This window comes from Microcaecilia unicolor, chromosome 8, assembly GCF_901765095.1.
Source record: "Microcaecilia unicolor chromosome 8, aMicUni1.1, whole genome shotgun sequence".
Lineage (NCBI taxonomy): Eukaryota > Metazoa > Chordata > Amphibia > Gymnophiona > Siphonopidae > Microcaecilia > Microcaecilia unicolor.
This window is the reverse complement of record NC_044038.1, coordinates 48,449,412-48,593,590: the sequence shown is the minus strand read 5'-3', so window position 1 is coordinate 48,593,590 and position 144,179 is coordinate 48,449,412.

The window sequence follows — 144,179 nt, the reverse complement described above, 5'->3', positions numbered from 1 at the left end:
CCTGCTTTGGCTAGTATCCCTGGAAAGAATCATCACCCATGCTTTATTTATATGGCGTGGCATTTTAGAAAGGATGTACAAATTAGAACTGAAACATCCAGGTAAGGATGTATCAAGTTCCACTTGTATTTTAGAACAGGATTTGCTGATATAGAATCTGTTCTATAAAAAATACTGAAATAGATGTTTTATATGCCAGCTACATGTAGCACTAATGTAACCTCTGAATAGCTCCACTGAGAAGACTGCTACCTTTGATTCAGAGGGTCACTAGCTCAAGGCTGGCCAATGGGAAAGATCAGGGATGCTGCCTGAGATTTGAAATGGGGTGGACAGCATATTTTTGTTTTACTGTTTTGGGATCTTGACAGGTACTTGTGATCTGGATTGGCCACTGTTGGAAACAGGATTCTGGGCTTGATGGACCTTCAGTCTGTCCCAGTATGGCAATACTTATGTTCTTATGTTCCATTTTAGAAAAAAAATGTCCAAACCATGAACAGATAAAATCATACACATAAACATCTACCTTGTGAAATAGCAACATAAATGTGCATGTGCTTAGCCCAAACTATCACAGAACCTAGTGTGACAGTTACCACATGGGCTAGTTGTCAAGATGGGGCAGTAGGCACAGTCTATTCGTGCTGCAGCATAGGTCTGATCCCCTCCCTTTCCAATTCCTTCCAAGAGGTGCAATCCTCTGCTGCAACCCTTGAAGAGGTCTGATTCCCTCTTCCTAAACCTCCTCATGAGATGCAATCCTTCTAATTCTCCCAGAGTTGAAATCCACCTTCTGGCCCCCCCCTCTTGAGAGGTCCAATCCCCTCGACTTGAAATCCACCCCTTGATACTAAAGGTGTGATCCCCCCACCCCCCAATTCTCCTAGGACCCACTCAGGGTCTTCATTGGTTGGTAATTGGTCCTGGGTGGCAGCAGTCCCCTTCCACTGCTTCTCAGGTTGGCACTGAGATCCAATATAGTGCCTCTTCTCCCTTAGTGGTAGAACCGCTGGTTTTAATCATATCTCATCTGAGCTGGGAGGTCCATGGTATGTCTTGAATAATCCAAATTGCAACCACCTTTCTTTTTCTTTGGTTTGGATTTTTTTTTTTTTAGCAGTTGTCTTGCCCTAACAAAGAAAATGTATTAGGGAACATGTTAAACCCTGTTCGTTTTTGGCCTGGTTCGTTAGAAAGGAGAAGGATGTGTCACTGCTGTGACAGGAACATTTTTCTGAATTACCCAATGATGTGTCTGCCTTTTCGCGAAAAGCCAGCCAAATGTACAGTCTGAGCCATGAGTAGAGGGTGATCCTTTCTTGCAGAGAATAAAAACCTGTACAATTTGGAGGGAAGTGGTCAACGCCCCATCACCTCACCCCATTGAGGACACAGTTACAGGATGGCCATGGTCAAAGCAGAATTAAACCTACAGTTAGAAAAGCCCCAAGTGAAAAGGAGGAAGCCAATCAGGAATCTGTAATGCACTGGTCTGAATCAAAATATCCAAATTGGCCAAGAACAAATCTAGGAATTTTGATGTCAAACTAGTTTTCACTGCTCCAGAAAACTGTACAGTACAAATTAGCAGATTGGGTTGGGCTGATCCAAACTGGAACATACACAGGCCTTAGTTATTTTGACAGTCCCTACACTTGTCATTCAGCTGATTGTTCTAAGGAGGAATTCCTATGCATGCTTCCCTGAACTGCAAGAACCACTTCAGGGCAGGAGTCTAATATGAGAAAGACTTGAAAGGATTATCAGCCTCAGACTCTTCTGAGATGGTAATAGTAACCAGCTGGATTTTTATACCAATTTTCATACTGACATTGCGCCAAGACAGGAAGTAGTTCTTACACTGCACAACAGGCCTGATTAGTTTTATCAAGAATTTTCAGTGTACACTGAATGGGATGATGAATAAGCCGTCTGTGTGTGAAAATGTTTGGCCTTTTAACCAGTCTTAACACTAGTAGTCTCACCCCTTTTGATAGAAACTTTGGCAAACAACCAATCTTTATGGTAGTCAATATCTACCAGATGTATGGCAAAACTCTAAAGTTTGGCAGCAGAGTTGGGGGGGGGGGGGGGGTTATATTTAAGAAAAGAATGTCCTAGATCAGAGCTTTGAATGTGAATATGTTTCTTTTCAAGAACAACTGACCAGGACAACCTAGATACCCTGAGGATCATATAATTTATGCTATAGAAAGGATTAGAGATCAGTAAATTCTGGAATGCAATTCTGGATGTGATACTAAAGAACTCAATTTTTACCTACGAGTGTTACATGTTCCTATCTGAGCTCTAATGTAGACTGTTTGTCCTGGTTTGAAACATCTGCTCTCCTGGCTCTGTAATGCTGGCATGCTTATCTGTGAAAAGCCACTTACCACATGCTTCAAGCCCATAATTGGAAGTTTCAGGAGAGCCAGGCTACTGGATGCATATTATTTTTTTTTTTGGAACATTTATTTCTGAATCACCTTTCTAGAGTTTACATATGGCCGTATCTTTCAGACATATGTTTGCAGTCACACTCAACAACATACAAATAAATATTAGAAGATAAGATCAATTAAAATGTTCTATTACGTATTGTGTTGAGATTGTAAGTAGTATACACGCCATACTTTGTATTTTAATTTGAATATTTTTACTGCTGTAATTGCCTATTGCTCATGTTTGATCTATTCTTACTGTACACCGCCTTGAGTGAATTCCTTCAAAAAGGCGGTAAATAAATCCAAATAAATACATTTCAGCAAGTCCAGAAAGGTATAAAAAATGACTGTATGAGGACTGTGCTTTCTGCATTCTGGTAAGGCACCTTGCACATCGGATCATGTAGGTACTGCAAATAAATGACCAGACACAGGCTTGACCTACAAATGGGATGGGCTTTAGGATTAGTTACGCATAACTTCACTCTAAACATTCATTCCCAAGGAGCTACATTCTCTTCAGGAAATTGTTTCATAGCAATTGGTATTTGCTTGAGATTCTTTTGTAAGTTCAATGAACCGTGTGTTCTTACAAAACATTTCTGTATCTAGGTGGATTCCGTGCTGGAATGTATTGCATGTGTCTCCAGTAAGAAGCTGTATGCATTGACATTCACCAGCTATGTGATCAGGTAATGCTCTGACTGACCCTGTAAATGTAATATAATGTAGCTAGAGCAGGTCAATGAAAACTCTCACTTCTCAGGATCAGAATTTCAGCTCAGTATACTTTCTTGAACTTTCTGGTCACTGCATATCAAAAAAGATATAGTGGAGTTAGGAAAGGTACAGAGAAGGGCGATGAAAATGATAAAGAGGATGGGATGACTTCCCTATGAGGAAAGGCTGAAGCGTCTAGGGCTCTTCAGCTTGGAGAGGAGTCAGCTGAGGGGAGATATGATAGAGGTTTATAAAATAATGAGTGGAATGGAATGGGTAGACGTGGATTGTTTGTTTACTCTTTCCAAAAATACTAGGACTAAGGGGCATGTGATAAAACTACAAAGTAGTAAATTTAATACGAATTGGAGAAAATGTTTCTTCACTCAATGTGTAATTAAACTCTGGAATTCCTTGCCAGAGAATATGGTAAAGGCAGTTAGCTTAGCGGGGTTTAAAAAGGGTCTGGACGGCTTCCTAAAGGAAAAGTCCATAGACCATTATTAAATTGACTTGGGAAAAGTCCACTGCTTATTTCTGGGATAAGCAGCATAAAAATTTTGAGCTTTTCTGGGATCTTGCCAGGTATTTGTGACCTGGATTGGCCACTGTTGGAAACAGGATGCTGGGCTTGATGGACCTTTGGTCTGTCCCAGTGTGGCAATACTTATGTACTTATATGCCTGCAATTATCACTGGACAGGATAATTGGCCTGGTAGTTAGTATTTGAAGCCTGTTCTGAATGGCATGCTTCAAAATGCAGATAAAGCAATATTCACTATTATTCTCTTTATGACCCATAATAACTGGTTAAAGCATTGTTACAGGGGCCAAACCAACTTTGGAGTCCTTTTTCTATGCTGTGTTAGGCGCTAATGTGCATCTAACATAGCAAGAAATGGAGTACCGCAGGATGCGCTCAGGCATGTATGGTAACAGTAGTACTAAACACACATCCATTATGAGGGAGTGGAGAAGCAGCCCAACAGTTAATGCAGTGGCCTGAAAACCAGAGGAACTGGGTTCAATGACCACTGAAGCTCCCTGTGACTCTGGGCAAGCCACCTAACCCTCTACTATCCCAGGTACAAAATAAGTACATAATATGTAAAAACCACCTTGATTGTTGTAAGTACATTAAGGTGGTATATCATGAGTCATAACTTGGAGATCTCTGAAATTTACTTGGACATCAGATTAACTGACCAGGAAAGAAAAGTCCTAAATTGTTTCAATATCCAAATGAGTGGACATGGCAAATTGTGGACATCTACTAGAGCTGGCACTTGTGGCTGTGGTGAAAGGCAGAACTTTTTGGTCCGCTCATTTCTTGAGAACAGTCTTAGCACGATGCAATATCTTGCTGAGGCCAAGTCTTGAGCATTAAAATATGCTCATCAGTGGTCAGAAATATGATTTTACTGACTGGAAGCAGAATAAGGGCCACTAGACCACACCCACTTCCTCTATCACGTCAGCCCAATTAAAACATGCTTGCAAGTATGAAGAAGCTGAAGTTTTAAAAAGAGGTTATTTAACCTCCTTTTGTAAATCCTGTTCACCTCTGGACAATCCTCCCTCTCTATCTTAGCCTGTGTGAGACTGTCTCTGCATTTTCAATTATTTAATCCAAATTGGCTTCCTCATGCATGCTCCATGCTTAGTGTTCGCCTTACTGTAAGATATATATATACTTTTTACTACAGCCTTAGATCTGTCATTATATATACTGTATATATCCTTTATTACTATTTTGGTTCCATATAGTTGTCAGATGTTTGAAATTTCATAAATAAAATTGGGAGCCATGCTCATCAGTGGTCAGAAATATGATTTTGCTGGCTGGAAACCGGAAGGGACCACTAGATGACACCACTTCCTCTGTATCATATCAACCCAATTATAAGACAAAGTTTCAAAACCCACCATGTCTTAGAATTACAACCAAGTCAAAAAGTAGAGGAGGAAGCAACAACGACTTATCAAGCTTGGGTGGAGCAGAAGTCGGTGGCTTTCTGCCCAGGCCCAGCGAGGAAAGAAGTCAGAGGCATCCCTTTGGGTTCACAGGGAATGGAGTCAGCAGTGATCCACAAAGCTTGGTAGGAGGAGGAGCAAACAGCATTAGCAGTGTTGTGTGCCACTAGAGTGGAGGAGTACCCTAATGGTTAGTGCAGTGGGCTTTGATCCAGGTGACCTGGGTTCAATTCTCACCATTACTCCCTGTGACCTTGGCAAGTCACTTAAACTTCCATTGCCCCAGGTCCAAAAGCTTACATTGTGAGCCCACTAGAGGAGAGCAAGTACCTGCATATAATGTGTACAGCACTGCATACATCTCATAGCACTATTGAAATAATTTGTAGTAGTAGTAGACCCAGGTAGAGGATTAAGTAGTAGAGTCCTACTTGTGTCCAGTTCAGGAGGCCAGGACACAGAAATGCTGTATTAGCCCACATACAAGAGGATCACCTTATAATGAAGGTAATACTAACATTTATATTATTATAGCTTTCATCCAAACAATAACCCATACTACTTTAGCATTTTAGGGACTATGGCTGCCGCAACTCTGAGATGAATGATTGGAAAAGTCACCTTTAGTACTTGAACTACCTGACAGCATCAGAAGGAGATAGGTGAGAAGTGACTTTCAAGTTATATTCTGTTATGGTTGGATAGACTGAAGTAGCTTAGCTTAGGTCACACAGACAGTAGCAGACGGGCATCCCAAACTCACATTGTGGGATTCGACTTCCATAGTAAAATGCTCAAACCACTAGACCACACCATTTCCCCACATAATAGGCACTTGTGTTTTCTACCCTTTATATAAAGACATAAATCATATCCCACAAATTTTAAAATTATATGCTCACTAGAGATGAATACCATGTTTCCTCAATGTTTTCCTAGTACAGTTAATACAGTAAATTAAGATGAAATGTTCGTGAATTTGTCTAGTCATGGAAAATACAATGGATGTATTTGTCTCCGTTATGACTACTGGATAAGAAGGCAGTACAATTGCAAAACATGTACACTCTGAAGTTATGGCTCTGTAATGTACTGGAGGGGGCTCCCGGGGCTCATTTGGAGCTGTGTTAAGCTGTTGCTTGTCAAGTAAAGCAGAGATGGCAAGAGTTCAGTGATGTGGCACAGCACTGGAGTTCCATGATAAAGAAGCTAGTAACATATCACTGGAGTGGCTGATGTTAAGTACTCCAGCTACTAAAATCTTAGAAAAGACCCTGAGACTACCTGTGGTAATGTGAACGAGGGCGAGCTTGGAGACCGGACAAAGTGGAGCCACACAGCGGGTTAAGGTGAACAGAAAACTATATTTTATTAAATGTTCTAGGTATGAGGTTCTGTTAGTCTCACAGGCAAGGGAGAAAATAACATAACTAATCCTTAACCAAAGTCCTCCTATGAACCTGCTCCTGCACGGCACGGCATGCACTACTGTCTCTAGTCAACAACATTCATCAGCCGTCCTCCGACTGGGTCAAGCATACAGTTATTCAAGGTCCGAAGTTGAACTTAGTCTACCTGGCTGTCACAGTTACAGTTTACAGATACATGGTAAAGGCATATATAATGGGCCTTTGTTGCTTCTCTCATGGCCTCCTTAACCTGGCTGTGCCCCTAGCTTTTATAGGTCCTTGACCATGCCCTCCTGGCTCCGCCCCTCTCATGTCACTCCCCCCCCCCCCCCCCCCCCCCGGGGCAGGAGTCAGGACTGTAAGTTTTAAGGTGGCTTTGACATTGTGATGGAATGTTCTTAAGGAGAAGTGGCTATGTCCTATAGAGTCCCTCTCAATAAAAAAAAAAGCGCTATCTAAACAAAAGTACCACTCTCAGGAATGGCAGCCTACCTGGGAAAAGGGCAGTGCTGCTGCTTGGACTGTGGCAATAAGTTTTCCAAAAGGAAAAGCTTCATCCAGAAATTTTTCAGTCAGAGGGGATGAGAGAATCTTTTCTTGATAGAAACTCATGATCAGATTTGTTGGCACTGTTAAAATCTGATTATGATTCTGAAAACAACCATCTCTAGAAAACAGTTGGCTTGGTCTCTGCCTTTTGAATAGCAATCACCGTGATCCGTACACTGATCCCTATAAGAAATGCTCTCTGAAATGCAAGTAGTTAGATTGAAACTACAGGAATGCAGGTATTAGCGAACATTCAGAAACACAAGAATTTGTTCTTATAAAGGACAAACAAGATGGAATCAGCAACACAAGCCATGCAACACAGAAAAAGACGTGTTCCTGCGTCAGGAGTCTATACATGTACTAAAAAAGCTGAGTTGCAAACACTGTCTAAAAGCCAACTCATTTTTAAAACAAAGGCATGATTTCATTGCTGAATATATGACACAAACAGGTTACTGAGAATGTTGTAAAAGTGGCATAAATCCTTAGGGATGTGTCTCCTGTAGACTATCGCACTAGTAAGGATTCTGTCAAGCTCTTATGCATGATTTGCTTCAGCGCCTTCTGATTACGACAGACTGAGGGGTCCTTTTACAAAGCTGCGGAAAAAAGGGTCCTGTGCTAGCAGCGGCAGCCATTTTTCCCCACAACTAGGGCCCTTTTTAGCGCAGCGGGTAATAAAGCCCCCAGACAGATATGGCCATGCAGTAGGGAGCCCTTACCGCCACCCATTGAAGTGTCAATAAGGGCTCCTGCACTAACTCGGAAGCTCACAGCGATACCTGATTACCATCGGGTTATCGTTGCGCAAGCCATTTACGGGGGGGGGGGGGGGAATTCTTTTTCCCCAGAAATAGCACACACACACAGGGCAGGACTACTGCCGGCAGCTGTGCTGGGCCAGCGGTAGTCCCGGAAGAGTGAGTGGTAAGCCCATGTTGGGCTTACTGCTGCTCTGTAAAAGGGCCCCTAAAGATTTTGGTTTTGTTTCTGATATTCTATGTATGTATTCTCACAATTTGCACACAGGGCCCTGTTTACAAAGGCATGGTAGCGTTTTTGGTAAGTGTTAACCGTATAGATGCCAATAGGAATATTATGGGTATCTACACGGTTAGCACACACTAAAAACGCTAGTGCACCTTTGTAAACAAGGCCCACAGTTTGCTCCTTAAAGTAAAGTATTTTCAGTCTTTTTAAGGGGCCCTTTTTTAAAGTTGTGGTAGGCACTAGCACATGCCTACTGCGTGCCAAAAAGCACTGCCATGGGACACGCTGAGTCATCCCATGGTAGTGTGCCAATCAGCACTCACTAATCTCATGCTACAAAATAGTGGGTCCTTTTACTAAGGTGCACTAAAAAATGGCCTGCAGTAGTGTAGACGCATGTTTTGGGCGTGCGCAGAATTAGTTTTTAGCGCACCTACAAAAAAATGCCTTTTTTTTTTTTTTTACAAAAAATGGACATGCGGTAAAATGAAACTTGTTGTGCATCCATTTTGGGTAGATCAATCAATAAACAATATGGGCTGTTAATCCTGCTAAAGTAATCTAATACAACAAAAACTGAAAAACAGCCAAACACAAACTCAAAGGGTCATGTAAAAAAGAAATGCACAGCAATGGCTAACCAGTGGGAAATACCCTCAGAAACCAAGGTATCTACCAAGGTCTGAACACCAGGACACTGATATCTACATGAGATTTTTTGTGCCTGTGATCTTGTCTCTTTCATAGGGTATGATATCCCACCTATTTACAAACAAGACTGTTCACAATAGAACTAATAATTCAAAAAAAGCATTATCAAAAGATAAAAGCTTTCCAAGCCAAAGCATAACATAAATAAACTTAGCTTTCTCAAAGTTGGCTTGGTAACCCCACATTCAAACTGTTAACTTTCATTTGTTCAACGGGGGCCCAAATCATTTCACCCGCTTCATTGCTTCATCAGGAACCACAATTTAACATAGTTACAGGGGTATGAATCTAAAATTGAAAAAATATATAAGTCAAATTCTAAACAGTCAGGACAATTACTCACTCACAACATGCTGACAAACCACTTACTAAATTCACATGTTGTGAGTGAGTATTTATGTTATGCTATGGCTTGGAAAGCTTTTATCTTTTGATAATGCTTTTTTTGAATTATTAGTTCTATAGTGAACAATCTTGTTTGTAAAAAAGGTCCGTTTCTGTGAGCAATGAAACGGGCGCTAGCAAGGTTTACCTGCGGCAGCATCGGGAGTGCGCAGGATGGCAGCGTGGGGAGGGTGCAGGCGGGTAGTTTTTTTTTGGCGGGCCGCAGCTTCAGGGTCCTGGCAGATCAAGTGTTCGGACGGCACTCATCCCCCTGCGTAGCTCAGTGTTTGTCACTGTGCGTCGGGGGGGGGGGGGTAGCGTCAGAGGGCGGTGGAACTGGCGATTGGCTGTGTCATAGCCCCGCCCTCCACGTCATCACGTTGTGACACGAGGGCGGGGCATACACTCATGGGATCTTACAACTACAAATTTGCATTTAGAATGTTGGGGTTGTGAATTATGTGTGGATGGGGCGTGGCTGAGGGCGGGTCTATGAGTGAGAGTGAGTGGTGCTGACAGCCTAGAAGACTACAGGGCTTCAGTGTTTCCCTGCCACACAGTGAGGTTCTGAACGTTGGAGGTGAGAATTATTTATATAGATAAGTAATGCCACACTGGGAAAAGACCAAGGGTCCATCGAGCCCAGCATCCTGTCCACGACAGCGGCCAGTCCAGGCCAAGGGCACCTGGCAAGCTTCCCAAACATACAAACATTCTATACATGTTATTCCCGGAATTGTGGATTTTTCCCAAGTCCATTTAGTAGCGGTTTATGGACTTGTCCTCTAGGAAACCGTCTAACCCCCTTTTAAACTCTGCCAAGCTAACCGCCTTCACCACATTCTCCGGCAACGAATTCCAGAGTTTAATTACGCATTGGGTGAAGAAAATTTTTCTCCAATTTGTTTTACATTTACTACACTGTAGTTTCATTGCATGCCCCCTAGTCCTAGCATTTTTGGAAAGCGTGAACAAATGCTTCACATCCACCTGTTCCACTCCACTCATTATTTTATATACCTCTATCATGTCTCGCCCTAGCCTCCTTAGTCTTTCTTCATAGGGAAGTCGTCCCATCCCCGCTATCATTTTCGTCGCCCTTCGCTGCACCTTTTCCAATTCCATTATATCTTTCTTGAGATGCGGCGACCAGAATTGAACACAATACTCAAGGTGCGGTCGCACAATGGAGCGATATAACGGCATTATAACATCCTCACATCTGTTTTCCATTCCTTTCCTAATAATACCCAACATTCTATTCGCTTTCCAAGCCACAGCAGCACACTGAGCAGAAGGTTTCAGTGTATTATCAACCACAACACCCAGATCCCTTTCTTGGTCCGTAACTCCTAACGTGGAACCTTGCATGACGTAGCTATAATTCGGGTTCTTTTTTCCCACATGCATCACCTTGCACTTGCTCACATTAAATGTCATCTGCCATTTAGCCGCCCAGTCTCCCAGTCTCGTAAGGTCCTTCTGTAATTTTTCACAATCCTGTTGCGAGTTAACGACTTTGAATAACTTTGTGTCATCAGCAAATTTAATTACCTCGCTAGTTACTCCCATATCTAAATAATTTATAAATATATTAAAAAGCAGCGGTCCTAGCACAGACCCCTGAGGAACCCCACTAACTACCCTTCTCCATTGTGAATACTGCCCATTTAACCCCACTCTCTGTTTCCTATCCTTCAACCAGTTTTTAATCCACAATAGGACTTTTCCTCCTATCCCATGACCCTCCAATTTCCTCTGTAGCCTTTCATAAGGTACCTTGCCAATCGCCTTTTGAAAATCCAGATACACAATATCAACTGGCTCCCCTTTGTCCACATGTTTGTTTACTCCTTCAAAGAATTGAAGTAAATTGGTCAGGCAAGATTTCCCCACACAAAAGCCGTGCTGACTTGGTCTCAGTAATCCATGTCCTCGGATGTGCTCTGTAATTTTGTTTTTAATAATAGCCTCTACCATTTTCCCTGGCACCGACGTCAGACTCACCGGTCTATAATTTCCCAGATCTCCCCTGGAACCTTTTTTAAAAATGGGCATTACATTGGCCACCCTCCAATCTTCCGGTACCACGCTCGATTTTAAGGATAAATTGCATATCACTAGCAGTAGCTCCGCAAGCTCATTTTTCAGTTCTATCAGTACTCTAGGATGAATACCATCCGGTCCAGGAGATTTGCTACTCTTCAGTTTGCTGAACTGCCCCATTACATCCTCCAGGTTTACCGTGAAGTCAGTAAGTTTCTCCGACTCGTCCGCTTAAAATATCATTTCAGACACCGGTATCCCACCCAAATCTTCCTCGGTGAAGACCAAAGCAAAGAATTCATTCAATCTCTCCGCTACATCTTTGTCTTCCTTGATCGCCTCTTTTACCTCTCGGTCATCCAGTGGCCCAACCGATTCTTTTGCTGGCTTCCTGCTTTTAATATACCGAAAAAAAATTTTACTATGCTTTTTTTCGTAATCCCTCTTGGCCTTCTTTATCTGTGCCTTGCATTTGCTTTGACACTCCTTATGCTGCTTCTTGTTATTTTCAGACGGTTCCTTCTTCCATTTTCTGAAGGCATTTCTTTTAGCCCTAATAGCTTCCTTCACCTCACTTTTCAACCAGGCCGGCTGTCTTTTGGAGTGCCGTCTTTCTTTTCTAATTTGTGGAATATGTTTCGCCTGGGCCTCCAGGATGGTACTTTTGAACAGCGTCCATGCCTGTTGTACAGTTTTTACCCTCTCAGTTGTCCCCCTAAGTTTTTTTTCCACCGTTCTTCTCATTTTATCATAGTCTCCTTTTTTAAAGTTAATCGCTAACATATTTGACTTCCTGTGTATAGTTACTTCAAGGTTGATATCAAAACTGATCATATTATGATCACTGTTATCAAGCGGCCCCAGTACCATAACGTCCCTCACCAGATCATGCGCTCCACTAAGGACCAAGTCTAGAATTTTTCCTTCTCTCATCGGCTCCTGCACCAGCTGCTCCATAAAGCTGTCCTTGATTTCATCAAGGAATTGTACCTCTCTAGCGTGTCCCGATGTTACATTTACCCAGTCTATATTTGGATAATTGAAGTCACCCATTATTATCACATTGCCCATTTTGTTTGCGTCTTTGATTTCTTTTATCATTTCTGCGTCTACCTGCTCATCCTGGTGAGGCGGACGGTAGTACACTCCTATCTCCATCCTTTTCCCTTTTATACATGGAATTTCAACCCACAATGATTCAAGGGTGTGATTTGTGTCCTGCTGAATTTGTAATCTATCTGAGTCAAGGCTCTCGTTAATATACAATGCTACCTCCACCAGTCCGGTCCACCCTATCACTACGATATACTTTGTAGCCCGGTATGACAGTGTCCCACTGTTCCAAGTTCTATGACATCTCTTTTAATGTACCTATTGTTAAGCAGCTTTGATTGACTTGTAGTCAATACATATATTTATCTGTAACATTTATTGTGCTATTTTGTTTTTACACTTTAAATGGTTTTAAGACAAGTGACCTAAGTACACAGAAAGCTACCAAAGCTACCATGTACAGCTCTGCCATGAGTAAGGAGTGGCAAAATTCTAGGAAATGCTGTATACAGTGTGTTGCTGTAGGTCTCTCATTAAGTTTGTGTTTCTTTAGTTTTAATTGGTGCTAAATTCCTTATATGTAGGACGCATGTGTTAGTCACCAAGATCTAAATTAGTATCTAGGTAGTTTCTGAACTGCTACAAATTTGCTTGCGACTGTATAATTTGATATATATATTAATTATGAGACCACTGTATTCCAAACTTTGTGCAATCATTCAGCAAGGCTTATGTGTTGAAGGAGGAGGAGACATATAACATTTTTTACTAAAGTGAAGCTAGAATAATTCTAGCACTGAAGTTAGTTGAGCATTACATCCAGCTCTGTGATAGCATGGAACAGCTTATCACTAAGTTCAAAATCAATTAGGCAAATTTATGGCAGATGGGTCAACAATAGGCTACTAAACAGAACAGTTGGGGATCTCACTCCTCATTCAATGCATTGCTGAGCCTTGACTACTAAACATTAGAAGGGTGTGAGAGTAGATGAACAACTGTAGACGCTGGAAGGTTGTGAGACTAGATGGACAGCTGTAGACACTGGAAGGATGTAAGAGTAGATGAGCAACTGTAATGCACGAAGGTTGTGAGAGTAAGTGGACAACTGTACACTGGAAGGGTGTGAGAGTACATAGTAACAAAGCAGATGGTGGCAGATAAAGACCTGTATGGTCAATCCAGTCTGCCCAACAAGATAAACTCATTACATATGGTATGAAGCGATATATCATATGTATACCAGATCTTGATTTATCCTTGCCTTTTTTTGGGCATAGACTGTAAAAGTCTGCCTGACACTGTCCTTGTTCTAAAATTTCTGAAATTGTTGTCAAAGCCCCTGAAAATCTCCATTCTAGCCCTTCCATTCAACTATAGATCTATAGATACTAGAAGACTGTGAGAGTAGATGGATAGCTATAGACATTGGAAGGGTGTGAGAGTAGATGGACAAATGCAATGTATTCATTTTCTTACACACCCACAGCTTCCACAGTTAGAAACAGGATGTTGACTTCTGTGGATCTTTGACCCATTGTGACCTCTCTTGTGATCCTATTTTAAGTACAAGTCCATATTTAGATGTTAAAAAATTGTACTCAGCAATTTCTCAGGCTCGCTGGCCTTACTGCAAAATCCCCTCAGAAGAAGAAAAACTAAATATAAAAATATCAGCTTCCTTCATTTTAACAATGTTTTTAGTCAGGCTGCAAAGCAGACCATGGGTGACCTTTCTCATGAAAGGGTTAAATAAGCATTAATAGCCCAACACTATGTGAAAAAAAAGTAGGTGACTGCTTGTCAAAGCATGACTGAAAACCTCAACTGGCTGGGTGTGCCCTAAGGACTGGGTTGTAAACCTCCGTTCTAGAGCACGGCCTGTCAATCTTTTTTGTGGTTGTGACCCTATGATTGCAGCCAAATAAAACTGAGCACCCTAGAGGTGCAGAATAATGATGCACCTATGAAGAGCCCACCCAGGTTGCAATCCCAAACACAGGTTTTGTGACTCCATTTGTGATCCCGACAGTTTGGGACGCTCTATTCCATAGCTTCCTTTCAACTGAAAGAGGCCTGTCTCCTGTGCATTTATGCCACAGAAGTATTTCATTTCATTCCATTTCTGGAATCGCTTGCATCCTGAACTGAGGAAACAAAAATCTGCTTTCTTTTCGAAAGAGTCTGAACGCTTATCTGTTTTTTTAGGCATATGATTGTATTTGATGAACCCTTTTGATAATTTTATATCCTGTCTTTTATTTATTGTTATTGGCACATTGTAAACCATTATGTCAAGAAAATGGTATAGTGTAACAGAGAGAGGGGGAGCGAAGCACAAAAAAAGCCAAGAAACAAAAGAAAAAGCACCAAGGGCCGTCAAAAAAAGGGGAAATAAAGTCTTTAATCATATACGTTGATGAAACAATGCTTAAATGGACCCAACAAGGTCCGTGTTTCGGCGCCCAGCACCTGCGTCAGGGGTTGCAAGAAACAGCTGACAACATAAAACAAAAATCTGCTTTCTTTTCAAAAGAGTCTGAACGCTTATCTGTTTTTTTAGGCATATGATTGTATTTGATTAAGCTTTTTTTTTTAATCTCCACTTTCCTAACTGCAGGAACTTACGATATAAGCTGCTCTTTGCCTCTTCGTTCAGCTTCAGTTGCCCCCATTTCTAGAATGCTCTACCATCAATGTTAAAAGAGACAACCGATCACAGTCTGTTCAAGAAATCTCTAAAAACCTACCTGTGTGATCGGTCTTACTCCGCTCCTGCCTGATCTTCTGCAATCCCTCATCCCTCTCCCCTGTTGACCCCCTCTCTTCCCCTCCTCTTCTCTCTACTCTGTTTGCACCATAATTATTATATTGTACTTTTCCTAAACCTTCTCTTACACGAGCACGCAGCTATGGAATGCATTACCTACAGACTTGAAATCAATTGACGATATAAATAACTTTCGCAAATCTCTGAAGACATACTTCTTCAACAAGGCCTACAAAGAGAACCAATAGCTCTACTAATCCACTTTACCAACCCATCAGCCATGAAAGTCCACCTTCTATACTTACCCGCCTAACCACTTCCTTCTGTCTTCCCTTACTCAATCTCTGCACATTACTAAATGTATCTGATATCCTGGAATGTTAATGTCATAACAAAGTTATGTAAGCCACATTGAGCCTGCAAATAGGTGGGAAAATGTGGGATACAAATGCAATAAATAAATAAATAAATAAATAAATGTATGACCAATTGTAATTCAGTTACCCGGAAATGGCAACCGCCATTACGGCAAATGTAAGCCACATTGAGCCTGCAAATTGGTGGGAAAATGTGGGATACAAATGCTACAAATAAATAAAATAAATAAACATTGTAAGCCACATAGAGCCTGCCGTGGTGGAATTATGTGGGATATAAATGTTCGGATATAACAAAAGAGAGGGAACGAAGTACAAACTAAAGTCCAAACAAAAAAAACAGCACCACGGGCCTTTAAAAATGGAACACAGTTCTTTAATGAATGAGCCTTGACAAAAAGACCCGACACGGGCCGTGTTTCGGTGACTAGCACCTGCGTCAGGGGTCACAGTGATGACGTGGAAAACTTGGGGAATAACTCGAATATATTCCTCTACAATATATTATTCCTTACCCCACATCTCATATAGTAAAAGCTACAAAGCACCAAGGCATTTTCACTTTCTGTATCCAAATGGAGCTTTTACTATATGAGACGTGGGGTAAGGTCGGGTCTTTTTGTCAAGGCTCATTCCTTAAAGAACTGTGTTCCATTTTTAAAGGCCCGTGGTGCTGTTTTTTTTGTTTGGATATAAATGTTCACAATAAATATCCTGTCTTTTATTTATTGTTACTGGCACACTGTAAACCATTATGTCATGAAAATGGTATAAACATATTTTAATAAATAAATTTCATTCACTTGCATGCCATATATTGTAACACTTCCACATAGTTTACAAATTACATTCATAATTATATTAAACAAACATATAGGCATATCATTACAGAAACTTAAAAACAGCATAGCAGAATTTTAATCACTCAAAGAAACTATTTAAAATCCAACTTAAACAAGACAAGTATGCTTTAAAACTTTTACAAAAGGCAAACAGATCACGTTCCTGACATACTGCCAATGGGCAAGACACAGTTCTATAAATGCTTGCCATTAATTGAAAAAAGCCCTTGCTTGTATTTAAATGTCTCTATCATATTGTATCTCCCCTTCTCCTACCTTTCCTCCAAAATATAGAGATCTTTAAGTCTGACCCCATATGGATTGCAGACCATTTTAGTACTTATTCTCTGGATTGACTGCTTCCTCTTTATATACTTTTGTAGAAACAATCTCCAGGATTGCATAGTGTGTTCCAAATTACAAAGCCACACTTGCAATTCTTGCACGGCAAATGAGAGGAAGCCCATAGGAATTGAATGGGCTTCCTCTCTGCCACACTGAGAATAGCTAACCTGGCTTTGCAAAGAGGCCCTAAGTACCTTTTCTTACTGTCCATTCCTCTCTCTATGAACTGAATCATCCTTCTGGCTTTTGCTGTCACCTTTTCTACCTATTTTGCCATCTTAAGATAATCAGATATGATTACCCCCAGATCCTACTCTTCTTTCATGCACAGAACTACCTTCTACTTCAACGCTTCCTTAGATTTTGTAGCCCAAAGGCATGGCCTTGAATTTTTTATCATTAAATTTTAGGTTCCAAACTTTAGACCATTCTTCAAGCCATGCTAGATCCCTCCTGATGTTACTGCACCTTCCAGGGTGTCTACTCTATTGTAAATGTTGGTATCATCCACAAAAAGGTAAACCTTTCCCAACAACCCTTATATCTCCTTTCTGTTGTCTCTTCCCCTACCAAAAGAGCCTTAATCAGTTCAGACTTTCTTGCCTTTTCTCCATAGGGAATCTCTTACATCCCCTTTATCATTTCTCCCTTCTCTATAACTTTTTTTGTTCCACTATCTCTTATATGTATATTTTCCTTCCCACAGGGTAATCCCAAAACACTCCCTCTTCCCCTCCCTGATCTTGGCACTTTCACCAATCCCTTCCCCAGCCTTCTTCTTCCCTCCCCTCCCCACCTCAATTTGAAGGTGCTTTGGAGGATTGGCTATAGATACTTTGTTTTTGTTGGTTTTGCTTCAAAATAGCATTTAAGGGATTAAATACTACACACTTTAACTAGGGACTCAGACATAAAAGTAGAATTGTGCTATGGAAGCAGGAACTTGTAGCTTTTCAAATCAGGAATAGTCCATCTGAGGAGTTCCATAGCCCAAAGAAATGTAAAGCACCCATGAAATAATACATTAGATTTGGACTCTACAGAAGTTAGAGGTCAGTGTTGTATCTGCTAAGATCACTCCTTGTAGAAGCTGTGTAGTACATTCACAGGTCCCCTTTTCCCTCCATGAATGACTCATTTTTATCTGAAAAAAAATACATCATTTATTTTTCTGGTCTTATCAAATGTTCAGCGTTGGAGGAGAAAACTGTTTTCCAACTCTCACATCCCCATATGGAAGAAATTATTTGCACTTGGCATGGGTTAGAATAGATTTTCCGGCCACAGACACAACTTTCTGCTTCTGTTATTGCAGTGTAGGTGGGAAGTTGTAATATCCCAGTAAAATGACCCTTCTGCTTTCTTTTTTACCACGTTGTCCAGAGAGTTGTTATGTGAAGGAGAGACCCTCTTCTTACTATGGGATGGGGGGAGAGGGGAAGGGAGGGTTAAGCTAATTCCACAGCCCTATATTCTTTGTGGATTCTCTTTCTCCATGCAGACTTCCAGTGTTCACTCATCCCAGTGAAGAACAAGAGCAAGAAATTGTATGGTGGTGTTTACTGGAAGATTAAAGAGATGCTTGGAGAGTCAACAGATCAATCTTTCTCTGTATGATTGTGCCACTATTTCTGTGGCCTGGATAGACAGAGGGCTACAGTCAAGACCTGAGATGCAAAGCCAATGAGAGGATAGCAATAGTTCATTACATCAGGGATAGACTTGAGCTTTGTCCCATTGTATCTGTGATCTTATAGAAATTAGAATTATACATCTGTAGGTGTGATGGCACAAAAGCAGGATTAGCCTAGCCTGTCCCTGAAGACTTAGAGTCATCCAGTAGGGTGCAGGGTTCCAAAGGAGGGTGCCAGTAGAGGAAAGGATATGTTGAGATTGAAAGATGTTTTGTAACCACAATTTGAAACTGTATAGTAAAATGAATAAACAATAAACGATCCTTGCAGTTGCATTCTAGATACTAGAGTGAGATGGGGAGAGACACTAAGCCCTTGGTCTACACTCCCAATGGATCAGGTTTTCAGGATCCATAATGAAAATGCATGATATAGATTTGCATGTAATTGAGATGATAGGCATTCAAATGTCCTTTATGCATATCCATTATGGATATCCTGTAAATCAGACTTGGTGGTCCTCAATGATTGGGAGTGAAGATCAAGGCACTAAACAGTAAACTAGCTACAAAAGCAGAAGATGATGAGAGCAATAGTAATAGTTTCAGGGACTGGAATGGAAAGGAAAGGAAAGGATGGAGTTCAGTGTTACTTAGAGTGGCAAAGGAGAAAGCAGAAGTAACTACCCAGGGCAAGAATGATGGGGGGAGAAACAGTGATAGATCCAAGGTGACTTCAGCAAGTGGACTTGCTGGAGTAGATGAAAGCAAATCAATAAGTTCAGGTATACAGTGAATTTGGTCTCCTTGATTCAGGGCCAGAATTAGTGCAGAAACTTAGGAGGCTACTCAAGGCTTGCTGGTAGGCTGTGCCTGATTTGGTTGCACCCACCACCCAATGACAACTCTGTCTTGGTTGGCTCATTAGTTTCCCTGACTGACTGTATGGTATTCCTTGGTAATCTCCTAATCAATACTAAACCTATCTCTGCTTAGCCAGGTACCCACAAAGACTATGATACAAACATTGCTCCACTGCTGCTCCCTGAAGAATTCAGATAATGAGGCTTCCATGAACAGACAGGAAATGGTGACGTTTATGGAGGATAGACTTAGATGTTTGGCTAAATTGGTCTTTGTTTCCATGGAAATGGTTTTGTTCATTCATTATACAGTGTTGAAATTGTCACAACCTGTCCTGATGTTATTCACTCATATTTTGTGGACATATGATTATTGTTACTTCTGTATCTGTGTAAGTCATCTATTTATGTATTCTTTAGATTCTTATCTTAGTTTCATTATTTTATTATATTCAATATTTTATATTATTGTGATGAATTTTTTTTTAGCATTATAGATTGAGGACTTTTAATGTTTGTCATTAGGACGCTTGTTAGTTGGTCACTAACAAAAGATGTTTTATCTGTTATTTTATAACTGTATACCTGTCTATGAAGACTTTTTTTTCTCTTTATTGTTCTATTTAGTCATACCACTGATGAAGACCATTGAAACATGGCCATGTTGCATTTTCTGTTGAATTAATCAAATAAAAGTTTTAAAACCTTCCTTTTTTGGTTGGATTCTTTCCTTCTTTTGTCCTGTGATCTGTGCGGACCTCACTTCTGTTTATCCTTGGTTTGTTACTAGGGCACACTGCAATGATTGGTTCCTTGTCAGTGAAAGGACCAATCCCTGTTTAGTATTCATCCTGACAAGGTACCAATCACTGCTGAAAAGCAGTGAATAAATGAATATTAAATTCTGACTATAAGGGCACTTAATATTAAACCCTGCAAGGAAGTAGAAGCCTCTCCTTCTAAATCTGGATCTGTTCTTTAAGGAAAGCTTATAAATGTTTGTATTATTATAAGATGGACACATTACTATTAATACTATTTATTTATTCCAGAGGCTTGATATATTGCACGGGGTCCAAACTGGCTACTGCGCGATTTACAGTAATATAATAAAATAAAAAGTGGGAGGAGACACCAGGGAGGGGGAGGGGAGATTAAGAGCAGGGTAATCCAAAGGCAGAGAAGAAATTAGCTTTGAACATAGATTTGAATCTAGAATAACATGATTCTTGATGGAGATGAGGTGGGAGTGCGTTCCAGAGGAAAGGGCCAAGGAAACTTGAAAAGGATTGACAAGAGATGGTCAAGCAAAAAGCAGGAAGAGAGGGCACAGTTAAAAGGTTGGCAGCAGAGGAGAATATGAAATGTGGAGGGACATAAGGTATCAATGTGAGTGAAGGCACGCAGGACTTGAAGACAAGGCATAAGATCTAATATTTCATCCTAGCAGAGACAGGGAGCCAGTGTTCTAGATGGAAGAGGGGAGTGAAGTGATCGAAATGGTGGACACGATGTAAGAGCTTGACAGCTGTCGACTGTATCAATTGAAGATGTTTAATAGAATATAAGAGAAGACTGGCAAATAGAGAGTTACAGTAGTCTAGGTGTGAAATAACAACAAAGAGAAGAAGGGAACGAATGAGGGATTGTTTGAGGACAGGATGAAAGGCACAAACATGGTGTAGCACAAAGAAAACAAAGTGTATGACAGTGTTGATGTGAGGCGAGAAAGTGAGTTTGGAATTAAAAGTGACCCCAAGGATTTTAACAGCCTCAGAGAAGGAAAGGGGGTGGCCCTCAATTAAGAGTGGTGGAGGCAAAGAGGTAGAGGGGTTGGGAAAAATTATGGCCTCACATTTGGAAGAATTAAGAAACAAACGGTTGTCTTTCAACCAGGAAGAGACATGAAGAAGTCAGGTATTGAGCATGGAGAGAGGGATAGAGGGATCGGTAACTCTGTAGAGGATTTGAATGTCATTACCATAGCAGAATGGAGTGTAGTCTAAAGGGCACTATCACCCCACATCAAAGGACAAGGTATATTTCTGCAAAAGTATTTATATAACCATTGATTTTTCAAAACAAAAGTCATCCTGGAAGAAATATATGAAATGTATATATGGTGGACACTTCTGAGGGGTTCTGGGATGGAAGTGAGGATTTGTCCTACAGCATTGGGTCCACTCAGCAGCTCCATGTTTTAATATATCGGAGTTCAGGAGGGGGAATCCACTTTGCTACATTTTTTGAGATATAGGGGAGTTGGGGATCTACTCAACCGCTGTAATTTTTTTTTTAATGTATTGGGGTTCAAAGGGGATCCGCTTCTTGATCATCCAACTCACTCAGGAGAGGTAGGTAATTTAGAAGAATCACTGGTAAATCAGTGTGCCCTAATGCTAACACTTTACTCCCCCTCAGACTAGGAGTTAAATTCCCAACATTAAAAAAATTATGCCCTAACCCCCAGATTCTATATAGGTCACCCTTGGGCATGATCCCAGATCTGCACACAAATTAATTAGTTAATGAGCTGCTAACACTCAGTAATTGGTGTTAATTGGCACTCATTTGGATTTAGTTTGGGTTTATGCATAGTTCTGCCCTGCGCCTTATTGTATAAAATGTCCGCCTAAATTTTATAGCACACAACTCAGAAGGGAGGAGGGGCATGGGCAGTCAGGGGAATTCCCAGAGGCACAATGTTATAGAATAGGGCAATTTATGTGTCCAACTGCCAGATAGGAGATCCACGCCAAGCTAGAAAGTGTGCTCCACACAGAGTGTCCTTTGAAAAACACTAATTTAGTACAGATTTTCCTGGCGCCTAATTTTGGGCACCAATTATAGAATTTCTCTCTTAGGGGGTCTTTTAGTAAGCCGCGGTAGCATTTTTAGCTCGCTGTAGAAATCAGCTGGTGGTAAACGCTGAGACGACAGCTGATTTCTTCCGCGAGCTAAAAACGCTACCCTTCCTGCATCAGTCACTAATCTGTATACACAAAAATTGTGTGTATAGCTCTGAATTAAGCAGTGCAAACAGTCTAACGCTCCCTTTTACTCTGGTCTCTGGCAGAACAAGGGGAGCAGGAAGTAGGGGAGGAGATTTGAAATGAGCAGCATTTGCAGAATTGTACATAAATATGAAATGCATTGCTCACCCTATACTGGATTTTGAAATGCTACATTACACAATTGTTTGGTCAGTGACAGGGATGATGCTGACAATTATTTCCACAAATTTTTAACCCTGTTTGCACTAAGTAGGAAAGGTTTGTTCTCATCCTTCTCACTTCATAAATTGTTGATTTGGCCGTTTTATCTGAGGCAGAAAAATATTTTGAGTTTATGTTTCACAAACAAGAAGAGCAAAGCATTTCAGTTTCTCTCTTAGGGAGTCTTTGTAATATGTCTGCAATGGGGATGTTTTGATGCCTTCCACTTCATTTCAAGTGTATTTAATACTTCATATACTGTCCATTGATAATTCATCTTAGAACTGTTTTTCCTTTTTTATTTTTATGATTATTTCTCACACACTTTTTGTCTTCTAAGTCTTGCATTCTGTATATCAAGGACTGTATTATTGAGATATGTTTATGTAATTGCACTGATTTTCTTTTAGTCCTATACCATCTAAGGCCTTGGGCTCCACTCAAGGGTTGCCAATGGGCGAGGATGTTAAGATATGCCTAATGAATATACATGAGAGAAATTTGCATGCCCTAACACCTTTGTATGGAAATCTCTCATGCATATTCTTTAGGGTTATCCCAAAAACCACACCCAAGGTTAGCCCTGGGACTGGGAATGAATACCTGGGAAAGGGACTGAGTCTGCTTGTTTGTTTCTTGACGTATATTAAAATATGTTAAAGTTTAAAAAGAGCAGTCATTTACATGACACAAAACCCTCACAGAGTAAATTTCTTTCATTTTATTAATACAAGTTAATACCCCTGATGCATGCTAGACAGCCAAAACATTGCCATGTTGGGTTGTTTTTCATCATTTCTAGTGGATTTAGGGGTCCTTTCACAAAGCTGCAGTAAGATTTGGCCTTAGTGTGTCTTTATGAGAGTCTTTCCCAGTGTGCTGAGGCCATTTTTACCACAGTTGTGAAAAACCCTTACTTCAATTTCACTTATGGGCATGCCCTAAGGGGTCCTTTTACCAATCGGCGGTAAAAGGGGCCCTGTGGTGATGTTGGCGTACGGGACCCTCTTTTACCGCCGCCGGTAAAGGGCTTTTTTCCTTTTAAGGAAGGAAATGGCTGTGTGGTATGTTAAACACTTGCCAAGCAGCCATTTCCTGAGGGAACCCTTACTGCCTGCTATTTAGAAGGCAGTAGGGGCTCCAGCGGTAGCTTGGCAGTAACTAGGAAAGCATGCGTAGGGTTACCATATGGCTCCAGAAAAAGGAGGACGGATTGAGCCAGCTGGGTTTTACTTCCATTGCTTTCAATGGAAGTAAAACCCAGCTGGCTCAATCCGTCCTTTTTCTAGAGCCATATGGTAACCCTAAGCATGCGGCGCTGCCCGATTACCTCCGGGCACGCCCCCCAGCACTAGAAAAATTTTAAAATATTTACTAGCCCCCGATATTGGCACATGGCAGGAGTCGGAACTGTCACCGTTCACTAAGCTCACAGTACCCTTACCGACCTTTTGTAAAAGGAGCCCTAAATGTTACCATTAGCATGTGGCCAGTTTTAAAAATTACTGTGTGAGCATTTAGTGCCACCTATTTAGGAGGCAGTAAGGGCTCCCGCGTTAGCGTACAGTAATGTAGATATGCTACTCTCTGCCCCTGACACCCCCCCTAAAAAAAAAAACCTCTAAAAAAAATAATAAATGTGTGGATAGTGTGCACACACGCCGAAAGTAATGCAGGACGCATGTTAGGCTTTTTTTGCCTCATTAAGCGTGCGTTAGCGCTTAACACATCTTAGTAAAAGGGCCCCTTAATTCCTTCCTTTGTGTGTGTTTGCTAAATTTACTCCACAAGGCTGTTGTGCAGCTGAATCTTTCAGTTTTGGAGGCCCTGAGTATTTCTCTCTTTTCTTTGGGCAGGAGGGGGATACTACAACCTCCTAATACTTGCAAAAATCTACACAATGGGGAAACTCATCTTTCTAATCTCTGCTTGTGACTCCTTCCCTACTTCTGTTTTACCCTAAACTCATATTTTGAAACTGAAACAAAACCTCAAAGATGCAAAAGGAGAAATCTCTTATACTGAATAAAACCAACCAAAAAGTCCACACAGGCAAAAGAGGTTCCTGATATTATGGACTTAGGACATAACCAAAGGGATGCCGAGGCAAAATGGGTTTCTCTCTGTGCTGTTCCACATGGTATGTCCATGCTGCAGCGGTACACCTTTTTTCTTTAGTACTGATCCAAATGGCTGAACATCAGCATTAAATGTAAACACAGATGTATTGGGGCCAGCCCAGTGATTCAGGCAGACCTGGATTTGATTCCTGGCTCAGGTCTTTCCTTTCCTAGGATGTTCAGGAGGCCGATGCTCAATGCTCAGCACTAAAGCCAACAGTGCAAACCCCATAACGCGACAACAGTGCAGAAACCTAGCTAACCAACGCTCAAAGCACATCATATGTATATAAATGATCTTGATTTGTCCTTGCCATTTTCAGAGCATAGACCATAGAAGTCTGCCCAGCACTGTCTTTGTTCTAAAATTTCTGAAGCTAACGTCAAAGCCCTTGAAAAGCTCCACTCCAGCCCATCCAAATATAATCAGCCACGATCAGGGCACAGACCGTAGAAGTCTGCCCAGTACTGGCTTTGATTCCCAATTACCGGTGTTGCTTCTTTGGATCCATTCCTTCTAAACAGGATTCCTTTGTGTTTATCCCACACAATTTTGAATTCCGTTACCGTTTTCATCTCTGTAACCTGGTGGGGGGGGGGGGGGGGGGGGGGGGGGGGGGGGGGGTGATAAACAATAGGAGAAAGAAATTCTATGAATAGTTACAAACGAAAGATGAAAATACCAGTTATCAGGCCTGATTATGAATGAGTTGGGAGTCAACTGTGCAGCAGTAAATTGCCAGGTCAAAAAAAAAATTTGATACATCTATTCCTGCTCACACTGTACTTTCCCTATTGCACGTGACATCATTTTAAACAAACATCTATAAAAAGCAGACAGCCTGGAAATGTAACTGCTCCAGGATCCTTGTATCCTGTAACTGTCTGCCTTTTCCAGTAGGTCAGACAAGAAGTGACACCTGCTTTCAAGATGCTTTACGCCCTCTCCTTTTACCCCCAAAGGTTTTTCTCCTGTTACCACTAAATGCTTTCTTTCAGAAAATGTTTTGTTGGATGTTGTTACCTCTCTGAGACAGTTGGACAGGAAGCCTCTCTTCTCTGGCTTTGTGTTTCAAACTGTAACTCTCCTGAGGCTGCCACTAGTTAAAGGAAAAACACTCAAGCAGCAGCTGTACAATAAGGAAACCAACACATACAAGTGACATGAATGGGTAAGATCAGTTATAAGGTGGCAGCTTACAGGTTCATATCCACTGTTTCAAAAAAATTCTTATTAACGAATAATTAATTGTGTTGCTGTTCAATGTTAACAAAATTTGCTTTGTGACTACTGTAGACCAGTATTTCCCAAATCCAGTCCTGGAGTACCCCTTGCCAGTCAGGATTTCAGGATATCCACAATGAATAGGCATGAACTTGATTTGCATACACAATCTCCATTAAATGCAAATCTCTGTCATGCCTATTCATTGTGGATATCCTGAAAACCTGACTGGCAAGGGGTATTCCAGGACTGGATTTGGGAAATACTGCTATAGACTATTTCCCTCCTGTTTATCATCTACTCTACACGGTACCTAAAGTTATTTGTTCATCCATATATGTCCTCCTAGTTTAAGCTTGAAATTGTAATATTTATCTATCATTTTGTTACTTCAGCTGAATATAAGCCACTTTGAACTTGTGCCTGTACAGGATAATGTGGGATATAATTGTCAATAAATAAAATAAATACTGAACGCAAAGAGGTTAACAGGACAACTCTGTATACCAGGCGCTCACATTTACGCATATGTAAATACCAATACTCCGCCTAAGCATTATTCTGCAAATAACCTCTTATAGAGAAGTTATTTGCAAGGGGACAGACCCAGAGGTGGGACTCCCATTTCTGTGTGCAACTTGTGAAATACTTCACCTAAGTGCACCCCTGCCACATCTAGATGCTCACACTTACACCAGCTCTATGTCTAGCACAAGTGTGGGTAGACACACCAATACCGAGTTACACTAGCATTACAGAACCTAGGTCCCTTGGATCTGTTATGGAATAGGCTCCTACCACATGGCCGCGGAGCACCTTAATGGAGGCGCCCTGTTATAGAATTACCCTCTACGTGGCTTACTTAAGGTCATAGAATTAGAAGTCCGGGGGGAGGGGGGGAGGAACTGGCCTGAGAATATCAGTTTCATAGCATTCAAAACTGATGCTGCTAGCAAACCGGAACATCACAGACTATGGGGCTCTTTTACTCAACCATAGTAAAATTTGCATTCACAATGGCTTAACATGGGACTTTACTATGCATTAGCTGTAAATTTAACATGGCACCTACTGGGGGCATTCCCAGTATTTTCTGTTGCAGATCATGTGCTAACATTCACATTAATGTGCAGCAAAGAATTGTACGGGGACAGAAAATTCACCCATCCCCACCCATGCCCCCTAAGATCCATTCCATCCCCATGATTATTTCCTCCATCCCCACCCATATTCGCAGGAGTCAACACTATTATTTACTCTCTGCAGCCCTCAATTTCCTCCCAACCCCAATTACCGCCTGTGGGTTTTTGGATGGGATTCACTGTTCAACCAGTGAGTGTTTCAGTGTGGTGTTCCAGCTGCCTCTCTGGGCATTCCAAGCCTCATTCTGGTGCTCCAATTGCCTCTCTGCATATGTTCCAAGCTTCACTGTGGTGCACCAATTGCCTCTCTCAGTGCATTCCAAGCCTCATTCTGGAGTCACCAGAGATTTTGACTACACTCCCATGGGAATCCCACAGCAAGTTCTTCCATCCCCAAGGGAATCCCATGGCAAATATTTCCATCCCCATGGGGATCCCCCAATCTCCATTTCCCGTGCAGCTCCTGGTCGATACAGAAGCACTTAGCTCACAGTGCAGTCTGTTTGCAAACGTTTGCAAAGAGGGCACACTGTTTGGAAAGAGCACACACTGTTTTCTGATGGTTTGCACTAATTCGCACATGCATGTGCAGTGTTAATTATTTATTTATTTATTGCATTTGTATCCCACATTTTCCCACCTCTTTGCAGGCTCAATGTGGCTTACAATACATCATGAATAGTGGAAATATACTAGAAAATAGACATTTAGTTTTACAGAAGGATCTTGGGCAACATGATAATGATGAAACATGATAGTAGTATAACAGCAGATATTGTAAGACAGTTCTGAATATATGTGGAGGAGTTGTGTATGTTCACATTGGTTGATCTTTGTGGTATGCCTTGTTAAAGAGATGGGTCTTCAGCAGTTTGCGGAAGTTCATTAGTTCGGCAATCGTTTTTAAGTTGCGTGGTAATGCGTTCCATAACTGTGTGCCTCAAGTAAGTAAAGTTTGACACATGCATTAGTTTGTATTTAAGACCTTTGCAGTCGGGGAAGTGCAGATCAAGGAATGTGTGGGATGATCTTTTGGCATTCCTGGGTGGTAGGTCTATCAGGTCTCCGTGAATGATTTTGTGGACTAGGGAGCATATTTTGAATGTGATTCATTCTTTAAGTGGGAGCCGATGTAGTTTTTCTTGTAAAGGTTTAGCACATTACCCCCGAAATCAAAACAAAAGAAAATGAGCAATGTTGCAAAAAAAAAAAAAAACCCCACAGGAAATAAAACAAAAGAAACATTTTTGGGCTGCCCATCCCTAGGATGGAAGCATGGCCACCAAGAGACTGAGCCCCTCACATTTTGCCCCACCTCCCTGCCCCCCTGCTTGCCGCAACTCCACATACCTTGGCTGGTAGGGGTCCCCAAGTTCTGCTGCTTTTCCCCTCACGTCACGCAGGGCAGGCAACATGGCAGAGAACAGTGCTGGAGGAAGGCTTCTGCTGGCAAGACTTGGGGACCCCGTCAGCCAAACCAGAGGCCCTGAAGCCCTGTGTCTGCTCCTCCCCAGCCTCTATGGGGGACCCAGCACCGGAGTTTTCTCTCCCCTGCTCCTGTCGGGACGTGGTCACCTGGGTCCCATCAGGAGCAGGAGACAGAGACAGACCCCAGCACTGGTCCCCCCTTGGAGGCCGGGCCTGGGGGAATCTTGCCCCCCCCCCCCTCTCGGCAGCCCTGGAAGGAAGGATGAGGAAGGAGAAGGAGATAGGCTTTGAGAGGACAGTGCCAAGAGAATCCTTTGGGGTCAGCCCTGAGGTCCCAATTACTCCTATTTACTGCAGTACTGCACACCCAACTTGATGTGCAGCTTTACCCTCACTTACTTAGTGCCAAGAATCAGCTCTTCCTGTCCCACTAAAGAAAACAAAAAGAAGTCAGCTCAACTAGCCAGAAGCCTCAAAATACCAACTTGTTGGTTGTCACTGGTCTTTGTGTTGAGATGCTTTTCTACTCTTACATTCCCACTTTCTTACGTGCGCACTCATTTTCAGTAACTATACTTCACAAGCAGGCCTTTTCTTTATTTCTGTCCTACTACCACAGGGACAGACATGAGTCAGTATATAAACAAAAACCAAAGCCAACCCTGTTCAAGTTCTGTTTACACTCTTGGCCTCAATTCCTTCCTTCTAGGCCAGCTAACTTTGAAGGATTTTCTAACAAACTACCTGTCTGGCCAGCACCACAACCAGATACTTACCAAAGCTGTGGCTCTCCATTGACCAAGATCTCTTTTACCCCCACCCTCTCCCCAGAATGGGGTTGCAGGATTTTGCAGCCAGTATACTGGTGTCAGTGTTTACATTGAAAGAGTGGAGGAGTGGCCTAGTGGTTAGAGCACTGGTCTTGCAATCCAGAGGTGACCAGTTCAAATCCCACTGCTGCTCCTCCTTGTGATCTTGGGCAAGTCACTTAACTCTCCATTGCCTCAGGTACAAACTTAGAGTGTGAGGCTTCCTGGGACAGAGAAATATCCAGTGTACCTGAATGTAACTCACCTTGAAAAATGTGTGAGCAAAATCTAAATAAATAAAATATCTATAGAAGCACATTCTGAATCCCTAAAACATCAATATGCCCACAGGAAGGCACCATCTCAAAGTAAAAAAAAAAAAAAAAAGAGGTTTTCAAGAATTTTAACTGCTTCTAATAGATTTTCTTGAAAGTTTTTAATTTTTAATGTAGAAAGGTGCACCAGAACTCCTGTTAACGGATTATTAGGTGCTTATGGTCCATTCTCTTAGAGCTAGTAGGTTAAGATATTTTCTTTTACATTTTAAACAGTATAGCAGACAAAAATCCCTCCCTCCACCCCACACCTCCATCCCAGGCCTGCACTAGAACAGTCTAACTTCCATTCCCTCCATGGGCAATGTTGCTGTACTACGAAAAGATGCAACAGGTATATCAGCCAATGCAGCAACTACATATGGTTCTGTACTTTTCTGATGACTATCCTATGCAACATTAAATGTTTATTTGGATTTCAGATGTAAAGAGGCACTCCCAGGGCTGCATCTTAACATAGGTGCACTATAGATGAAAATACTTATGGAACTGTTGGTAATGCATTAGCTGAAATGCAAATGAACACTAGTTTGCATATCTCTACCCTGTCTAATGACTTGATACAATCTGACAGTGAGGAAAGAGCAAAGCAGGGGCGTAGCCAGATCTTGAGGTGGGAGGGGGCCAGAGCCCAAGGTGGGGGGCACATTTTGGTCTGCCTCCCTGCTGCCCTCCCCATCACCACCCTGCTGCTACCCACCCACTGCCGCCACTGCACATGCCTTGGGTGGCGTGGGTCCCCAACCCCTGCCAGCTGAAGCTTTTGTCCGGCACTGCCGTACTGCCTGCCCTGCTCTCTTCCCCTCAACATCCAGCATGCTCATTTTAAAGAAACTGAGCATGCGCATGCTCAGTTTCACTAAAACAAGCATGCCAGCTGTGAGGGGGAAGGGACAGCAGGGCAGGCAATGCAGCAGTGTCGGAGACCAGCGCTGGACAAATGCTTCATCTGGTGGAGGTTGGGGACCCCTGCCAGCCAAACCAGGGGCCCAGAACCAATTTGCCACTGAAGCAAAGCAACTGCATTGGCACAGATATTTGGTTATCTGTTTTCTAGCAAATTTTTAGCACTCAACGAAGCTGCCAGTTGGCAGCCCTGGGCATTTATATTTGCCATCTATTCACAGATGCAGTAAAGCAGGGCAGGCATAGCATAACACGATGCCACACACCCTCTGCATTTCCAGCATTTTCCTTGTTTTGTTAATGCCTTTGGCATGTTAAGCCAGTCTCATCCTGTCTATTGCAATCGACAACCAAGCTGTCAGTTAGTTCCAACTGTAATGGTAGCTGAAGCCACGAGAAATCTGCGCACATCGAACTAGAGATACCTTCAGTTCACATCAGATGGGACACCGTAGAGGGGCATAATCGAAAGGGGCGCCCAAGTTTTCCTGAGGATGTCCTCGCAGGACGTCCTGGCGAAGGGGCGGGGAAACCCGTATTATCAAAACAAGATGGGCGTCCATCTTTCGTTTCGATAATACGGTCGGGGATGCCCAAATCTTGACATTTAGGTCATCCCTAGAGATGGTCATCCTTAGACTTGGTCGTTTCTGATTTTCGGTGATAAGGACGCCCATCTCAGAAACGACTAAATGCAAGCCCTTTGGTCATGGGAGGAGCCAGCATTCATAGTGCACTGGTCCCCCTGACATGCCAGGACATCAACCGGGCACCCTAGGGGGCACTGCAGTGGACTTCAGAAAAAGCTCCCTGGTACATAGCTCCCTTGCCTTGTGTGCTGAGACCCCCCAAAACCCACTACCCACCACTGTACACCACTACCATAGCCCTTATGGGTGAAGGGGGGCACCTAGATGTGGGTACAGTGGGTTTCTGGTGGGTTTTGAAGGGCTCACATTTACCACCACAAGTGTAACAGGTAGGGGGGGATGGGCCTGGGTCCGCCTGCCTGAAGTGCACTGCACCCACTAAAACTGCTCCAGGGACCTACATACTGCTGTCATGGAGCTGGGTATGATATTTGAAGCTGGCATAGAGGCTGGAAAAAATATTTTTTTAATTTTTTTTTTGAGGGTGGGAGGGAGTTAGTGACCACCGGGGGAGTAAGAGGAGGTCATCCCTGATTCCCTCCCGTGGTCATCTGGTCAGTTCGGGCACGTTTTTGTGGCTTGGTTGCAAGAAAAAAAGGACCAGGTAAAGTCGTCCAAGTGTTCGTCAGGGACGCCCTTTTTTTTCCATTATGGGTCGAGGTCGCCCATGTGTTAGGCACGCCCAAGTCCCGCCTTTGCTACGCCTCCGACATGCCCCCGGAACTTTGGTCGTCCCCGCGACGGAAAGCAGTTGGGGATGCCCAAAATCGGCTTTCCATTATACCGATTTGGGCGACCCTTTCGAAAATAAGCCTGCACGTGACTCTCTGCAATTATTCCCAGTCACTCCCAAACTACATCAGAAGAAGTGACCTAGAGGTGAAAAGTACCACAATCTTCTGTCAGACCAATGAGTCATCCAGTTCCCATACACAGCATCACTTACCATAATGTGCAATAAATCTGGCCTCACAATTTTTCTTGATTTTGGAATGTGTTTTTTCAGTTTCGTTCACAGATTGACTTTAATAACTGTTTTTTTGTGTGTGCATTAGAACTTTTTAAAGTGCACAAATCAAATGTATGCACATTAATACATAGGTTTATTTATTTTTGTTACATTTGTACCCCACACTTTCCCACTCATGGCAGGCTCAATGCGGCTTACATGGGGCAATGGAGGGTTAAGTGACTTGCCCAGAGTCACAAGGAGCTGCCTGTGCCTGAAGTGGGAATCGCACTCAGTTCCCCAGGACCAAAGTCCACCACCCTAACCACTAGGCCACTCCTCTCATTCTAGTAGTTGTTATGTGCACTAACATTTTTAATGAAGTGAATTATGGAGATGGGGCTGTGCCTTGAGAGAGATCTTCACTCCCTATGTATCACAACTCTGTGCTGAATATGTCACTACAGCTGAAATAGGAAACGGAGTAGTGAGGGAAACACAAAAGTACAACAAAAAAGAATCTTATATTTAAAAGATCTTTTAATTGTTCCAACAGTAAATGATACACATTATAAAAACTCAGCAAAAGTGGTGGCAAAAGTGATAAAACTCGACATGGCCATTTTTCGGCAAGATGCCTGTGTCAGGAGTCATATAATTCAATGATTATGTAAGCCATAAAATGAGAAGGAAACAACTCAGAATCTTTAAGGAACATATAATTCAGTGAACATGTCAGCCGGGTTTAGTAGTGAGCTTCTAAAAGTAATGATTCAAGTCAAATCAAATGAATCATTACTTTTAGAAGATTACTACTAAACCTGACTGACATAGTGCGGGTTTTGGCGTGCGCCAATCCATTTTTCAGCGCGCCTGTAAAAAAGTCCTTTTTTAAAATTTTTGCCGAAAATGGATGTGCGGCAAAATCAAAATTGCTGCGTGTCCATTTTGGTTCTGCGACCTTACCGCCAGCCATTGACGTAGTGGTAAAGTCTCACGCAGTAAACGGGTGGTAATGACCTACGCGTGCCAAATGCCACTTGGCGGGTGTCCGATACACGCATCCAAAAATAAAAATGGTTTTTCAATCTCGCATAAGGGATGTGCGCCAAAAATGAAATTGCCACAAGAGCCACACGGAAGCCAAGTGATAACTCCATGTTGGCACGCGTTAGGCGCACGTAGAGCCTTATGCGGCTTAGTAAAAAGGACCCTGAATTATAGGATTCCTGCTGCAGGCATCTTGCCAAAACATGGCTGCGTCGAGTTGCAACAGATGTGTTATCGAGGAAGACTGGAAGGAATAACAATGAATTGCAGGAGAAGACATGGCTAGAATTGTGTGTTCTGGAAAATTCAACCTCAGCAATGGCCACTGCAAAAATAATTTCATACGGATAAAACCACAGAAATGGTCAAAAGAAAGAAACTGGAATGTCATTATACACTGTGGTACTGTGAGCGAGGGCGGGTCGTGGGGCCAGGTAAGACAAGCCACACAAACTCATCAAGTTGCAGTGAAAACAAACAATATTTATTAAAGGTATCTGGAAAGGGCTCCTGTTCACTTCACAGGGAGGGAGAAATCAACACTCAAACTAGTTCTGTAAATATAACAGTGTCCTCTAGCAGGCACACAAGGCTAGCCTGTAGTCAGCCAGGTCAAAACACAAATTTGTTTTTCCATTCCATTGCTTGTATCCCACTTAACTCAACCAGGGAATCAAAGCAGGTTACATAAAAGATGTTACATCATTTTAAACAGAACCTAGATATTTGCCAAACAAATAATACTTCAGAGCCTTCCTGAACATTAAATAGATAGGGATAATCCAAGCAGAAACAGGTATAATATTCCATATCTTACAAGACTGAAACGCAAACAAGCTATCATGAAAACGCTTAAGGTGTACATCTTTAACTGAAGGGAAACCAAGCCTCAACAATGAACTGAAATGGGCCATTACCCTACTAGAAGGGAAGGTTAACAACTGAGCGTGAGAAACAGGGAAGCAGCCTGTAATGATCTTAAAACCAGACAAAGCTTAAAATCCACTCAAACTCTCACTGGCAACCAATCATCATACTTCCTATGTCTATATATCAGTTTTGCTGAAGTGTTCTACAGTGGAGGAGGTGGCCGGTTCAAATCCCACTACTGCTCCTTGTGATCTTGGGCAAGTCACTTAACCCTCCTTTGCCTCAGGTACAAACTTAGATTGTGAGCCCTCCTGGGACAGAGAAATATCCAGTGTACCTGAATGTAACTCACCTTGAGCTACTACTGAAAAAGGTGTGAGCAAAATCTAAATAAATAAATATGTGAGAATCTACATGGAATGTTGCTAGTGGAGGAGTAGCCTAGTGGTTAGTGCAGTGGAACATGGACTGTTGCTACTATTTGAGATTCTACATGGTATGTTAATGTTGCTATTCCACTCGCCATGTTTTATGTAGAAGCCTGCCCTTGCAGATCATCAACGAGCCGCGCAGGCTTCTGTTTCTGTGAGTCTGACGTCCTGCACGTACGTGCAGGACGTCAGACTCACAGAAACAGAAGCCTGCGCGGCCGCATTGCTGATCTGCAAGGGCAGGCTTCTACATAGAACATTGCTAGTGGAGGAGTAGCCTAGTGGTTAGAGCACCAGTCTTGTAATCCAGAGGTGCCTGGTTTCAATCCCACTGCTGCTCCTTGTGACCTTGGGCAAGTCACTTAACCTTCCATTGCCTCAGGTACAAACTTAGATTGTGAGCCCTCCTGGGACAGAGAAATATCCAGTGTACCTGAATGTAACTCACCTTGAGCTACTACTGAAAAAGGTGTGAGCAAAATGGAAATAAAATAAAAATCAACCGGAGCCTATTTAAAAGCTTTTGATGTATACTAGCATACAGAACACTGCAGTAATCAATTTGAAAAAGGATTATCATTAGGACTATAACACAAAACAGATCTGGAAAGAAAAACAAACGCACTGGCCTCAATTGATGTAATTTGAAGAATATCTTTTTACTCAGGCTATTTATCTGATGTCCCGTGGTCAATTGTGTATCAAGTATAACACTCAATACCCTTGAAGATGTTTCAAAATTGAGTATCTCTCCAGAATTTAAAGAAATTGTGTTGGGCATATCCAATAAAATTATCACAAAAATAAAGTACTTTAGTTTTAGCTGTATTAAGCTTTAAGTAATTATTAGATGCCCAATTATGAGTCCTATTGATGCAATCTAGAATTAATTTATAACCCTCATCACATCCAGAAGGGGAACCAATATAAAAATATCATCTGCATAGAAAGAAATAAGATATGAAAAACCCATAAAAGACCCCAAAGAGATCATAAAAATGTTAAATAGAATTAGAGACAAAGGTGATCCCTGTGGTACTCCATAATTAAGTGGCCAACCATTCAAAAAAAACACTATTCTTTTTGACACTGTACATTCTATTTTTTAAAACCCTCCAGAACCAATCAAAAACCACCCCAGAAATTCCAAGCACACTTAACTTCCTTAGCAATATGGTATTGTTTATGGTGTCAAATGCTCCAGACACATCAAATTGAAGAAGAAACCTTGGAATGTATGCAGGAAAACCATGGTTTGAGTGGCTACCAGAGATTCAATAAGCTGTCATCCAAGGTATACTTGTTACAGGGCAAACGTTGGAAGGAATTGTCAAGTTGGCTCCATCTGACTTTGGGACAGATGTTAAGTTTATTTCTCCTAGCTCAGAGGGGAACCTTCCTTCCCTATAAAGAAGGCTAACAAATGTGGACAACCAACCAACCACCTTCTTAGGAATACTTTTTAAAAAATAAGAAGGGCATTGATCAAGCAAAAAAGATTTATTAGCAAGGGAATTCAGTTTAGCTGACACCTCATTCTCCCGAATGGCTTGAAATGTAGACCAAATTGGACCTACTGGTATATTCAGTAAGGGGATCTTTTAGAAAGCCATGCTAGCATTTTAGCTCATGTAAAAATCAGCTGGTGGTAAACGCTGAGATGCCCATATGGACATCTCAGCGTTTACCGCCAGCTGATTTTTCCCGTGAACTAAAAACACTAGCACGGCTTTGTAAAAAGCCCCCCTAAGAGAATCTTCTCTGGTTATATCTATAGTATCAGAACAAACTGGACCTGAAACTATCAAAGATAATCTGATTTTCGCCACATTATCCACAACAGTTGATGAATGTTGTGGTTTAGGAATGGCAGTAATCGCCGTTGTATTAGTGGTTATTAAATATTTTTAAGAACGTCTTCAGGTCTGAGTTTTTTTCTCCAATCAGATTTTTATAATATAACCTCTTAGTCTCAACTACTGCTGATTGATAAATTTTAATCGAGGTTTGCCATAATCTTTTTTCTGAGCCCTTTCCAATTTCCGACGGTTATGACATCAGCTGTCACTCTGAGTGTGTCGCAATGTTGGCCACTGTAAAAGCACTGTACTTAGTTTCAGTTTTCATCAGCTACGGTCCATGTGCATGGAGGCTATGTTCCTTGGAAGTAAAATATAGTCTTTCATTATGAAATCCGCAGCAGCCTCGCTGGTTAACATTCACACGACCAAAAGAGTTTTCAGTTTTGGTTTCGGCTTCGGCTGCAGTTTTGGTTTTGGCTGAAAGCTTTCAGGCAGTTTTGGTTTCAACCAAAACTGAAAAAAGCTGTTTCGGTTGGCAGGCTTCTAAAATTAAACAAACATATAAATATATTAAAAAGAAGCTAAGCCTTGCACAGTTCTTTAGCTAGCAAATTTTTATAACAAAGATTTTTACAGGGTTAATACTGGGAAAGGAATAAATGTAAAAAGGTATCAAATCAATCTTCTGAAACTAGGAAGGAAATTTGAATGAAGTGCAATTTTAAACTAAAAATTTTCTGTTATCTATTCTCAGAGATGGTGAAACAGGAAGTCTTACTTGGATAAAATTCCAAGAACATGACACTGGTTTAAAAAAAATCTATAGCGTGCTGTTTCTATGTTTATCCAGGCTGTTTCATGGAATACAGAGCATGGAAGTGGCTGTCTGCTCCTATTTAAATCCTAACTTGGGAGCCTCAGCTGTGCTTGGGTCCTGTCCAAGGTCTGTAATAAGGAGCCTCCATAAAAATGTGAAATGGACATGCAGGAAAAAGTCTGGTATTTGCTAATTCTGATGCTGGAGCCCAGACTAAAGGAAAACAGTTCTGTTCCCCAAGCCACATATAGACTTCATGGCTGCATTTAATCAGGTGAGGTGTTACTGGTTCCAAAGTGACATGATATAAATAAGAAATCACTTCAGTCTGTGCAGGGTGAGTATGACTAAAGATGAAGGCGTGAACCCCAAAGCATTCCGGGTATTGGCACACACAATGAGCAAAATGCAACAGGAGAAACCTGTGATGAAATCTGTCAAAAGCCACTACATGAAAACAAACATACCATTATTACCTCCGTCATGACAGCTCAGAATTCTCAGTTAACTGCTGCGCCGGTTACACACAGTAAAGCTTTGATTATGTTTTAACTAGTAAAAAAGGCCCGTTTCTGACACAAATGAAACGGGCGCTAGCAAGGTTTTCCTCGGAGTGTGTATGTTTGAGAGAGTGTATGTGAGAGTGACTGTGTGAGAGAGAGAGAGAGAGAGAGAGTGAATGTGCGAGTGTGTGTGTGTGTGTGTGTGAGAGAGAGAGTGAGTCTGGGTGAGAGTGTGTCTGTGAGAGAGAGAGTGTGTGTGTGAGAATGAGAGTGTGTGCAAGTGCGTATGTGAGACACAGTGTGAGAGAGAGAGCGTGTGTTTCACACAGATACAGTGTGTGCGAGAGAGAGTGTGTGTGTGAGACACAGACTCTCTGTGAGACTGAGTGTATGAGACTAAGAGAGTTTGTGACTGTGTGACACATAGAGAGTGAATGTGATACAGTGTGAGACATAGAGTGTGTGAGAGACAGTGTGTGAGAGTGAGAGAGAGAAAGAAAGACATTGACTGTGAGAGAGAGTGTGTGAAAGAGAGAGTGTGTGTGTGACAGAGATACCTCCCCCCCCTCTGGTGTCAGGCCCTTCCTCTCACTCTCTGGTGTCTGAGCGTTACTGTGCAGAACACTGAGCTCTGGTTGTACTTCAAGGAACTGACCAATCCTATTTAATAGAATGCACCTCCAATATTTTGAAGCCGAGAAACCTCGTGTGGTTGGTCACTTCTGCTTGTGACGAACCTGGAAGTACGTGATGTCAATTCAGGAGATGGATACAGAGAGCAGGAATGCCTCAGCCATGCAGTCAGCTTCAGAATGTTGGAGGTGTGTTTTATTATATAGGATATCTGGACGTCAAGAAGCTTCCATATGTACAGATGTAGAGAAGTGTTTTTCATGTGACTTTGGAAGTTTAATGGGAATAAAACAGCTGTTTTGAAACTACAGTTTAATTCATTCTTGTTTTGGTAGAGACTAATATTGAATTTAACCCAGTGGTCCACATTCTTAAAGCAATAATATCTCTTTACAGCAATTTTGCAAAGCTCTGCAATTCAAACCTCTGAAATTGTGAACCATTGTCCGATATTTTGTTTGGAGGACTGTGCCTAGTAAATACGGGCTAGTGAAATGACAAAACCCTTGGCCGCTAAAAACTAAAATCCATCTATGTCCATACAAATGTGAAAACTATAACGACAATTCTAAATAATTTATCTAGGGGTCAATATTCAAAGCAATTTAACTAGCCAGAAATGGCTCGTCCAGCGATGTTCCCTGGTCAGCTGCCACTTGGGGCAGATTGCCACTGTGCACCCCTCCCCCCTGTGTGCAGCGTCGTCGTCCCCCTCCCAGCGTATTGTCTCGAAACACCCCCTCCCGGGTGCATTGTTCTTAACTCCTGGGGTGCTGGGAGCAGCCACGCAGCTGTCAGCTCCACCGGTTCCCTGCTCCCTCTGCCCCGGAACAGGAAGTAACATCAGAGGGAGCAGGGAACCCGCAGAGCCGACAGCCATGCGGCTACTCCCTGCACCTCCCCCCCCCCCCCCCCCCCCCGCAGCTTGCACCCGGGGCGGACCACCCCCACCACCCCTCCCTTGCATGCTGCTGCTCTTGGCCAGTTAAATTGCCTGTTCTGGGCTAACTACTAATATTCAGCGGCACTTTATTGGTTAGTGTCAAACAGAAAACTGGCTATTTGGGGGCGTTCTTGGGTGGAGTCTGTACTTGGCTGGTTAAGTACCAATATTCAGCATGGAACAGGAGTGAGGGAGCATGGAACTGACAGGGTTTCCTTTAATCCTTCAACTTTTCTGGAGGTCTATAATGTAATTTAGCAGAGGAACAAGGAATTAATAGGATTTCCTTCAACTTTTTCTGGATTTCTCTGATGTAATTTAGAACAGAAAAAGAAAAACACAGAATTTTGCTGGAGTTCTCTGATGCAAGCCAAAAACAGATCATTATACTATGGATATTATACTTAAAATAGTAGACAACATTGAAGGGCATAATCGAAAGGGGCGCTCAAGTTTTCCTGAGGACGTCCTCGCAGGACGTCCTGGCGAAGGGGCAGGGAAACCCATATTATCGAAACAAGATGGGTGTCCATCTTTCATTTCAATAATATGGTCAGGGACACCAAATCGTGAAATTTAGGTTGACCTTAGAGATAGTCGTCCCCGATTTTTGGACATAATGGAAACCGAGGACGCCCATCTCAGAAACGACCAAATCCAAGCCATTTGGTCGTGGGAGGAGACAGCATTCATAGTGCACTGGTCCCCCTGACATGCCAAGATACAAACCGGGCATCCTAGGGGGCACTGCAGTGGACTTCAGAAATTGCTCCCAGGTGCATAGCTCCCTTACCTTGTGTGCTGAGCCCCCTAAACCCCCCCTCCAAAACCCACTCCCCACACCTGTGTGTACATGTGGGTACAGTGGGTTTCTGGTGGGTTTTGAAGGGCTCACATTTACCACCACAAGTGTAGCAGGTAGGGGGTGTGGGCCTGGGTCCGCCTGCCTGAAGTGCACTGCACCCACTAGTGACCACTGGGGGAGCAAGGGGAAGTCATCCCTGATTCCGTCCGGTGGTCATCTGGTCATTTAGGGCACATTTTTGTTGCTTGGTCATAAGAAAAAAAGGACCGGGTAAAGTCGTCCAAGTGTTCGTCAGGGATGCCCTTCTTTTTTCCATTATCAGTTGAGGACACCCATGTGTTAGGCACGCCCCAGTCCCGCCTTCGCTACGCCTCTGACATGCCCCCATGAACTTTGGTCGTCCCCACGACGGAAAGCAGTTGAGGTCTCCCAAAATTGGCTTTCGATTATGCCGATTTGGGCGACCCTTTGAGAAGGACGCCCACCTTGCGATTTGAGTCGAAAGATGGGCGCCCTTCTCTTTCGAAAATAAGCCTGCTTGTCTTTCAAAGTGATTTGGTACTTACTAGGTCAGATTGGTAGCTCACTGCCAATGCTTTGTCCTACCATGCAGCAGGTCCTGAATTTGATTTCCCACTTGGGACTTTAGCTCCACAAGTTGGCTGGGGCTGTGGAGGTGAATCTTGCAAGGATGGCATTTACAGCCCTTGAGAGCAAGGGAGTTGTAATGATTGCACCTCTCCTCATAGCTCTGGTATAGATTTTATTGCTGAACCGTTTGATTCTCCTCACTTTTCTCATAACTACATAACTATTTAATTTGTCCTCCACCAACATTGCTTGCACCAGCAGCATCCTTGGCTTTTCTTCTTCTGAAAGACTCAGCATGCCTTCTTGTCCTCTCACCTGCATTAATCCAACCTCTAAAGCCTCCTTAAGGACCTACTTCAGTATGCCTATAACACAACAGCTGGACTCCTTACTTGCGGCAACCCCCCCCCCCCCCCCCCCCCCACAGGATTAAATTTTGCTATTCTCATAGAATTTCTCTGGCTCCATTTCTGTTTCACAATACCATATAAAATTGGCATAATCATCTTGAAACTCCTCAGTGTGGTAGTTCCTGAACATCAGGCCAGCCTATCCATTGAGTGTTGTTTGCTCTCTGTATTCCATACTCCAGCTTTGTCACTATCAGCCATTAATAGACAGTGGTCCCATCTTCTGTTCAGGCTATTGCTTCTGATCTATCTCAAATTACACATGTCCAAACTTTGATTTTATTCCTTTATCGTTATCAAAATATTTGCACAGGTTGACAGTTCTCAGTCAATAGAGCTGTGCCTCCTTTCCTTCTTTTTACCCTTTCCCTGACAGTTTTGTATATCCCTTCGTGATTCTAAAGCATCTGGGAATACATTTATATAAAACATCTTAAATTAAATAAAACTGTATTGCATTATTGTATAAAGGCAACTCTATAGAGTCATAGTCTACTGCTAGTACATAGAGACATTCATATAATATCCATCGGTGATGTAATAGTAACCATGGGAACCACAGAAAGTAGAAAAGCAGAAGAATTCAAAGGGCATGAATAAAGTGAAACAAGGAAAGCCAGCAAGCTGTGTAAAAGAGCTTATTGTGCCGAACACATTCTCTGGATTTCCCCTTTTTCATTTATATTTAGGCTTCACTACATCTGTGACTAGAATTGGATGGCTTGTTTTCCAGTCATTTACTAGTCAGACACCGCCATGTACCACAGAGATCAGCTGATTGACCTTGAGCCGTTATTGCATGCATCAAAGGACCAACAAAGCTCTTTCTTATTTCCAGACTTGTTCGTTGCATAAAACAGATTTACTTTAATTGAGATTTCTTGTTTTAAAAAGCATTGCCGGATAGTATTCTATTTTCAAGGGACCCTTCCCCTGCCATTTGACCTCTTTGCTACTATAGTCAATAGATAAGAAAATGGGACCTGAGAGAGTATACCCTAGAATACAGAAAGAGATCAAAGCGCTCATTATGGCATCCTTTTACCACTAGTGCATGCTTGCTGCAGCTTAAAAGGTCTAAAAGGGGTGTGCTCAGGCATCTCACAGTTTTACCATGCGCTAAAAAAATTATTTTTATTTTTTACTGTGGAGGGGACGTGTTTGGAGGTCCAGAGTGGGCATTTCTGCAATAATTAGTGCAGCTAGATTGCCACATACTAGCGTGTGATTAGCATGTGAGCCCTTACTGCCTATAAAACAGGCAGTGGTAAGGGTTCACGCGCTAATCTTTTTCAATGGCCACACGCCAATGGCAACATTAGCACGTGGCCATTAATACAAAAATTCAAAAATCGGCAATTTTACTGCTGCACTAAAAATGACCTTAGCATGTGGAAAAGACTCGCCTAAGGGCACGGTAAGGCTACTTTATAGTGCTGCTTTGTAAAAGGATTCCTATATCCTGTGTTGAGTAGAGAGGTGTGGTAGCCATGTTAATCCACTTTTAAAGGTAATCAATAAAAATAACACAAAATAAAACATGGAAAAGAAAATAAGATGATACCTTTTTCATTGGACATAACTTAATACATTTCTTGATTAGCTTTCAAAGGTTGCCCTTCTTCGTCAGATCAGAAATAAGCAAATGTTGGTAGATGACAGAAACATCAAAGCATTTCAGTGACAGTCTAACAGGATGAGGGTGGATAGGTGAGAGACAGGAAGAGTCAGGTGGATGAGGGACAGGGAGATATGCATGGAGACAGGAGGGTGACAAAGCAGTAGTTTATAATGGGCTACAAAACCCAGATCTTTGTTAAATCCTGTCTGGTGAGTGTCAAAATATTTAATCATTCTGACTTCAAATTCTGATCCTATGTTAAATTTATATGACTGAGGCAAAGAGAATGTAGTCTGCTTCCACAAAAAATAAGACCCAGAAGGGGAGCATGTAATCAAAGATCTGTCAGCCTAACAATTAGCAGGCAAATCTGTAGAAAAGGTACTAAAGAAAAGATAACGCATGAACGAGGACATTTTTAGTTTGTAGACCTTTAAACAAACCAAATAGGCATGGGTCCCACATGACTCAAAACCCCATTTGTTTTTGGCACCATTATAGTCTATTGGACCAGGAAAAAAGCAATTCATATTGCTTGGTCAGTGTAAGGCTCAGCAGAGATGAAACCCATGACTCTTAGGACTGGAAGTTAAAGCAGCTAAAGCCATAGAAGCTGCACAGCTAGTGTAGAAGCCAATGAATAGTTATCCTGTGGACAACAGAAACTAAGACAAGCTCCTGGTCTAATCAGATCAAATGGGTTTCTCTGGGGGGCATATCTCAATTTTTGATGCCCTGAAGAAAACCATTCACTAGTTTCACACTTATGGTATGCAGCACCTGTGTCTTCAGCTATAAGTCTCCAGCAGGGGCGTAGCCAGACACCCAATTTTGGGTGGGCCTGGCCCCAAGATGGGTGGGCAGAAGAACCCCGCCTCATCCCACAAATGATGTGGTCTCTCCTTCTCTCACCTGCATGCCATATGGTTTATCAAATATCCTCCCTCTGCTGCATACCTTTTAAACAGCAGATTTTCACCGGCAACGGGCAACAACTAATACACATTGCTGATGTTGGCTCCATACCCTTCCCTCTGATGCAATTTCCTGTTACCGCCTAGGCAAGAATACATCAGAGCGAAGGCTGTGGGGCCGGTGCAAGCAGTATGCAACAGTCACTGCTCACTGCAGGCGAAGATCTGCTATTTACAAGGTATGCAGGAGGGACAGTTGTTGGGAGTTGTCGGCTTGTGGGGCTTGGGGATCCCTGCCAGCCACATTATAGCTATGCTGGTACTGGGTGGGCCTGAGCCCACCTAAGCCCACCCCTGGCTACGCCACTGGTCTCCAGCCTCTGTTCCTATGGGTCACATGTTTGATCCTTGGTGAGCCTGACAACCAGAGTAATCTACCTTGGGAAGAACAAGGAAGAAGCAGGAGTTATTTGACGTACCATGTCTAAACCTAACCCATGTCTGATGATGTCATCATGAATCCGAGACAGCACCATATTCTTACCATTACTGTCCTGGATTTCAGAGGGAGAAAAAGATCTATTTGCATTCACTGCTTCCATGCAAATAGATCTCATACATATTCATTGGTTAGGTTGTGGACCTTGAGGACTGGATTTGAGGACCCTTGCTTTAAATAAACTTCTTCAATGAGCAAAGATACTGAAGAAAGTTCTCCGACATGATATTGTGTTTCAAGCCCCCAGCAGGCTTCAGAGAAAAACTCATTGAACCTATAGCAAACATATTGGAGGAAATTCATAAATGGCACTCAAAGTTGCATGTCAAAAAAATTGAATGCTAAGCAAAGATCTATAAAGGGAGCATGTCCTTTATAGAAGAGCATTTGGCACGGATCCAGTGCCTATAATTTGGGTGCCATACTTAAGCCTGCTAAAAGCAGATGTAAATGCTGGCACCCAACTTAGGCACACTTTGAGTGAATTCTGTAATTCCACATGCAAGTCTTTGAAATACCCCTGGCTATGCCCCCGTTTTAGATACGCTAAAATTAAGTGTGCGCTAAACGCTAGACATGCCCATATATTCCTATGGGCATCTTTAGCGTTTAGTGCGTGCTAATCATTAATGTATGCTAAAAATGCTACCGCGCCTTTGTAAAAGACCCCCTATGACTGAGCCTTATAGAATAGCACACAGCCAATTGTGTGCACAAATTCTAATTGATGCCAATTAATTGCAATAATTGGTTGTTATTGCTAGTTAAAAGCTTGATTAATTAAGTTGAACGTGCAACTTGGATGCCGACACAAGTTTTGGCAATCAGCTTTGGGTGCCATATATAGAATCCAGGGGATAGTACACAAATCTTCACCATGCTCATTTCATTAACCCTTCATGACTGTGGGCATAAAAGAAAATGGCATCAGAGCATTCTATATAGCACATTACATGGACACTCCCAACCATTCAGAATTCACCAATCCAACTCTTCATTCAAACCCCCCCAAGGGATATCAAACATAAAGTGTAGATCCAATGTTATTCTCTATAATTTAACTGGAAATCCCTATCTCCTTCTCATATGTCCAAAGGTATAAAATTTATGATCAGCCATTTTTAAATCGGTGATTTCATACAGTGGCGATCCTAGGTCGGCTGCCACCCGGGGCGGATCACTGCTGCGTACCTCCCCCAGGTGCAGCGGCGTCCGTCCCCCCATGGGGCAGCATGACACCCCCTCCCCGGTGCAATGACACCCTCTCCCCGAAGCATCAAACCCCCCCCCCCCCCCGGGTGCATTCTTGGCTCCTGGAGGGTGCAGAGAGCAGCCGCGCACCTGTCGGCTCCACTGGCTCCCTGCTCCCTCTGCCCTGGAACAGGAAGTAACCAGCTGCTCTCTGCACCCTCCAGCAGCATGCACCCGGGGCGGACTGCCCCCACCGCCCTGCCCTTGCTACGCCGCTGATTTCATAACTTGTCTTTATCCAATGAGATACCAATGGAGCTGGCAATTGTTTCATCTTGATCTGACTTTTATGTTCATTCATAGTCTCATCACACATTTCATCCTACCTACATAAACATATGGACATGGGTATATCATAATACAGATCATATCATGTCATTTTATATCTAATTTTACTCTCATAGGGTTAGATTCAGTTAATGGTGCTCAAAAATTAGCGCCAAATCAGCGCTCAATGCTTTTCTATCATGGGTACACAGAATTGAGCTCGCACTATAGACCAGCATTGAGCGCCGAGTTTGATGCCCAAGTTTGGGCACCAGGGACTTAAGCCTGCTGAAACCAGGTGCAATTCCTGGCACCCAATTTGGGTGCACATCCCCAGTATTCTATAACACTGCGTGCAAATTTTAGGAACACCCCTGACCTGCCCATGCACCTCCCAAGGCCATGTCCCCTTTTGGGTTGTGCACTACAGGATTTGGGAGCACATTGTTACAGAATAGCACATAGCAAAATGTGTGCCCAATTCCAAATTGGTGCCGATTAGTGTCAATTAGCATCCAATTATTGGCACTAATTGGCTCCTTAGCCAATTAAAATGAGTTTTTTTGGAGCTCTCCATACAGAGCCTTCAATAGTGCTCTCCCAATAAAATTCCTGATCCATGGACCTTCTTATGAACCAGTAGTTCCCTAATTGAGCTCACTGCTGAAATGCTATTAATGGAGGCTAGTATTAAAGAAGGAAAAGGAAAAACAACAAAAAATAATATATATGAGAATATTTGTGACAGGATTTCTACTATCAGAAGGACATCAGTATAGGAAACCTACTGGGCCATCTTCCCAACTGTAGCATACTCCATCATTAGCACAAATAATACCCAATAAAGCTGGTTTCATGGGAGACTCCATCCTGCATTTCAAGTAACAGCAGGTAGGAAAGCTACAGCAAAGAAACAGTCTATCTCTTTCACATATTACAATTCTATTCTCCCAGAGCCTAAATTTGATACTCCTTCATGATGGAAAAGAGCAGGCAGGGCTTTTTTTGAGGGGGTGCTTGGGGGTACTGAGTACCAGCACATTTTCTATTGTTTGCTAAAATTGACCCATGGTCCCCAAGTTTTAATGAAAGAGCTCAGGCCCTACACACCAATTCTGCTTTGTCATGGATTCTGTGACTGGTTGCAGGGGGCCTGGCTATTGTGGGGTGGATCCCTTACTGATCACCCCACTCCTGAAGGGTGGCCTCACATTTGAGAACAGGCACCTTTTTCACTAGAAAAAGTGCACTGAGAACAGGTGAAAATTTAGGTTATGTTCCAATCTTACTTTATTTATTTATTTATTTGTTTGTTTGTTTGTTTGTTTGTTGCATTTGTATCCCACATTTTCTCACCAGTTTGCAGGCTCAATGTGGCTTACATTATATCGTAATGGCGATCGCCATTTCCGGAAAGAAATTACAAGTAGTATTGCATTTCAAGGTAGGAAGCCCCAAGTCCTTTTCTGTCAATGAAACAGAAAGTCAGCACTTCTCCAAGGCAAACCTGTCTATGGAGAGGTTTAGATATTTCTTCATGCACTCCTCAAACTAGCTAATTCCCCTTCTAAACTCTATCTCTAACTGAACTCTACTGGTTGCTTCTTTGCTCCCTGCCCTGAGGATTTTGGTCTTCATACCAGTGTTGGAATTACTTCGCTCTTTTCTCTGTACCTTGGAACCTTCCTGCCAACGTTTGCACTACTTTAATCCTTTCCAAGCATCTTGGGGTCTTTCTTCCAAAACTGATACTCCCTTGGCTCTTTCCCAGTGCCTTGGGCTCATCACTACGCTTTTTGTTCTGCTTTGCTCTTCTCACTGAGGCTTAGAGTCTTCATGCCACCTTGGGAATCAGCACCCAAGAAAAAGATATAGGTGTCGTTGTAGACAATACACTGAAATCTTCTGCCCAGTGTGCAGCGGCAGCCAAAAAAGCAAAGAGGATGCTAGAAATTATTAGGAAAGAGATGGTAAATAAGACCAAGAATACTATAACGCCTCCGTATTGCTCCATGGTGTGAACTGACCTTGAGCATTGCATTCAGTTCTAGTCACCATATCTTAAAAAAAGATATAGTGGAATTAGAAAAGGTTCAAAGAAGAGTGATCAAAATGATAAATGGGATGGAACTCCTCTCATTTATGGAAAGGCTAAAGAGGTTACGGGTCTTCCGCTTAGAAAAGATATGGCTGAGGGGAGATATGATTGAGGTCTACACAATCCTGAGTGGTATAGAAGTGAATCGATTTTTCATTCTTTCAAAAAGTACCAAGACTAGGGGGACACTCAATGAAGTTACCTGGAAATGCTTTTAAAACAAATAGGAGGAAATATTTTTTCACTCAGCGAATAGTTAAGCTCTGGAACTCATTGCCAGAGGAAGTAGTAACAGCAGTTAGCGTTTCTGGGTTTAAAAAAGGTTTGGAAACATTCCTGGAGGAAAAGTCCATAGTCTTATTGAGACAGATATGGGGAAAGTCACTACTTATCCTTGGATTGGTAGCATGGAACGTTGCTACTATTTGGGTTTCTCCCAAGTACTTGTGACCTGGATTGACCATTGCTGGAAACAGGATACTGGGCTAGATGGACCATTGGTTTGGCCCAGTACGGCTATTCTTATGTTCTTATGTTATAAAAAAGAGACGTAAAAAAGAAAAAACAGTGAGGACAATACAAGGAGGATAACAAAGAAGTCTTTATTGAAGGTGGTGAAATGGGTTGATTTTCAGCACCTTCAATAAAGACTTCTTTGTTATTCTCATTGTATTGTTCTCAGTTTTTTCTTTTTTATGTCTCACTGTTCTGTGAGGTCTTTTCCTCCTTTTTGATTGTTTTGTGTTCTTATGTTATGTCATTTGGGGAGTTGATATCAAGCAATGTTTATTTATTTAGATTTTGCCAGTGGCGTTCCTAGCGTCGATGACACCCGTGGCGGATCCCCATTCCCCCCCCCTGCGAAATGACACCCCCCCCGGGTGCATGCCGCTAGGGGGGGTGCCGCGGCGCGCGCCTGTCGGCTGCGAGTTCGAATCGCTACGCTAAATTCTCTTGTTCGCTGCAGCTCCCTCCCTCTGCCCTGGAACAGGAAGTAACCTGTTCCGGGGCAGAGGGAGGGAGCTGCAGCGAATGAGAGAATTTAGCGTAGTGATTCGAACTTGCAGCTGACAGGCATGCGCCGCGGCACCCCCCCTAGCGGCGTGCACCTGGGACAGACCAACCCCACCGCCCCCCTTGGTACGCCACTGGATTTTGCTCACACCTTTTTCAGTAGTAGCTCAAGGTGAGTTACATTCAGGTACTCTGGATATTTCTCTGTCCCAGGAGGGCTCACAATCTAAGTTTGTACCTGAGGCAATGGATGGTTAAGTGACTTGCCCAAGATCACAAAGAGCAACAGTGGGATTTGAACTGGCCATCTCTGGATTGCAAGACTGGTGCTTTAACTACTAGGCCACTCCTCCACTCCATTAGCATTATTTGCTCCTTAACAACAGCTATAACACTTGTTTTAGTACCCTAACACTGTTTTTTTAGGTCACCATGGGGGTACGTAGTAATGAGATGCAAAACCTGTAGATGCATGTAGAGCAGTTCATTACTATGTAAATACTATACCGCAGCTTGTGGTGAACACTGGGTACACAACACAAGCCACATTATAACAGGAAAAATAACCCTGGAAAAAAGCTGTGATTATTTTTACATTCCAGGAGCATCGTGCTGTTGGGTCACATCTTAAAGGAGCCACTAACATTTCAAAAACGTCGGTCCTCTCTAAGTACAAACCTCCTTCTTCTGCGGCCACCCTCACCTTCCCAAAGGAACCCCTGGACTTACCTTTGAAAATCCGTGGTCCCTAGTGATTCCCTGTCACGCCTGCCCTCACCAGTGCCCGGTTCAAAATGGCAATGGCAACAGAAAAAATGATGTATTATACTGCCTATGCTTTTCTCAATTTAATAAACAAATTCAAGTTAAATAAGTTCAAAAGACCATAAATTAGTCACATAGCAACTTTCAAAAGTGATTTCTGAACCACAAAATATGAAATCACATGTTGATTTTTGGAAATCACAGGGTGGGATTGTAACAGCAAAAAACAAATTCATTCCTTTTATCTATAATATGGTGCCACTCAAGTTATGGAACACATAGAGGCATATTTTCAAAGCACTTTGGGAGGCTAAGTTCCATAGGCTTCTATGGAACTTTGGGAGGCTAAGTGCTTTGAAAATGAGCTTGATACTGGGAAATATATGAGAAACAGCCTGTTTTCTGTATTCTCTTCTTCTTCGTCACTGAATAAAGTATTTGAGGAAAGGGAAGGGATCATTTCATTTTTTAAAGGGCAGCTGAGTGTGACATCAATGAGTACATTCTTGTTTTTAGTGCATAGTATTTCTTGGTGCCAGGCTCATTCACAAAGGAGCATTCACCAATTTCCTTCCTACACATTCTGCAGCAGAAAGCTAGTTTAGGGCAATTTTGGAACTGTCTCTGGGAAAAGGTGACTATTGTAGCAGATCCAAAATATTGAGAATGGCTGATTTTTCATGTCATGGGTCCATAAGAGCAATCTGCAAACGTTGCATGCATGAACTTCTGTAACTTTTTTCTATTTTTTTCATTTGGATTGTGGTATTACAAATTGTTTGCTCTAATGGAATTTATTAAAACCTCTTGTGTGTGTGTGTTTCATAAGAACGTAAGCATTGCCATACTGGGACAAACTGAAGGTCCATCAAGCCCAGTATCCTGATTCCAACAGTGGCCAATCCAGGTCAGAAGTACCTGGCAAGATCCCAGAACAGCAAAATAGATTTTATGCTGCTTATCCTAGAATATGCAGTGGATTTTCCCATCTTAATAATGGCTTACGGAATTTTCTTTTAAGAAATTAGCCAAATCTTTTTTTAAACCCTGCTAAGCTAACTGCTTTTACCACATTCTCTGGCAATGAATCCCAGAGTTTAATTACTCATTAAGTGAAGAAATATTTTCTCCAATTCATTTTAAATTTACTACTTAGTAGCTTCTTTGCTTGCCCTCTAGTCCTAGTATTTTTGGAAAGAGTAAGCAAGCGATTCACATCTACCTGTTCTACTCTACTCAGTGTTTTATAAACCTCTATCATATCTCCCCTCAGCCATCTCTTCTCCAAGCTGAAGAGCCCTAACCACTGTAGTCTTTCCTCATAGGGAAATTGTCCCATCCCCTTTATCATTTTCATAGCCCTTTTTTGTACCTTTTCTAATTCCACGTCTTTTTTGAGAAGCGGTGACCAGAACTGCACACATGGAGCAATACAAAGGCTTTATAACATTCTCAGTTTTATTCTACGTTCCTTTCCTAATAATTCCTAACATTCTATTTGCATTCTTAGCTGCCACTGCACTTGGAGCAGAGGGTTTCAACGTGACTTTAGTCACCTTTTCCCAGAGATGGTCACATTTGGCATAATGACTTATTCAGTACTTCCTCTACCAGGTCCAGTTGAACTAAGAAGCTATTATTATTGTACACCGGTGAAGGATTAACAAAATCGGCATGTACTGAGTTTAGCCCTTAGAGATCCTGGGAAAGTTTCAAGACCAGAAACATATATGCTCACTTTTAAGAGTTATCATCTTGAGCAATATGGTTTTGTGTAGACAATGTTCATTGATCAATGAGCATTCTGCATACGAAGAGAGCAGATATGGCCAAAGGAAGGGAGAAAGAGACCACAAGATGAAACAAATCAATAACGTATTGAAAAAATGACTCAATGTGGCTGTGTTTCGGCTATTCCCTGCATCAGGGGTCAAGCACCATGTATGAAATCCAAGCTAAGAATCTTCACTTAGAAAGATATAATCTTTACAGAAGAACTCCAGTTACCATCTGCAGTACCAAGTCAGGTCATGCTTTCAATAAAGGTTATTGATTGGTTTCATCCTGTGGTCTCTTCTTCCCTTCCTTTGACCATCTCTGCTCGCTTCGTGCATTTTGGTAACTATGGAGGCTGTTTCTTCTTTTTCTCCTCAATGAGCATTCTGCCAGAAATTAGGAATGACATGATTCACGTTGCTTTGTGTAGTGTTCTTGCAGCTGCTTCAAGTGTTGAAGCATTTCACATTTATTGAAGAGACCACAAGATAATACCGCATGTGGAGATCACAGAGAAATAAGTTGATCCATTGGCTTGATTGTAATACTGTGAACTACTGCATACATATATCAATGCAGGTATATTTCCTTGGGACAGTCAAGAGTAGAGGCACTGCATAGAGGTTTCTCATAATCCTTGAGGGGAAGAGGGGAACCCAGGTTGTTAATATACTACTCATCAGGAATGCTTTATGGGGTGCCAACATTGTGACTGTTTTTGTAACTAACTAAATACAACATGTGGAAAGATTGAAAATAGGGATACTGACAAAGCCAATGAACTTTTTCCAATGGCTTGGTTGACAGGATGACATTGGAGAAGGATAATTCTTTCAATAGGAAAAAAAAAAAAAAGAAGAAAATCCAAAAAGACTGAAAACATGCAAATATAACTCTTTTATCCAATTTTTTAAACTCATTTCTTTTTTAAAACTTTTATGTAAATGTATTTTCACTTGATCCATTAAAAACATAAATATGGAAACATAAATCCAAACAAAAAAGGTAAATAAATATTTTGCATCAAAAACTACAAAGACATTTAGAAACACATTTGATCTGAAATAATGAAATAGTGGGGGATCCAAGAAAGGAAAATAGAATGATACAGATAACCTCATGAAATAATGCAAAACATGTGTTCTAGTCAAATGAAAGAAAAACAAAAAAAAGTTGCCCAAACTGACAATGCTGTAATCATATCAAACTGAATCCTCTCCCCTCTCCACCCACATTCCTGGAATCCAGAAAATCCCCAAGGCTCATAAAATATGTAAGTGCTGTTTTCCTATAGTAACAGCCAACAAAACAGAGGGAATCCAAAGCAAGGAGAGCAAAAGGAAAACAAAAAGCACAAGGAGCCTTCTGAATTGGGTGCGTCAGGAAATGTTTATTCATATAGAGGGGCATAATCGAAAGGAGCATCCTCATTTCGATTTGGATGTCCTCACAGAACATCCCGATCCAGGGGCGGGGAAACCCGTATTTTTGAAACAAGATCGACGTCCATCTTTCGTTTCGATAATATGGTCAGGGACGTCCAAATCCTTAAATTTGGCCATCCCTAGATTTGGTCGTCTCTAGACTTGGTAGTTTCTGATTTTCAGTGATAATGGAAACCAAGGACGTCCATCTCAGAAACAACCAAATGCAAGCCATTTGGTCGTGGGAGGAGCCAGAATTTGTAGTGCACTGGTCCCCCTGACACGTCAGGACAGCATCCGGGCACCCTAGGGGGCACTGCAGTGGACTTCATAAATTGCTGCCAGGTACATAACTCCCTTACCATGTGTGCTGAGCCCCCCAAACCCACTACCCACAACTGTACACCACTAGAATAGCTCTTACAGGTGAAGGGGGCACGTAGATGTGGGTACAGTGGGTTTGCGGTTGATTTTGGAGGGCTCGCTGTTTCCTCAACAAATGTAACAGGTGGGGGGATGGGCCTGGGTCCGCCTGCCTGAAGTGCACTGCAGTACCCACTAAAACTGCTCCACGTACCTGCATACTGCTGTGATGGACCTGAGTATGACATCTGAGGCTGGCATAGAGGCTGGCAATCAATATTTTAAAAGATGTTTTCTGAGGGTGGGAGGGGGTTAGTGACCACTGGGGGAGTAAGGGGAGGTCATCCCCAATTCTCTCCGGTGGTCATCTGGCCAGTTCAGGCACCTTTTTGTGCCTTGGTTGTAAGAAAAACATGACCAGGTAAAGTTGTCCAAGTGTTCATCGGGGACGTCCTTGTTTCTTTCGATTATGGGTCGAGGACGTCTTTGTGTTAGGCATGCCCAAGTCCCGCCTTCACTACACCTCCGACACGCCCCCTTGAACTTTGGCCGTTCCTGCGACAGAAAGCAGTTAGGGACGTCCAAAATCGACTTTCAATTATACTGATTTGGACGACCCTCTGAGGACGTCCATCTTCCGATTTATGTTGAAAGATGGGCGTCCTTCTCTTTCAAAAATGAGCCCAATAGTGCACTCTGTGCATGTTGGTTTTATGTGCAACTACTGTTGTTTTTTGAAGAAATATGAACAAGGACTGAGAGTCCTTTCCCAGTAAATATACGACCCCTGATGCAGGCATGTGCTGAAACACGGCCCCTGTCAGGTGCTATATGAATAAACATTTTCTGACGCACCCAGTTCTGAAGGCTCCTTCTTCTTTTTGTTTTCCTTCATATTGTAACACACATTTAAAAGGAAAAATGAGCCCCTAAAGCACTAACTTAGAGAATGACATGGGGACAAATTTTATCCCTGTCCCCACCCCATCCCCGTGGATTCTGTCTCCATCCCCACCCCATCCCCACAGGCTCTGTCTCCATCCCCGTCGCATACCCATGGGCCCTGTCTCTGTCCCCATCCCGTGTCCGCAGGTTCTGTCCTTGTCCCCGCCCCATCCTCATGGGCTCTGTTCTCATCTGTACATGCCTCGAACACTTATGATTTTAAATTAAAAAATTTTAAGTATAAAAAGGAACAATATGCTGTGCAACTGATGTGTATAAATTACAAATAGAAAAAAATAATAACAATGAGCAACTATAGTAAACCCTCCCACCAAGACCATCCTCTACCCTTCCAACCCCAATAATAGCTGACTTCTACTAGTTCACGGAATCCTAGTCCACCCTGTTAAAATGTCCAGGTGTACAAAATACAACCCATTCTGTATGCCCTAGGGAGAAATATGCCCTATGAAGCACTGTTATGATTTCTTAATCTGTGGATGAATAACTCATCAACAATCTAAGGATTCAGTCTAACTCTCCCATCTTCCACAGTTCTTCCTGCAATAGAAAATGTCTTCTTAGAAGATGTGCTGATAGCAGGAATGTACAGGATCCCCCATGCAAATTTTGCTAGTTGTGACCAGCATGTTTGCTTGTTTTTCCAAAAAATCAAAATATCGTCGTCTGCATCACTCAAAAATAAATAACAGTCCAGTTCACTAACAGGCTTCAAAGTTGAAAATGACATGGGGACAAAATTTATCCCTGTTCCCACGGGCTCTGTCCCCATCCCCACCCCATCCCTACGGGATCTGCCCCCATCCCCCCAGGCTCTGTCCCCGTCTCCGACCCCATGGTTACTGTGGGTCCCCCATCCCCGTGTCATTCTCTACACTAACTCTCTCACCTCATTCTAAGAAATTCTTTACTCCTTTTAGATGTTTATTAAAAAATTTAATATACTGCCACTTCTACAGTGGTTCACAATAAAATAAAAACAGAAAAGATCTCCATATTCCATAGGACAGAACATTTATACTAGAACAAACACACATGCAAGCAGCCAAACTGAACAGATGACTGGTGACCAGCAACCTGCACTAAGTAAAGGGAGGTGAAAAACCAAAAGCAAGGGGAAAAAAGTGAGTTTTAAAAAGAATTTTAAAGCGAGAGTTCAGAACGTAGTCCCGGGGGAAGATCATTCCAAAGTTTAGGTGCCAGAAAGTAAAACACAGTGTGGTGGGTAGCCTCATAATAGGCTTGCTTCGGAGAAGGAAGAACCAAATGATGAGAGTCAAGTGATTGAAGAGAACGAGAAGGAGTGTAAGAAATAATAAGAGAAGAAAGATAGGCTGCAGAACCACAGTGAAGCGTTTTATTTAAACCAAGGTCAATATTTGATCGGAAGCCAACAAAATGATGACAAAAGAAGAATCAGACCTGTGAGCTTTACAGAGAAAATGAGCCGCTGCATTCTGCAGCGTCTGTAGTAGACGAAGTTGAGAGCTTGGAAGTCCAGAATAAACCACATTACCATAATCAAGGAGAGAAATCACAAAAGAATGCATCAGAGTATGTAGATCAGAGAACTCAAGAAATTTAGAGATAGAGCTGTTAGTCTGGTTGTGAGCCCTTGGGCCCCAGACGAGGTCTAGTATAGGGGTTAGGACAAGGCCAAGGGTGGGCCGAGTAGGCACTACACAGTACCCCAGCTACCAAGCCCTGTACATACACGCAGCAACCAACTTGCACCTCCAGAAAAAGGAAGATAGGGAAGGCCCTGCCTATATGTTAGATTTGATAGATCTGCCATCCAGAAATGCTTCAGTGTCTGCTCAATCCTACCTTAATTTACACTATCCAAGTTGCAGGAATGTTAAATATAAATTACTCATCGCATCAACCTTCTCCTACGTCAGCACGAAATCTTGGAATGTTCTACCCAGACATCTGAAAGAGACTGACGACCACCAGCTCTTCAAGAAACTTTTAAAGGCATTTTTATTCGAGACAGCTTATCCCACTGACAGTACTAAGCCCTAACTTTCCTCCTATCTACTGTACCCGCCTCACCACCGATTACATCACCCTTGTCATGCACCCTTGTCTTATCCTCATGATCTTGTCTCTCCCCTTGATCTGTACCCTTTCTGAACTGTACCCTTTTGTGACATTGTAAGCCACATTGAGTCCACTCTTGTGGGATAATGTGGGGTATAAATGTACCTAAATAAATCAGGCAGTTCTCACGGCCTATCGGGAACCGATTCACTCACAATTCAATCATTCGGGCCTCACGGCCTAACTGGAACCGACTCATACTTAGGGAGGGGAGAAAGAGACTAAATGAGGGGTCCCCCACAGGGACTGGAGCACCAGCAACACCCTCGGTGCTGGTAATCAAGGAGAAAGAGAAACATACACAGAAACACGTCAAGCCGTAGCCCACCACACACAAAGAAGGTGAGGGACTGTAATATAAGATACTGTAGGCAGAGACCCTCAGCAGACAGGGAAGGGAAAAATCCTCAAAATGGAGTGCAGAGCCTAACACACACACCCAGCACAGAAAGGGACAGTGCTCTGTAATACAGGAGGTAGTACAGCAAAGAAATAACTGAAACAGTCACAAAGGGAAGACTGCAGTAAACAGACAACTGCCAGAAGCAGAGAAGCTCTGCAGACAAAGGGTTAAACCAAGCTCAGCACACACACAGCAACCAGAGGCAGGGAACACTGCAGACAAGGGGTTAATGGGGAGTACAATGAAAGAGCAAACAAACAACCCCCCACAGTGAGAAACAAAAGGGTCCCCGAGTCTGCTACAAGGGCAGGACCTGCCAAGCTGAAAACAAACACCCCACAAAGGGAAGTCCGAAGGAAGGGGAAGCAAAACAAACAAACTGGAACAGAACAAGGTAGGAACTCACCACACAGCACCACAGCCAAACAGAGAAACCCAGGTGTAGTGGGAGAGGTAATTAGACACACGCAGGCAGCAGCCGGCAGACAGAGACAGAGCAATAGAAACTGCAAGCAAGGAAAGGAGTAATAACTCCACGCAAGCACAGAGCTAATAGCTCAGACAGAGCAAAGGTAAGACTTCAGCAGAATTGAAGTAATGCCAAAGCAGGGGTTGTAGGGACAGGTGAGCTTAAGTAGATCAGACTGACATCAGCTCAGCCCCTGATGGACCAATCAAGATTAGTTCCAAGCATTCCCCTGTCTGACTAGCAGAATTCTAACAGAATCATAACAAGAGCAGAGACGCATAAGAGAAAGGAAACCATGCTGAAGAACAGAAGAGACCTGGGAAGAAATCTTACAGCCTAGTAAACGAATACAGTGACAGTTCCAAAAAGTAGGTGCCACAAAAAAGTCATGCTTAGCAGCAATTCTAGAACAGTGCCCACACTGTTATAGAATACAGACGAATTGATGGCACTGGTGCACCAAAATTGAGGCACAACCACTTATGCCAACTCAATGGCAGGTGTAAGTGGGTGCACCTAAGTGCATCATGTCATACATACAACCTAGATTATTCTATAAGTTGCGTGCATTGCTAGGCGAAATACCAATGACATGCCCATGCTCAGCCTATATTAACACCCCCCCATGCAGTTGCATGCCAAGTGACTTAAGCGTACATTTTATAGAATGTAATTGACAATTATTGGTGCCAATCAAGCACATCAATCCTATTATTCTGTAAATACATGGGCATTATTGATGCCTAAATTTAGTTGCACCTTATAGAATTGCCATTTCACGCCTATACCCCCTAATTCTCTAAAAAGTGCTAAACATTGTGTGCGCAATTTAATTGACTACTGAGCTAAAGTAGCACTGATAATTAGCTTGCTATCAAGCAATATTGACACTAATTAGAATTAATTAAAATGTACATGCATAAGTTTAGGCGCAGGATCCATGCCTAGATTTTACGCATGAGTCAAAAAAGGGGGTGTGGAAATGTGAGGGCCATGGACAGGTCATGGGTGGATATGGGGCGTACTTTAAGTTACATATGTTATAGAATAAGGGCATCCGCACCTCAATTTACACAGAGGCATTTACACATTTTAGTTGGTTCAAATGGCCACACCTAAAGTTAGGGCATAATTCCCAGGTGTAAGAGCTATTCTATAAACCGCACCTAACTTTAAGCATGGGTTATAGAATAGTGCTTTTTTTAGTACCAAGGTTTTTGGCACCATACATAGAATTTAGTCCATAATGACAAAATAACTTAGAGTTTTAATTACAGCCGTGTTCATGCAAAAGGAACACTAACAAGATAGTTAAATGTTCTCTGCATCCACTTAAGTTTCCATGAGCTCTATAATGTTCAAGCGATCCTCAGAAACAATGGAGCCATTTCCAGGGCTGGCCTATGATTGAGCCACTGTAATTTTCATGCATGGCCCTGCTTTTCTGCCCTACTGATTTATATAACTGATGCCTTGTAATTGCATGGGTTGCTCCTGGTTATTTCACCCCTCTCTGTGAGGTGTACCTTCCACCCAATAGACAGTGTGATTTTGTAGCAGGTGAATAGATTCCACTGGAAGTTTAAGGATCTCCACAAAGTATCATTTGAGCATAGCATCCAGCATTAGCGATAGAAACATAGGGAAATTAAACAAATCCAAGTCTGATCGTCCTTCTTGGTTCTCTAAGGTCTCCTGCTTCCTGTTCATCCATGTATTATCTTTTATCAATGTGAACCTTTGTTCCAGATCTTGTTTTTTTTCTTTATGCTTTTCTAGCTCCTGGCCATGTTTTTGAGCCTGGGCTTTAATTTGCATAGTAAGTCCCAATGCTTTATTAATAACCTGGAGGAAAGGAGAAACGGGGTGATATGATACAAATATTTGAAAGGTATTAAACCAAAGACGAGAAGGTGGTAGAACCAGTGGGCATGAATTGAGGTTGAAAGGGGGCCGACTCAGGAATAATGTTGGGAAGCATTTTTTTCACTGAAAGGATGGTAGATATTTGGAATGCCCTCCTGCAGGAGGTGGTGGAGATGAAAATGGTAATGGAATTCAAAAATTCGTGAGACAAACACAATGGGATCCTGTTTAGAAGGACCGGATCCAAAGAAGCTTAGGGGAGATTAAGTAGGAAAGCCAGCGCTGGGCAGACTTGTATGGTTTATGCCATGATCAAGACTGAATACATTTGGATGGGCTGGAGTGGAGTTATTCAGGGGCTTTGACAACTTCAGAAAGTTTAGAACAAGGCCAGTGTCGGGCAGACTTCTATGGTCTATGCCTTAAAAATGGCATGGATAAATCAAGATCAAACATACATATGTAGTATCACATTATACCATATGTAATGAGTTTATCTTTTTGGGCAGACTGGATGGACCATACCATCTGCCATCATCTACTATGTTACTATGTTAATACTATTGGAAAGAAACTTCTCCAGAGAGACAGTGACAGACCATAATATCTGCAACAAAGTTGACCGAGATATCTCACTATCCTTAGGAGAGGGGAGGGTATGCAGCAATTTGGGTTGCTTTTACATTTGCCACACTGAAATGGAAAAGCACCACCACCTCTTCACTGCTGCCTCAGTCTCAGGGCTAAAGTCTAATGTAGAGAGTTGCATGGGGACAGAAATTTCACCCATCATTGCCCATCCCCACTGGAATCTAACCTGTTTCTGCCCGTCCCCACTGGAATCTCCTCCTATCCCTGCCCATCCCCGTAAGTAATCTCCTCCGTTCCTGTCTGGCCACTCTACTAAAATAACCCAACTTGTGGTAAAATAACCCAACTTAATAGTAGCCCATGTTGATAAGTTCCCCTCTCAGTGCTATCAACCAAATCCATTAACTTTTTTAGTGCTATTATAACTGCTAAGCTAGCTTAGAAACACCAGGAAAGTATAGGTAGGCTGGCTTGGCAATACACTTCGGCAGGAACCCCGCAGGACCTGCGTCCATCCCCTTGGGAACCTGTGAACCTAGAGGGAATCCCCACAGGAGTCCCATGGACTTGGAGGGGATCCCCCATAACCCTATTCCAGTGCAGCTGTCTAGTCTAATGCTGCAAGGATGGGTAAGAGCACACCAGCCTTAACTGATTCAACAGATGCAAATTAAGATGCAGGGAAGCTCCACCTCTGAGCTTCAGTTTTTGCATTGTTTCTGTAGTTGTCTGGACATCCTGTTACTCCTCATGTGTATCTCCTTCTGGTATTGCTGGTGCACAACACTCCTCGAAGTTAAGCAAAGCCATAGCCACACTATCAGTGAAGGCTCCTGAGTCATGCTGGCCACCAAGGAAGACACCTTTCTCTGGCAGGGCTGCTGAAAGACAGAGCTGGGCCCGAGGCAGGGCTGCCTTTGCCCCACTTCCCACTCGGCCGCCACTACCCCCTGCTCGGGCAGCTGCTGACCCACACCCCCTTACTTTCCTGCTTCTCTTTTCCAACCTCAGTCTGTCACTTTCGCTGCTCCTGTATGCCGGGATCCAGGTTACTGCGTTAACGCAATCACCTCGGGCCCCATACATAGGAGCAAGAGAGAGACAGACCCCGGAGCCAGGCCCCCCTGGGCCACGTGGAATCTTGCTCCCCTCCCTCCCCCTCGGTGGCCCTGTTCTCTGGAATCCATCAAGAATCAGCTAATCAGACAAAAGGTAAAAGAGAGTTCAGGGGAATAAGCTTTTACTTTAACCTTACACTTACTCGTTCAAACAATGTTTTCACAGCAGTGCACTCATGGCCATCTTGGATTCCTTCTATCTCATTTCTTCAGGTAAATATCACACAGGCACTCTCCCGTGATGTCCTTAGAATAACTGGAAGCTACTGTGCTGTTTGTGTTATGAGTGAAGTATGAACCAATTATGGTAGCAATATAGGATGCCAATATTTCTGCTGTAGAACACTTTATAGTCTCATACAGTACTGCAGGGTTCCCCAAATTTTGTCCTCAAGGGCTACAAGCTGGTTTGCTTTTCAATTTTCCCACAATGAATATGCATGAGATTGAGTAGATTTGCATGCACTGCCTCCACTGTATGCCAATCTGTCTCATGAGTATTCATTGTGGTAGTCCTGAAGCAGTGCTGAAAAGAAGACTGGCGTGTGGCCTTTGAGGCACAGATCTGTGAATCCCTGCAGTACAGCTTATGGGAAAAGGCTGCTTAACTTTTCCATCTTGCATTAAAAGACCTTTACTGTTCTATTATGCTTTATTACCTGATGGAATGTTTGAGCTTGTCCTACTGGAAGAGTACCACTCCTCATTACACTGATCTGTACCAGATACCCATTCCATTCAATAGTAGAGTAAATGCAATGTTAATATTATTTATATATACCCTAATTCTATATATGGCACTCAAAATTGCTTGCACAAATTTTGGTATGCACCCAATTTATGCATGCAACTTAATTGGTAAACAAGTTAATTAACGTGGATAATTGGGCGCTAATAATCAATTATCAGCACTAATTGGCATTAACTAAAAGTTGCATGCACATCGTTAGGAGTCAGGATCCATGCATACATTTTACATGTGGGTCCAAAAAGAGGGTGCAGCCATGGGAGGCGCTGGGCGGATCAGAGCTGTTCCTGGAATTTGCGCATTGTTTTACTGAATAAGGGAGATCCATGCCTAATTTAGGCATGAGAATTTACACCAGATTTAAGGAGGTGTAAATCCTTACGCCCAAAATTGGGCACAGATCCCAGTGCCAAACTCTTATTTGCTCACTAGAGTCAGAAGTTCTCAGTCTCCACCTGCTGGAAGGAGTGAACAACCCATCAGTCTAATCCTGGGCCTGTCCGGAGGGACTAAAGGAAAGCAAATTAGCAGGTAAGGTCTAATTTCTCCTTCTCCAACAAAAGATTTCAAAACTAAGGGCCCAATATGCAAAATGGTTTAAGTGAGCAGGTCAAGAGAAAATATTCAATGGCATTTACCCAGGCAGTGCCACTGAATAGCCCCATCTGACCACTACGGCACTCTCTGGTTAGTGCTGGGACAGGTTGGGGCTGAATCTTGGCAGAGACGGGAGTTATGCAGGCAAAGGAAATATTCAGAGTCGGTACCTACATAGTTAACTGAGTAAGGAGAACTGCAGTGGCGTACCAAGGGGGGGCGGTGGGGGCGGTCTGCCCCGGGTGCACGCCGCTGAGGGGGTGCCGCGCGCCTGTCCACTACATTCGTTCTGTGCTCCCTCTGCCCCGGAACAGGTTACTTCCTGTTCCGGGGCAGAGGGAGCATGGAAACGAACGAAGCAGACAGGCGCGCGGCACCCCCCTCCCCAGCGGCATGCACCCGGGGGGGTTCTTTCACCGGGGGGGGGGGTGTCCTTTCGCCGGGGGGGGGGGCATGCTGCACCCGGGGGGGGGGCTGCACCCAGGGGCGGGGCGCATCAGCGATCCACCCCGGGAGTCAGCCCCCCTAGGAATGCCACTGGAGAACTGCTTAAGTAGCAGTCCTAATTGTGTCCAGTTAGCTATGAGTCTATGGCTCTGAATACTAGCCATACTTGTATAACCACCATGGACCTGGATAAAACCAGATAGAACCCGTCACTGAATATACATGTCTATTTTACCTGGCAGTGGTCAGCATTCAAAGAAACACGCGCCAGAGTAAGTCTCTATCTGAGAGATTCCTAAAAGTGGCAACCACCATACCTCGGATGGTTGCTTCCTGATTAGAAGTCTCCAAGATTCCAGTTAATTTTTCACTTTCTGCCTGGGACAGTACATAAGCTAGAATGTATTAGTGCTGTTTTGGATGATTTCAAGGCATTAAAGGTGAGAAGTTAAGAGCAAAGAAGACAAGAAGGAGACTCTCCTAGTGTGGAAGGGCTTAGAAATCTCCCTCTTACTGGAGTTAGCAAAATAATCTGATGCAAATGGAAACCATGGGTTGAGGAGATCTCCCATGAGTCAAAAGATGTTTTTGGACATCTGGGAAACAAATATCCAGTCACTGTCACCTACAGCCTGCAGTGATGTGCTTAGTCCTTCCTGAGTCTTTGATATAAAGTGGTTTAGGACTATACTGGAGATGTCGGGGAGTGTTTAGGGCAGGGGTGGGGAACCATGGTTGGGTTTTCAAGATTTCGACAATGAACATGCATGAGATCTATTTGCATACAATGGAAGCAGTACATGCAAATCAATATCATGCATATCTATTGTGGAAATGTTGAAAACCCAACTGGGTTGTGGCCTTCGAGGACTGTGGTTGCCCACCTCTGGTTTAGGTGTGAGGGAAAGTGTTTAGTATCTGTGTCCTGACTGATTGTACATTCTTGTCAGTGGGACTTACTTGACTGGTAGATTTTGTGCAATAATACTGGGCATTAGAGTGTGTACCCAGCAATTTGTGGGTTGTCATACCTTTGAGAACCTCAAATGTTAATGTCTAAAATAAGTGCTACCATGTACTGTGAGATGAAGGGGGGAAAATGTTAAATTTTGAATATTTTTTCAGTTGCATTCTTCTTAATATATTAGAACAATCATTGCACAATTATATGTCTTTTTCAGTTGACAAAATGACAGCACATCCCTAATGCCTATAACACTGGTTCTCAAAAAGGTCCTCAGGACATCCCTAGCCAGTTGGGTTTTCAGGATGTCCTCAATGAATATTCACATTACTAACTAAACCATTGAACTTATTTAAAACAATGCAAACTTTATTGAATTACAAAATCATTCCCCCTTTATAACATAAAACCAAACCTCAGCCCCAGTTATGCCGAGTCTCAGGTGGAAATTTATCAATCAACATAAATCATCAGAGTCCATAAAACGTCATATGCCTCCTTAATTCAACAATCCATACTTACCTCATAACAAGATGTAGAAAATCTTTTTCTTAAAAAATTATTCCTTTTCACATATAAAAGCTGTATATCATTCTGATGAAGTCGTCCTTTCACTAATACATTATTGGGCTCATTTTTGAAAGAGACGGACGCCCATCTTTCGACATAAATCGGAAGATGGACATCCTTCTCACAGGGTCGTCCAAATCGGTATAATTGAAAGCCGATTTTGGATGTCCCCAACTGCTTTCCGTCACAGGGACGGCCAAAGTTCAAGGGGGTGTATTGGAGGTATAGCGAAGGCGGGACTTGGGCGTGCCTAACACTAAGATGTCCTCAACCCATAATCAAAAGAAACAAGGACGTCCCTGATGAACACTTGGACGACTTTACCTGGTCGTATTTTTCTTACGACCAAGGCACAAAAAGGTGCCTGAAATGACCAGATGACCACCGGATAGAATCGGGGATGACCTCCCCTTACTCCCCCAGTGGTCACTAATCCCCTCCCACCCTCAAAAAACATCTGTAAAAATATGTCGTGCCAGCCTCAGATGTCATACTCAGGTCCATGACAGCAGTATGCAGGTACCTGGAACAGTTTTAGTGGGTGCAGTGCACTTCAGGCAGACAGACCTAGGCCCATCCCCCCCCCCCCACCTGTTATGTTTGTGGAAGAAAAAGCGAGCCCTCCAAAACCTACCACAAACCCACTGTACCCACATCTAGGTGCCCCCCTTCACCCATAAGGGCAATTGTAGTGGTGTACAGTTGTGGGAGTGGGGTTTGGGGGGCTCAGCACACACGGTAAGGGAGCTATGTACCTGGGAGCAATTTATGAAGTCCTCTGCAGTGCCCCCTAGGGTGCCTGGTTGGTATCCTGGCATGTCAGGGGGACCAGTGCACTACAAATGCTGGCTCCTCTCACAACCAAATGGCTTGCATTTGGTCATTTCTGAGATGGACGTCCTTGGTTTCCATTATCGCCAAAAATCAGAAACAACCAAGTCTAGGGACGACCATCTCTAAGGACGACCAAATTTCAGGATTTGGGCATCCCTAACCGTATTATCGAAACGAAAGATGGACGGCCATCTTGTTTCAAAAATACGGGTTTTCCTACCCCTGGATGGGGACGTTTTGCGAGGACGTCCTCATCAAAACTCGGATGTCCCTTTCAATTATGCCCCTCCACATGAATCCCCTGCGTCATGCCAATTGTTGAATTCAAATGAAAGGAGCATCAACAGTAAAATGTAATTCTTCTTAATACTCTTGATGTATCTTGATGTAGCAACAAGAAATGAAACTCTAAAACATGCCTTCTACTCCATTTGCCAGCATAACTTAGCTGAGTTAACTATAGCACCCATTTCGGACTCAACATGGATCCATGTTTCGCCTACCACGGCATCTTCAGGCATCCAGACTAAAAACAAGTCATATATAATGCTATAGTTCATTGTATCCTCATCTTCTCAAAACCTACTATTACATATTCTCATGGGCACTTCCCAAGGTACAAGAAACCCCGAGTGATGGCTCAAACTGTATTAATGAGCCCCGCTCAGTAGACCAGAACTGTCAGCAGACTCAGAGACACTGTTTAAATAGTATACATCCAGTAGACTCAAATCTGCTTCACCTCTTTATTTAAACCATGCGGTTCCACAGTTCTCCAGGTATAAATCATTTATTTATTTATTTATTTATTAGGATTTATTTACTGCCTTTTTGAAGGAATTCACTCAAGGTGGTGTACAGTAAGATCTCTGTTCTGTTCTGGTGAGAATGGATGAAATATCTACTCCTCTCTATAATTGAACTTGTTTTAATACAATAAACCTTAAATCCTTTACATCATAATGGCATTGTAATAGTTGATCACTGGATGCAAATACAAACATTTCAAGAGTACATTGGGGGGGGGGGTTGCTATAAATGTTGCTCAAGATCAGTGTAAGCGCTATTATATAAAGGACATGTGCCCTTTATAGTACAGTTCTTAGCGCCAATTCTTTAGGTGCCAGTCTTACACCTGTTGAAACCTGGTAAAATTTCTGGTGCCCAAGCTGGACACATTATTCTATAACACTGCATGAAACTTTATGGAATGCCCTAACCTGCCCATGCCCTTCCCATGGCCATACTTTCTTTTGGGTTGTGCGCTGTGGGAGTTAGGCACCCAACATTCTTTTGGGTTGTGCACTATGGGATTTAGGCACCCAACATTTAGACAAGTGTGCAGCCAGATGAATGCGCAAATCCAAATCTGTACCAATTATCATCAATAATTGGGCTGTTAGCATCCAATTATTGATGGTTAACAGCTTGTTGGCCAATTAAGTTGCATGTATATTGGCCTTCTTGGTACAAATAAGTACCTGTATATAATATGTAAGCCGCATTGAACCTGCTATGAGTGGGAAAGCGCGGGGTACAAATGTAAGAAAAATTTAAAAAATGAATGCGCAAATCCTAATCTGTACCAATTATCATCAATAATTGGGCTGTTAGCATCCAATTATTGATGGTTAACAGCTTGTTAGCTAATTAAGTTGCATGCATATCTTGGGAGAACGCCACATACAGAATCTGGGGGTAGGTGGCTAAAAATCCATTTAAAATTATGTGGTTGATTTAGGCTATTAACACTATCTTTACTCTCATAAAAAGCCTCTGGGTTGGAAAATTTCTTTGGTATGTGTAGTGGTGAAAGCAGTCGTGTGAGGACGGCAATGCTTAAATGAGTGTGGCCAGTTTTTAATTTCCTGTCTACACTTTTGAACATGTTTCACATAAGGGTGAACGCTGGTGATTCTCTAAAATGCAGAGACAGAGCCATCCAACTTTTAATCTGAAAAATGTGACAGTATAAGAAGTAACAGAAATTGGGACCAGAAAAAAAAGGTCCCTGCAGAGAAGAACATGAAGAAAGGAGTGTCATAAAAAACCAAGGAGGCCAATATGTTTTGGAAAGTAACAAATCTGCTGTTTCGAAAAATGGGTCTTGTTTATCACACTTTTCTCTTGTAGCTGTACAGAATAGACAAAAAGCCCTACAGTAAATAAAACATGTGAAGAATCAGTATTAGAATCAGGTTACAGAAAATGAGGTTGAAGTCTAAAGCACAAGTGCTTTTAATTTTTATTACCAGGCAATCTACTGGGAGTGGAGGAGTAGCTTAATGGTTACTGCAGTGGCCTGAGAACTAGGGGAACAAGGTTTGATTTTTTTTTTTTTTTTGTTACATTTGTACCCGGCGCTTTCCCACTCATGGCAGGCTCTATGCGGCAGGCAATGGAGGGTTAAGTGACTTGCCCAGAGTTACAAGGAGCCGCCTGTGCCGGGAATCGAACTCAGTTCCTCAGGACCAAAGTCCACCACCCTAACCACTAGGCCACTCCTCCCACTGCAGCTCCTTCTGAACCCTGGCAAGTCCATTGCCCCAGGTACAAAAACTTAGGGTGTCTTTTACTAAGGTGCACTAACATTTTTAGCTGGTGCTAAACACTGAGACACTCACAGGAAAATGATGGGCATCTTAGCATTTAGCGCCAGCTAAAACTGTTAGTGCACCTTAGTAAAAGACACCCTTAGATTGAGAGCCCACTAGGGACCTGAATATAATGTGCAAACCACTTTGGTTATAAAAGCAGTATATCCAATCTATACCCATATAACTGTGGCTGTTTTATCTGCAAAAGTTATACATCAGAAAATTCAGGGAAGGCTGAGAGGGGGGCAAAACTTATATATTATACATCTAAGCAGGGGCGTAGCTAGGTGAGGCCACGAGGGCATGGGCCCCCACAGATTTAGCCCTGGCCCCCCCCCTCTATTTTTGACCCCCCCCTCCTGCTGCCGCAAACACTCCCCTGCCGCCGCCAGGTACCTTAGTCTTCTTCAGTGCCAGTCTCCGGCGCGTTTGCTGATCTGTGCTGTGAGTTCTGACTGACATCCTGCAGGACGTGCATGCAGGATGTCAGTCAGGATTCACAGCACAGATCAGTGAACGCAGCGGAGACCGGCGCTGAAGAAGACTAAAGCATCAAAGGTGGTAGGCGGCAGCGGTGGGGGTTGAAAGTGGCGGTGGAAGGTCGACGGCAGGGGGGGGTTGGTGGCTGGAGGAGGCGGGCTAAAATGTGCCCCCCCACCTTGGGCTCTGGACCCCCCTACGCCCCTGCATCTAAGTATAGACAGATAACAGGTATACATTTTATTTATTTATTGGGATGTATTAACCACGTTTGTGAAGAGATTCACCCAAGGCAGTGTACAACAGGTATAAACCATAAAACTTGCAATTTTGTTAACAGCATAATAACATAACAATAGTAAAATGACCAAACAGCATAAATACAACCAATGAGGTAAAGCTGTAGATAAACTGAATCCTAGAAATAGGAGTAATATGATACAGCATCAGAAATTTAAATATTTAACCACTGAAAAGCATATAGGACTAGATTCTATATATGGTGCCTGAAAAATCAGTGCCAAAAATATTTCCACCTAGGTGTATTCTGTAAATCGCACTTAGATTTAGGCGCGGTTTATAGAATATGCCTAGCGGCCTTGCCTGCGCCTAACTCTAGATGTGTTCATTTATGCCAAGTAAAACTTGGTATAAATACTAGGGCCTAACTTAGTCGTGGAGCAGGTGAATTCTATAGCCGTGCGCATAGATTTTCAGAAAGCCCACAGTCCGCCCATTCCACGCCCATGGCCATGCCCCCTTTTTGGCAGTGCATATTAGAATTTACATGCACAGAATACACTTAGCAAGTTGTGCACATAAATTCTAATTAAAGCCAATTAGTTCAATAATTTATTTATTTATTTGTTACATTTGTATCCCACATATTCCCACCTATTTGCAGGTTCAATGTGGCTTTCATAGTATCGTAAAGGATTTTTACGTTGGAATTATCAGCCCTGATTGGCTTGTTAAGTAATTTAGTTGTGAGTGCAAATCCAGAATACAACCAGATTTGTGTATGCAATTTCAGCTGCGCTATATAGAATCTGGGGGATAACCTATAATTAGCTGCTTAAAGTTTAGATGGATTATGATGATGATTGTGTCAGTGATGGATAATAAAAGTGCACCTTGAAGCAGAGCCGGCAATCGAAACATGATTGCATTGCTGCTTCCTTTGTTTCACTAAGATAAATTTTATTTCGCTTCATTGTTATATATCTGCATGACCAATGATGAAACATATACTAGGCCCAGCCATAAGTTATGCATTTGGCTGAAATGGCACTATAGCCTTGATGTTCATGTTCAAAACATTTTTTCTACTTAGGCTGTTTGTACTTGACTCTTGGGAAGGTGCTATTTTGCATTGTCTATATTTCCTACACATAGTATGTACATTTTTCTATATTGTAGTATGGACCAATGAAGAGGGATGAGTCATGGGGCAAGTTCCTCATGTGAAAAACATCATCACTGAGATCCTTACTTAAGATTTAATTGAGTACTGTTAATGTTAATACTAATGCACATGGACACAGATATTGAATCTACGTGTTGGGGGTCATTTTTCAGATAGAGAATATGGTAAAAGCAATTAGCTTAGCAGAGTTTAAAAAAGGCTTGGACATGCTCTAAAAGTCCATAAACCAATATTATGATTGACTTGGAAAAATCCACTGCTTATTTCTAGGATAAGCAGCATAAAAGACGAGTTTGACCACAGTGGTCCATGCCTTGATAACATCACGATTAGACTACTGTAATGCCTTGTACACTGGTCAAAGCAAAAACAGTTTGCATCTGCTCCAACTAATTCAAAATACTGCAGCACAAGTAATAGAAGGCCTTCCTGCAAAACTACACTGGCTACCAGTACCTTACAGGGTAAAATTTAAAACTCTATGCTTCATTTTCAAGGCCCTCAGAATACTTAAAGAATAAGTTAGCCATTTACAAGCCTTTGAGAACTCTTAATGTCCTCTCAAGGAGTATCAATGTCTGTCCCCTCATCAAAAATAAATTGTACAATGTGATACCCATCAGAGAGCCTTCTCAGGAGTAGCCCCCACGCTCTGGAATTTACTCCCAGAGGGGCAATGTGTAACTCGAGACTACCTCTACTTCAGGAAGCAGGTAAAAGCCTGGCTCTTCTCCCAAGCCTTTAATATATAGGGTGACTGACTATCACTCAGTCTACACCTGGACTAGCTTGCTACACACACTGTAACTTAGATCAGTTCCATATATCTTGTTTAACTGTACAAAGAACTTGCCTTTAGTTTAGCCACCCAACTGAGTCTGTACCACCCATCTTGTCCCCTTCTATAGATCTGTACTTGGCTCCTCGGCTACGTGGTAAGCTGTATTGTAGAAAAGGATTAGCGTATCTGTTATTTGAATGTTCTAATGTGCGCTTCTTAGGTGTATCATTAGTATTATGCTAACATTGTATTATATCTCTAGTATTTGAATTTTAGTGCTATTAAATGTGCATATTTTTGATACTGTTTCACGGTAGCCCTATTATTAGGTTTCAGTTTGCTATTTTCCAGTTTACCTCTTTTATTGTATCTATGTTTATATTTGGTCATTTTACTATTGTTATGCTGCTAACAAAATTGTAAGTGTTATGTTACTGTACCTGCTGTACATCGCCTTGGGGGAATCTCTTCCCAGAGGCAGTTAAAAATCCAAATAAATAAAATCTGTTTTACTCTTTTGGAATCTTGCCAGGTACTTGTGACCTGGATTGGTCATTGTTGGAAACAGGATACTGGGCTTGATGGACCTTTGGTCTGTCCCAGTAGGGCAACGCTTATATACTTATGTCCAGTGAAACCTGAATAAAATGAAAATTCCAGTAATCAACACAGGAAACAATATGAAACAAACTTTTTCCAGCTGGCCATCCCTAGTAAGCAGAAGCCAAGATTTGGAACTTGCAACTAGCAAGACCTAGGGGTGGAAATTGAGTCAAAGCCTGTAGTGAAGGCTGAGGCAGAAATTGGAAAAAAAAAAAAACCAGGAATGCAGATCGGGAATAAAAATCAGCAAGTGACGAGGCTAAAGGAGTATTGAGAACACTGACAGTGCTTCAAATACACTGACTCTAATATTCTTTGTAACCTAAGAGGAATTGTAATGACTATAATTCATCTCAGGTCAGAAATAATATTATAAAATGTCCATAAATTTCAGACTTACATGACTGGTTATTTCTGGGCTACATAGGTCTGTGTAATCTCAGAGAATATTACTAGAGTGCTAAAAGATAAAAATAGGGGCCAGCTCATACAGTGCCTCTGGGATCAATTACCTAACCTAGCTACTGTTTGGGCCATCTGGAACTGAAGAATGTTGCATGCCTTACTACTTCATTGTATGCAGATTTCTCTCATGCATATTCATTAGGATGGCATTGAAGGGTGGTTAAATTTGCAGATGATACAAAACTATTAAAAGTTGTTAAAACATATGCGGACTGTGAAAAATTGCAGGAAGACCTTATGAAATTGGAAGACTGGGCATTCAAATGGCAGATGAAACTTGGTCCACCTTGAGGGTCAGCACCCAAGAAAAAGATCTAGGTGTCATTGTAAACAATATGCTGAAATCTTCTGCCCAGTGTGTGGCGGCGGCCAAAAAAGCAAACAGGATGCTAGGAATTATTAGGAAAGGAATGGTAAATAAGACCAACAATAATATAATTCTTCTGTATTGCTCCATGGTACGACCTCATCTTGAGTACTGTGTTCAATTCTGGTCGCTGTATCTCAAAAAAGATATAGCAGAATTAGAAAAGGTTCAAAGAAAAGCAACCAAAATGTTGGGGATGGAACTCTTCCTGTATAAGGAAAGGCTAAAGAGGTTAGGGCTCTTCGGTTTGGAAAAGAGATGGCTGGGGGTGGGGGGAGATATGATTGAGTGGTGTAGAATGGGTAAAAGTGAATCCATTTTTTACTCTTTCAAAAAGTACAAAGACTAGTGGACACAATGAGGTTACATGGAAATACTTTTAAAAGAAATAGAAGGAAATATTTTTTCACAACGAATAGTTAAGCTCTGGAACTTGTTACTATTAATGATTTCTATACTAGACATACATAGCACTGTACATATTATATGCAGGTACTTGCAATCTAAGCTTTTTTTTTTGTACCTGGGCAATGGAGGGTTAAGTGACTGGCCCAAGGTCTGCAGTGGGAATTGAACCCAGGTTGCCAGGATCAAAGCCCACTGCATTAACCATTAGGTTTCTCCTCCATAGGATGTGGTAACAGCAGTTAGCACGTTTGGGTTTGAAAAAGGTTTGGACAAGTTCCTGAAGCAAATGTCCATGGCCTGCTATTGAGATAAACTTGGGGAAGTCACTGCTTGCCCTGGGATGGTAGCATGGAGTGTTTCTACTATTTGGGTTTCTGCCAGGTACTTGCGACCTGGATTGGTCACTGTTGGAAACAGAATACTGAGCTAGATGGACCATTGGTCTGACCTGACCCAGTACAGCTATTGATATGTTCTTATGAAGACCAAAATTACATAGCCTTCTTTCCTGATACAGGTTTGCTGCTTACACATTGTTCTTTCATACAGGTGATGTACAGATCTTGGTGCCGATATTAAAGGCCGATGGGGATGGGGTGTTGAAAATAATTGGAGTGCTAGATATGGAAAAATCAGTGTTCAGGGCATGATGTTTTAATGGGTATTACGTTACATTGAAAGCAGCATGTCTGTAATTATATATGAATATTTTACTGTGCCTTAATGAGAATGATTATATGAATATTTTACTGTATTGTAATTGTACATTACCTAACTCCAGTTTATACTTGTTATACACCTTCATGGGTAAATTTCTTCATAAAGTGGATTAATAAACCCTAATAAATAAATAAATATCCCCATCACTCCTTTCCTCTCAAGTGTATACATATTTACATCCTGAATTCCAATGAGGTTTCATGCTGCTATTCAGAAATGATGAGAGAAAACTTCACATCTGGGAAGATCAGCTTCAAATGCTTTTTGCTGGCAGTCCACTGTCAGAGAAATTTAACAGGATTATATCCAGTGCCCAGGCTGTAGAACTCTTTCTGTCAAAGCACATCTTTGAGATGAGGATCAGCAACTAACTCTGACAAGCAGAGTAAATGTTTTTATAAAGAAATTGCCGAAATTTGATAACTGGATTGAAGCAGCTCCTTAGGGTTCATTTCAGGCACAGATGGTTCTGATGCAGTAACAAAGGAAAGGAGTGAGCAAATGTTTTTGCACAGGGGCCACACTGGAAGTCAAGCCTGGGTTGGGGGGGGGGGGGGGTTGAGGGTAGATTGGGGGCTGTCTTTCTCAAATGAAGGAGAAGGAGTAAGACTTGAGTGCAATGTTTAACAACCATTAGGTGCTGCAGGTGCTGGTCCGTGGGTAAAATGGCAAGCCTGGGGGGGTTATTAAGGAATGAAAATGATTGGTAAACTAATGGGGATTGAAGAGCGAAGAAAAGAAAGAGATAATAAAGGAGGGGTGGAGGGGGCAGCAATCACAGTTGCCCAGTTCATACCTAACGTGGAGGGGCATAATCGAAAGGGGCACCCATGTATTCCTGAGGACGTCCTCGCAGGACGTCCTGGCGAAGGGGCGGGGAAACCCCCCAGAAAGTCCTCTAAATTAATGGGTAGTATACCAAATATTAAATACTGTACGCTTGAAACTTGAATTAGCAGCATTAGCAAGCAGATAGCTTCCTCTGGCTTCCTGCCTTGGCCACCATCCTATTGCTTGCCAAAGTCTCTGCCTAAGCTGTCAATACTACGTGATCCAGCTCCTGCTTCTTTTTATCAGCAGGGCCCACCCTACCACTTAGAAAACTAGGCATGTGCCTAGGGCAGCATACATTTTGGGGTGGTGCCAGTGTCAGCACTGGTGCAGCACTAGTGCAACATTAAAGCAAAGCAGCCACTGCGGAGCCTTGAGCAGGTGCACACGCTCAAGGCCTGCCACATACTGCCTCCTCCAAACAGCAAGCTGGAGGAAGTGATAAAAGGCTTACAATACAATGCAAGTTCAGACAGGCAACAAACAGCAGGCCTCTAGCTTATCTCACACTAACAGGAGTCTGATGGCCTTACCTATATTTGAAAACTATTAAAAGAAAAAAGAAATATCACCCATTTATAAACACGTCATTAGTTATACACAGTGCACTTTTTCTAGTGAAAAAGGTGCTGGTACTCAAACGCTAGGCCACCCTTCAGGGGTGGGGGTAATCACTGAGGGACCCTCCCCACAATAGCCAGGCCCCCTGCAACGAGTCACAGAACCTATGACAAGGCAGAATTGGTATGTAGAGCCTGAGCTCTTTCATTAAAACTTGAGGTCCATTGGTCAATTTTAGCAGACAATGGAAAAGGTGCCGGTACTCAGTACCCCCAAGTACCCCCTCAAAAAAAGCCATGGTTATACATTCATTACCCTCAGAGCAGTCCCTGGACACAACACCCCTGGGCAAGGATTGCTTTTGGCGCCTCTTTCTCTTTTGGGCTTGCATTCTTGCAGACTCACAGATGGATTCAAAGGGGTGTCATGAGCATCCCTTGTGACATCTCTGATTTCCTCCTTTCAAAGATAAGGCAGACCAATTACTCACAAATTATTTTTTATATGTAAAACGTTACGTTGCATACGCCTAAAGTCAATATAAATACGCTGCTTAGATATATACCGAAGCACTACAGGAACCCATTACATGCCATGATATTGATTAAGATAAATGAGCTGGAGGAAGTGCTAAAGGACTTGCAGTACAGCTTTGTAATCTTCATTTATGATTAATCATGTAATGACATGATGGCTGTGTTTTTATAACCCTGTAGAGCAGTGCTTCTCAACCCAGTCCTCGGGGCATACCCAGACAGTCACTTTTTCAGGATATCCACAACGGATATGCATGAGATAGACTTGCATGAACTGCCTCCTTGTTATACAAATCTATCTCATGCATATTCATTATGGATAAACTGAAAAACTGACCCGACTGGATGTGCTCTGCGGACTGGGCTGAGAAGTACCAGTGCGTTTTTTCTAGCAAAAAAGGTGCCAGTACTCAAATACTAGGCCACCCTTCAGGGGTGGGGTGATCACTGAGGGACTCATCCCACAATAGCCAGGCCCCCTGCAACCAGTCACAGAATCTATGTCAAGGCAGAATTGGTGTGTAGAGCCTGAACTCTTTCATTAAAACTTGGGGACAATGGGTCAATTTTAGAAGACAATGGAAAAGGTGCCGGTACTCAGTACCCCCAAGTACCCCCTCAAAAAAAGCCCTGAGAAGTACTGCTGTATAGGACCACAGGGGTATCAGAAATGAGATAACGGTCGTGGCATTGCAGAATGTAGTCATCAGGTTAATAAGAAGTGCAGTCAATATAAGAAGTGTCAGTAGTGGGCAGTGGCGTTCCTGGCCTGGATGGCACCCGGGGCGGATCGCCGATGCGTCCCCCCCCCCCCCCCCGCTAAATGACACCTCCCCCCCTCCGGTGAAATGACACCCCCCGGGTGCACACCGCTAGGAGGGGTGCTGCGGCACACGCCTGCTCCGAGTTCGCTAACTTTGCTCGTTTGCTGCAGCTCCCTCTGCCCCGGAACAGAAAGTAACCTTTTTCGGGGCAGAGGGAGCTGCAGCGAACGAGCGAAGTTAGCGAACTCAGAGCAGGCGAGCGCCACGGCACCCCTCCCAGCGGTGTGCACCCGGAGTGGACCGCCCCCCCCTGGTACGCCACTGGTAGTGGGATATCTTAATTTAGGGGGGGGGGAGTTAGAAGCGTGGGCTACTGTTAAGTTGGGTTACTTTAGCAGGTCGGGTTATTTTAGCACAAGTCCCATTTTATTAATTTGCTTAAGCAAGTTGCTAGGTATTTGTGACCTGGATTGACCACTGTTGGAAGCAAGATACAGTGGTAGACGGACCATTGGCCTGACTCAGTATGGCTATTCTTATGTCCTTATGTTGTTGCTCAGTATTGTACTGTGTGCAGTTAAGTACATGCTGCCCTAGGATACATTTAGTGAAGAATCATGCTTCATACTTATAAATACAGAGATGTGCTGTTTATGAAGGGAATGGTTTTTCTTAATGTTCATAAGTGCATTATGCAGTGAGGTTTATAATAGGGCAATTTTATTTTATATTTAACATTAATTCCCTCTTCCTTTGGGCTCAAACTGGAACCAGTCCTGGAATCTGGCCACATAACCTTTCATTCGCAATTACCCGAGAATTTCTGCACCACTAAGGATCAATTCTCAGTTTACTTCAGTTCCTGTCAATGGAGTTGCCACAAGGTGGCCTGGACCCACCAATATGGGTTCAGGCCCCCACCCCCAAATTGAGGCTCTGTTTGTTCCTTTGGCTTGTAAGAGTCCCCAAGCCCCGCCAGCGGAAAGCCTCCTCCACCCACAGCTGGTGGCACTTTTCCTGGGCTGCTGTCACGCCACCCCCTCCCTGCCACATCACCTCCACCTTCCTTGCATATGCTTGGTTTTTGTGAAACTGAGCATGCGCAAGGGAGGTCTGCCCCCGCACGTGCAAAAACCAAGCATGCGTAGGGGGCAGGCCTCTCCCATGTATGCTCAGTTTTGTGAAAACTGAGTATGCACGGGGGTGGGCTTCCGCTGGCAGATTTTGGAGACTCCTGCCAGCTGAGGTATGTGGGGTAACGGGGGGTGGGGGGTGGGGGGGTGGGCAGAGAGCATGGGTGCGGGGCAAAATTTTATCCTCCCTCCCACTTTGGGTCAGGCTCCCCAAACAGAGTTCTGGCTACATGCCTGGCTACTGCAACATCAGTCCTTAGCAGAGAGCCATACTCCAGTGCTCCTTTCACAATCCTGGCCATTAGGGATCACCACTGTGCAAGGAGAATGACTTCCTCCCCCTCAGGGACAGTGAACAATGCTTTTCTAGTCCTATCCCCAGTCAGCACAAGAATCACACCCAGTGCAGATTAGGAGCCACTTATGCACCAGTTTGCCCAAAGCAAACTCCTCCCCCTCTTCAGATCAAAACATTTATCTTCTCCTCCCTCCACTCCCTTGCAACATCTCTCCCTCTTGTTCTCTCTCCCTCCTCCTAGGTGCACCATCTTTGCTCCCTCCCTTTACAGCTCTGCCATCTCTGCCCTCTTCCCTACAACCGGGTCCAACATTGCCTCCCTCCCTCCCCCAGGTACAACATCTCTTTCCCTCCCAAGGCCAACATCTCCCCCTCTCTCCTTCATCCCCAGGTTCAGCTCCCACTCCCCTCCATGTTTACCTTAAAAGTTCCTTTCTCTGTACAGGGTCCTGGCATAGGCTGTCTGCCACTGACCGGAACCTTCTCTCTGCCGCAGCCCGCCCTTGTGGAAAGGGAAATTACATCAGAAAGGGGAGGACCATGGCAGATAGAAAGTTCTGGTCAGAGGTAGACAGCCTACGCCAGGACCCTGTATGGAGAAAGGAACTTTTGAGGTGAATGCGTGTGGGGTGGGAGGGTATCAGAGATAGGGAAAATGCCGGACCGGGGAGGGGATGAGAGAGAGAGGAAGTGCAAGACACAGGGATGAAGGGGAGAGAGATGTCAGTCATGTGGGGAAGAGATACTGGGCCCCCTTAATTGCTCTGGACCCCCAGGCACTGCCCAGCCCAAATGTTCAGTCCGCCCGTGCTTCTCACACTGCATTGAGGCGCCAAAAAGGAGGCACCAATTTACAGAATTGATGCCTAACTTTTTTTTTTTTTTTTTTACCTATGACCATGTTTTCTCTCCACAAAGAATTACATATTTCTGGTTTTCTCTTTTAACTTTTTCTTCTTCAGTTCCTATTGGACTGGATTGGTTTGCATTAGTGCTTTCAAGCATATTTAAGTATGGCATTGTGATGACTGAAGTGCGCTCTGGCTCAAAGCGAGTCAGTTTCACAAATGGACCTGCAGCCAACAGACAGAGTGGCAGCAGACAAGCATGAGCTCATGAAGTCATCTAAGTGGCATACCTTACGAATACACAGACACACAGCTCTTGAAGTAATTATAGCGTGGCAGCCAGAGGGACTTGCTTTCTTGGAAGGAAAGCTATATCTTGCTGTGTGGAATATACCCAGCAACATATTCATTCTTTATCAATGACCAAATTTAGTGGCAAGCCCATTTCTGAAATTCTTCAAGTGGCTCTACTGAAAATTCCCAGGATGATCTGTGTGTAAATTAATGTGTGTCCCCGGTTCCATCCCAGAGGCAGTGGGGTATGAGTAGGTCTGTGAGGGGTTTTATAGAACACTGCCCCTCACCCTTAAGAATAGTCCCCAAATAGCCTGAGCCACCTTAATATCACTGGTCCCACCTTAAGAGGAAGTGAGCCGGAAAGGGTGGAGTCAGAACCAAGAAGTATAAAAAGCAGGGCCAGACTGAGGTTAAACAGGCCCAGGGAAGGAAGAATGGAAGCCCAAGCATATGTCGCTACAGCTTATGTCTAATGATCGTGACATGGCTGAGGTAAGCCACTTTTGATTCCTGATTTGAGATTAGCAAGCCTTGCTCTGAGGTCTGGCTGGAGCCAGACCTGGAACTCAGAGAAGAACCAAGAAGAGCTTATAGGCTGTGTTTGGGGCATGGCAGCCCCACCAGCCACAGACTATGTTTTGGGCCTGCCAGCCAGAGGCCTGTTTAAGACTGTATTTACTGAATTACAGAGGCGTTTCACCTTGTGTTCCTGGCCCTATGACATAGCAGGCCTCAGGATTCATGAATACAACACTTGTTTTTTGTTTATATACCTTTGTCCGGCTGTGTTATTTCCCAGGCCCACCCTCAACCCCTGCTCAGGGTATCACAGGGTCCTGCAATGTTTGAGTCTGTGATATCAAATGTGACATGATAAGGAATACTCTCCTTGACCCCAAAACAAAAGTATGTGTATTCTTTTCAGCGGACACAAACCTAATCTGATAGTTTGTGTTTGAAGAGTGGTACTGTGATGTAGATAAAAAGTCCATGCATTTAAGCTGTCTCAAATAAAGGGGTACACTTTCCCCTGTATTCTATGTAGGCTGCAAAAATTTGTGCATGGAGCCCAGATGCACACGCAAACTAATTGGTCAATTGGGTGCGAACAATCAATTCTTGACATTAACCCCCTAATTCTATACAAGTTGCCAAAAATTGCACGCACAAATTTTGGCAAATGTCCAATTTATGCACCTGGAGTATTGTGTTCAGTTCTGGTCGCCTCATCTCAAAAAAGATATAAATGAATTGGAAAAGGTGCAGAGAAGGGCGACAAAAATGATAAAAGGGATGGGACGACAACCCTATGAGGAGAGGTTAAGACGGCTAGGACTCTTTAGCCTGGAGAAAAGGCGGCTGAGGGGTGATATGATAGAGGTTTACAAGATAATGAGTGGGGTAGAGCGGACAGATGTGAAACGTTTGTTTACACTTTCTAACAATAATAGAACCAGGGGACACAAGATGAAATTAGAATGTGGTAGGTTTAAAACGAATCTGAGAAAGTTTTTCTTTACTCAGCGCGCAGTTAGACTCTGGAACTCATTGCTGGAGAAGGTAGTGATGGCAGCTGGCCTTGCTGAGTTTAAAGGGGGTCTAGATAGATTCCTGAAGGAAAAGTCCATTGATTGTTATTAAATTTGGGGTTTTTGCCAGGTTCTTGGGGACTGGATTGGCCGCTGTCGGAGACGGAGTGCTGGGCTTGAAGGACCTTGGGTCTTTTCCCAACGTGACAGTGCTTATGCGCTTATGTAATTGAATAATGAGTTAATTAGTGTCAATAAGTGGCTTTTTAACAAGCAATTATTGGCACTAATTAGAATTAATTGGAACTTACGTGCATATATTTAGGCATGGGATCCACGCCTAAATTTTTCACGAATAAAAAAAAAGGGGTGCAAAAATGGGAGGGTCATGAGTGGAACAGGGGCAGTCCTAGCATTTACATGCATTGTTATAGAATAAGGGGGGATACGTACTCAATTTAGGCACATACATTTGCACCACATTTCAGCTGGTGCAAATGACTGCACCTAAAGTTAGGCATGAGTCCCGGGCTTAAGCGCTATTCTATAAACCGAGCCTACTTTTAGGCATGGCTTATAGAATAATACTTTTTTTCAGTGCCAATTTTTTCAGCACCATATATAGAATTCATCCGTAATTGGAGTTCATTGGCACTTAATTGGCACTAATTTGGATTTGCGTGTGCATCTGCCTACATACTATTCTATAACACTGAGCGCCCAAAGTGTCTCATGTGTAACCCAAAAGAAGTTGAGGGCATGGAAAGGTCAGGGGCATTCCAAATTTAGGTGCAATTTAGGCCAAGATGGTGGCTAACTAGGAGGTCAGCCTAAATCAAGCTCCTCAGGCCAGCACCCGAACTCAACCACAACCTGACCAAGCCCACCATCCAGGGATGAAGCCCAGAGCTCCCAATGAAGCCGGACCGGTGACAACGAGCCAGAAACTCTGGATCGGATCCAAAAGCTCAGCCAGAACAAACAGAGGATCCAGACATAATGGTGACTCTGTACACACGAGCCCCAACAGACTCCGGCCGCAAATTAACTTGGGCTTACATTGAATGGTCCTGAGGCCCGACATAGCAGGGACTCCCACCTGCGGATAAGAAGAACTACAGAGCACTGCAGAAAGATCCTGGCCCGGGACTCAGGCCGACGACAAGCACTCCGGTCAGCGCCAAGTTCTGAATTCAGGCCGATGAGCAGTGCACCATCCACGTGGGGCCAGCGATCCAGCAGGCAACCCTCCTGATAAACAATAGCTCCCTGGGAGCAAAAGAGCTGGACCCCCAGCGCTGAGAACAGCCCCACGAGGCCACCACCCAATAGCAATTCCGGGAACAGAGTGACTGAGACCTTTGGAACCTGAATGCCCCCATGGTGAGTGCATATCTCGCAAGGTAAAGGCCGTGCATTCCTCCCCATATAGCAGCCTCAGCAATCATTAAACTGTGCGCTGCAAACCATGATTCCCATAAAACGCATAACACAACCTCACTGGATGACCCTGATGCAAGGACCTGCATTCATTAAAATGCGCTCAGCCAACCACGATCCCCATAAGATGCTTAACATGACCTCATCGGGAGACCTTTTATGCAAAGACCTGTGCACCCCTTTTCTTGGAGGAGACTGATGGGAACAAGGTGCTTACACAAAACAGCTGTGCTCTCCCGCAGGCAATTCCATGAGAGTTACATCCCACCTACCAAAGCTTTATCTCGGGCTGCACGACTATGTATGGAAGAACGGCAGCCAAGGAAAAAGAAACCCTACCTTGCACCATCAAGGCAAGTACTTTTCCTTCAGATTGTCTCTCTAACCTGTCATGACCCACTCCATATGCAGGTCAGCTTTGATTCTGCTAACATATAGTCAGAGGTCTTTAACGACCAAACCTCCTCTCTCCCCACCATAAGCTCACCGTTGAATGACACGACGGTTGTAGCGCTGATCTTCTTGGTACTTCAACTAAACTCCTCACAAATCTCAAAGTAGACACCAGAACTCTGTTATTGGAAAGTGTAATGGAAGATTTTAAAGATTGTTTTTCAGCTCTGCCTTGACCGACAGTGCACTCGGGGTCTGTATTTTTGATTAGAAGTAATTCTGTTTGCGTGAAATGTGGAAGAAGATAAGACACAGCTCTAGTTAATTTGGTATGTGAAGGAAGAGGTGGAGCCTGTTTCAAGTTCAGACTGGCCACCTGGACAAAGAAACATGTGACCACATTCCCACACATTCAAGCTTATTTTGTAAGGCTTGTTTACCAAAGGAGGGTAGGTAGGTTAAGGGAGCTAGCTCTGGAACTGGGGGCTGAAAAGGGGCAAGGGCTAAAACTGTGGGGACTAGGGGCTGAAGCTCAGGGACTGGTGAGAGAAAAGGGCTGGGGCTGAAACTAAGCTGAAACTGGGGACTAGTGGGATAATTACTACTACTACTACTACTACTATTTAGCATTTCTATAGCGCTACAAGGCATACGCAGCGCTGCACAAACATAGAAGAAAGACAGTCCCTGCTCAAAGAGCTTACAATCTAATAGACAAAAAATAAATAAAGTAAGCAAATCAAATCAATTAATGTGAACGGGAAGGAAGAGAGGAGGGTAGGTGGAGGCGAGTGGTTACAAGTGGTTACGAGTCAAAAGCAATGTTAAAGAGGTGGGCTTTCAGTCTAGATTTAAAGGTGGCCAAGGATGGGGCAAGACGTAGGGGCTCAGGAAGTTTATTCCAGGCGTAGGGTGCAGCGAGACAGAAGGCGCGAAGTCTGGAGTTGGCAGTGGTGGAGAAGGGAACAGATAAGAAGGATTTATCCATGGAGCGGAGTGCACGGGAAGGGGTGTAGGGAAGGACGAGTGTGGAGAGATACTGGGGAGCAGCAGAGTGAATACATTTATAGGTTAGTAGAAGAAGTTTGAACAGGATGCGAAAACGGATAGGGAGCCAGTGAAGGGTCTTGAGGAGAGGGGTAGTATGAGTAAAGCGACCCTGGCGGAAGATGAGACGGGCAGCAGAGTTTTGAACCGACTGGAGAGGGGAGAGGTGACTAAGTGGGAGGCCAGCAAGAAGCAGATTGCAGTAGTCTAAACGAGAGGTGACAAGGGTGTGGATGAGGGTTTTGGTAGAGTGCTCGGAAAGAAAGGGGCGGATTTTACGGATGTTGTAAAGAAAGAAACGACAGGTCTTGGCGGTCTGCTGGATATGAGCAGAGAAGGAGAGAGAAGAGTCAAAGATGACCCCAAGGTTTCGAGCTGAGGAGACAGGGAGAATGAGAGAGCCATCAACAGAAATAGAAAATGGGGGGAGCGGGGAGGTGGGTTTGGGGGGGAAAATGAGAAGCTCGGTTTTGGTCATATTTAATTTCAGGTGGCGTTGAGACATCCAGGCAGCAATGTCAGACAAGCACGCTGAAACTTTGGTTTGGATGCAAGGTGAGATATCAGGGGTAGAAAGGTAGATTTGGGAGTCATCAGCATAGAGATGGTAGGAAAAGCCATGGGATGAGATTAATGAACCAAGGGAAGAAGTGTAGATAGAAAAGAGGAGGGGACCAAGAACAGAACCCTGAGGTACGCCGACAGGCAGAGGGATAGAAGTAGAAGAGGATCCACCAGAGTGAACACTAAAGGTACGGAGGGAGAGGTAGGAAGAGAACCAGGAAAGGACAGAGCCCTGGAATCCAAGTGAGGACAGGGTTTCGAGAAGTATGCTGTGATCGACAGTGTCAAAAGCAGCGGAAAGATCAAGAAGAATGAGGATGGAATATTGACCTCTGGATTTAGCCAGTAATAGGTCATTGGAGACTTTAGTAAGCGCAGTTTCGGTTGAGTGGAGAGGGCGAAAACCAGATTGTAATGGGTCAAGAATAGCATGTGAGGAGAGAAAATCAAGGCAGCGGCGGTGAACAGCACGCTCAAGTAATTTGGAGAGAAAAGGAAGGAGAGAGATGGGTCGGTAATTAGAGGGACAAGTAGGGTCAAGTGAAGGCTTCTTAAGGAGAGGTGTGACCACAGCATGTTTAAAGGCAGCAGGGACGGTCGCAGTGGAAAGTGAGAGGTTGAGAATGTGACAGATAAAAGGAATAAGAGTAGGAGAGATGGCATTAAGAAGGTGGGTGGGAATGGGATCAGAGGAACAGGTGGTACATTTTGAGGAAGAAAGGAGAAGTGTAGTTTCCTCAATAGTAACTTCAGGAAAGGAAGAAAGGGAATGAGGGGAAGGAGAGAGAGGGGAACGGACTAGTGGAGGGAGAGCTGGTGAGGTAGAGAAAGCAAGGTTTATCTTTTGAACCTTGTTGTGAAAGAATTCAGCAAGGGTCTGAGGAGATAATGAAGGGGGAGTTGGGGGAGGGGGCACCTTGAGGAGAGAGTTCAATGTGGTGAAGAGAAGTCGAGGATTAGAGCCAAGAGAGTTGGTCAGTTGGATATAATAATCCTGTTTGGCACGTAAAAGAGCAGATTGGAAGGAGGTCGGCATGAACTTAAAGTGTAAGAAATCAGCAAGGGCCCGAGATTTCCGCCAGAGGCGTTCGGCGGAGTGGGTACAGGAACGTAGGTAGCGGATATTAGAAGTCAGCCAAGGTTGGGGTTTTGTACGCCATACAGGGCGGGTCATCAAAGGTGCAAGAGTGTCTAAGGCAGAGGATAGGGTATTGTTGTAAGAAGAAACAGCCTAGTTTGGGGCTGAAAAGGGGGGCAGGTGGGAGAAGTGGGCTGAGGCTGGAATTGGGGACTGATGGGATAATGGCCCTGGAACTTGGGTCTGAAAAGGGGGGCAGGTGGGAGAAGTGGTCTGAGGCTGGAACTGGGGACATGGGATAATGGGGCTAGAACTGGGGTCTGAAAAGGGGGCAGGTGGGAGAAGTGGGCTAGGGCTGGAACTAGGGGCAGGTGAGATAATGGGGCTGGAACTGGGGGCTGAAAATAGGGGGCAGAGAGAGAGAAAGAGAGGACAGATCCTGGATGGAAGGGAGAGAGAGGGAGGGCAGACCCTGGATGGATGGGAGAGGGAGGGCAAATGGTGGATGGAAGGGGCAGAGAGAAAGGGCAGACAGTGGATGGAAGGGAGAGAGAGAGAGCAGACAGTGGTTGGAAGTGGAGAGAGAGAGAGGGCAGACAGGCAGATGGTGGATGGAAGGGGCAGAGATAGAAGGCAGACGCTAGACAGAAGGGAGTTAGAGGGCAGATAGTGGTTGGAAGAGGGAGAGAGAGGGCAGATGGTGGATGGAGGGGACAGGAGAGAGAGGACAGACACTGGATGGCAGGGGCAGGGAGAGAGAGATGGCAGACACTGGATGGCAGGAAGAGAGAGAAGGCAGATGCTGTATAGAAGTGAGAGGGAAGAGAAGATGAGGAAAGCAGAAACTAGAGACAACAAACTGTAAATAAATGTTTTTTTTTCTTTTTTTGCTTTAGGATAAAGTAGTATTGTAGCTGTGTTAATAAATGTTTATAAATAGAACATGGAAATAAGGTAATCTTTTACTGGACTAATTTTAATACATTTTGACTAATTTTTGGAGAACAAAACCCCCTCCTCAGGTCAGGATAGGATACTGTAATAACAGTATACTGTAATGACCTGAGGAAGGAGGTTTGGGCCTTTGACAGCTAAATGTAGTAGTCCAATAAAATGGTATTATTTTATTTTCTATATTTGTTTTATTTCTATTTGTTAATTTGTAAAATGGTGAAATTTACATCTGCTATCTTTATATTTTGCAACGTACTAGGGGACATTTTCTGTTTCTGTGGTGTTGCATTGTATGCAGAATCTGGCTTCTTGGGGGTTCAGTTTAATTGTTGTCTAAATAGAAAGTTGTCTGTGAAAAAGACATGACTTTCAGTTGGCATTGAGTGTGCAGGATTGACGATCTTCATTTTACAATAGGTGAATTGATGTTCTAGTGCTCACTGCAGTGTTTAAGATGCTTCCTTTTCCTAGGTACACGTACACCCTTGTGTGGCTCGTAGAAATTACTGCTTATGGTATGGTAGAATTGCTGTATAGGTCCTGAGTGTTTTGTATTCTCAGTATGCCTAGTAGTGGATTTTGGAGGGGGGGGTGTTAAAAATGACCGGCCCCGGGTGTCAAATACCCTAGGTACGTCACTGATCTAGCCCAATATCCTGTTTCCACCAGTGGCCATTCCTGGACACAAGAACCTGGCAGAAACTCAAATAGTAGCAACATTCCATGCTATCAATCCAGAGGCAAGCAGTGGCTTCCCCATGTCTGTCTCAATACCAAACTATGGACTTTTCAGGAACTTGTTCAAACATGTTTTAAACCCAGGTCGGCTACTGCTGTTACCACATTCTTTAGCAACAAGTTCCAGAGCTTAACTATTCGTTGAGTGAAAAAATATTTCCTTCTATTTGTTTTAAAAGTATTTCAATGTAACTTCAATGAGTGTACCCTAGTCTTTGTACTTTTTGAAAGAGTAAAAAATCGATTCACTTCTACCTGTTCTACACCACTCAGGATTTTGTAGACCAATAATATCTCCCCTCAGCCATCTCTTTTTGTAGACCAATATCATCCCCCCTCGGCCATCTCGTTTTCAAGCTGAAGAGCCCTAACCTCTTTAGCCTTTCCTCATATGGGAGGAGTTCCATCCTCTTTATCATTTTGGTCGCTCTTGTCTAGTTTGCTTCCTTATCCTCAAAAACAGGGGAGGGCAACCACAGTCCTTCAAGGCCACAACCCAGTCGGGTTTTCAAGATTTCCACAATAAATATGCATGAGATTGATTTGAATGTACTGCTTCCATTGTGTGCAACTAGATTTCAAGCATATTCATTGTGGAAATCTTGAAAACCCAACTGGGTTGTGGCTTTCAAGGACCATGGTTGCCCACCACTGCTCTAAAATCAGCCCTGATGTTCACCGCATTTTCAACAAACAGCATCTTGAAAATGGCTGTCACCTAATGTTTTTATTATTTATTATTACATTTGTACCCCACGCTTTCCCACTCAAAGCAGGTTCAATGCGGCTTACCTAATAATATGGATTACAGAGTATTGATAGAGAAAATATAAGTTAATTATAGCAGACTAATAAAAGAGATAGGTAGGTAGAGATGGGCAAGGGTGAAGGGAGTAGGAGAGGTATGAGCAAGGGGTAGGTGATCATTGGAGGGGGGGGGTAGAGAGGCAGGAGGGGGGATGGGACACGGGATAGGCATAGGGAAATTTGATGGGAGATGTAGTCTGGGTCATTGTCTCCTGGATATGTGTTGGGTAGATGGGTTCATAGGATTAGTTTGGGTCATTTGGGTAGGCCTGTTTGAACAGATGGGTTTTTAGCGATTTGGGTGATGGGTCTGGGGAGGGCATTCCATATTTCTGTCTCTCTATTTGTGTATCAGTCTCTCTACCCATACAGCAACAGGTGAGATACAGTAAAACCTTTCCAAATATAGTTAAACTAGTAAAAAAGGCCCGTTTCTGTATGAAAGGAAACGGGCGCTAGCAAGGTTTTCCTCCCCCCCCCCCCCTCTGTCCCCTCCAAGTCCCACGGCCCCATTTCCTCCCTCCCTCTGTCACTCTCCTTCAGTCTGTCCTCCCTCTGAGTTCCAGTCCCCCCTCCCTCCCTCCCTCTGTCATTCTCCTTCGCTCTGTCCTCCCTCCGAGTTCCAGTCCCCCCTCCCTCCCCCCATCCCCCAACGTGCACGTTGCCCCCCCTCCAAAATCGCCAACCCCCCCTCTCCCCCTCTCTAACCGGGGTCCCGACGGCAGCATTCAAGAGCGAGCAGGCTTAGCGAGTCTGCTGCCTTCCCTTCTCTTCACTCTTCGCTCTGACTCTGGTCCTGCCCTTCCTGTTTCGGACTTGTTTTGGACTACTTTGGGTGCAACTGATCTGTACATCTACTGTCTGGAATTTTGGAAGATGGAAATGAGAAAATAAAAATTAAGTTTTGGATATACTCTGTAGAAGTTATTGTTTACTTTTGAAATGTGTGTATGGATGTCTGTTCTGGTGTATGCATGTGATAATATTTGAATAGTTGTCTATACTTATGGCTATGATTTCTGAATGCTCAGTTGGATATCTATGCTAATCTCAACTTTGTTAAATGTTTCAGACATATCCATCTATTTGCTCCCATGATATAACTGAATTCTATTATTCTGTCTCACTGTATTTTCAAATGTAAGCCACATTGAGCCTGACTTTGCTTAGGATAAACAGTGTGTGATACAAATGTAAAAAAAAAAAAAATCCTTTATTTTCCACCGTTTAAGACACTGCCTATCCAGCTGGATGGTGATGGCACAAGGAAAGTAAGTTGGTCCAGTGAAGACTAACTCTAAATAACCTGTTCCTTAGCTGGGCCCTAGTATTACCATATTGAAAATGCAACCATACCATGCCTCTGTAGTTATGTTCCACTAATAAGTTAAACGATTAACTGGCTTTCTTGAAAGGATTATATGAACTTTGGATGCATGACTAAGGACACAAACATACACATATTTATTCAATATCACAATTCCTCATGTACGGCCACAAAACAAGATAGTGTTTACAATGAGCTCCTTTTATTATTGACTAGATAGAGATAAAGGTTTTCAGTTTTGACACAATATAAGTCATAATACGTCAATTACTTCCCACGTGGTGAAAATGTACCTGAATAATCTATTTATGCACTACTATATCTGTATATCGAAGGAAAAAAGGCCTCACAGAGCTCCTAGATTATCACAATCTACTAGAGCTTAAACGGATCTTGTATGATCCTCCGTTCATCATTGGCCAAAAAAAACTTCAATATTGATATTGTATCACTAATTGCTGCAATATTTTTAATTTCTACAATGTCTTCAATTCAAATGATGAACAGAGGATCATACAAGAGCCATTTAAGCTCTAGTAGATTGTGATAATCTAGGAGCTCTATGAGGCCTTTTTTCCTTCGATATACAGATATACATAGGCGCCCCGTATAAGAGGCTTGGGGAGGCTAAGCCTCCCCAGCCCAATCGTCGACTTCCGCTTGTGGTGCAGCCCACCCTCCCGCCCGGCGTATTTTCATCTTTTATTTCCGTGGCAGCGACGTCAATGAAGAAAAAGACTACAGGCTCGCCGCCAGCTTCTCCCTTCTCTCTGCTCTCGCGGAAACAGGAAATGCATCACGGGACACTGTGTGCAGAGAGAAGGGAGAAGCTGGCGGCGAGCCTGTAGTCTTTTTCTTCATTGACGTCGCTGCCACGGAGCGTATGGAGGTAAGCTCCGCCCCCTTTAGCCTCCCCAAACAGTTGGGCTACCGACCGTCTATGCAGATATAGTAGTACATAAATAGATTATTCAGGTACATTTTCACCACGTGGGAAGTAATTGACATATTATATCTGGTGATTGTGTGTTTCCACACCCTAAATTTAATTACAATATAAGTCATCACAAGAACAAAATATAAGAAAACCAATGGACTGTATTAGGGGCTTATAGCCCACTTAGTTATGTTTAAACAAATGAGAGATCTGCATGAAACAAAATATTTATTTTTATTTGACTTATAAAACCACTTGTCCCTGAAACATGTCTATAACAGAATAATCCATTTGTCTATCTAAAATGTAAATTTCTATAAAACAGATGAAGATGTGATTCCATGTTCCCCAATGAAAGAAGAGTTTAATTTTACCTCCATTTACTTCCATCTTTATAACAGGTTTCCCAAGGCAGATTACAACAACAGTTAAAATCAACCCATCAAGGAACAGGATATCCTCATTGAAATTTGGCCATCTGTATTGTATAGAACAGTGTAGAAAAATGAGCACAAAATACAGAGTTTATAAGTGCTGTTTCTACCAGCTACAATACTTTTTTAAAGATGTTTTAGTGATATTCAATTTTTATTTCATGATATTTATATCTACACATGGGAAGCTTTCAAATAAATTAAAAAGCTGTCAAATAAGTAAAAAATGAAAAAAAAAAACAAATCTTTTGTCCTCCACCTTTTAAGGCACTGCCTATCCAACTGGAACAGCTTTTGATCTTTTACAGATGTACCACGCATAGGCAGTCCATTATTTCTAATAATCTTTTGCTATTGTTTTCAATAGTCTTTGCTATTGTTTTGGGTGAACTGAAATGTGGGCAAGCTCCGCCTACTGCTAGCAAAGCTCCACCTACTAGTTTCAGCCCATATAATGGACTAGATAGGCTCGTCCCATTTCCTGTTTTCATCCTACCTCCTTGTACTAGGGACAAGGGAGGCCACATTGGTGCTGGTGAGTGTTTTGTATTACACTGGGATTTTGTGGTTAGACATGGGAAGGATAGGATGCTAGGGATAATGTTAATAGGCTGTCTTGTATGCTTATCTACCCAAGTGGGTGCAGTACAAAAGACTAAGATTACAAAATTGTCTTGGATAAGGAGAGGTATCTGTATGGCTGGCAATGGGTATATATCCTAGAGCATGTGAACAGGATTATTTGGACAGACTGAATGGGCTAAATGGTCTTCTTTTGTCATCATCTACCATGTGTCGATGGATGTACTGGACTGGTGTTCCACCCAGCTCCTGATACTGATCATAGCACCATGTTATATTATGGGCATTTCCAGTGGTAAGAGTTAAGCAAACTTCTTTCTGAAACAAATTTTTCAGAGCAGGGGGAGGGATTTTTATGCACACTTTTGCCATAAGATTTATTGGTGAACATTTCCACACAAAAAGCAAAATGTGGTGAAGCCTTGAGGCATTAATGTGAAATCAATGACAAAATATTGTGAAAACAGTACACAGCCAACAGTATTGCTTTGTGTAAAAAGTCAAATCTTTGCTTTTTTTTGAAAGATACTCTGGTTTATCCTTCTGGCACAATGCGCACATCTCTTAAGGAAGAACAGCCATATAAGAAAAGCTCTCCAAAATAACCAGACCCTGCCCAGCAGAGCTTGTGTCTCCTTTAACATTCTTTCTGGAGCCACAGTTTGGTACATTAAATTCAAAAAAGAGAGAAGAATGATTATAATGCAATAAGTAGCTCCTTTCAAATCCAATACAGTAACATGGTGACCAGATTGCTTACAAAGGAAGCATATGTTAAAAGATGGATGCTTTTCTCTGGAAGCATGGATTGCTGACCCTATGTAGGACATGCTGCTCCACAGAGGTCACCCCCTCTGAAAAGAATGCTGTCAGAGCAGTCAGTTGCCTTGCTTTGCCTGCCTGTGCTTTCCAGGCATCTCTGCTAAGCCCCTGAGTGAGTAACTCAGGTTTCAAACTCTGCTTCTGGAGGTAACATATCCTGTTGCTCCTGCTTGGTTGCCAGTCTCTCAGCTTGGATCAGCCAGCACTGCTGGTGGAGTCATTTAAGAGAAAGCTCCTTTGGGACGCTGCCAGACCTGTTAGTTTCAGAGGCATGCTGAAGAGCAGTTCTCACAATGTGAATCAGGACACAGAAGAGCTAAGGCACATTAGGCCTGCAAGTATTTCAGAATAGAAACAGTGCACAGGGTGGTAGAGAAGAAGGTGAAGAGCATGACATGGAGTGTTTTACTGACACTTTCTTACTTATCATTTCATGAACAGTGTTTTTTAGGATGCAAAACCCAAATACTGAAGAGACTCCAAACTGCCCAAAACACGGCAGCCAGACTTATTTTTGGCAAATCAAAAATTGAAAGTGCACTTCACTGGCTCCCCATCAAAGAAAGAATACATTTCAAGATCAACACAATGACCCACAAGATCATCCACGGTGACTCCCCCGGCTACATGAATGATTTGATCGACCTCCCTGCCAGAAACAGATCTATTTCTTCACGAACTTATCTCAACCTACACCTTCCCAACTGTAGAGGAATTAAATACAAGATCTACTATGCATCCAGTTTCTCCTTTTTGGGCAGCCAGCTTTGGAATGCTCTACCCAGACCAATCCGATTAATTAACGACTACTTGCCCTTTAGAAAAATGCTGAAAGCTCATCTCTTTAAGCAAGCCTACCCTAATGTCCCAACCTAATCTTACCAACCTCCACTCCCAATTCTGTTCTGACTTAGATACCGACCTCATCATTGGTTTTACTTACCCCACCTCCCCATTCCCCCTCTACTCATCCCATCCTTCTCTTCTCCATCTCTCCTTTATTTTAACCCTCCTTACCCCTTTTCTCCCAAATTATACTATCCTATCCTGTCTACCCTCTCTTATCCTAATCATACATTATCAAGCTCAACATCATTCACTGCCAAGCTCAACTTTACAATGTTTCACTACTGTTTTGAAATTTCTATTATATGACTTTGTATTTCAAATTACTATGTAAGCCGCATTGAGCCTGCATTGTGTGGGAAAGCGTGGGGTACAAATGTAATAAATAAATAAATGTCCTGCAATTTTCTCACACCCCTTAAGAGAAGGAAGTCACATATTGTTGGTGCAGAATCTTAGAAGAAGGATGGAGATCCTGGCCTACAGCAGTGAGACTCATGACTATCTAATCTAAGGGGCTCTTTAACCTATGCACATGAATTAGCGTGTGGTAACTGTTAATGCACGGCCACATTTACGGTTACAGAACCGGCATGACAGTGGTTGCTAATTCACAGGCTAACTGCATAGCCTTTTATAGAGTAGGAAATGTGTGGGTTATAGGTGGAGAATGGGTGCAGTTAACACATGGTCACTTATCACGTGCTATTACTGCACTTACTGCATGGTAAAGAGTGTTCAATGAGCTAAGGAGACAAAGGAGAATGTTGCAGAAGAAAGAAAGCTGGTGTGTAGATCTGGCTACTAGGCCAGAGAAGTCGCAGGAGCCTAAGGAGACGTGGGTGGAGATCAGTGTCCACAGTGAGAAGAATAGTGTCTGTAATGAAGCACTTAAAGATCAGAAAGTTACTGTCCTTTGTCACCAAGGGGCATAGCCATGGATGGACCAAGGTTCCACCTCACTTTGGAGCCAGGCTCACTCTGTCAGTGGCAGCAGCACAGTCCAATGAGAAGAGAACTGGAGATGGGGTCAGTATCTTCAGTTCCCAGTGCCCACCCATTGTAACCTTGAAGTCCTGGCTACAGCACTGGTGTTACCCTGGTTGGAGTAATTTTCTAAAGCATTTTCTGTATCACCTTGATAACATATCTCGAGAAGCAGCTCGAGCTACAAGATGGCCAGTTCAGCACGAATATGCTAATTCCCCTGAAGAAGCCCCATGGTGAAACGGGAAGCCCGTTGGGATTCATTAAGACAAGTGCTTGAAGTCATTTATCAAGATAAGTGAGACAAAGTGCTGGATATTATAATGATAAGAAAGCTCTATTGAAAATTTTAGAAAAAAAGACAAATTATTTAACAAAATAAAGTTTCATTAGGTAGGTTATGGAGGTTTTTGACCAATGATTATGTTAATGTCTGTTGAGACTACAATCACCTATAACAGATAAAAGTCCACATACAGTTTCTGAGATCTTTTGCTCCTTTTCAATAGTTAAGACATATTGTTTTGTTAAGCACTCTTTTCATTCAAAATGTTTTCTGGATTTACTATATAACTGGATAGGTTCTTTGAATGAATACTCCTTTTTGTTAACCCGGATTTGTGTGACTAAATTTGCGCATGCTTTGAGAAATGTGCAAATTGAATAACGAGCTCTGAACCGTCAATAATTGGATATTAACAACCAATATTTAATGTTAATTGGCAATCATTAGAATTTGTGCATGCATCTTGCTGCACACTATTCTATAAAGCTGGATGCCTACCTCCCATAGAATGTATCTCAAAAGGGGGTGTGGCCATGGCCATATCAGGGGCATTCCAAAAAGTTGCACGTGTAATTATAGAATACTGGATCAGCTCGCCTACCTTGGGCGCCAGCTTTTACACTAGGTTCCAGCAGGTGTAGGTCTTGGCACCCAAAATTGGGGCTCGGGAATCGGCGTTGAGTGCTATTCTATAAAGGACACGTGCCTTTTTTTTAGCACCGCCATTTATAGAATTTCTCCCTTAGTGTGCATCATCCCAGCGCCTAACTTTAGGTGATGTATTGAGAATTAACGCCATTGTATTGGCATTGTATTGATGTGAATATTTTGGTACCGCACAGAAGTTCATCAGTAAACTTTCTCTTATTGGAAGAGCCACTCAGTCTGGACATTGTTTTTTCTTGAAAGTGACTGTGCTGATCATGATCTGGGATTTGAGAAAGATCAGAGAATTCCACAGAGCTAGAGTCTTAAAAGCTTGCTCTTCCCCCCCCCCCCCCCAATTCTCCCCTACCTCTCAATCTGGCCACCTAGCTCAGCCCCAATAATAAAGGAATTGCCTGCTCCTACCTCCTGGATTCCATCAAGAAGGTAACCCAGACCTCACTGGACCACTAGGGAAAGTTAAGGTAGGCTTGGGGGGTGGGGCCCTAACAGTGGTTGGATAGTTGGGAACTTTCAGAGGGGTCCTATTGCTTTTTTGGGGGGGTTGGGAGGGAGGAAACCTATAGCTGTTGGGGGGGGGTTGGGAGAGAGGGGACCTATTGCAGATGGAAAACTACAAGCTGCGTTAAGCCGCTATCTGGAAGTTGTGTGGGTGCTGGCCACACCCAGTTGGGTACATGGGCACCTGTACTGAATATTGCTGGCACCCACATAAATCCCGGCTCTTCCCCCACTCTGCCCCCTGTAATGCCCCACTGCCGCCCATTTGCAAAATGGCTGGTTATTGTTAATATTCAGTGGTACTGCCTGGTTAAGTGCCACTGAATACTGGCAGCCAGCCCACTTTGAATTATACCACATCTTGCGCTCTCCTTCAGTCCAACTCTTTGGTCACCCAGTCAAAGAAATAAATCAGTCTGACAAGACCTACCTCTGGTAAAACCTCAGATCCAGTAATCCATTGGTTTCCAGAAACTGCACTATCTTCTGTTTTTAGCAGTATTTCCATTCATTTAGTCATCACTAATGTTAATCTAACAGGCCTCTAGTTCCCAACATCCTAGTTACATTCACTTTTCTGAAGACGAACCACATCTGTCGATCTCCTATCCTCTGGGACCATTCCTGACTCTACAGAAGCATTGTAAATGTCAGACAGTGGAGCTACCAGAAATTCCCTAAGTTCCTACAATACCCTTGGATGTATCTCATCTGGCTGCATTGCTTTGTCTATTTTTATTTTAGCTAGGCCCTCTTGAACACAGTCTTCTGAAAATTGTTTGAGGGCTGTCTCACTTCCAATCCTATTTCTGTTTGATTTCTGAGATCCAGCTCCCAACCCTTCATCTGTGAACACAGAACAGAAATATTTGTTCCGCAATTCTGCTTTGTCCTCATTAGCCTCTTCCCTTTCATCCTTGAGTCTCAGAGTGCAACTTTTGCCCTTCTTCCTGTACTAACCTACAGGGCTGGTGCAAGGGTCTCTGGTGACCCCTGCAAACTATCAGTCGGTGCCCCCCTCCCCCCCACAAACTATCAGTCGACACCTCTCCCCCTGCAAACTATCAGTTGGTGCCCCCCTACAAACTATCAGCACCCCCACACACACAAACTATCAGTCAGCACCCACTACCCCCCCCCCCAGTCTAGCATTTCCTTTCTCTCTTCTCCCTCCTCCAAACCCCCCTCCCCCCATCTAGCCTTTTCCTTCTCCTAGCTGCCCTGCTTTGGAATACTTAGCTGGCGCTCTGCCTCTAGTCAAATGGGTCTGGCATGCCAGCAACACATGCTCCTCAGAGCCACAGATTAACTACTTCCGGTTTCGGGCAGGGCCAGACTGAGGTTAACGAGGCCCAGGGAAGGAAGAATCAAAGCCCCAGCATAGGCCACTACAACTTACATTTAATGATTGTGATGTGGCTGAGGGAAGCCACATTTGTTTCCTGTTTGAGACTTGCAGGTCTTGCTCTGAAGTCTGGCTGGAGCCAGTCCCTAAAACTCGGAGACGAACAAAGAAAGACTTACAGGTTGTGTTTGGGGTGTGGCAGCCCCACCAGCCACAGACTATGTTCTGGGCCTACTTAGGACTGTGCTTCTTGACAGTGGCGTACCAAGGGGGGGGGGGGCGGTGGGGGCGGTCCGCCCCGGGTGCCAGTGGGTGGGGGGTGCTCTGCTCCCGCCGCCTCCCGTGGCCGTTCCCGCGGCGCCGCACATTTAAAAACCCGGCGAAGCAGCGTCGCAGGCAGCGCCTCGTACCCTGCTTGTAAAAAAAAAAATCAAATCTCCTTCTCCTCCTCGTCTTGACGTCTTGACGTCGACTCGGGCCTTCCAATCAATTTGATTGGAAGGCCCGAGTCGACGTCAAGACGTCAAGACGAGGAGAAGGAAGGAGATTTGATTTTTTTTTTTTACAAGCAGGGCACGAGGCGCTGCCTGCGACGCTGCTTCGCCGGTTTTAACGGGACTGAGGTGGGGAAGGAGAGGGGCAAAAGGGACTCGGGTGGGGGTGTTCAGAGGGGAGAAGGGGACTGGGGTGGGGTCTCAGACAGGGGAGGGGAGAAGGGGACTGGGGTGGGGATCTCAGAAGGGGAGAAGGGGACTGGGGTGGGGGTGTTCACAGGGGAGAAGGGGACTGGGGTGGGGATCTCAGACAGGGGAGGGGGAGGGGAGAAGGGGACTGGGGTGGGGATCTCAGAGGGGAGAAGGGGACTGGGGTGGGAATCTCAGAGGGGAGAAGGGGACTGGGGTGGGGATCTCAGAGGGGAGAAGGGGAGGGGAGAAGGGGACTGGGATGGGGGTGTTCAGAGGAGAGAAGGGGACTAGGGTGGGGGTCTCAGACAGGGGAGGGGAGAAGGGGACTGGGGTGGGGATCTCAGACAGGGGAGGAGAGAAGGGGACTGGGGTGGGGATCTCAGAGGGGAGAAGGGGAGGGGAGAAGGGGACTGGGGTGGGGGTGTTCAGAGGGGAGAAGGGGACTGGGGTGGGGGTCTCAGAGGGGAAAAGGGGAGGGGAGAAGGGGACTGGGGTGGGGGATCTCAGACAGGGGAGGGGGAGGGGGAGGGGAGAAGGGGACTGGGGTGGGGATCTCAGAGGGGAGAAGGGGACTGGGATGGGGTGTTCAGAGGAGAGAAGGGGACAGGGGTGGGGGTCTCAGACAGGGGAGGGGAGAAGGGGACTGTGGTGGGGGTCTCAGACAGGAGAAGGGGAGGGGAGAAGGGGACTGGGGTGGGGATCTCAGAGGGGAGAAGGGGGCTGGAACTGGGGGCTGAAAAAAGGGGCAGAGAGAGAGAGGGGACAGATCCTAGATGGAAGGGGGAGCGAGAGGGAGGGCAGACCCTGGATGGATGGGAGAGGGAGGGCAAATGGTGGATTGAAGGGGCAGAGAGAAAGGGCAGGCAGTGGATGGAAGGGACAGCAGAGAGGGCAGACACTGGATGGCAGAGAGAGAGAGAGAGAGAGAGAGAGTGAAGACAGATGCTGGATGGAAGGAAGATGGTGAAAAGAAGATGAGGAAAGCAGAAACCAGAGACAACAAACTGTAAATAAAATATATTTTTTTATTTTTTTTGCTTTAGGATAAAGTATTGTAGATGTGTTAAATGTTTATAATAGAACATGTAAATAAGGTAATCTTTTTATTGGACTAATTTTAATACATTTTGACTAACTTTCGGAGAACAAAACCCCCTTCCTCAGGTCAGGATAGGATACTGTAACAGCACTATACTGTACTGACCCGAGGACGGAGGTTTTGGCCTCTGAAAGCTAAATGTATTAGTCCAATAAAATGGTATTATTTTACTTTCTATATTTGTTTTATTTCTATTTGTTAATGACTACCCTAGGTACGCCACTGCTTCTTGAACTACAGAGGCATTTTCATTGTGTTCCTGGCCCTGTGATATAACTGGCCTTGGGATTCAATTAAATTTCACTTGTTTTCATTTGTATCCCTTTATCCAGCTGTGTTATTTCACAGGCCCACCCTCAACCTTCACTTGGGGTATCATAGCTTCATATACTGTATATTCGTCCCAAAGTTGTATTCTCTTTTCCTGAACCTTATCAGCTTCCTTGCACCTACTTCTACTCTATATTCAACTCTGTATATATTCCCGGAGTTGGTTCTCTCCTCTCCGGAACCTGTAAGCCACATTGAGCCTACTGCTATGCGGGAAAATGTGGGATACAAATGTAATAAATACATTTTTTACTGTATTTTCTGTATCAGCTGTACTTAATGGTTAGAGCAGTAGGCTGCCAACCAGGGAATCCAGGGTTCAACTCCAACTGCGGCTCCTTGATTTCTTGGACAAGTCTCTTAACACTTGCCTTAGGTACACACTTAGACTGCAAGACCTCCAGGAAGAGGAAATATATACTGTACCTGAATGTAACTTGCCTTGAGCTACTACTGAGAAAGGCGTAATCTAAAGTCAAATCCAAAATCCAGTATCAGGCATATTTTAAAGTAATTAAAAACCCTACAAATGTAATTCAGGAACTATAGAGCAATTTTACCATACCATAATAGCACTAATTTCCAAGAGTCACACAAGAAGGGCCTACCTAAGAAAAGGCTGCACCACAAACATCGTGGTAGGCACTAGAACATCAATATACCCATTGGAAAACTAAATAAGCCAGATTAATACAGATTGGTCCAGTACAGACATTCAATACAAGCAGAACACCTATTGTCTCTTCCACACACATAGATCGCAGATAGATCCTCACCAAATATGGAATAAGTAACTACAAACTAAAAATAGACATATGTAGACAAAAATTAAATTGAACTCCCAGGAAGCCAGACTTTGCACGCACCAGACAAACAGTAGTAGTGTGTCCCCTCATGCTGTGCAAAATATAAAGATAGCAGGTGTAAATTCAAAACCTGACACATTCCAAATACTACATTACAAAATTAAGGGGTTCTTTTACTAAGGTGTACTAATGATTAGTGCATGCTAAATGCTAAGAAGCCCATTTTATACTTGTGGACTTCTTAGCATTTACACATGCAAATCAGTACAACACCTTGGTGCGACCGCACCTTGAGTATTGTGTTCAATTCTGGTCACCGCATCTCAAGAAAGATATAGTAGAATTGGAAAAGGTGTGGCGAAGGGCAACTAAAATGATAACGGGGATGGGACGACTTCCCTATGAAGAAAGACTAAGGAGGCTAGGGCTTTTCAGCTTAGAGAAGAGACGGCTGAGGAGAGACATGATAGAGGTATATAAAATAATGAATGGAGTGGAACAGGTGGATGTGAAGCGTCTGTTCATGCTTTCCAAAAATACTAGGACTAGGGGGCATGCGATGAAACTACAGTGTAGTAAATTTAAAACAAATTGGAGACAATGTTTCTTCACCCAACGCATAATTAAACTCTGGAATTCGTTGCTGGAGAACGTGGTGAAGGCGATTAGCTTGGCAGAGTTTAAAAAGGGGTTAGACGGTTTCCTAAAGGACAAGTCCATAAACCACTACTAAATGAACTTGGGGGAAAATCCACAATTCCAGGAATAACATGTATAGAACAGGGGCGTATCTGAACTGCGGCGGTAGGGGGGGCCAGGGCCAGAGAGGGGGGGCACATTATAGCCCCCCCCCCCCCCGCCGCCATTGCCGATCCCCCTCCCCCCAGCCGCTGCCATTGCTAACCCTCCCCCTCCGTTGCTCGCCTACCTTCGCTGGCGGGGGACCCCAACCCCCGCCAGCCGAGGTCCGCGTCCTCCTGCCGCTGCCGGCTGCCTTTGGTCCTTTCATTCTTCCATTGAAGCTGGCGCCGACGAAAAAGTTTCTTTTGAATCTGACGTCGCTGCACGTTGCACGTTGTACGTGCAGGACGTCAGACTCAGAAACAATTTCTGAGTCTGACGTCCTGCACGTACAACGTGCAGCGACGTCAGACTCAAAAGAAACTTTCGTCGGCGCCAGCTTCAATGGAAGAATTAAAGGACCAAAGGCAGCCGGCAGCGGCAGGAGGACGCGGACCTCGGCTGGCGGGGGTTGGGGTCCCCCGCCAGCGAAGGTAGGCGAGCAACGGAGGGGGAGGGTTGGCAGCGGTAGGGGGGTCCAGGGCGAAATCTGCGGGGGCCCAGGCCCCTGAGGCCCCACGCAGATACGCCCTTGGTATAGAATGTACGTTTGGGAAGCTTGCCAGGTGCCCTTGGCCTGGATTGGCTGCTGTCGTGGACAGGATGCTGGGCTCGATGGACCCTTGGTCTTTTCCCAGTGTGGCATTACTTATGTACTTATGTACCTTAGTAAAAGGTATACTGTCCTAACTGGAGGAAGGTGGGTTTGACCTCTGAAAGCTAACAGAAAAATGAATTAACTTCGCTATCACCTTATTTTCCATTATTAATTTATACTAAATTTGTAATAAAGTGTTTGTAATATGCCAGTTTTACAGACAGCACTGTTTCTCTTTCTGTGGTGTTGCATTGTGTGCCAAGCTTCTTAAGGGTTCAGTTTAATTTTTGTCTATATATTTGTTTTACTTTTATATATTAACCTTTAGAGTAGAATATATGGTTATGACACATCCTAAAATAAAAAGTAAAATTCTTTTTTTCTACCTTTGTGGTCTGGTCATTTAATTTTTCTAATCATGTAGATTTGCTTTTCCTTTCAGTTTCTTCCATTTATTTTTCTGCCTCTCTGTCTAGGTTTCATTATTATTAGCCGGTCTTCAATTTCCCTCTTTTTACTGCATCTACCTACAGATTTCCAGTCACCCTTTTCCTCAAAATGGTCCTCATATTCCCCAGACTTTCACTAACTCTGTCCTGTCCTCCCTTTCTCTCCCTATTCCATCCTATGTCTCCTTCCTTCCTTCCCTCTCTCTCTTCCCCATTCCATCCAGTGTCTCTGTTCTTTCTTCCTCCCTCTTCCACCCTGTCTTTCACCTCCCCCTTCCATCCAGCATCTCTCTCTCTCTCTCATCCCCTTCCATCCAGCATTTCCCCTTCCTTCCATCCAGCATCTCCCTCCTTCTCCTTCCATTGTCTCCCCTTTCCATCCACTGTCTCCCCTCTCTCTCTCTTCTTCCATTCAGTGTCTCTCCCCACTCCCTTCCATCTAGTGTTTCACTCCTTCCAACCAGAATCTCCTCTCTCCCTCTTCCCTGATACAGCCATCCAGGATCTCCTATCTCTGTCTCAGTCTGCTGCCTGCCATGCCTAGGCATCCAGGATCTCCTCTGTCTCTCCCTCTTATGCCCCTAACATTACCCCTCTGTTTCTCTTGCTCCGAAAATCACCTCTTTTTTTGTCCCCATATAACATCGCCCTTCTGTCAATCATTCCCCAGCATCCAGCATTATCCTGTCTATCTTCTCCCTCCCTCCTTTCAGCATAGCCTGTCTCTCCCCAATACTATTGTCTCTTTTTCCCTTCCCCCATCATGCAGCATAGTTCCACATCTCTTCCCCTCACCCCACTATTGTCCTATCTCTCTCCCTCTCTGCCACTATTGTCCTATCTCTCTCCCTCTCCACCCCTCTCCCTCCTGGTGACTCACTAAACATCTTATTGAGTCCGCAGCTGATGGAGGTGAGCTTCCCTGTACTGCTTCTTGCTCACTTTCCTTCCTCTCCCTTAACCGTCCATTGCTTCAGGGACCCAGAAATACCCACTGTACCTGAATGTATTTCACCTTGAGTTACTACTGAAAAAAAATGCGAACTAAATCAAGAGAAATAACAACTCCTTGAGGTTTACTTCTGTGTTGTCAAATTTTGTTTTCCTGAAGTCTAGGACCCTAAATCCACCTGTGTTCTACTTCTAAACAATCCATCTGGCGATCACTGGATGTCAGATGATTACCCACAATGATATCATAGTAACATAGTAAGTGACGGCAGATAAAAAGACCTGAATGGTCCATCCAGTCTGCCCAACAGTCACATTCATTTTCAATTCAAGATTAAATCAACAAAGAACGTGAGATTATATACTTTGATCATGGTCTTTCTTTATTGTTTCTGGCCGTCGAACCCCACTCCAGCCTATCCAAATCCATCTTGTCATTTGCGGGACACAGACTATAAAAAATCTGCCCGGCACTGACCTCACATTCTAAATTAAGGGAGTTTCCGTCGAAGCTGTCTCCATTCCATGCTAAACTGTTTTGCTATATGCAGGACTCAGACCGTACGAGCCAGCCCAGCACCAGCCTTAGTTGATACAGCCAGAGTTGCCATCTAAGCACTACTTATATTACATTACATACATTAGCAAAATTCGCCCTTTCCTCTCTGAGCACACCACCCGAACTCTCGTCCACTCTCTCATTACCTCTCGCCTTGACTACTGCAACCTACTCCTCACTGGCCTCCCACTTAGCCATCTATTCCCCCTTCAGTCCATTCAGAACTCGGCTGCACGTCTTATCTTCCGCCTGGACCGATATACTCATATCATCCCTCTCCTCAAGTCACTTCACTGGCTTCCGATCAGGTACCGCATACAGTTCAAGCTTCTCCTACTAACCTACAAATGCACTCGATCTGCAGCCCCTCCCTACCTCTCTACCCTCATCTCTCCTTACGTTCCTACCCATAACCTCCGCTCTCAAGACAAATCCCTCCTCTCAGTACCCTTCTCCACCACCGCCAACTCCAGGCTCCGCCCTTTCTGCCTCGCCTCACCCCATGCTTGAATAAACTCCCTGAGCCCATACGCCAGGCCCCCTCCCTGCCCATCTTCAAATCCTTGCTCAAAGCCCACCTCTTCAATGTCGCCTTCGGCACCTAACCACTACACCTCTATTCAGGAAATCTGCCCCAACTTGACATTTCATCCTTTAGATTGTAAGCTCCTTCGAGCAGGGACTGTCCTTCTTTGTTAAACTGTAGAGCGCTGCGTAACCCTAGTAGCGCTCTAGAAATGTTAAGTAGTAGTAGTAGTACTTAACATGCAAACACATATGCAACCCTTTAAGTTTTCCCCTGTTCTTAAGCACTATGTTCAGTATCGCTCTGTATCCCAGGGCTGCCCTTAGTGTATGTCAAGTTTTGAACCTCCACAACTGCAGGACACACATTTGTAACTTTGTGACACTCACACTTCATTAAGAATAGTAACATAACCCTGGCAATCCTGTCTTTCAGACTGCAGGTTTTGAACATAAACAGTACCTTTAAGTCCTTGAACATTTGCACAATAACAGTTTCAGTTCCAAAATATCTTTCTACAATTCCCATTTGTATTACTCATGTCAATCTATTCCAAGGTCAGAATCTTCAAGTAATCAATCCAATATGTAAACAGACAGAAACCAGTACATGAAATCTTAGGATGCTAAAATAATGAGCATCTGCAATGAGCATCCTATTAAAAGGTCATGGTGCAGGCAGAACTGGATTTAAGGTGCTGATACTCATAGGCAGGACCAGAGGAGGAGAAGCTTCTCCCTCCAGAGGTCCAAGATCATGGCTCTAAAACAAGCAAAATCTGGCTCCTGATTAGTCTAGAAATTTGGTGCCTTTAAAATGTGGCATCCTAGGCACTTGCCTAAGTTGCTGAAATCCAGGCCTGGATGTAGGGTGTGACGCCTTTGTGCAGAGCTGCCAAGTTACACAGATCCAAGAGTAAGATACTTTGGCCAGTTCTTACATCTCAGGGGTGGGCAACTATGATCCTTGAGGGCCAAAACCTAGTCAGGCTTTCAAGGTTTCCACTATGAATATGCATGAGATTGATTTGCATATACTACAGAGATGACACATTACCCAGTTCCAGGCTGGAGTTGTTGGGATAGTTCTTGTTTTGAACTTACATCCTAATGCACTGTTGGATTTGTAGTGCCTGAATCTGACCACTGAAATCAGTGCTGCAAGTCCCATAATGCACTAGGATGGGATGGTCAGAAATCCAGGACTGTCCCAAAATCCCCAGCCTGGAACTGGGCAACGACATCTCTGATATTGCTTCCATTTTATGCAAATAAATCTCATGCACATTCATTATGGAAATCCTGAAAACCCAACTGGGTTGCAGCCTTCAAGAACTGAGGTTTTCCCACCCCTGGTCTCAAGGAGGTTTGATAACAGGAGATAGCATGATGTCACAAGGCTGAAGCCAGTCTCCACCCATTCCATCCAAGGAGATTTTAATTCTCCCCAATGCAGCCACCGCCATCTTGGTACACACAAAATAATGAAATTGATAGGGTGACGAGCTTCACCTATTGGCTTTATAATGGGCCAGGTAGGCTCATGCTGTCTTCCTGTTATCAAACAACCTTGCCTGGTCTAGTCCCTGATTCTACCTGTTGAATTCAGTGATTTGGGTTCCATAATGCATCAAGATAGGATCATCAGACAGGTAGCTCTTCTCATGATGACCTAGTTAAGACATGTTTGTAACTGATGTACATGGCTATGGATTATTGTTCCTATCTGCTAATGTTTGGCAGTTAAAATTTAATGTGAAGAAATTCAGAGTTGGGAAATAGAAGAAATGCACTTGGGGAAATAGAAATCCAGAGTTGCTGGCATGCACGGATCGACAGAAAGACCTTGGGGTGATAGCGAAACAATGGGACAAGGCAGTGGCCATAGCTAGAAGGATGCTAGGTTTCATAGAAAGTGGCATAAACAGCAGAAAAAAGGAAGTATTACCTTACTAAGGACATAAAAAGAAGTGGTTCAGAGGAAGTTGATGAAAATGGCATGGGCTTTGCACTGAAAGATGTATGAGAAGAGACTGGAAGACCTGACTGAATATGTATATCCTAAAGGAAAGGATGGATAGGGGAGATATGAGACAGATGTTTAAATACTTGAAAGCAGAGGCGTAGCCAGACTCAGTATTTTGGATGGGCCCAGAGGTATTTTGGATGGGTCCTTCCATGCGCACGTGCCCCCTCCCCCCCCCACCACCACACCACAGTACACTACACCACAAATATCTTGTCAGAGATATTTTTAAAGGTTTTTTTCACATACCCTGCATCTTCTTCCTCTTTTCTGTGGCATCTGAGCTCCTGTACTCTGAACTCCATCCCTCCCCTAGGTCAGTGCAGGTATCCTCGGCGCCTGCAGCAATTCATCCTCGCTGCTTGCGCCGGCTCCACAGGCTTCCATCTGCTGTGTCCCGCCCTCACTGATGTCATTGCCTGTTTCCTTTCTGGTGGAATGCGGCAGATGGAAGCCTGCGGGGCTGGCGCAAGCAGCAAGAATGAATCACTGCAGGCACCGAGGACGCCCGTACTGACACCGGGGAGGGAAGGGGTTCAGAGACCGGAGCGCAAATGCCAGGACGCTGCAGAAATGGGGGGGGGGGGAGAGATCAGTGTGGCACGACGCTGCAGCTGAGTGTGTCTGAGCCAAGAATGGGTGGGCCTGTGCCCACCCAGGCCCACATGTATTTATGCCACTGCTTGAAAGGTATTAATATACAAACAAAACTTTTCCAGACACAATAGAACTAGAGGACATGAATTGAGGTTGCAGGGTGATAGATTTATAAGTAACATCAGGGAATACCTTTTTCATAGAGAGGGTGGTGGATGCCTGGAATACTCTCAGTGATGGTGGTGGAGACAAAAAAAATGTATGAGATAGACAAAGAGGATCCATAAAAAGGAAGAGGATGTGGCCTAGTGGTTAGGGTGGTGGACTTTGGTCCTGAGGAACTGAGAGTTCGATTCCCGGCACAGGCAGCTCCTTGTGACTCTGGGCAAGTCACTTAACCCTCCATTGCCCCATGTAAGCCACATTGAGCCTGCCATGAGTGAGAAAGGGGTACAAATGTAACAAACAAAAAAAAAACTTTAATTGACCACATGACTGTTGATGTCTTATGATGAGCAAGAGTGATGCTTAGACAGCAATGCCAGCAGTGGGGAAGTAAGTGCAGTACTAGGCAGACTTCTATGGTCTGTGTCCCATACATGGCAAGACAGTTCAAGATATGCTGGAGTGGGCATTTACGGCAACTCAGGTAATTGGGAAACAGAACCACTACTACTACTACTTCTACTTATCATTTCTATAGCGCTACAAGGCATACACAGCGCTATACACCATACATAAAAGACAGTCCCTGCTCAAAGAGCTTACAATCTAGATAAGACAGGTAAACAGACAGAACAATTAAGGGCATGGGAAAAAGAAGTGAGGATAAAGGACAGGGCAAGTGAGTTAGGAATCAAAAGCAGAGGTAAAGAGGTGGGTTTTGAGTTTGGACTTGAAAACGGCTAAAGACGGGGCTAGACATATAGGCTCGGGAAGTTTATTCCAGGCATGAGGTGCAGCGAGATAAAAGAAACGGAGTCTTGAATTAGCAGTAGAGGAGAAAGGGACAGATAAGAGAGATTTATCTACACAACGGAGTACTGGAGGGGTAATGGAAAGATTTCTATAGTCTGTAGTTGTGAAAGTGGCAAAGACAGATCAGGATCAAATATGCATATTTTACACCATATTCATATCATATGTGTGGGTGCTGTGATAGGGGAGACATCTTAAAGTTGAATTTAGCAAGTAAAATGTTGTTAGTAATGCAGTTGGATTGATGGTCTTTCTCTGCCATAATCTACTATCCCCCCAATATTCAGCAGGCAGCACTTTTGCTGTCCACTTCTGGCATTAATCCCGGATATTCAATGTGGGTCATTTAAGGAGACCGGCATTGAATATCCGGTTTCATTTTTGACCGTGGCAACTGAATTGGTTAAGCCAATATTCAGCCTAACCGGTTAAATACTTAGTGGTTATAGGTCTCCTATTTATGTGACCTATTTTAACCGCTAAACATAGCCAGTTTGGCGCTGAATATCCGCACCTAACTGGCTATGTCATGCAATATAGCCAGTTAGCGGCTAGGCTCTGACCGTGGTTATTCAGATCTCTATTCACACTAATAAAACTCTGGATGCAAAGAAACCAGACATAGTAGGAAAAGAGAAAAACACCGGATCAACATTCGTCATAGAGCTGTCAGTCCCATCTGATTATTCTGTGAATCATGTGGAGAGATCCAACATGATGGGAAATACAGTGCAAGCCCAAGAAAACGTGGCAAAAGATACAGAAATATTTCCCATCATGTTGGGTGCCACAGCCATGATTAAAAAGAATTTCCAAATCCGAGGCCATGTCAATGGGGGATATGATTGCTCAGATTGGGGTTTGATTTGATTTATTAGCACTTAGTTAATCGCCTTTCGTCACGGAGACAACAACGCAAGATGCAAAAATCTAAAAACAGTAAAAATATGAAGGGAACACCAGAATAATCATAGGACAGAAGAAAAACACAGAAAAGGAGGAGATAGAGAGAGAGGTAGCCAGAGAAAAAGGCTAGTGAACTCAGTGGGCATCTCAGGGCTGAGACGGAGGGAAAAAACCTTTTCAAAGAGATGAGTTTTAAGAAGAGTCTTAAATTTAGGGTAGGAGCACTCTAAATGGATGGAGGTAGGAAGAGAGTTCCAAAGAGAGGGTTCAAGCCAGAAGAAAGCATGGGAGCATGTAGAGTCAAGGTGGCCTCTTTTGTGGGAGGAAGACAGCATCCTCCACCAATCAGCTCATTTTGAAATCAGTGCGCCAGGGATGGAAGTGGTTATGTAAAATCATAATGCTTTCTTTCAGGATGACTATATTACTTTCTCTGTGGGGTAATCAGAACTTGGACCCAGACTGTTCAAACAGATGCCTTCTCATTTGGTGTCATTTGGGCATTAATATTGTGGCACAGATGGTGGATGACAAAGGACAATGTAAGTCATTTGATGTTCTTTGGGGTGAAGGTTTATTGCAAGCTTCTCACTGGTACACATACTTGCAAGTTCAACACCACATTAGCTCTCTAGAGGCTAATCTGTTGACTTAAGATGCTACGGATGTCCTTTTGGAGACCTTGCTGTTGGCCAGATTGACACGGATTAGCTTCTCCTTCTATCAGAAACTATTTACCACTTTAAATCCGTCCTGGAATATTGACACCTTGGCGGCCTCCTGGAATATAGATTTGATGGGGTCTGGCTTGGTAACTGGTGAGACTTTGCGTTTCTTAATGAAAGACTTGAAAAAACTGACGCGTTCTGCAAATCTGCAGGAAGAGCAGTAAACATTTTTGTTTCACCCCACAGAGCTTTTTGAGTCAGTATTGCTGCTGTGGATATTTGTCCGAAATGTTTGGGAGGTCCAGCAACGCTTGTTCACATGTTTTGGTCCTGCATATATATTATGGACTTTTGGAAGGAGATTTCTGCCTATCCAAGTGTTGCTTTGAGGAACACATCCAGCTTACTGTGAAACTTTTACTGAGGTTGCAGCATTAGAATTGCAGAAATGTGGAGCAATGCTTTTAAGAAAGGCTTTCTTGCTTGAAATAAAGTATATCCTACATTCTTGGAGATCTATAGATGCCCCTACTTTGATGCAATGGAAAAAAACGAGCTTTACTGTCTTCTTAAACTTGAGCAGCTAGATGCAAAACATGGTTCCCCAAGAGTTTGGAGAGCATTTCTACATATTTGGGCTCCCATGTGGAATACTTTGCCCCATTGAGCATGAAGTTTATTGCTGAACCTTTGATTTTGAGCATGGTTTGGGAGTGGGGGGTGGGATATGGAATGGTTACTTTTTTTACATTGTACATCATGGCAGTGAAGGTACAAAACTGACAATGATGGGATATGGAGTGCTATATCATGGGGAAAGGAGGGGTAGGAGGGTTAAAATGTTATAATAGCCATACTTTGAGGATTATTCAACTGTTTGTTTCTTCCCTGTTTTTGAAAGCTTTGTCTGGTTGCTTTGTACTGTTCATTTGTTGGTGTGGTTAATCAGGGCCGCCGAGAGACTGGGCCGGGCCCAGGGCAAGGCTGCCCCCGGGGTCCCCCCCCCCCCCGAGGTCACTGCAGCCACTCCCCCTCCACCCCCCCCCCCGAGGTCGCCGCCGCCACTCCACCTCCTCCACCCGCCCCCCTCCGTCCGCCACTGGGCCGGGCCCCCTGCATTGAAATCACAGCACCTCTCACCTCAGTGTGAAAGCGCTGCAGGCAGCAGGGCAGCAGATCGCCTCCCTTAAGCCCTACTTCCCTCCTTGTGTCCCGCCCTCGCGGAAGTTACGTCAGATGAGGGTGGGACACAGGGAGGGAAGGAGGCCTGAAGGGAGGCGATCTGCTGCCCTGCTGCCTGCAGCGCTTTCACACGGAGGTAAGAGGTGCTGTGATTTCAATTCAGGGGGCCTGGCCCAGTGGCAGAAGGTTGACGACGGAGGGCGGGTGGGACTACGGCACCGGGCCCCCTTGGAGGCCCGGGACCGTGGAATTTTGTCCCCCCCTGCCCACCCCCCTCGGCGGCTATGTGGTCAATAAAGGTCCTTAATATAAAAAATAATTTCCAAGTGTACCTGGATGTGTTGCCTATAGATGTTACATCTTATGAACTCTAGACGGAAGCTCTCTTGGACATGATGCAAGTACTCTGGTGAATGTTAACAGTAAATTTGAGACACTGAGATCATACTCCACATATCGTGGTTTAGTGCCGAGATTCATTTCTGTCACAGTATGTGCAAAACTAACCTATTTGGAGACATTGTCCTTGAGAGAATCTCTTTTTGTGGGAAAGAATTAATCTTGCATTTTCCTCCTGTTCACTTGGGCTTCCAGCTCAATCAGAACCAGGACTGGGATTTGAAGCCATAAATTTCTTTGCAATTACCTGGGGAGGTTTCCCCTATTCCAAACTTACTTCACTTCATCACACCCAGCCCCTCTTGACCTGGGAAGTGGAGGATCCAGCTGGAAATTGAACCTAGGGTCCTCTGCATGGCTGACCCACAGGAGAACCTTTCGTCCCACACTGGATATGGAAAAGCTGACTGAAAAAGAACATCTGACTAGATTGTGCCTGACCGGATGGCTCATTTCTAATTGTATGTGCAGCTGTGTGAATGCTGAGGCTCCAGTACAGACCACCCGAACAGTTTGGCTATGGACAAGAAAGTGCTGATCTCTCTGTATTGTCTGGCTATGGGCTCCTTCCTGAACATGGCAAGTGATGTAATCAAGATCAGCCAGCCCTTTCTCTCCAGATACGTCAGCTTCTTGGTGGATGTCATGGCTACTCAGCTGATTCCCAAAGAACTTTGGGTTGTTTTTCCTAATCAGCCCCCAGTCGTGATTTAAGGCAAATGGGGCAGCAGCAGATCTGGTACTAACTCTTTGTCACTCTGTGCAATCAATTATTGTGCCACCCACTACCCCAGACCAGAACTCCCCTGCCCTGCCCTCCCAGATCCAGCTCTCAACATGCTCCAGCCCCTTTTGGGTGGCAGGGCCCAGGGAACCTTACAGCCCTGTAGCTTTCAGTGCTGGCTTTTCCATAACTCAGCTGCACAAGGTTTTGTGCCCCAATGTGGGAGTGTGCAGGGGTAAGAGTGCAGTGAAGGATTCATGCTTTTTCGTGTCTGGATGCAGGTGTGCAGGTGGGAGCCAAATTATTTCCAAGAAAGAGCCACATATGACTGAGGAGACATCGAGTCAGTCACTCCTGACCTATACAATGGCCCTCTAGTTACTCAAGTGTGCTAAGGTTGTGCAGTAACAGCACAGTAATATCCAAAATTCATGTATGGTGACTCAAAATTTCTACATTAACTGTTGAGGGGTGTATCATGCATTTTGGGGGGGGGGGGGGGATCTACCAGGCAGTTGATGCAGAGAAAAAGTCACCACCATGTGTTAACAGCATGGCTGACAAGATGTGATGTATTTAGCTAAACCTTTTCCAGGTAGCATTAATTGCTCTGTGTTATCTGCTGCATTAACCATTAACATATTTATGACATCTACATTAAGGTGAAGGAGTGTCCTGAGGTGGAAGCACATCCTTTACAACATGTCCCAAGGGATCCCATCCCACCCACCAATGTTGCAACCAAGCAAGGCAAGACAATATGTGGGGCACTATTTTGGTCACTCTGTTTCACTTGTAGAGCAGTGGCGTTCCTAGGGGGGCTGACACCTGGGGCGGATCGCCGATGCGCTCCGCCCCCCGGATGCAGCGCGACCCCCCCCCTCGGCGAAAGGAACCCCCCCCCCCCGGGTGCACGCCGCTGGGGGGGTGCCACGCGCGCCTGTCCTTCATTCGTTCCATGCTCCCTCTGCCCCGGAACAGGAAGTAACCTGTTCCAGGGCAGAGGGAGCATAGAACGAACAAAGGACAGGCGTGTGCAGCATCCCCCCCTGCAGCGTGCACCTGGGGAGGACCGCCCCCACCGCCCCCCCTTGGTACGCCACTGTTGTAGAGGAAATTCTGTAAAGTGGCATTTATACTGGTGCACATAATGTGACACCTAGGACTAAATTCAATAAATGGCACTTAACAAATCAGTGCTGCAGAAATAGCACTTAGTTCTATTCTATAAACGGTGCTCAAAGTTACCGGGAACCGAGACTACATTTAGATGTGACCATTTACAGCAATGAAACCCTGCTGTAAATCCCCGCACCTAAATTAGGCGGGATCCCCTTTAATCTATAACAGCTTGCATACATTGTGAGAATGCCCCCAATCCGCCGGTGACCATCCCATGGCCACGCCCCTTTTTGGATCTATGCATAAAATGTACACACGGATCCAGCTGCATAAATTTATTTGGGTAAATATTAATTAATGCCAACTAGCACTGATTGTTGGCATTCAGTTATTGGCGTTAATTGGCTCATTATTCAATTAAATTGCAGACACAAATTGGGTGTGTGCCCAAATTTGCACACGCAATTTTTAGCAACTTTTATAGAATTTGGGAGTTAGTGCGCAAAGTTGTGTGCACAAGTTATAGAACAGTGCCAGTTATGCGCACAACTTAATTGCTAAATTATCTGCTAATTGATCTTAACAACCAATGATTGCTTATAATTGGTGTTAATTGGCACTGATTTACTTTTATAAGCATTACTGCCCATTGGGGCCCTTTTACTAAGCCACGTAAGCATCTATGCGTGCCCAACGTGCCCCAGTTTGGTGTTACCGCCTGGCTACCGAATGGCTCTTGTGATAATTTCATTTTTGGCGCGTCTGATTCTCGCGGCTGAAAAATAATTTTTATTTTCTGGTGCATGTCCTCTATGTGCACCAAGTTGCATTTGACACATGTAGGTCATTACTGCCTGGTTAATGCGTGAGTCCTTACCGCTCGGTCAATGGCTGGTGGTAAGGTCTCAGACCCAAAATGGATGTGCAGCAAAATAAAAACTGGCGCGAGTCCATTTTCGGCAAAAATAAAAAAAGGCATTTTTTTGCAGGTGTGTTGAAAAATGGATCTGCACACACCCAAAATACGTGCCCACATTACCGCAGGCCATTTTTCAGCGTACCTTAGTAAAAGGACCCCTTAATTTGTATACTTCAAAAATTCATAGAATGCAACTGCAAGGGATGAAGACCTGGGGGTGGGGGCATGGGTGAGTCAGGGGTGTGCCAGGCACTTATGTGCGCAGGTTATAGAATATTATCAGTTACACACTTAACAGATGGCAATAAGGCCCAAGCATTTAAATCAGACATTGAGCTAGAGTAAGTACTCATGCCTATGTTAGGCACATAGCTATGGACTTAGGCAAGTACTCTATAATGCATAATTGCCTATATAGAATTCGCGCTTAGCTCACATCATCCTGGTGCCTATCTTTAGTTGACCCCTAGAGGGCGCCTATCTGGAATCTATTCTATAAAATAGTGTACCCTGCTGTGTTTAAGTGGAAGCACTTACATCAGTCATAGAGTGGTTGTAAATTCTCATGCTTACATTCAGCAGATGTCACTTATAGTATGTGCAAACACAGAAACACACACGAAAAAGGGGGTGACCACTGAAGTTCCAACTCAGGGGTATTTATAAACAAATCAAAACCACAAAACAAACACCTTAGCTATGACTTGACGCAGTCCTGCATTTCGGCGCTGAAGGCGCCTGCTTCAGGACTCTAAACTTTTAAGGGTGAATCAGTGTACCACCTTGAATGGATGTCAGGATACAGCAAAATATACAATAATCACCATGAAATTGCGTCAAACCAAGAGACAAGCGATATGACTTATAATATGCGTCACTTTTACAGTGTTTCCCAAGTCCGGTCCTGGAGTACCCCCTTGCCAGTCAGGTTTTCAGGATATCCACAATGAATATGCATGAAAAAGATTTGCATATAACGGCGGCAGGGTATGCAAATCTTTTTCATGCATATTCATTGTGGATATCCTGGAAACCTGACTGGCAAGGGGGTGCTCCAGGACCGGATTTGGGAAACACTGATTTATTGTGTTCTATAAGTTAAGTGTCTCGGTGCACTGCCCACACTCCTCTCAGACGTGAACGCTCACCTGCAAAGTACACGCTATTGAAAATATGCGCATACTTACAAAGTAGTGTGTAGTACTTGACGCTTAACTTTAGATGGCTTCTTCTAGAATTATCTTCTTGGAGGGTCATGCCATGCTTTTAAAGTGTTTCTGGGATGTGGCTGCAGGATTCCTTTACCCTCTCAGAGGATGTTTATGGCTCTTTGGAGCCGGTGCTCAAAACTTCCACCGGAGTTAATTTGGATTTAACACCGGGTTTGCACACACGTTATTGTGTGATGAATGCTCCAATGGTTTCTGACCCGCAGCCATGATTAAACAAACCCTTTCTCACGCGTGCTTAGTGGAGAGGTGTCTAGTGGCACTCCTTCTCTCCCTTCAACCTCTCCACCCTGCTCCGGAGTTCTTCCTGCCTCCCCTCATTAGCTGAGCCAAGTCTCAGCCAATCTGACCTGATTTGGCCCCCCTTCCTCTAATTAAAAATAATACTCTGGTGGTCTAATGGCCCCACCTCTGACCCAACCTGACCAGACCCGTAGTGAGCAACAATCATGACCACCCTTCCCCAAATATAAAAAAAATGCCCTAGTGGTCCAGTGGTCCACTGCCTCTCTCTCCCTCCAGTTGCAAATTGCCTTGGTGGACATGTGGCCCCCCTTGCTCCCCTCCTCTCCCCTCAGTTGCAAACTGCCCTGGTGGTCTAGTGGAAGCCTCCAATAAGGCAGGAGTGATACCTACTCACTCCTGCGTCCAGGCGCCATAATCTTCAAAATGACAGTGCCCCACGCCCATGGTACATCCTGGGATGCACTGAGCAGGGTTTATCTTCCATATAAGGGAGAAACTCCTTGAAGATGGCAGCGTCCAGAGACAGAATGAGTGGCCATTGTTCCTGCCTTATACAAGATATGGGGGTAGAGAAGTGGGTTGCCGCTAGACCACCAGGGCAATTTGTTACTGGGGGAAGGGAATGGGAGGGGAGCCAGGAGGTCCACTCAACTAACAGGGCATTTTTTAAATTTGGGGAATGGGGGTCGGTCAGGAGGGGTCGGTCATGTGGGGGCGGGGCAGGTACTGCTTGAGACCAGGGATATTTTTGGGAGGGGCTAGAAGAAGTGTCAGGTTATGGGTAAGGGGTCGATGCATGCCGCAGCATGCTTGTGTTTTTTCTTTGTTAAATTACAACCCATCTGTCAGTGCTTGAGCCAATCATCGCTGAGGCATTGACAAGAAAGTTGACCTGTTGCGCTAAACTGCAGATTACTGCCACGATTTTAATTCACCAGTAATTTGCATGCTCATTAGTTTGAGCATGCTATGGCAATTTTTTGGTGCTGATTTCACAGTAGAATCTTTAATCTGCTGCTAGCTTTTGAGCATTGGTCCTTTTATCTCTTCTTTAACTCAAGATGCATTATTTTCAGCTCCAGATGAGCAGCTGCAAACAATTTATGAACTTTACAGACAGGCCCATTTTTTTCTCCAAATTTATGTGGGCAGTCTGTAAATTTATTGGTGGTTGGTAACCCTGATTCCTTTGGAGGCATGATAACATTTTTCTAAGTGGATCAGTCAAGATCATATAAAGGCCAGACATAGGCTTGGAATTTACCCTGTTGAAAATGACTTCCATTTAATGAGGCTGAGTTCGTTTTCTGTAGGGTAAAGTTAAAAGTGCTGGGAAATTCATGCATATGTATGATTTTTCCCTTCCTCCTTACTTTCTTTGTCTGGATTAGGCTGTGAATCAAAAGCTGCTTTTCTGTCATTCTTTACTTTGTGTATCTTATATTCCTGTGCTCTGCCTTTTGCATGGTGATTTACTAAATGTTTAGATAACAATGATGGCCGGTCGACTATGCTGAATTGCTCGATTATGGGATGCTACATACAGTGAAAACCCTGTAACAAATATATTCTCCTGCTCTGAACCCAGAATCTGGAACGATTTTGTTCACTTCTTCCCCTTCTTTTCCCAAATCTCAACTGGAAAACGCCTCTCCTTTCCTGATGGTTCTCTCCTGACCTTACCGTGCTCTTTGCAGGGTCTGGTATTCAACCTCTCAATCAACCCACTGCACCTTCTTTCATTCTTTACATCTTCGCCTCAGTAATTTTTATGGAATGTTTAATGACTGTAAAGCATTTGAATGAGAGAAATTACATACAAATTATGTTATCCAGTATATTGGATCACCTATTAAATGAAGCACCTGCTTACCAAACTGTCTTATGGATGTGCTAAATAATTCATCAGTGCAGTACATAATAAAGTTGACTTTATGATCCAATGGCTTTAAAGCTGCGATGCCAGTAATGTTTTTTTTAATCACTCCATTGGCATTTGTTTCATTTCTGAGAAGACATTTACAACGTAAAGCTCTTCTCTTACTGAACCGCTTCCATCATATTAATAAGCACAGTGTGGGGGTAATTTTATTAATCATTTTTGCTTGTATATGGCCACCTACGCATGTAGATGGGCTGACATCAAATTCTGTCTGGTGTAACAGCTCATGCATTGACACGATGGCATAAACTTTACTATTATCGGGTCGATATTCAAAGTGATTTAACTGGCCAGAAATGGTTGTGGCTAACCAGTCATTTTCAGCAGTACTTAACCAGTTAGTGCAGCTGAAAATAACCAGTTAGCACCAGTGGCTGTTCCTAGCTTGTTCACCACCCATGGCGGGTCGCCACTGTGCTCCCTGGTGCGTCACCCCCCCCCTCAAGGTGTTCCACCCCCCAAAGCACATCACCTGACTTTTCCCCTAGCAAGGGGGTGTGTGGAGCTGGCATGAGGCCGGTCCCCTGCCCCGGAACAGGAAGTAATGTCAGAGGAGGCAGGGGACTTTCAGAGCCGACAAACGTGTGCTGCTCCACGCACCCTCTTGCTGCCTGCACCCAGGGTGGACCACTCCCATCGCCCCGCCCATGGTATGCTACTGGTTAGCACCCAACTCAAAACTGGCTACTTTGGGGGTGTTCTGGGGGCAGCAGTGGCATATCTACAGGTGAGCCTTGGTGGGCACAGGCCCACCTATTCTTTGCTCAGGCCCACCCAAGACAATTCAGCAGTAGCTGCCTTGCTCCCCTACTCTCCCTCATCCAGATCTGGCATTTGCCCCTGCTTGCTCACTCACCCACGGCCTGGCAACTCCCCCCCCCCCTTCCTAAACATCCCCCTTCCTGGTATACCTCATCAACTTCACAGGCGGGAGCAGCAACGCACATCTGCTGCCTGCGCATGCCCTGCAGGCTTCCCTCTGCTATGTCCTACCAGAAAGAAACAGGAAGCAACATCAGTGAGGGTGGAACATGGTAGAGGGAAGTCTGCGAAGCCAGTGCAGGTAGTGGATGTGTGTCACTGCCAGCACCCATGAAGCAGCTGAGGTAAACAGGGGATGGGGGAAGGGAGGGTGGCTGTGGTGGCAAATGCCAGATCTGGGGGTGGAGGAGAGGGAGCAAGATATATGATAAAAGGGGGGGGGATAGTTTGGGAAAGCCCATCCAAATTAACTGTGGGCTCATTCAAAATAATGTGTCTGGCTACATTTTAGCTCTAGTGATATCTCAGTTTGATTACTATGTACAGTTCTGAAGACCACACCTTCAAAGAGATGGATGGTGTTGGTCCAGAGGGTAGCTACTAAAATGGTCAGTGGTCTTCATCAGAAAGCATTTAGGGACAGACTTAAATATCTGTACACCGCCTTGAGTGAATCTCTTCATAAAGGTGGTTAATAAATCCCAATAAATAAATATGTATATTTGGAGGAAAGATGGGAGAGAGGAGGTATGATAGAGATTTTTAAATATACCCATGGCATGGTGAGTTTCTTTCAATCGAAAGGAAGCTCTGGAATGATAGAGATTAGTTTGAAGGTGAAACAGGAAAGACTCAAGATTAATTAAGGAGAGTAGGCAATTGCTTTTCTAGTTTATTGGAGCCCCCAAGCAACAAGAAAAAATAACATGGAAGATAATAAATGGAGGAGAGTCTGAGGAGTAATTAAAGAAATGGTGGTAGATGCATGGACAGGCCTCCGAGCACAGACAGTGAAGACAAAGACTGTATCCAAAGAAAGCATGTGACATACACAGAGGATGTAAGGAAGAGGAAGGGATTGTTCAGCTTAGTAACTGGTGTGAAAGGGCAGATCAGATAGGCAGGCCACATGGCCCTTATCTGCTGTCACTTTCATTTCAGCAGGGCTTTTTTTGAGGGGGTAATTGAGGGTACTGAGTACCAGCACCTTTTCCACTGTCTGCTAAACTTGACCCATGGTTCTCGTATTTTAATGAAAGAGCTCAGGTTCTACATACAAATTTTGCCTTGTCATAGATTCTATGACTGGTTGCAGGGGTCCTGGCTATTGTAGGGTGGGTCCATCAATGATCACTCCACCCCTGAAGGGTGGCCTGGCATTTGAGTACGGGCACCTTTTTTGCTACACAAAATGCACTGCATTTCAGAGTTCTTGACAGAGGTAGTTTCCAAACTGAAATGCATAACTAAATGTTTCAATCAAGCACCCTTTTGCAAAGTGGCTTCACACTTTAGTACATCAGCCCCAGAGAGTGTGCTCAGAGGAAATCTGTGCCAAGAAGTGTGTAATTAAAAAAAAAAAGAGAGAGAGGCATTATCTGGGCAAAAGAAGACAGCTAGCCAAGGAGAAGGAGAAGGCAGGCTGTCTTAGCAGACACAGGGCCTGCTAAGAAGTTAGCAGGCCCTGTGTCTGCACTGGTAGACTTCTCCAGGACAGCAGACACAAGTACCACATGATTTCCAATCAGGATAAAGTCAAAATAGAGTCATTCTTATTTTATTTTTACTCCTAATTGAAAAGGCAGCTGCTGCAAAGCGACAGCCTAACTCCATTTTACAATCCTTGTGATGTTCCTTCTTTGATTCAAGCTCCAATCCCATGATTAATTGTGTTAATAAAAGTCCTCCATGAAATTGCTGCCTTCTGATAAAAAGCAGCTGTTTGCCCGTGCCTGTATGAACAGGGGAAGCTCAGCAGAGAAGAGAGAGAATTCAAAGTAAAGAAACCTGAAGAACAGCCAGAAACATTCGACCAGCAGAACTGTCCTTTTAAACATATTTGAACTGGAAACAGGTATCATGCAAAGAGGTTTTGTATTCATCTTCTCTGCTTCTTCTCTCCAAGCTCAAGCCAACCATAATACTTCTTCATGATCCCCAACCAGCAGAGAAGACAGAGAAATCTAAACCACACGTCTTGCATTTTGCCATTGTTCTTTGGTTCTTGATAGCAATATTTCTCCAGGGTGTGCCTGCTTTGGGCTTGCTATTTTATTTCCACTTATTAAGCGATGTGTCTGGAAACTCAGAGACTAATGCAGGGAAGAGGCCATGTGTTACTCTGATGAGTCACACCTCAGAATGCAGTAACTAAGCATCAACTCCTGCTCTAGGGTTCAGGAGTCTTGCAATAGGAGATGGGGATAAAGGAAACATCTTAAATTATTTTCATATCTGTACTTAATGTTCTGGGCATAAAGGTAGTGCTGAATAATTCATTTATGTGCAAGTGTGTGTTCTTTTATTGCTAGAGAGAATATCAGAAATATTAAATAAATGAATATTAACTCACTTATATGTTATGTATTATTATTTTATTTACCCTATTTACCTGTTATTCTTGCACATTAATTGAAACAATACGCTGAACCTCTTACTCTGTTAATTGTGATGCCATTGCAACATAATGTAAGCCACATTGAGCCTGCAAATAGGTGGGAAAATGTGGGATACAAATGCAGCAAAATAAACAAACATAAATAAGACAATACAGCTATAAGATGTGTCAGCATCCTGTCCCTGGCATTGGCCAGTCCAGATCACAAGTACCCAGCTGGATCCCAAGGAGTAGATTCATTCCTCATTTATGGCAAGAGATAAGCAGTAGCTTTCCGTAGCCTATGTGACTGATCAATGGACCTTTCCTCCAGGAACTTGTCGGAACTGCTTTTAAACCCTACTTTACTAACTGTTTTGGTTGTATCTTCAGGCAACAAATTATACTGATAGAAAAACTACTTGCTCTAACTTGTTTTTAAAAGTGCTACTTAAATGTTTCATGGTCTATGCGACTACTTCTAGGTATGGCCATTTACACCAATGAAACCCTGGTGGGTTGGGAGGCGGGGCTAGTGCTGGGCAGGCTTATAGGGTCTGTGCTGGGGCTGGTGGTTGGGAGGCGGGACTAGTGCTGGGCAGACTTATACGGTCTGTGCCGGGGCTGGTGGCTGGGCGGCGGGGATAGTGCTGAGTAGACATATACGGTCTGTGCCAGAGTCAGTGGTGGGAGGCAGGGATAGTGCTGGGCAGACTTATACGGTCTGTGCCAGAGCTGGTGTTGGGAGGCGGGACTGGTAGTTGGGAGGCGGGGATAATGCTGGGCAGACTTATAGGGTCTGTGCCAGAGCTGGTGGTTGGGAGGCGGGGTTGGTGGTTGGGAGGTGGGGATAGGGCTGGCCAGACTTATACGGTCTGTGCACTGAAGAGGACAGTACAAATAAAAAAGTAGCACATATGAATTTATCTTCTTGGGCAGATTGGATGGACCGTGCAGGTCTTTTTCTGCCGTCATCTACTATGTTTACTATGTATAAACCCCATGCCTACATTAGGTGCAGATCCCCCAAATTCTTTAACAATGAATGTACAGAAATTAAAGGAACACCCCTGATCCACCCATGACTCCCTTAGCCATGCCCCTCTTCCGACCAGCTTGGACCCGATGGCTAACTTTAAGCATGTACATTTTAAAGCCAATTAACACCGATAATTGCTTGGTAAAATTCAAATTATCGGCATTAATTGGCCTGTTATTCTATTAAATTGCACACTCAATTTAAAGCACCATTTACAGAAGTCAGGGGAAAGTGAGTTACTTGCATACGTTATAGAAAGCCACTGAGCATTTTACGTTCTAGTCTCTATATATAAAATGCACCTCCAACGTTCGAATGAAGCCTCAAGCCGGAAACTTGAGGCAGCCGAGATATCCGGTTTGGCCATGAGTGTCTGCCTCGCCCTCGCGTCACAACATGATGACAATGAGGGTAGAGCAAACACACTCAACAAATCAAGGAAGCCCATTGGTTAATCTCTGTTTCCACTCCCCAATGCAGCCGTCATTCCCATACACTCAAAACCAAACAAAATTGCCACTGCACCCCGTGCCCCCGCCCACACTCCCCCTCACCCACCCTCCCGCAGCCGCTTGCTCACCGTTCCGCCACACCCCCCTCTCCTCTCCAACTCTGGCATGCAGCAGGACGATTGCTACACACAAGTGGAACTGACCCAATCAACTACAATGTAAGCAAGGAGCCCCATTAGTTAATCTCTATTTCCACTCCCCAACACAGCCGTCATTCCCATACACTCAAAACCAAGCACACCTACGAGCTGCTGATACACATTGTCGGTTTTTTCCCTTCTTTCATCTGAAACACGTCTAAAGCTGTTTCTACTGGATAAACTGCGCCTTAACAGGTAAACGACAAAAGGTTTTTCTTTTTGGTTTCTTACTCACACCTTTTTAATTTATTTGAAAGCTACACATCTATACATATGAATATCATGAAATCTAAACTAAATATCACTCAAACACTTTATCCAGCCGTTGCCTGTCAATGTGTGTCACTGAAAGAGTATGAGGGAGCTCCAGCTGCCTGTGGGTCAGGACAGCACTTAGCTGCTGGACGCCAGAAGCAGTGTCTCCTTAGGTTGACAGCAAATAGCAATCTCCCACCACCACCAAGCACCTCGGAGGGAGGGAGGAAGGGAGGGGACAGGACCATGGAACTGGGAGGGAGGGAGTGTCACCAGTGTCAGCTAAATGCGCTGTGATTGACTGAGAGAGCCTTGGAGGAGGGGCATAATCAAAAGGGACGTCCAAATAGTTTTTTTATTTGGATGTCCTTGCATGTCCTGATGCTGGCGGTGGTCATTTGAGGCACCTCCCACCCCCGTGAGAGCTTCTGGTGTTGCTGACATTCTCCCCCCCCCCTAAAGAACAGCTGCTGGTGTTGCTGGGATCCCCCTGAAAGCAGGTATCACTGCTGGGACCCCCTCAGAGCTGCTGATAAGAGTTGGAAAATCATCAGTCATAAGCAGCTGTGCTGCTCACTTTCTCTCCCTCACTGAAATTGTATTGCAAGAAGAGGACAGAGTGAATTCCTCCACCTCCTGTGTCTACCTGGTGCTGAATGCTCGTCAGGGACGTCCTTTTTGGACGTCTTTGGCATGCACAGAGCAGCCAGCATAACGCTTGACTGCTCTGCGCATGCTCAGCTGTCCGACTGGCTTGGAAGGAAATCCCATGCAAATGAGCTAGCAGCAACCAGCTCATTTGCATGCGATTTCCTTGATGCATGCCCGTTTCTTACCGATTCGCTAAGGAATAGGTAAGGGAAGGGCTTTAACAATTTTTTTAGTGCAACTACCCCTAAGTTCTGTGTAAATCTCAGAAGGGTGCCATATCTAGAATGCGGGAGACAGTGTGTGAATTAGCACGCTCTGTCATGAGAGCACTGAAGCAGTGACCGCAGCGTGCACTAACATATTCACATGCTAACTGCTGACTGCACATTAGTAAAAGGGCCCCTTAGTACAGCCTCAGAGGTTATTTTTCATTCTTTGCAAAATTCACTGTCAAATCTGAGGGAAGGAATCCTCCCCTCTTTCATGAATACCTCATTTCTCAGAGAGCAGCACTGAAAACATGAGAACAGTATTAATAATAGAGGTGTTAGTGCCAGGTGATTGTTCTGTGCATCAAGTGGAAACAGAAAAGATTCTCAAGTACCATGAAATGCAGTCAGGTATCAAGAAAATGTGGCAGAAAATTGCAGAAATAGTCACCGTCATACTGGGTGCCACTGACTTAATTAACAAGAATTTTCATGCACAGCTCGATAAGTTGCCTATACATGTCGCATCTTACGAACTCCAGAAAGAAACTCTCTTTGGCACAAAGCAAATACGAGGGTGAGTGTTGGCAGTAAATGTGAGAGACTGAGATCATACTCCATGTGTCCTGGCCTGGGAGTGAGATTCATTACTGTCATGGTATGTGCAAATTTGGAGACAGTGCTTTTCCTAAGACAGACCCCATTCCCTATGAGTTCAGTTCACTCAAAAACAGAACACGTTTTGGCAGAAACATATAAGAATATATCTATCATTACTTGCAATTACCTAAAAACACACACACACACACACCACCACCACCACTTACAATGTTCACGTCATACTCCCTCACGACACCACATAGAAGGACTTGTTTTACATGGAGGGGCATTTTTATTATGATGTCTAAGTCGGACTTTTTTCAAAAATACCGTTTGTAACAAGGTTTTGTGCTCTGTGCATTTATTTTTACAGGTAACTTTTGGAAAAAAAAAAAACCACAAGTGGAAAACGTAGAAAATCAAGCCATTGGAATGAAGGAAGGGCCGGCATTTTTAGCAAACTGGCCACACGGACATCCCAGGAGACCAGTGGGGCACCCTAGGGGTAACTGCTGTGGACTTCATATAAATGCTCCCAGGTACACATCTCACCATTACTCCCTTATCTTGTCTGCTGAGCCCTCCAAAACCCACTACCCCCAACTATATACCACTACAATAGCCAATAGCCCTTATGGGTGAAGCGGATACCTACATATGGGTACAGTGGGTTTCTGGTGAGTTTTGGAGGGCTCACAGTTTCCACCACAAGTGTAACAGGTACGGGGAGGTGTGGCCTGGATCCACCTATCTACAGTGCAGGGGCGTAGCCAGACAACAGATTTTGTGTGGGCCTGGGCAAGAAGTGGGTGGGCACCAAGTGTTCCCCCCCACCCCCACCACCACCATGAAAAAAATATCTCAGCTGGTGAGAAAACACTTCTTTCTACCTTGTCAGTCTGCAGCAGGCTTACGCTGAAAACTGAGCATGTGCAGGTGCCAGTATCATGGAGAGCAGCGTTTTCATTACCATCAGGGGGAAGTCTTCAGCTGGTAGAGCTTGGGATCCCCACCATCTACTGCTAAACATGTGCTACTGATGGGTGGGCCTGAGCCATAAATGGGTGGGCCCCGGCCCACCTGTGGCTACGCCACTGCTACAGTGCACTGCACACACCATTACACTACTCCAGGGAACTGCATGCTGCTCTAATGGACCTGGCTATAACATCTGAGGCTGTCATAGAGGTTGGTGAGTACTATTTTTATTCACATTTTTTTTTGGGGGGGGGGGTGAGGGGATCAGTGACCTCTGGGGGAGTAAGAGGGGTCATCCCTGATTCCCTCCAGTGGTCATTTAGGATACCTTTTTGTGTCTTATTCGTTATAAAGACATTCACCCTAGAATAGGGGATATATATATAATAGGAGGTACATAAGTATTGCCATACTGGGAGATACTGAAGGTCCATCAAGCCAAGGACCCTGTTTCCAACAGTGGCCAATCCAGGTTACAGTTACCTGGCAAGATCCCACAACAGTACAATACATTTTATGCTGCTTATGCTGGAAATAAGCAGTGGATTTTCCCCAAATCCATTTTAATAACAGTACATGGACTTTTCTTGTAGGAAGTTATCCAAACCTTTATTAAACCCCACTAAGCTAATTGCTTTTACTATGTTCTCTGGCAATGAATTCCAGAGTTTAATTACACAATGAGTGTAAAAATATGTTCTCTGATTTGTTTTAATTTTACTATTTCATGGCTTCATTGCTTGCCACCTAGTCCTAGTATTTTTTGAAAGAGTAAACAAGCAATTCATGTCTACCCATTCCACTCCATTCATTATTTTATAGACCTCTATCATGTCTCCTCTCAGCCTTCTTTTCTCCAAGCTGAGGAGCCCTAGCCGCTTTAGCCTTTCCTCATAGGGAAGTCGTTCCATCCCTTTTATCATTTTTGTTGCCCTTCTTTGTACCTTTTCTAATTCCACTATATCTTTTTAAAGATGCGGTGACCAGAATTGCCCACAATATTCAAAGTGCGATCGCAGCATGGAGCGATACAAAGGCATTATGACGTTCTCATTTTTGTTTTCCATTCCTTTCCTAATAATACCTAACATTCTATTTGCTTTCTTAGCCGCCACTGCACACTGAGCAGAGGGTTTCAACGTATCATCAACGATGATGCCTAGATCCCTCTCCTGGTCGGTGACTCCTAATGTTGAACCTTGCATTATGTAGCTACAGTTCGGGTTCCTCTTTTCCACATGCATCACTTTGCACTTGCTCACATTAAATGTCATATGCCATTTGGATGTCCAGTCTTGTAAGGTCCTCTTGTAATTTTTCACAATCATCTTGCGATATAACAAGTGTTTGGCCCACCCTAAGTCCGCCTTCAACATGCTCCTAACATGCCCATTTGTGATTTGGATGCACTGCAGACAAAAATGCATAGATAAACATCTGCAAAACAGGTTTCGAAAATACTGATTTGAATATTTTGAGAAGAAATCCGTCCAAATGGTGCTTTATGACACTTTTTGGACATTTTTCTCTTTTGAAAATGAGCCCCATAGTGACATAGTAAAAGACAGCAGATAAAGACCTACAAGAGACACACTGCCGCTCCACGCAGGTTACATTGCTGTATGATTAAACACTGGTACCATATACAGGGCAGTCCACAATTTGCCACCATGCCAACCTCATATAGTCAGTTCTATATGATGCAATCTTGGAACACAATACCACAACAGCATGCCAATAGACTAAAGTCTGCCAGGCTCTGGCCTCACTTCCCAGCTACAGGAGTTGCTGTCTAAGCACTTCTCCTGCCCATCATAACACATCAACAGCTATGAGGTCATTTAAGTTTTGCTTTGATTCCATTCTCTTTCTATTTAGGGATCCTCTGTCTTTGTCCCACACAGTTCTGAATTCCGTCACTCTTTTTGTCTCCACCACCTCCACCAGGAGGGTATTCCAGGCATCCACTTCCCTCTCCATTTTCTTCCACACAGGGCTAGTACAAGAGTATTGGACACTCTAGGCAAATCTTCAGCCTTACACCCCTCTTAGTTAATTTTCATGTCAGTAGCGCCCCCCCCCCCCCTCCAAGATTTTGATAATTAAACTACCATCCTCCTCTCAATACCCTTCTCCACCACTGCCAACTCCAGGCTCCGCCCATTCTGCCTCGCCTCACCCTATGCCTGGAACAACCTTCCTGAGCCCCTACGTCAAGCCCCCTCCCTGCCCATCTTCAAGTTTCTGCTTAAAGCCCACCTCTTCAATGCTGCCTTCGGCACCTAACTCTTACCTTCAGGATATCCGGACTGTCCCAAATTGACTGCCCCCATCGTATCGTTTACTCACTTGTCCTTTAGATTGTAAGCTCCTTGAGCAGGGCCTGTCCTTTTATGTTAAATTGTACAGCGCTGCGTAACCCTAGTAGTGCTTTAGAAATGTTAAGTAGTAGTAGTAGTAGTAGTAGTAGTATCATGATTATTCTACAACAGTTCCATAAAAACTCAAAATTCTATAAAACTCTTAAGTATGTGCTGATGGTTCTTTGAGTTTGTGTGGCTATCAGGACTTGTTTTGCTTTAACTGCAGCTGCTTCTCTTTGTCCCCACCCCAACTACCAGAGGCTGCTGTCCTAGGCAACTCTCTCATATTGCCTAATGGTTGGGCCAGCCCTGCTTCCACATCTACCCTGCAGAGCTCTGACTTATAGATCACAACTATTCATGCACTTACACAAAAGGTTCTACATCTATCACTGGGCAGAACAAGTAGTGGATCATGCAAGCTGACCCAAACCCATTTGATGCGTGTGACTAGTGATTCATGACCTATCAATCACATGACCTATGGCCAGCCACAATATATTGAATATAATCAATGACAATTAATTCTGTGTCTGTTTAACAAGGAGAACACCTTCCAAAGCATTCTGTCACCTTGCTAACTATGGGTACGCCCTTTCCACACATTCCCCCTCGAATTGGCCACTATAGTAGATAACTATGACTTAATATTTGAAATTGAGCTTGAATAGGTAGAAGACACCAACTTTAAGAAGATGGGTCACGTTTTGAATATACAGACTCATGACCCATCTGACCCATTCGATTTTTGCAGCCCATTTGACCCGCTGATCCATTGCTTGCTTTTTAACAAGGCCTACAAAGATAACCCTTAACCTTATAAAACTACCTCACAAATTCATCCAGTTATTAAAATCCACAGTCTATATCACCCAGCCTATCACCTCCCCTCTCTCTTCCCTTATTTAACTTTGGCACATTATCTATTGTATCTGACTTAATCTTTGCACATTACAAACTGTATCTGATATCCTGTGGACTATGTCATAACCACACTCTGTAAGCCACATTGAGCCTGCAAATAGGTGGGAAAATGTGGGATACAAATGCAATAATAAATAAATAAATATTGTGAACAGTGTGACAGAAAGTAGGATGACAGGCGTTACATAACAACACTCTGCAAGCCACATTAAGCCTGCAAAAAGGTGGGATAATGTGGAGTACAAATGCAATAAATAATAATAATAATAATAATATGTGCACTTCAGTTTGTGTTATTGAGAAATGATTATTTCTTGTAATGCTAATTTAATTCTTTAAATTTATTCAAGAGCTGGCATGAAGGTGCCCAGTGACAATTCTGCATGTTGTCATCTGGAGAACCCAATCTCAAGTTCTCCCAGGGGAGGGATATTGTATAATGGAATATAATGCAGGTAATCATATTTGAAAAAAATACAATTTTAAGGGGTCCTTTTACTAAGGTGCACTGAAAAATGGGCTGCGCTAGTGTAGGCTTGTGTTTTGGGCGTGTGCAGATCCATTTCTCAGCGCACCTGTAAAAGAAAAGGCCTTTTAAAATTTTTTGCTGAAAACGGACGTGCGGCAAAATAAAAATGGGCACATGTCCATTTTGGGTCTGAGACCTTACCGTCCACCCATTGACTTAGCGCTAAGGTCTCATGTGGTAACCATGCGGCAATCATCTACGCACGTAGAATGATGATTACTGCCCAGTTTCCACCTCATGCAGGAAAATAACAAATATTTTCCGGCGCACATAGCGGAAGCGCGTAAAAAACAAAGTTACTACCCGGGCCACACGGTAGCCAGACAGTAACTCCAAACTGACACACGTAGGACGTGTGTACGTGCCTACGTGGCTTAGTAAAAGGGCCCCTAAAATTGTTCCGCACCTTGAGTATTGTGTTCAATTCTGGTTGCCGCACCTCAAAAAAGACATAGTGGAACTGGAAAAGCTGCAGAGAAGGGCGACAAAGATACAGGAGATAGGATGGCTTCCCTGTCAGGATAGGCTGAAGAGGCTGGGGATCTTCAGCTTGGAGAAAAGGCGGCTGAGGGGAGATATGATAGAGGTCTATAATATAATGAGTGGAATGGAACGGGTCGATGTGGAGCGTCTGTTTACACTTTTCAAAAATACTAGGACAAGGGGGCATGCAATGAAGCTGCAGTGTGGTAAATTTAAAATGAATCGGAGGAAATTTGTCTTCACTCAATGCGTAGTTAAACTCTGGAATTCGCTGCTGGAAAAAGTGGTTAAGGCGGTTAACTTAGCGGACTTCAAAAAAGGGTTGGACGGCTTCCTGGAGGAAAAAGCCATAGAATGTTATTGAATGGACGAGGGAATAATACAGTATTTCTAGGATGGGCGGGACAAATTGCTTGTTCTTTTGGCTGCTGTCGGTGACAGGGTGCTGGGCTCCATGGACCCTTGATCTGTCCCAGCATGGCGTTGCTTATGTACTTATGTTCCCAGAAGTAATAATGGGAGCTGTAATTGCAGTGGTGCTTCTAGTTGTGCCAGCAGGAGTAACTGTGGTGTATTCTTGACCAAGGGCTCCTGAAAGTGTATAAAAGGTACATCAGTGAGTGGAGGGCAGTAGCTTCTCTTCCTGCACATTCTGAATATCTTCTTTTCAGGCTGAAGAGATTTAATGATCACTGAATATCTCCATTCCCAGCAGTGACTCTTCAGCAAAGCTTGAATATTCTTCTGTATTTTCCCTCCAGAAGATTAAAAAAAAAAAAGGTGGGTGAATTAAGCTCATTATACTCAGAAAACACGTTCCAGCTGAACTGCTGACTGCAAAATCGGCACACTGTTTGGCTTTACCGAAGTCAGCTAGTCAAAACATGTGCAAAGCAAATATCCTAACCGCTATAACAGTGATATCATAATTCCAATTAAGACTAAACAATTAATACACTATTTTCTGAAGCTAGTATATCATAGAACATAGATGCATAAACCAGGAAAGTGTCAGACTTGATTATGGTTCCTCTTTTAGGCTTTGGCAGTGTTGTTCAAAATTCTAGGTCAAAGTACTTAAGTACAAGTAAAAAAGTATAGTGAATAACACATTAAAACATTTACTGAAGTGAAAGTAAAGAAGTTATTGCCTAATATAATACTTTTTGAGTAAAAAGTTAAAGTACCACACCTACAATGAATGCAACTATTGTTTTTATCCCAGTTACTTGACTGCTCTACAATTCAATCCACTTTGCATTTAGTAAAACTAAATTTTGAAAATGACTGTCACTCATGTGAGTGCACTTGTGAGTCATTAATCCAGCACAACTAAAAAGGTGGAAAAACAACAGAGCAGATCAGTAGGAGATAAACATAAATTTATTAAATGAAAACCAAATGTTCAAATCAGCCCAATACAGGCCGTGTTTCGCCCAGCAGGGCTGCGTCAGGGGCTACACAGTGATCCTTTATTGTCAAGGTTTAGTAGATATAGGTATGATGAAAAATAAATGTACAGGAGACTGAAATCATAGATCTTCTAAAATATATGGTAAAAAAACAGCTCAACCGAATAATTATAAAAAGTGGTGACATGAGACCCATCAAACACCCTCGCAACTCACGTCACCACTTTTTATGATTATTCGGTTGAGCTGTTTTTTTTACCATATATTTTAGAAGATCTATGATTTCAGTCTCCTGTACATTTATTAGGATCACTGTGTAGCCCCTGACGCAGCCCTGCTGGGCGAAACACGGCCTGTGTCGGGCTGATTTGAACATTTGGTTTTCATTTGTGGAGTGGAGGAGTGGCCTGGTGGTTAGGGTGGTGGACTTTGGTCTGAGGAACTGAGTTCGATTCCCGGCACAGGCAGCTCCTTGTGACTCTGGGCAAGTCACTTAACCCTCCATTGCCCGCCACATTGAGCCTGCCATGAGTGGGAAAGCACGGGGTACAAATGTAACAATTCAAAAAAAAAATGTAATAAATTTATGTTTATCTCCTACTGATCTGCTCTGTTGTTTTTCCATCTTGGAGTTTGCAGATCGTCTGCCTTGTTGCAACTAAAAAGGTATACAACAACTGTACTGGCAGGAAGTGGAATGTCCAGTCTGATAAAAAGTTGTCTTCTTTCAGTATCTGCAGGTGTTGATCAACGGAATCTCCATCTGAAACGCTTGATGATAAAGAATTCTCTATATAAAAGTCATCATTGTCAATATTATCTGCATTAGAAGTAGTGCTGTATAACTCATCACTTACATCTTCATCTTTGTTACCGTCGTCATGCTGTCCAATTACAGAGAAAGCTTTTACAAAGTTGGAATCATCTATTGCTGTTCTAACAATTTTTTGTCTGATGGCAAACTTTGTTTGAATATCTTTGAGAACTGATACAAGAACATGTAGAGGGGCATTTTCAATATGACATCTAAATCCGATTTTGGCTGTTTTGTGAAAAATGTCCAAAAATCCAGTAGAGAACATGACCTATTTCAAACCAGAAAAACATCCAACTTTTTGTTTCAAAAATGGCCATTTGCTAGACATTTTTGTGCTCAGCGTGTCTATCTTTTAGAACCATTAAAGAAAACAAGTCCAAGGGAAAAATGCACTAAAACAAGCCATTGGAATGTATGGGGAAGAATTCCTAATAGGCTGGCCACACAAACATCCCAGCAGAGCAGTGGAGCACCCTAGGGGGCACTGCAGTGAACGTCATACAAAAGGTCCTACCCCCTTATATTGTATGGTGAGCCCTCCAAACCCCACCAAAAACCTATTGTACCTAACTGTACATCATTAGAATAGCTCTTATGCCTGCAGGTGTCACTTTTATGTAGGTACAATAGGTATTTAGTGGGAGGGTTTTTTTGAGGACTCAAACGTTCCACCACAAGTGCACCAGTTAGCGTAGGAAATGGGCCTCAGTCCCCTTCTCTACAGTCCACTGCACTGACCACTAGGCTACACCGGAGACCTACTTGCTGCTCTAATGGGAATGGCCATCATATCTGAAGCTGTCATAGAGCCTGGTATGTACTGTCACTGTCACACCTTAGCGGGCTGGGAAGGGATCAATGAGCACTAGGGGAGTAATGGAGGGTTATACCTTAATCCCTCAAATGGTCATTTAGGGCACCTTTTGCTCACTTAGGGCCTTTTTTTTATCAAGCCACACTAGCAGTTTCCAGTGCAGTATTGCCGACAAAGCATGCCATACTTTGTATTGTTATTTTAATAATTTTACTGCTGTAATTGTCTGTTACTCATGTTTGATTTACTCTTACTGTACACCGCCTTGAGTGAATTCCTTCAAAAAGGCAGAAAATAAACCCTAATAAATATATAGCCATAAACGTCTTAATTTTGTCCCTAGACATTTTCATTTTGTTCCATTATTGCAGAAAAATGTCTGCCTTGTGGTGCTGCCCATGTCCCACCCAAACACCCCCCCCCCCCAAAATGCCCCACTGACGTTTGGACACACTGTGGAACAAAACATCTAAAATCGAGATGTCGAAAATCACAAGTTGGATGTTTTCGAGAGAAAAAAAAAAACATTCTTCTGTTCTGCCAACCTATGGCATTTTTTGTTTTGAAGATGAGTCCCAAAATGTGTGGGAATGCTTCAGTCTTAAGGCCAGATAAGCAGACTTAGGCCAGATAAGTAGACTTCCTCTCTAAAGACTCAATCAATCCAGTGGACAGTCACCCGTGTAAACTTTTCCATCAGTTGATTGTTGTGGTGGAGACATATGTCTGTTCACCAAAATTTTGAACTATCTTCAGCTTCATCTCTGCTTCAAAGTGACCTAACTAAGCACTGCTTGGTTTGGCTGGAGACCAGTAACCAGTTCAACAAATACAGGCAACTCCGATGTTCTCATAGGCTATATTCACTGAAGAGCAAAATTTAAGATGAGATGATCCACTGTTTGCGTGACGAGGTTTCAAATAGCAAAATCCTATTCCAGGTTTTGCTGTTTCATTTGGTTCACCAAGGAATCATTATTTACCTCTGGCTTCCATTTTTACTTTTAACTGCAAGCATTAGATGTAACTTGAGTAAAAGTAGTAAAATTTGGTGAAATTACTTCAGTAAAAGTAACAAGTGTTTCATGTACTTCTTTACAAGTAAAAACCTTTTACTTAAGTGTCAGTAACTAATTACATTTACTTGTAGTTACTATACAACACTGGGCTTCTGCAACGCTGGACATTATTTCCTTTCTTGATAAATCAAAATGAACATTTTCTTCCTACTTCTTTCCACATAGCTCATGCTTATCCAGAAGCCCATCTTCCTGGTTTCCGGATTTTTCCTGTTCTTGTTTGATTGTTGTCCAGGGATCCAATGACAATGCTTTTGTATTGAGAGCTACAACTACTACTATTTAGCATTTCTATAGCGCTACAAGGCGTACGCAGCGCTGCACAAACATAGAAGAAAGACAGTCCCTGCTCAAAGAGCTTACAATCTAATAGACAAAAAAGTAAATAAAGTAAGCAAATCAAATCAATTAATATGAACGGGAAGGAAGAGAGGAGGGTAGGTGGAGGCGAGTGGTTACAAGTGGTTACGAGTCAAAAGCAATGTTAAAGAGGTGGGCTTTCAGTCTAGATTTAAAGGTGGCCAAGGATGGGGCAAGACGTAGGAGTTCAGGAAGTTTATTCCAGGCGTAGGGTGCAGCGAGACATAAGGCGCGAAGTCTGGAGTTGGCAGTAGTGGAGAAGGGAACAGATAAGAAGGATTTATCCATGGAGCGGAGTGCACAGGAGGGGTGTAGGGAAGGATGAGTGTGGAGAGATACTGGGGAGCAGCAGAGTGAGTACATTTATAGGTTAGTAGAAGTTTGAACAGGATGCGAAAACGGATAGGGAGCCAGTGAAGGGTCTTGAGGAGAGGGGTAGTATGAGTAAAGCGACCCTGGCGGAAGACAAGACGGGCAGCAGAGTTTTGAACCGACTGGAGAGGGGAGAGGTGACTAAGTGGGAGGCCAGCAAGAAGCAGATTGCAGTAGTCTAAACGAGAGGTGACAAGGGTGTGGATGAGGGTTTTGGTAGAGTGCTCGGAAAGAAAGGGGCGGATTTTACGGATGTTGTAAAGAAAGAAACGACAGGTCTTGGCAGTCTGCTGGATATGAGCAGAGAAGGAGAGAGAAGAGTCAAAGATGACCCCAAGGTTTCGAGCTGAGGAGACAGGGAGAATGAGAGAGCCATCAACAGAAATAGAAAACGGGGGGAGCAGGGAGGTGGGTTTGGGGGGGAAAATGAGAAGCTCGGTTTTGGTCATATTTAATTTCAGGTGGCGTTGAGATATCCAGACAGCAATGTCAGACAAGCACGCTGAAACTTTGGTTTGGATGCAAGGTGAGATATCAGGGGTAGAAAGGTAGATTTGGGAGTCATCAGCATAGAGATGGTAGGAAACCTCTCATTGTAAAGCTAATTTTAATGCTGCTCTCTTGCTATTAGAGCAATGCTAAACTCTCTTCATAGGCTTGCTGGAAAGCAGAGTCAAGTTTGTTGCTTGGAGATGGAATTAATTTACAAATTCAAAAAGTGCTGTAAGAATAAGAATTAAAAAGGATTTCCCAAGCATACTGATGAAAAGTAACCATCTGGGTTGTCTTAGCTCCACTTTCAGTCACTGCCTTTTTCCTTGTCCAGGGTGACTCATCCTGCTCCCTACAAACTTTACACTTCCTTCTCAAGATGACAGATTACACTTGGTGCCTCCTGCATTCTCCTGCAGCTCTCACATCCTTCCCCATACACTAGACTTATTCTTAGGCCACTGATTTTATCCTTTGAAGCCTCAACTTCCTTCCTTTACTGCTCAGGGGGTTCCTCAAGGCTTCTGCAAGTGTCTTAAAGTTTTTATTATTTATTTATCAGAAAGCTACAGCAGAACCTGTTAATGACAAAAGACTATTTTTCTATTTTATTGGATTCTCTTATTTTGCCCTTTACAAATGCTTCAAATGTAGATTACAAATCATGGAACCTTCACTGAACCAAAAGAGAAAAGATTCTTTCAGTCCAGATGTTACCTCACCTTGCTTTTATGTATCTATTTATTTATGTATTTATTATGACCTACTTACCGCCTTTTTGAAGGAATTCACACAAAATGGTGTACAGCAAGAACAACTGAAACATGAGCTATGGACAATTACATCAGTAAAAATATTCAAACAACAATACAAAGTATGGCATAGTATGCTATATTACAACGTCAACAAAATACACAATAAAACATTTTAATAAACAGTATAGGGTGTAAGCAAAGATAGAACATATAGCTAGATAAGATAGAGTAACAGGAGTAAGAAAATAAGGGGACTTATTTAAATAAAGTTGCAAATGAGGTCAGAAAGGCGCTTGAATATTATTATCTTAGCTAGGGTAGGAATAAATAAACATGTCCTGCTTATAGTATGTGCAGCTGGTGCCACTCCTTGTGTGTGTGTGACTAGCAAGTTAGTTACTTCTTCCATTAAAGGCCTGGGTGAAGAGTCAAGCTGTCACCTGCTTCCTGAAGTAAAGATAGTCTTGTGATAAGTGAAGCTGTTCAGCTAGTGCATTCCAGTGTGGAGGTTACTCTAGAGAAGGCTTGCTTGCAGGTATCACATCAGGTAATGTCCATTGGAAAGAGTATGGCTAGGGATACTCCTTGAGAAGACCTTATTGACCTTGGAGGTGAGTAAAAGGAGATCCTTTTCTTCAAGTACTCTGGTCCATTTCCTATAGGGCCTTGAAGGCTAAACATAAATTTGGCCCTGAGTAGTACTGGCAGCCAGTGAAGTTTTTACAAAAATAGTGTGATATGGGCACATCACTCACAACTTTCTATTTGTCTTGCTGCAGCATTTTGAATCAATTAGAGCTGGGGTAGACCCTTTGTAGTCAGACCAGTGTACAGTGCATTACAGTAACCCAGTCTTGATGTTATGTCATGCACAACTGAGACAAGGCTTGCCTTCTCAATAAGGAGACAGGCAGCATAGTTGTCACAAGTGATAGAAGCAGGGCCAGCCCAAGGCAAGATGCCGCCTGAGGCGAAGCTAGGATGCCACCCACCTTCCTACCTCCAGTCTGTTCGCAGTGTTGCCCTGCTGCCAGCACCCATCTCTTCCCTTTACTGTGGCTGCCTGAGCCTCTTATGAAACAGGAAGTTACATCAGAGAGGCAGCCAAAGTAAAGAGAAGAGGCGGGTGCCAGCAGCATGAGAATCACTGCTGCTGCCGGGTAATGCCGAGGAGAGAAGCCGGGTGCCAACAGCAGGACAGTGTATGGGAATCGCTGCCAGGCAGCGGCGTAGCAAGGGCGGGGTGGTCCGCTCCGGGTGCACGCTGCTGGAGGGGTGCAGAGAGCAGCCGCACGCCTGTCAGCTCCGCTGTTTCCCTGCTCCCTCTGCCCTGGAACAGGTTACTTCCTGTTCTGGGGCAGAGAGCCGAGAGCCACGCGGCTGCTCCCAGCAGCCAAGAATGTACCCCAGGAGGTGCATATCGGCAATCCGCCCCAGGTGGCAGCTGACCTAGGATCGTCACTGCTGCCAGGTAATACCACAAAGGGGAGCTCAGATGCTGCTTCTAAAGAGTGCCACCCAAGGCCTCCGCCAGGTCCTCTTTGTGGATCCCCTCTTTATTCAAGGTGAAATTTCCCTAACTTTTAAGCCACTCTTTTCCTACTAAATCCAAGGGGTTCCAACCCTCCCTTCCTGGCCCCGAGTTCCAGTTTCCTTTCCCAGAGTTTAAAATCCATCCAAATGCCTAGATATCCATCTTATTTATTTATTTAGAACATTTATACCACTTAAAGCAGCCTCAAAGCCGCTTACAATGGACTGAGGAAACAATTACAATTATTTATTTATTATCTCATTTGTACCCCACAGTTTCCCAACAATGTCAGGCTCAATGTGGCTTACAATGCACCACAGAGGCAAGTGCCAATGTAGCAAAATGAAACTAATACAGCAAATCTACAAGTGATAATGGGGAAGAATAGGAATGGATGGGGCTAGAGGGCAAGCTGGTAGGGAAGGGAATATGTCCAAATGTCTTTAGTTTGGTGTGAGTCCAGCAGTGGAGTCGCTGGGAGAGCCAGCAGGGTAGGCATTTCTGAATAACATGGTCTTCAGTGATTTCCGGAATGTTGGATGATCTGCAATGGTTCTGATGGACTTTGGTAAAGAGTTCCAAAACTGAGTCCCAAGGAAAGACAAGGAGGTAGCGTACGCAGTTTTGTACTTGACTCCAGTGCAGTTCAGATAGTGGAGGGTAAGATATGAGCGGGCAAGACGGGACGCATTCCGGAGCGGTAAGGAGATGAGATCTATTATGTAGCCAGGTACTTCGCCATAAAGTATTTGGTGTACTAGAGAGCAAAGTTTGAAGGTGATACGTTGTGTGACAGGGAGCCAATGTAACTTTTTTCAAAGGGGCGTGGCAGGTTCAAACTTAGAAGTACCACAAACCAATCTTGCCACTGTGTTTTGGGCAGTCTGCAGCGTCTTAAGCAGTTGCCGTTTGCATCCGACATACACTCCGTTACAATTATGCAGATTAATATGCTGATTAGCATTCAGTTCTATTTCCATGGCTTCTTCTTTTCCTCAGTCCTCCTGAGAATATCAAAGTGATCCCTTAGAGTTTAAAATAAGTACCTGAATATATGTAAGCCGCTTTGAATGTAGTTGCAAAAACCTCAGAAAGGTGGTATATCAAGTCCCATTTCCCTTCCCTTCCCCTAAAATCCATCCAAATGCCTAGATGTCCACCTTATGCAGATTAATATGCTGATTAGCATTCAGTTCTAGTTCCCTGGCTTCTTCTTTTCCTCAGTCCTCCTGAGAATATCAAATTGACCTCTTCACCCTCCCGGGAATGGGTTAGTCCTCCCCTGCCACCTCCCACGTAGTCTTCTCTATTAGACTACTACCTCCCCACAGAGGATCCTAGGTCTTCACCCTAACTAAGACAGCATGGACTACACCCAAACAGTCTTCTATTCATGTCGCGTCAAAACATTATGACATTGAGGGTGGGTAATCACACGATACGACGACACCTCCTCCAACGTTCAGAAGCTGACTGTGGCTTCACTGAACTTCACACGGCATCTTTCAACAATCGGACATAAAAAAAAAAAACTTTATTTATTTATTGTATTTGTATCCCACATTTTTCCACCTCTTTGCAGGCTCAATGTGGCTTACAATACATCATGAAAGGTGGACATACATTAGAAATAAACATTTTGTGTTATAGAAGGTTCTTGGGCAATACGATAAGGATAAAACAAGATAATAGTAAAACAAGCAGAATATTATAAGACAGTTCTGAGTATATGTGAAGGAGTTGTGTATATTCACATTGGTTGGTCTTTGTGGTATGCCTTGTTAAAGAGATGGGTTTTCAGTAGTTTGCGAAAGTTCGTTAGTTCGCAGATCGTTTTTAGGTTGTGCGGCAATGCGTTCCATAACTGTGTGCTCCCGTAGGTAAAGGTTGATGCATGCATTAGTTTATATTTCAGACCTTTGCAGTTAGGGAATTGCAAGTTGAGGAATGTGCGAGATGATCTTTTGGCATTTCTGGGTGGTAGTTCTATCAGGTCTGACATGTAGGCTGGTGCATCACCGTGAATGATTTTGTGGACTAGGGAGCATATTTTGAACGTAATGCGTTCTTTCAGTGGGAGCCAGTGTAACTTTTCTCGTAGAGGTTTAGCACTTTCATATTTTGTTTTACTGAATATGAGTCTAGCTGCTGTGTTCTGGGCTGTCTGAAGTTTCTTGATTATTTGCTCTTTACAGCTTGCGTAGAGTGCGTTGCAGTAGTCTAAATGACTGAGCACCATTGATTGTACTAGGTTACGGAAAACATTCCTTGGGAAGAAAGGTCTTCCTCTTTTTAGTTTCCACATTGAGTGGAACATCTTCTTTGTTGTGTTTTTCGCGTGGCTCTCGAGTGTTAGGTGTCGATCGATGGTAACTCCAAGAATTTTTAGGGTGTCCGAAATCGGGAAGTTCAGATTCGGTGTGTGGATAGCGGTGAATTTGTTCTTGTTATGTTGCGAGGTATTAGGCATTGGGTTTTTTCTGCATTAAGTTTCAGCCGAAATGCATCCGCCCATGAATGCATGATATGGAGGCTTTGGTTAATGTCATCAGAAATTTCCTTTAGCTCTTGTTTAAAGGGGATGTAAATCGTTATGTTGTCTGCGTATATGTAGGTGTTGAGGTTTTGGTTTGATAGTGATTTGGCCAAGGGTATCATCATTAAGTTGAATAAAGTCGGCGAGAGGGGGGATCCCTGTGGGACTCCGCATTCAGGTATCCATGTGGCTGAAGTAGTCAAGTTGGATGTCACTTGCTATGATCGTGTGGTTAGGAATCCCTTGAACCAATTGAGAACATTCCCTCCGATTCCAAAGTACTCAAGGATGTGTAGTAGTATTCCATGATCAACCATGTCGAAAGAGCTTGACATGTCAAATTGTAGAAGTAGTATATTCTTTCCATTTGCAATCATTTGTTTGAACTTGGTCATGAGGGTAACTAGTACTGTTTCAGTACTGTGGTTTGACCAAAATCCTGACTGGGAGTCATGGAGTATTGAGAATTTATTTAAGTAATTTGTGAGTTGTTTGGTCACCAACCCTTCCGTTAGCTTGGTTATTAGGGGAATGGATGCTACTGGCCTATAGTTGGTTAGTTCACTAGCGTTTTTCTTTGCGTCTTTGGGTATGGGGGTGAGTAGAATTTTTCCTTTCTCCTTCGGGAAGAGGCCATTTTGTAACATGTAATTCAAGTGTTTTGTTATGTCTGTTATAAATTATAAATTTCAAAAAAGAACTCTGTTTCAAAGGTCACTTTTGCTGCTACACCACGCTGGCTCTCATCGCCCGACGGAGGGAGGGAGGGATGCCCTAGAACTGGCAGGGAGAGGAGAAGGGGGAGGGGGACCCTGGAACTGGGTGGGAGGGAGGGTGCCCGACCCTGGAACTGGGAGGGGGCCAGAACTGGGAGGGAGGGGGGAGCCACCCTGGAACTGGGAGGGAGGGAGGGACGGACGGAGGGCCACCCTGGAACTGGGAGGTACGGAGGGAGGGGCCGACTCTAGAACTGGGAGGGAGGGGGGCCACCATGGAACTGGGAGGGAGGGGGAAGCAGGGGGGGCCACCCTGGAATTGGAAGGGGGGGCTACCCTGGAACTGGGGGACAGGGAGTGGGGGCGGCCAACCTGGAACTGACAGGGACAGGGGGGGGGAGAAAAACCCTGGGACTGGGAGGGAGGGGGGGCCCCCTGGCACACACTCTCATTCTTACACACACACTCTCTCTCACACAGACACACTCGCACCCAGTCTCACTCTGTCTGTCACACACACACACTCACACATTCACTCTCTCTGTATCACACACTCACTCTCACACACACTCTGTAAAACATACACACTCTGAGGAAAACCTTGCTAGCGCCTGTTTCATTTGTGTCTGAAATGGGCTTTTTTCCCTAGTATTTTATAAAACAGAAGTGTAGACATGTACTATATGTGCTAGCACGTCTGCACCTTCATTCTAGGCATGGTTTTCTGTGGGATCTGTGGTAATATATTATAAAGCCACTTAAGTGTTTACTGAGTCACGTGTCTTTATAAAATGGGTTAACAACAGGCACCTTCTCTACCTCCACAACAGAGGGTGACCAAAACCACTTTTTTTTGTTTCAGTGAAAGCCAAATCTGAAGCCAAAATTTTGCTGTTCAGTTTCGACCACAGACAAAGCTAAAACCAAAACTTGCCACTACTGCCCCGAATCAGCGATATCCCCCACTCCCTCCTCACCCCCCCCCCCCCCAGACCAACCTGTAGGACCCTCTGGGTCTGCCTTATAATCCATGGTGGTCTAATGGCATAGTCAGGGCAGGAACAATCCCCAATCACTTCTGCCCAATCTCAAAATGACTGTGAAAATCTCCAGTGGCAGTTTTGCAAAACTGCCGCTGGAGGTCGCGGTAGACATTTTGACAGCAGAGATGGCATGGACAGAAGCAATCCCCAATCGCTCCTGCCCATGCTGGCTCCAATCTCAAAATAGCTGCTGTGGCATTTAGTGGCAGTCCTAGCGGCCATTTTGACAGCCAAGATAGCATTAGCAGGAGCAACTGGGGATCACTCCTGCCCTTATACTACTGGACCACCTCTGATTGTAAGGTAGGCCCTGGGGTGGGGTGGGCGGAGAGAGTCCTACAGTGGATGTGGGGGGTGGATTTGGGGGATATCTCTGTTCAGGAGGGAGGGGAGGCTGCTCTTATTTGAGGGCAGGAAGGAAGGGGAGGAGAAAGGGGAGTGGAATCTGCTCCTGTTCAGGGGAAGGGGAGCACTATGAGGACACAGCACAAAGTTTAAATTTCAGCTGAAAACAAACCAAGGGTGAAAATCAACTTGGGCCAGTTTCAGGGCCAGATGCACTAAACTTAACGAGCCAGCAACGTGGTTTTTAAACCAGTTCTAGCCAGTCTAGTGAGCAAGTAGTAAAACAAGACATGCACAAAAGGGTTCTCCGAGCCATTTTCCTGTCACAGTAGCAGATAACAAAAACGGAATGCAAATGAGCTAATTAGTATTATAATGCGCATGCAAGGCAGATGCACAGCCGTTTTCCGACCCCATGCACCGTGGAAAACATAACGGGAGGTTTGCATCTCTCGTTGGGGCTGCTGTGAGCGGGACCCATGCAGAGGAGGACACCCATCGCAAAAATCGGAAGAAAAAAAAACATCCAAGTGCTCGTCAGGGACGTCCTTTCAAGTGCCTAACACTTGGACGTCCTTCACTCAAAAAAAAAAAGGATGTCCGACGAGCCCTTGGACGTTTCTTTCTTCAGATTTTGTGATGGGCGTCCTTCTCTTGGACGCAGTTTTCTTACGACCACCGCCGTAGAGAATCAGGGATCGGGACGTTCGAGGACGTCCAAATCAAAATTATTTGGACGTCCCTTTCGATTATGCCCCTCCAGGTCTCTCTCAGCCAATCACAGCGCGTTTAGCTGTCACTGAATGTGAGGACTACACTGAATGTGACATTGATGTCACTGAATGTGAGGACTACATGCTCAAAATTACAATCAAGAGCAATACATTTCTCAAATTATTTTCTAATATATAGACTTAATTTCATTGTAATATTATTTCCTTACTAACATTATAATTTGACCAGTACTTGTGCTTGAAAACACAATCTCTGCAGGTTCCTCTCTGACAGAATCTAGCTTCTGCACGCCACAAGTTTGATTAAAACGCTTCATCTTCGTTATACTCAACAGAGCCTGCAAATCCTTTTGATTCAACCAAATAGTATCTACGCCAGAATATATATAATAATTGAAATAATGAAAGACCATATTTTATCTCTAAGCAAAACAGCCCCTGAACACGCAGACCTCAGCTAATGAAACCTGAAAGTCACAGTGCTTTTACAATGGCTGACTTTGCACCACATTTGGAGTGACAGCTGATGTCATATCTCCACAAAGAGGCCAATTCCTATCATCCCAAATTTACAAACTTAACTTCCTGCTAAACATTTGTATCAAAAGCATTTATTTAGAGCACTGTATTTACAATGTAAACTACTATACTACTATGCAAGATCATAACTGCATTACTTTCAATCACATTATACACACACACATTAAAAAAAGAATTTAAAAAGTAGTGCCTCCCTCCCCCCCTCACAACTCCCAGACTATCTTACAATCCCTGGTGATAGTGGTATATTCAGGGCAGGAGTGATCCCCAGTTGCTCTTGCCCATGTTAGCTCTACTCTCAAAATGTCTGCTGTAACCTCTTGTGACAGTCTTGTGAGGTTGCCACGAGAGGGCATGGCAGCCATTTTGAGAGCAGAACCAGCATGGGCAGGAGAGATTGAGGATCACTCAGGCCATGACTACACCCCTAGGTTGCCAGGTGAACAGGGGGGAGAGGTACCTCTTGTTTATAGGGGAGGGGGATGGAGAATAGTGGACAAACAGGACAAAGCACAAATTTTTGGCTTCCATCAAAAACACATGGTCACTTACAGCCGAAACCATAGCCATTGCCTTTCAGCCGAAACCTAAACTGGGCAGAAAAAAGGATCTGGGTCCAGTTTCTGCACCATAACCTAAGCCAAAACTGAATTTGGGTTGACCTCTAAATGTGGTTGGTCTCTACTCTACACCTAGGTGGCCTGTTATAAAATTACCCTCTACATGGTTGGGCTTGATTCTCCAGTCAGGTCTTCTGTCCCCTAGGGCTGCCAGGTGTAGGCATGGTGTGAAGGCAACCCTCACAGTCCCTGGAGGATGTGGGAGGGAAGGAGTAGACTCAGTCATTGTGCAATGATAACTCTTACTGGCTGGACTTAAGGGACAAGTATGCATGGTGTGTATGAGGATTCTGAAGAAAGTCATGGTTGAGGCTCTAGGTCAACGACCACTGTTACAATGGGTGGGCAAAAGAATGTATGATGAAAAAGACCAGTTCATTATATCCAAAGGTGAAAGAGAAAACTGCTAGGCAGAAATACAAGAAAAACCAGAATGACATGACACAGTGTGTATTTTACATTACAAGTGATTACTCACACAAGGGAAAGCTGTTAGGCCTGATGATCCTAGTAGAATGTCAATAAATGCATCTAAATATGTAATTAGGTATGTTACGATGTAGCTCATGGAGTGCTTAATACAATTTTAAATGGATATAAAAAATACTCAGAAGTATGATTAAAGCCAACATTTTTTTTTAGCTGTGTGAATTCAGCCTTGGGTGTAGTAAGTGTCACACTTTTAAAAGTATATTTGTGATGTTTTCAAACACTGTATAAACTGTGTTCAGCTTGATTTATGTGATGCATGAGTACACAGGTGAAGCAATCAGGTTGCAGGCCTTCCCAAATAAATCTTTTTTTTTTAATCCTGATTGTTGACTGCCATCCAAGCACACCCAGGGATTTGTACAGAATGCACTGGAATGCAAGTGAAAGGAAACAGGTTCAGCCAGTCCATGGCCAAACAGCAGCATTTTATGTTTGCATTTCAGGTTGCATCAGACCTATCGGTGGCCCGGCAGAGACTCACATATGGTTCTCTTTAACCTGAAAGCCTCCTTATTGCTTCTCTCCCTCCCCCCCCCCTTTTTTGTTTTCCATGTAAGAATGCTTTCAGAAGGCATTCCTGGCGGTAATCGGGCAGTGCGAGCATATTGCCGCGCACTGCTCAATTACTGCATGAGCAGCGTGAGCCTTTACCACCTACTAAATAGGAGGCAGTAGGGCCTCAGGCGGTAATGGCTGCATGCTAACTTTGAAATTAGCACATGGCCATTAATGGGAGAAATTGAAATTCGGCCATTTTAAAGCCTCGCTAAAAATTAGCTGGAGTGCATGGGAAACCCACATGCTAAAACTACCGCCAGCCACTTTTTAGCGCAGCTTAGTAATAGAACCCTATGGCTTTCGTAAGACAGACCACAATGGGCTGGACTGGGCTTTAATGAGAACTCCAGTAGTTGGGAAGACCAGTACAGGGCAGCCTTCTGCAGTCTGTGTCCTGAAAAGAGCAAAGGTAGATCAGGTTCAAGTACATATTATTTTTTACCGCATTCATATCGTATGCTATGAGTGTGGGTGTTGTGCATCTCATAAGTACATAAGTATTGCCATACTGGGAAAGACCAAAGGTCCATCAAGCCCAGCATCCTGTTTCCAACAGTGGCCACTCCAGGTCACAAATACCTGGCAAGATCCCAAAAAAGTACAAAACATTTTATACTGCTTATCCCAGAAATAGTGGATTTTCCCCCAAGTCCATTTAATAATGGTCTATGGACTTTTCCTTTAGGAAGCCGTCCAAACCTTTTTAAAACTCCGCTAACAGCCTTTACCACATTCTCTGGCAGCGAATTCCAGAGTTTAATTATATGTTGAGTGAAGAAAAACTTTCTCTGATTCGTTTTAAATTTACTACATTGTAGCTTTATCACATGCCCCCTAGTCCTAGTATTTTTGGAAAGCGTAAACAGACGCTTCACATCTACCCGTTCAACTCCACTCATTATTTTATAGACCTCTATCATATCTCCCCTCAGCCGCCGTTACATTGGCCACCCTCCAATCTTCCGGTACCACGCTCGATTTTAAGGATAAATTACATATTACTAACAATAGCTCCGCAAGCTCATTTTTCAGTTCTATCAGTAATCTGGGATGAATACCATCCGGTCCAGGAGATTTGCTACTCTTCAGTTTGTAGAATTGCCCCATTACATCCTCCAGGTTTACAGAGAATTCATTAAGTTTCTCCGACTCATCAGCTTCGAATACCATTTGTGGCACTGGTATCCCACCCAAATCTTCCTCGGTGAAGACAGAAGCAAAGAATTCATTTAATCTCTCCGCTACAGCTTTGTCTTCCCTGATCGCCCCTTTTACTCCTCGGTCATCTAGCGGTCCAACCGATTCTTTTGCCGGCTTCCTGCTTTTAATATACCTAAAAAACATTTTACTATGTGTTTTTGCCTCTAACGCAATCTTTTCTTCGAAGTCCCTCTTAGCCTTCCTTATCAGCGCTTTGCATTTGACTTGACATTCCTTATGCTGTTTCTTATTATTTTCAGTCGGTTCCTCCTTCCATTTTCTGAAGGATTTTCTTTTAGCTCTAATAGCTTCCTTCACCTCACTTTTTAACCACACTGGCTGTCGTTTGGTCTTCCATCCTCCTTTTTTAATATGCGGAATGTATTTGGCCTGGGCTTCCAGGATGGTGTTTTTGAACAGCATCCATGCCTGATATAAATTTTTGACCCTCGCAGTCGCTCCTCTACGTTTTTTTTTCACTGTTCTTCTCATTTTATCATAGTCTCCTTTTTAAAAGTTAAACACTAACTTATGTGATTTCCTATGTATACTTCAAAGCTAATATCAAATCCGATCATATTATGATCACTGTTATCAAGTGGCCCCAGCACCATTACCTCTTGCACCAGATCATGCGCTCCACTAAGGACTAGGTCTAGAATTTTTCCTTCTCTCAACGGCTCCTGTACTAGCTGCTCCATAAAGTTGTCCTTGATTTCATCAAGGAATTTTACCTCCCTAGCGTGCCCTGATATTACATTTACCCAGTCAATATCGGGGTAATTGAAATCACCCATTATTATTGTGTTGCCCAGTTTGTTCCTAATTTCCTTTAACATTTCTGCACCCATGGGGGAGGGGCAGAAGTCAAGGTTAAATTGGGAGTAAACTGTTGTTAGTTAGTAAACTGTAGTATTGCTTGTTTAATCATGAATTGATAATGAATGCTGACAGTTGGGCAGACTGGATGCATTGTATAGGTCTTTATCTGCTTTCATTTACTATATTACTATATGTTACCAGAGAAAAAGTTCCCAAAATAAAGAGCTAAGGCAAATGATCAGTTTTCCCAATATTCATTAAAACAGTTTGAATCACATTTAAATTCATCCCTCTAT